Source organism: Pristiophorus japonicus, chromosome 7, assembly GCF_044704955.1.
Source record: "Pristiophorus japonicus isolate sPriJap1 chromosome 7, sPriJap1.hap1, whole genome shotgun sequence".
In the NCBI taxonomy this organism is placed as follows: domain Eukaryota; kingdom Metazoa; phylum Chordata; class Chondrichthyes; family Pristiophoridae; genus Pristiophorus; species Pristiophorus japonicus.
In genome coordinates, this window is record NC_091983.1 from 159,844,803 (window position 1) to 159,972,201 (window position 127,399).

Sequence of the window (127,399 nt, forward strand, 5' to 3'; positions counted from 1 at the left end):
ATAAAATTGATACCTTGCCATCAGAACGCTCTCCTTCGGATTTAGGTGCTCCCGGACCAGCGTACACTGTTCGTCATGCGATTTGGTTGTTGGTTTCACCAGAGCAAGATTATTCTTCATGAGGCCATAGGTTGTTGCCCCGCAGATGGTGAGGAGGAGCGCCCTTCATTTGGCAGCGTTCTCATTCCCTTCCAGCTCATTGGCTACGAAGTATTGCTCCACGAAGGCTTCCCAATCGTCACCTTCTGAGAATTTCTCCAGGATACCAACAGTTCTCTGCATTTTTGCGTGATGGTTCATTAACTATTACTCGTTGCCAGTTGTTATGTCTCAAATAAAGCAATGTGACTGAGTACTGTAGACTTGAATAAGTGTGACCTTAGTCTCTTTATTCTGACTCAGAGTGCTGGCACAGCATGGGAGGTCTGTTTATATGCAGTGCTCCCAAGGGATGCTGGGATCCCTTGGGACTCCAACAGATGTGCCCTCTGGTGGTAGTAGAATGCTGGTTACAAGGTGTTGCATACATAACAAGGTCCATGCAGAACTGGAATTGATAAAGGGAGAAAATAAAATATATTCTCTATCCGTTGTCTATGTAGCTCTGTACAGTATCAGATTAAATCAAATTTAGTTATACCAGTCATTTAGCCACCTGAAGCAAGGGAGGTGGGGAGAAGAGCCTGCCAAAGTTCTGCCCCATAAGTATGCAGCTGGAATTGCTACCCATTATAAGATTTCAAAGCGATATTGAGCCAACAAAAGGAAACCATCATTGTGAGCAACAATCTGATTGTTAAACTGTATATTTAGAAGTGATTTGATATGAACTAGGTAACATATCGGATTAAAGTAAGTCCCCGATTCCACAAGTATAAAGCAATGCAGCTTAGAGTCACCTTTCCGTTATTCTTCGTGAACACAATGCCAGCCTGATGCGGTGAACATGTTCTGACATGGTTAAGTGAGTTTGCGGAAAAAACAAGTAATCTGCCAGCTTTCTAGTTTCCCCTCTCTTTCCACTCAATACAATATGAATGTATTACATATTATTTCAATACTACGGAAAATCGTGAAAATAAAATCATTATCACAACTCCTAGGAAAAGGCTGGCGCATTAACATGAAGGCTATTACATAAGGGTGCACCCATACCCTGCAAAAGTCCTTTTCTTAGAAAATGCATGCAAAAAATTACAGCAGTAACATATGCCATTTCGCTTGTCAGATACAGTGGGTCCCTGTCTTGTACGGAAATTTCCTCAGTGGCCTGGTTAGACCAGTCAACCTGCTGGTGCAATTGGGGCCTACCTGGGTGTCCAGGCCTTAATCACGGCCTGGAGTCCTGAAAAGAAAACTCCTGGCATCTCAACTGTGGCAAGCACCCTCGATGCATCCCTAAACAAGACAAATGAGGGAACCTCTACCTGACTCCATGAACTTTGGTAGGGTCAGTGGTGGAGGTTCCTGATGGGCAAATCTTGGCACTTGCACCGAGATACGCCTCATCAGAGATTTTTGGGGCAGTTTAGAAAAGGAGAAAGTATACATTATATACTAGGGCATATAGGAGTAAACAATTACAGTGGGTTCATATGTTTCGTGTTCCAAGCATGTCAACAATAATAAAAGAAACAGATTATTGATAGGCACTAAGTAGCACAGTAGGTTTGGTGCAAGTAAGGGTGAATATATTGTTAAGAATTGTAGATAGGGTGAGTAGATTGGTGCCTTTGGGTGCACATTGTTCTGCAAAGTAAGCATGACTTCAATACATTGAGTTCTCAATTGATTTATGCTTATGGTTGTAAATTGTGGCAGCTAGATGATGGCATGGGAACTGTAAACTCCTGTCCTATTCAGGAAATAGGCAGATTTATTTTGACAATGCAGAGCATTGTGAGGATATAGAGGGAGAACAGGAAATGTGAAATGAATTTATTTCGTGTGTCAACTTTTGTTTAAGTTGTATCTTTCTTTCTCTTCTGACCGTCCTGTTCAACATCCTCCTCCTCCTCCTGTGTAGCTTTCCTATGTGGTGGAGATGGAAGCCATTCTCTCCACCCACACCTCGTCTTCATCATCATCCCCGACTGCTTTCGGAAGCAACAAGCCTTTCTTTATTGCAATATAATGTAAAACATAGCAAGCGACAAAGATTCTAGAGACTTCCTGGGCTGTATGCCAGGGCTCCACCAGATTTATGCAGGCAACTAAAACAGACTAGAATGCATATAGTCTGCTCTTGGACAAGTCCCACATGTCTGTTGTCCTCTCTTGTCTTACTGGAGTCAAAAGTAATGACTGTAGGTGATAGCCATGATCACCAATCAACCAACTGGATTCAGGGCTGGTATGGTAGATTGTTGCATGGTGAAAGTATAATGACAGCTTCCTGGATAAAGGGCATTCACATACAAGACAAGGTGATTGGCATTACACAATGGCTATACATCAATTGAATGAAAGCCTTTCCTATTCATGAAATGGAAGGGGTTGTGATATGGGGCATTGAGTGCCGCATGCGTTCTGTCAATTGCTCCTATCACCTGTGGGTATCCTACCAGTCCTAGGACTGAATAGATCTTTCTCTCTGTTTGTTTCTATGGTTCTGTTGGGAAGGGTATAAAGTACACAGTTCCCATGAAGAGAGCATCAGTGACCTTCTTGATGAGCTGTTGCCTGACTAAGGTGGCAATTTGCTGTCCTAATTTCCAAAAGACAGCATTAGCTATCCAAAGGAAATCAAAACGATGATTGCAGAATTGTTTTACGAGTATACAGTAAAAAGATAATGTAAAAGTAAGTCAACAGGTACAGAAAAATAGAGACAAAATATAGAATATGGATACTATGCTTGCGGCACGTAGTAAGCCTAGCCCCAAGCAGTCTGAAATTTGATGACCTTGCAGACTCGGAACCCCTCCTGGGTTCCAGTTAAAAATCTATTATAGAGGAGAATGAAACAAAATTGGTGGAAGCTTTCATTGAGAACCTGTTATTTCTACCTTATTCTAATTATCCTTAGTCTATCAGTTCATCAGAAATGAACTTACAAGGCCAAATTTCTTCTTTTACATGGGAGCATTAAATACTTGCTTAGGTGGAGCTGATAGAGGAAGATTGGGTTCACATCATTTTAAGTGGATAGACTGGAGAAGCTGTTCTCCTTAGACCAGAGAAGATTGAGAGGAGATTTGATCGAGGGGTTCAAAATCATGAGGGATCTAAACAGAGTAGAGAGAAACTGTTCCCATTGGCGAAAGGGTCGTGAACCAGAGGACACAGATTTAAGGTGTTTGGCAGAAGAACCAAAGGTGACATGAGGAGAAACCTTTTTACGCAGTGGGTGGTTAGGATCTGGAATTCACTGTCTGAAAGGGTGGTGGAGGCAGATTCAATTGTGGCTTTCAAAAAGGAATTGGATAAGCACCTGAAGTAAATAACATTTGCAGGGCTACGGGGAAAGGGCGGGGGAGTGGGGCTAGCTGAAGTGCTCTTTCAGAGAGCCAGCACAGCTCAATGGGCCTCCTTCTGTGCTGTAGCATTCTATGATTCTAAGAAGATTAAATAGTTGGAGTGTATCGTATAGTGAACTTCACATGGTCTGTGTAAAGAGTGAGCCAGATGAACTAAATAGCTGGTTTCATTGCTTTATGTTCTTCTTACAATTGAAAGCTTTCAATTACCACAGCAGAGAATCCTTCCCTCAGATCACTGCCAAGATGAATCTACAGAGCCACAATAAGTGCAATTCTGTTTTTGTCACATGGTGTTTTGTTTGAGTCTTTTCTATCCTAATTACACTAGATTTAATATCTTACATTACTTTGATAGGTGAGTATCAACTTTTTATTACTTTGAAAGTATCATCACTAACTTTGATATCTAGGTAAGCTTTCGGTAAGGTGTCCACTGGATCTATCTACAAAAAGCAGTAGAGCATCATAACATCAGGTCTTCTTTCAGATTTTAACTGCCAAGCAAATTTATTTAACATAAAATAAACAAGTGAATAAGTAACATTAATGTAACACATATATACATACAGGAGAAATTATACTATTTAGGTCCTCAAAAAGAATTTTGGGCTTTGGGTTGGATTTTGGGCTTTTGAGATTTTGAGGCGGTAATGGCGGCAGGGCGGTACTGATACTGCCTGGAAAAAGTTTGCGCCCTCGTCTGCAAAATATTAGGTTCCATGATGGAGGGCGCAAAATCAGGCATTATACAAGAACGTTTTTGCGATCCAGCCGAAAATCGTGGCGTTAAAATTTTTTTGTTGATTTAAGGAACTTCATTGCTGCAACATAACCTTGTATATTGTATGGCTTTATTTTGGTGGGGGTAGTTTTTCTTACTTTAAGACCCTAGGATGCAAGCCATCAGATCCACGGGACTTGTCCACCTTTAGTCCCATTATTTTACCGAGTACGTTTCCTTTAGTGGTAGTTTTAAGTTCCTCCCTCCCTATAGCCCCTTGATTATCCATTATTGAGATATTATAAAGTGTAGCAAAATATACATTAACGATTTAGATGAAGGAATTGAGTGTAATATCTCCAAGTTTGCGGATGACACTAAACTGGTTGGCGGTGTGAGCTGTGAGGAGGACGCTAAGAGGCTGCAGGGTGCTTTGGACAAGGTTAGGTGAGTGGGCAAATGTATGGCAGATGCAGTATAATGTGGATAAATGTGAGGTTATCCACTTTGGGGGCAAAAACACGAAGGCAGAATATTATCTGATTGGCGGCAGATTAGGAAAAGGGGAGGTGCAACGAGACCTGGGTGTCATGGTTCATCAGTTACTGAAAGTGGGCATGCAGGTTCAGCAAGTGGTGAAGAAGGCAAATGATATGTTGGTCTTCATAGCTAGGGGATTTGAGTATCAGAGCAGGGAGGTCTTACTGCAGTTGTGCAGGGCCTTAGTGAGGTCTCACCTGGAATATTGTGTACAGTTTTGGTCTCCTAATCTGAGGAAGGACGTTCTTGCTATTGAGGGAGTGCAGCGAAGGTTCACCAGACTGATTCCATGGATGGCTGGACTGTCATATGAGGAGAGACTGTATCAACTGGGCCTTTATTCACTGGTGTTTAGAAGGATGGGAAGGGATCTCATAGAAAAGTATAAGATTCTGACGGGACTGGACAGGTTAGATGCAGGAAGAATGTTCCCGATGTTGGGGAAGTCCAGAACCAGGGGACATAGTCTTAGGATAAGGGGAAGGCCATTTAGGACTGAGATGAGGAGAAACTTCTTCACTCAGAGAGTTGTTAACCTGTGGAATTTCCTGCCGTAGAGTTGTTGATGCCAGTTCATTGGATATATTCAAGAGGGAGTTAGAGATGGCCCTTACGGCTAAGGGGATCAAGGGGTATGGAGAGAAAGCAGGAAAGGGGCACTGAGGGAATGATCAGCCATGATCTTATTGAATGGCGATGCAGGCTCGAAGGGCCGAATGGTCTACTCCTGCACCTATTTTCTATGTTTCTATGAGAGCAACCTAAGTAACTACCTGCTCCTCCATCCCTTCCTTACCATCTCTTTATATGTATGGCACTCCTTCATCATTATTCATGCAAGAGAAAGCAGAAACTAAAGTGTGATCTGACAGTAGGATGTGAAAGGCTCACTGGATTGGCACCACATCCACCACCTTAAACATGCACTCCCTCCATCACCGGCACACCGTGGCCGCAGTGTGTACCATCCTCAAGATTCACTCCAGCAACTCACCAAGGCTTCTGCAGCAGCATCTCTCAAACCCGCAACCTCTACCAACTAGAAGAAAAAGGGCAGCAGGCACAAGGGAGCACCATCACCTCCATGTTCCCCTCCAAGTCACACACCATCCTGACTTGGAAATATATCGCCGTTCCTTCATCGTCGCTGAGTCAAAATGCTGGAACTCCCTCCCTACTGAACACCAAGCCATTGTTTCCCAGACTGTGAGAGTACCTTCATCACATGGACTGCAGCAGTTCAAGAAGGTGACTCACCACCACCTTCACGAGGGAAATGAGGGATTGGCAATTGCTTGTCAGCGATGCCCTTGGTTCTCAGTCTCTCGGTTAATAAAGTTTCCACTTCAGTCAATTGTTGGTCCAGAAGATGTCAGAATTGAAGTTTTCAACTCTGAGAAGTAGCTATTCAGCTGAGGCATACAGTCCTCTCAGATGGATGTCTCTATCTTACCCAGACTCTTTTGTTGTAGTGTGTGATGGCCCATATATTTTCCACATGACAATGGTGTTCCATTACCATCAATTTGAAGGTAATCCCACTGATCTTTGGTTAGAGCTCAGTGCTATAATCTCTCAATGGCTTCTTCAAACCACATCCAGCTGTGAGAGGTTCTACCTTTTTCATATGATTGCTCCTGTGGGGACCCACTTGATAATGGATATGCAGGTGGCTCTGTCTCTGCACTGGTACCTACTGCAGTCGTAGTGGATGTGTGTCTGTCTTCTTGTACGGTGCAATCATTTTGTGAATTTCGGATGGTGTCGTTTGTTCTTCAAGGAAAACACAAGGTCAGATCATATTTAGTTACTGACCAGCTATAATGTGAGTTCGTAGGTTTGCTGCTATGTACCTACTGCACAATACATAATATTATTCATATGAAGAATGTACATGTCATAGGCTATACTTCTCATTCAATGAAGTACTTGGGAAAGTATAAGAACTTATCACAAGTAAATACATTAATGTAGTTTCTGACATCCTGTCCAGTCAGACCAAACAACTCCACAACAGTGTGTAACACTTTCATATCCTGTGGTCTAGCATCAACTCTTGTGTGACTGTGAATTGATGACAGGATGTTGTTTGGTTTAATTCTTGACAAAACTGAATCTCTTCCTGGCATGCTGCTATTTTCTATGGGTAGCAGACATGACAATGACTCAGTTGTTGATCTCTTCCCAGGCTTGCCCTCTTAAATTTTGACTGTGGGATGGCAGGGGAGGGGGGAAGCAGTGCGGGCAGGAAATTGGTCAACCAAATATTTCTCCCTTTCCTCAGTATCTGTTGCGCAATCAAATTTACCACTGTGCCAGTAAAATGTGCCTTTCTAGCCATTTTTTACATCTTGGCTTTAAAGCTTTTGCTCGACAGCCCTGAATTGAGGAACGGTCCGTTTCTTATTGTAACTGAGATGTCATTTCATGCTTGCTGTGATGCTAAATTGGAACAGTTGCTACTCTATTGTGGCAATGGGATATGAGGAATGCTGAAAAAAAACTTCAGCGTTCCCACCTAATCATAAAAGGAAGCCCCTTAAAGGCTCAAATTTGATGCTTTGAACCTTTCCTACCCGTATTAAATGCAGCTGATTTTTGATTGCTTTACTTTTAGCCAAACATGGTTAACGTAACAGGGTTTTTTTATGCCCTATTAAGATAGGGTGCCGAACAGATGTTTGATGTTGTGTGACATGTGCTAGATTCAAAATGTTTAAATGCATAGATAGAAAATAACGACAGCTGCATTAAGCAGATGAACAGCAATTGTGTGTAATGAAAAGAAGCAATAGCAACAGTATAACTGGACTGAGTTGAACTCTTATTATTTAGTTTCTGTTGAGACAATAATTCCAATGTATATTTGTATATAATTATATCATTTGCATCTTTATTCTGATTGGTATGCACAAAGTTATGTACACATAGTACACGCACATACTTGGGAGAAATATTGGCCCTGAACCTCCGGCCTCCCCGGGTCCGTACGGAGTTTCTACAGACCAGGGATGGCATCGGAAAAGCCAGTTTTCAGCGCACAACATGCATGCACATGCGCTGAAAACGGGCTTTTCCGATCTGTCAAGCTTGACAGATCTTCCGCATCTCGGGAGCGAGGACATTTGCAAGGACAAGATTGCGGTATTTACCCATATCTTGCCCAGCAAATGTTCTCAAAACTCTTGCACCTGATAAAAGCAGGCGCATAGCCTACTTTTACAAGCGTAAGAGTTTTAAAACACACAAAAACATTGTAAAATAAAATTTTTAAAACATATTTAATTGTTAAAAACCCTCCCCACTGCGGTAAGTTTATTTTAAACCATAATTTTTAAAACTTTTTTTTTTAAATCGGAAAAATATATATTTTTTTTAAATACATAAATACTTTTAATTTAAATTAATAAAAATATGTCGTGCATTATCTTTTATTATTAGTTGTGTGTATTTTGGGGGCTATTTCTCATTTATAATAATGGGAACTCCAACTTACGGAATTCCCATTATTATGAATGAGAATATACTATACCTGATTGGCTGCCCAGAGCCATGTGACTCCAGCTCCAGGCCTGCGCACGTCCTACGTGCATGTGCTGCGACGCGCAGTCAGAGGAGGCCTCAGGACCGGGATCTCGCGTGGGCACAGCAGCTTCAGGTAGGTGCACTTCTTTTCTCTAGAATCCAGTTGAACGCCCGCGGGAAGGAGAAACCGGGATTTCTGGGCCAATAACTTTGTGCACATTTGTAAAACTTGTGCGATTGCACATATCTTACACACATGTTTGTATTTGTGTGCAATGAGCAAAATATTGGGTTCATAATGTCCACACAATGAAACCTGAAAAGGGAAGAAAAGGTTTTTTTTTGTTTGTGAAACTAGTACTTTCATGCTGAACTGTGAATATTGCACCTATGTGAATGATACTGAATTACTCAACTGTATACAAGAAAAAGGTTACTCACCTGAACCCCATCCATGCCAACAAAATGTATATAATTGTCCTATCATAGATTCTGCCCAATTTATTTAATATCCTAAGACTAACTTCAGGTAAAACTTACAAGAAAAAAAGACTTGTATTTATATAGTGCCTTTCACAACCACCGGACGTCTCAAAGCGCTTTACAGCCAATTAAGTACTTTTGAAGTGTAGTTACTGTTGTAATGTAGGAAACGCGGCAGCCAATTTGCGCACAGCAAGCTCCAACAAACAGTAATGTGATAATGATCAGATAATCTGTTTTTAGTGAAGCTGAACTAAGGATATAAGAGATGGAGTATAGTATGATTTTTATTTTGAATTTTGGATGAGAAAAAGCTGAGAAAATATTTATTTTTGTCCCTGCATACAGAACAAAATTTCTAGGGAAGTTAATGGAAATAAAAACGGGAGAAATGTGCAACAGGCAGCTGAATCAGTATCGCCTGTTTTATACTATTGTCCAAAGTCAAAATTACACCCCCAAGCTGCCCCCCCCCCTCGTCAACCCACCCCACCCATCTCCCTCCCAGACCTTTCTTGCCTTTGCCTATAAACCCAGTGAGCCTGTTCTACAAGCAAACAATAATCATAGTGCCGCTTTCCATTCCTTTCCATAGAGTTTATCTCCGCTCGGATTAAGTTGTTTGGCAACAGCCCAGACCAACCATACCATTCAGTCTCGTGTGAAGAAAAACAAATGAAGGTGGAGCGAGGGTGAGGGGCACCAATATTGAGGACAGGAGCATTTTTAGATATATTTTTAAAGTATTAAATATATTGGTTTGCGAAAAACAAATATAGATTTCAAGACTGAGATCAACAAAGTTATATTAATTAAGGGCATCAATGAATATGGATGAAAGGAGTTGAGGTACAAATCAACCATAATCTAATTAAATGACAGAACATAATCACTGAGTCCGGAGCAGCGTGAGTCCGTTGGAGAGGCCTATAAAGGCCCAGCTTGTGCAGCTACAGTGAGAAGGCAAAAAAGAAGTAGAAAGAAACAGAAAGGTGATGTCACAGCCAAGGGGGTAAGTGATTGGCTGGTGATTGGTGAGTAGTTTTTCTTTTTTCTCTTCTATAACAGTGAGTAAATTTTAACATTGTTGTTGCCAATTTAAGTGTATCTAAGGGGTAAGTCATGGCAGGAGAGCTCGGTCACGTGATATGCTCCTCCTGTACCATGTGGGAACTCAGGGACGCCTTCGGTGTCCCTGATGACTACGTGTGCGGGAAGTGTATCCGCCTCCAGCTCCTGATGGTCCGCGTTGCGGAATTGGAGCTGAGGGTGGATTTACTCTGGAGCAGCCACAATGCTGAGAATGACATGGGTAGCACGTGTAGCGAGTTGGTCTTACCGCAGGTGGAGGGTCCACAGCCAGATAGGGAGTGGAAGACCAGCAGGAAGAGCAGTGCAAGGAAGGTAGTGCAGGGGTCCCCTGCGGTCATCCCCCTGCAAAACAGATACACCGCTTTGAGTACTGTTGAGGGGGATGACTCATCAGGGGAGGGCAGCAGCAGCCAAGTTCATGGCACCGTGGCTGGCTCTGCTGCACAGGAGGGCAGGAAAAAGAGTGGGAGAGCAATAGTGATAGGGGATTCAATGGTAAGGGGAATAGATAGGCGTTTCTGCGGCCCCAACCGAGACTCCAGGATGGTATGTTGCCTCCCTGGTGCAAGGGTCAAGGATGTCTCGGAGCGGGTTCAGGACATTCTGAAAAGAGAGGGTGAACAGCCAGTTGTTGTGGTGCACATTGGTACCAATGATATAGGTAAAAAAAGGGATGAGGTCCTACGAGACGAATTTAACGAGCTAAATTAAAACATCGGACCTCAAAAGTAGTAATCTCGGGATTGCTACCAGTGCCACGAGCTAGTCAGAGTAGGAATCGCAGGATAGCTCAGATGAATTTGTGGCTTGAGCAGTGGTGCAGCAGGGAGGGATTCAAATTCCTGGGGCATTGGAACCGGTTCTGGGGGAGGTGGGACCAGTAAAAACCGGACGGTCTGCACCTGAGCAGGACCGGAACCAATGTCCTAGGGGGAGTGTTTGCTAGTGCTGTTGGGGGGGGGGGGGGGGGGGGGAAGTTAAACTAATATGGCAGGGGGATGGGAACCAATGCAGGGAGACAGAGGGAAACAAAATGGAGACAAAAGCAAAAGACAGAAAGGAGATGAGTAAAAGTGGAGGGCAGAGAAACCCAAGACAAAAAACAAAAAGGGCCACTGTACAGCAAAATTCTAAAGGGTCAAAGTGTAATAAAAAGGCAAGCATGAAAGCTTGGTGCCTCAATGCAAGGAGTATTCGGAACCCAGGAGAGGGCTCTGAGTTAGTTAGAGTGGGTGAGAGCTCAGATGAACAGGACCCCAAGAAAGAATGTAAAAGGCAGGAGGCAACAGAGCAGAGTAGCAATGGGGTAAGTGTAAACCACAAGGTGATAGGAAGGGACAATATGTATGAATATAAAGGGGCTGCAGGAGGGGTCAAAACTAAAAATCATGGTTTAAAAGCTAGTATTAAAACACTCTACCTTAAACGCACGCAGCATTCGAAATAAAGTAAATGAGTTGACGGCACAAATCATTACAAATGGGTATGATTTGGTGGCCATTACAGAAACGTGGTTGCAGGGGGGCCAAGACTGGAAATTAAACATACAGGGGTATCTGACAATTTGGAAAGATAGACAAGAAGGGAAAGGAGGTGTGGTAGCTTTGTTAATAATGGATTATATCAGGGCAGTTGTGAGAGACGATATTGGTTCTAATGAACAAAATGTTGAATCATTGTGGGTGGAGATTAGAGATAGTAAGGGAAAAAGTCACCAATGGGCGTAGTTTATAGGCCCCCAAATAATAACTTCATGGTGGGGCGGGCAATAATCAAGGGAATAATGGAGGCATGTGAAAAAGGAACGGCAGTAATCATGGGGGATTTTAACCGACATATCGATTGGTCAAATCAAATCGCACGGGGTAGCCTTGAGGAGGAATTCATAGAATGCAAACGGGATTGTTTCTTAGAACAGTATGTTACAGAACCTACAAGAGAGCAAGCTATCTTAGATCTGGTCCTGTGTAATGAGACAGGAATAATAAACGATCTCCTAGTAAAAGATCCTCTTGGAATGAGTGATCACAGTATGGTTGAATTTGTAATACAGATTGAGGGTGAGGAAGTAGTGTCTCAAACGAGCGTACTATGCTTAAACAAAGGGGACTACAGAGGGATGAGGGCAGAGTTGGCTAAAGTAGACTGGAAACACAGACTAAACGGTGGCACAATTGAGGAACAGTGGAGGACTTTTAAGGAGCTCTTTCATAGTGCTCAACAAAAATATATTCCAGTGAAAAAGAAGGGTGGTGAGAGAAGGGATAACCAAGGAAATAAAGGAGAGTATCAAATTAAAAACCAATATGTTAAAGGTGGCCAAGGTTAGTGGGAAACTAGAAGATTGGGAAAATTTTAAACGACAGCAAAGAATGACTAATAAAACAATAAAGAAAGGAAAGATAGATTACGAAAGTAAACTTGCGCAAAACATAAAAACAGATAGTAAAAGCTTTTACCGATATATAAAACGGAAAAGAGTGACTAAAGTAAATGTTGGTCCCTTAGAAGATGAGAAGGGAGATTTAATAATGGGAAATGTGGAAATGGCTGAGACCTTAATTATTTTGCTTCGGTCTTCACAGTGGAAGACACAAAAACCATGCCAAAAATTGCTAGTCACGGGAATGTGGGAAGGGAGGACCTTGAAATAATCACGATCACTAGAGGGGTAGTGCTGGACAGGCTAATGGAACTCGAGGTGGACAAGTCCCCTGATCCAGATGAAATGCATCCCAGAGCATTAAAAGAGATGGCGGAAGTTATAGCAGATGCATTCGTTATAATCTACCAAAATTCTCTGGACTCTGGGGAGGTACCAGCAGATTGGAAAGCAGCTAATGTAACGCCTCTGTTTAAAAAAGGGGGCAGACAAAAGGCAGGTAACTATAGGCCGGTTAGTTTAACATCTGTAGTGGGGAAAATGCTTGAAGCTATCATTAAGGAAGAAATAGCGGGACATCTAGATAGGAATAGTGCAATCAAGCAGACGCAACATGGATTCATGAAGGGGATATCATGTTTCACTAATTTACTGGAATTCTTTGAGGATATCACGAGCATGGTGGATAGAGGTGTATCGATGGATGTGGTGTATTTAGATTTCCAAAAGGCATTCGATAAGGTGCCACACAAAAGGTTACTGCAGAAGATAAAGGTACGCGGAGTCAGAGGAAATGTATTAGCATGGATCGAGAATTGGCTGGCTAACAGAAAGCAGAGAGTCAGGATAAATGGGTCCTTTTCGGGTTGGAAATCAGTGGTTAGTGGTGTGCCACAGGGATCGGTGCTGGGACCACAACTGTTTACAATATACATAGATGACCTGGAAGAGTGGACAGAGTGTGGTGTAACAAAATTTGCAGATGACACAAAGATGAGTGGGAAAGCGGGTTGTGTCGAGGACACAGAGAGGCTGCAAAGAGATTTAGATAGGTTAAGCGAATGGGCTAAGGTTTGGCAGATGGAATATAATGTCGGAAAATGTGAGGTCATCCACCTTGGAAAAAAAAACAGTAAAAGGGAATATTATTTGAATGGGGAGAAATTACAACATGCTGCGGTGCAGAGGGACCTGGAGGTCCTTGTGCATGAAACTCTTTTGAGTTTACCTGAAAATAAACATAAACATTAAGCCGTGCCACCCGCCTGGGTGACACAGCAGACATTTTCAAGGCCCCTTTTTTTTTTTAGTTTTTTTTTTGGGGCGCTAAAATCAAATTTTTTCCAGTGCCCCCTATAAAAGGGGAGGGGGGACACTAAAAGCACCGGCAATTAAAACAAATTAAACTTAAAAACGTAAAATCAAATTAAAATTTGGTTGCCGGGCGTGATGATGCACTCCAGTCCCTCCGGTGCCCACCTCTCGCGGAAGGCCGCGAGCGTACCGGTGGACACCGCGTGCTCCATCTCCAAGGACACCCTGGACCGGATGTAAGAGCGGAAGAGAGGCAGGCAGTCAGGTTGAACAACCCCCTCGACCGCCCGCTGCCTGGACCGGCTGATGGCACCCTTGGCCGTGCCCAGGAGCAGTCCTACGAGGAGGCCTTCGGACCTACCCGCTCTCCTCCGCACAGGGTGCCCAAAGATCAGGAGAGTGGGACTGAAGTGCAGCCAGAATTTCAGGAGCAGCCCCTTCAAATAATAAAACAGGGGCTGCAACCTTGTGCATTCCATAAAAACGTGGAACACGGACTCTTCCAGACCGCAGAAATTGCAGGCGGCCTGGGAGTCCGTGAACCGGCTTAAAAATTTGTTGCACGGCACTGCTCCGTGCACCACCCTCCAGGCCAAGTCCCCGATGAATAGTGGGAGGACCCCTGCGTAGAGTGCCCTCCATCGGGGACCCCCGCATCCTCCGGACGGCAAGATGGTACGCCATGGCGTGTCCGGACGGCCGGCGAGGATGGCAAAGTTGAGGGTATGCAGGAGCAGCCCGTACAGGAAACCCCTCCGCGCGGAACTGAAAGGCACGGAGGGGATTTCCCCGAGGCGGCTCAAGTTGTGAGGCGCCGGCCCCCGAGGTTCCGGGGTTTGGCGCCGATGAGGAATTCCGTCCGGACGGGGGTCAGTTCGGACGGGATCTTCCCACGTGCTTGAGCCTCCTCGATGCACCTAACGGAGTCAGGGCCCAGAGCTGTTTTTAGCGACTCGATGGCATCGGCCGCGTGGCGGACGTTGGCAGAATTTAGGCGCCGCGTCAGCGTGTCTGGCGCCATCCAGCCCGCTCCTCCGCCATCGAGCAGGTCCCTGACCCTGATCACCTCACCAGCCACAGCCCTCTCTTCCGACCGCCACATAAAACCTCGGTCGTGGAGGTACGGATTCCCGAGCAGCGGCTCCTGCAGGACGGCCGCCACTCCAGCCGGCGGAGAGCTGCGCTTGGTGGAGACTTTGTTCCAGACCCTGACGAGTTCCCTGTAAAAGACAGGCAGCTCCCGGAGTGCGGTCCTGGCACCCCCCAAGTTCACAAACAGGAGCTGCGTGTCATAATTGAGGTCGCGCTGCTGGCGGAAGAAATACCTCGCCAGAGCACACCACCTAGGAGGGGGCTCGACGTAAAGGTATCTCTGCAGGGTCTGAAGACGGAAAGTCGCGAGCTGGGCGCTGACGCACACCAACGACTGACCGCCCTCCTCAAGCGGGAGACTCAAGACCGCGGCAGAGACCCAGTGCTTCCTGTTGTTCCAGAAGAAGTCCACCAGCTTCTTCTGTATCTTGGCGACAAACGCAGGGGGAGGGGTCAAAGTGACCAGCCGGTACCACAACATTGCGGCCACCAGCTGGTTTATGACTAGCGCTCGACCCCTGTAGGACAGCACTCGGAGCAGTCCTGTCCAGCGCCCTAGGCGAGCGGCGACCTTGGACTCCAGCTCCTGCCAGTTCGCCGGCCAGGCTCCCTCATCGGGGCTAAGGTAGACTCCCAGATAGAGGAGATGGGTCGTGCTCCAGGCAAAAGGCCTGAGCTCCTCCGGCAGGGAGTCCACCCGCCACTGACCCACCAGGAGTCCGGAACATTTCTCCCAGTTGATCCTGGCGGAGGACGCGGCCGAGTAAATCTCCTGGCACTCACGCATCCTCCGCAGGTCAGCGGGATCCTCTACCGCGAGGAGCACGTCATCGGCGTAAGCCGAGAGGACGACCTCCACGCCCGGCCCTTGCAGAGCCAGTCCCGTCAACCTCGTCCGCAAGAGGCGCAGGAAAGGCTCCACGCAAACGGCGTATAACTGGCCGGACATGGGTCATCCCTGGCGCACCCCTCTCCTAAAGCGAAGGGGCGCCGTCAAGGACCCGTTAACCTTAATCAGACACTCCGCGGCGGCGTACAAAAGTCGGATCCGGGCGACGAAATGCGTCCCGAACCCGAAAGCGCGCAGAGTTCCGAGCAGATAGTCGTGATCCACCCTGTCGAACGCCTTCTCTTGGTCGAGGGATAGGAAGGCGACCGACAGACCAGCCTCCTGGGAACAATGGATGAGGTCCCGGACCAGATGGATGTTATCGTGGATTGTCCGGCCCGGGACCGTGTAGGACTGGTCGGGGTGGATCATGTGGTCCAGCACGGCACCAAGGCGAGCAGACATCGCCCAGGCGAAGATTTTGTAGTCCGTGCTGAGGAGGGAGACCGGGCGCCAGTTCTTAAGGAGGCGGAGATCGCCCTTCTTAGGCAGCAGGACGATGACTGCCCTGCGCCAAGAGAGGGGCATCTCCCCGGTCGCCAGACTTTCCCCCAGGACCCGCGCATAGTCGCTCCCCAGGACGTCCCAGAACGCTCTGTGGAACTCCACGGTCAGCCCGTCCAGCCCCGGGGATTTTCCCCTCGAGAGCCGGGCGAGGGCACCGGTCAGCTCCGCCAGGCTTAGCGGAGCTTCCAGATTTTCGGCGCCCTCCGGGCTGACCTTCGGCAGGTCCTCCCACAAAACTCTACGCGCTTCCTCGCTGGACGGATCCGGAGAGAACAGAGCCCCGTAATATTCACGGGCCCTGTTGTTGACGCCCTCCGGATCCGAGACGAGAGAGCCGTCGTCGGCCAGCAGCGTCAAGAGCTGCTTACGGACACTCTGCCTTTTTTCAGCGAGTAGAAGAAGGGGGAGCCGCGGTCCAGATCCCGCAGGAACCGGATCCGCGACCTCACGAACGCGCCTCGGGACCCGACGAGCTGCAGGTCCTTCAGCGCGGCCTTCTTCGCTTCGTACACCGTCCGCAGGGCCGGGTCCTGGACGACTTGACCGAGACGGGCTTCCAGGTCGAGCACCTCTTTTTCTAGGCGCCCGACTCTGGCCGCCCGCCTCTTGGTCGACCCCCTCGCGTACTCTTGACAGAAGACGCGGACGTGAGCCTTGCCCACGTCCCACCATAGCCTCAAGGAGGGGAAGCCCCCCTGCTTCCTTCTCCAGTCGGACCAGAATCGACGGAACGAGTCCTGGAACCGCACGTCCTCCAGCAGCCGGTTGTTAAAGTGCCAGTACGCGGACCCCGTCCTCGCGCGGAGCGAAGCGAGCTCCGCCCACACCAGGTGGTGGTCCGAACACGGCACCGGCCGCATGGAGGCCGCCGGGACGCAGGAAACGTACGCCCGAGACACGTAAAGGCGGTCGACTCTGGACCATCCTACTCCAGGCCTCACCCAAGTAAAGGCGCTGGAGTCGGGGTGGAGATTTCGCCAGACGTCCACCAAGTCGAAGGACCTGACCAGGTCCCTCAACTTCTCCATCGCCGTCATGCACTGCGGGGCACCGGAGCGGTCCCTCGCCTCGAGGGTGCAGTTAAAATCCCCCCCGAGGACAATGCAGTCGCCGACGTCGACGGAACCAAGAAGAGCGGACACCTCTTCAAAGAAGCGCGTTTGCTGCGGGCCGGGCTGAGGGGCGTACACGTTCACGAGATGGAGCGGCACGTCCCCCAGGCGAACCGTTACGTGCAGCAAGCGGCCTGGCACGGGCTCCTCGACCCCCAAGATCTCCGGCTGAAAATGCGGGCCCAGCAAGATGGCCACCCCACTAGAAATGGCGGTGAGGTGGCTCATGCGGACCTCTCCTTGCCATTCCAGGAGCCACGTGGCTTCGTCTCCCGGAACGGTGTGGGTTTCTTGCAGGAAGCACACCGCATATTTCCCCTCCCGCAGGAGCGAAAAATTGTCAAATCTACGGCGTGCCCCTCTGCCGCCGTTGATGTTGAGGCTGGCTATGGTTATCTTCATGGCAAAAGCATAGTGCAACCTCTACCTTAACCTATTGTGGGGGAGGGAGCGGAGTCTTTTGTTGAACTCCGCTCCCTCCGCAGCCCAGCGAGGAGTCCCTCGAGCTCGCGCAGCTCAAGGTGTTGCGCCTTTGTCAAGGGCCCGCCCGCGGCCAAGGTTTTAACGGCGGCGCGGACGGACCCCTTGATCAGCTCTGGCTCGGACCATTTTTCCAGGGCCAGTCGGGCTTGGTTGCAGTGACCCCGGCTCTGGGCCAAAAAGTCCCGGAGTTCCTTTGCAGGAATGAGGATGGTCTCGGCGGCGGCCGCGAGCAGATCCACCGCCTCGCTGGCGGTGGTCTCTAGGTCTTCACCCGCGTCCCCCACCGAGTCCCCGTCCTCCTCCGGGAGGTGGCCGCCAGCAGCCGGCCCATCGACCGCACAAGGTACGGCAAATGAACCGGCCGCTCCAACCGGCCCTGGCTCTGCCCCGATCCCACCCCCAGGATCGTCGGCAGAGGAGTCCCCACTGGGCTCTTTTAAAAATGGTGCTGGGTCGGGAAATGACAGCGGAAGGGGTTCCCCCTCCGCCCCAGGAACCGGGGAACAAGGAGAGACCCGGCCATAGGAAATCCCCAGGCTCCCCAAGTGCACCAGCTCCAAAGTAAGGGGCGAGGGTGGGTGTTCCTCCCCCTCCCCGCTGCCACCCCCCGGCCCAGCATCTACAGTGTCATAAAAAACATTTGTTTCATTTTCTGCCGGGTCGAGCGACTCCCGGGGGAAGTTGTGTATTGGCTGGGCGGGCTCAGGTTCGGTCTTTTCGGCCCCGCCCGCCTCAGTCCCCGGGACGCCCGGCCCGGCGGCAATGCATTCCTCCGTGGTCCCCACGCCCCCCGTGACAGGCAGATCTTCCACGCCATCCCCGGGAGGCAGAGGCTGAGCAGCCTCGACTGTCTCACCCTCCCCGGGGACAGACTCCTCCCGCCTACGGCGCTGCTTGGGGGCGCTGGTGGGGGATGCGGGACACGCGGCGGGCACCGACTCCTCCGCGGAGGGATGTTGTTCCCCCTCCGCCTCAACGGAGCGGTGCCTCCTTTTGTTGCTGGAGGTGCGCTGAGTCAGGGAGACCCCCATGTCTGCCGAGGCCTCCCGCTCCGCCCCCCCCTTTTCCTTTTCTTGCCCGCGCCCGGGCCCCTCTGCGGTGTTGTTCAAGGGCTCAGGCACGGGCTCAGGGCACCCCGCGCTCGCCGGTGACTGGGTTGGGCCGAGCGCGGTGGTCAATCTTTCTGGCGCACTGAGGGGACCCGCCTCTAGATGTTTCTCCTTGTTCCGCGCCTTCTTTCCGTTCGGACGCTCTCCCTCCCCCCCGCCGGAGGCCCTGAAAACAAAGGCCTCCGACGATGCCCGCGCACCTATGGCTCCCGGCACGCGGACGCAACTAGGGGGAGGGGTGGCGGCGGCGCCAGCCTTGGCCGCCTTCGGTGGTTTGGCGGCCTTGGAGGCGGGGCAGTTCTTACGAACATGCCCCACCTCCCTACAGGCATGGCACCGCACGCTGTCCGACGTCCAGAAGACGCGGTAGGCAGTCCCCTCGTGCACCACATTGAAAATTCCCTCCGTCGTCTCCTCCCGCGCCAGCCGGACAAAGAGCTGGCGGCGGAAGGAGAACACGTGGCGCAGGCTGTTCTCCCTGAGGCAGAGCGGTATGGGGTTGATCCCCGACCTTACCTCCCCCAGTTGTTGTAGGTAAGGGAGGAGGAGCTCAGCGGGAACGAAGGGCGGGACGTTTGAAATGATGACCCTCTGCGCGGTGGCCTCGAGAGGGTCCACCGGCAGGAACGTCCCGCCCACCGTGAGCCCCTTTTCAAGGGCCAGGGACACCGCCCGCTCCGACCCCAGGAAGAACACGGCCTTCCCAGACATCTTGGAGGCTGCGACAATGGCCGAGGGGCCGACTACCCCAGCCATCGCCCGCACGCACTCCTCGATGCTCATTGTGGGGTGAGTGTAGCTCTTGACCCCGTGTTTTTTTGTAATTAATCTGAATGGTGGCAGGGCAGCGGGTGGCGCAGGAGGTGCCGTGGAAGCGGTTGCCACCTGCGCATATGTCCTCGCTGGCCCTGCCACCGGCGTGGATGGGGTCGCCATCACGGGGTCCCTTTAAGGGCTACACCCACCCCAAAGTCACAGGCCTTAATGGTCTTTATTGGCCTCGTATATTAACTGAGCAGAGGAGCCCTTAACGAGGCACCTCTCCCCTAGTTGGCAATTGGGGAGGGGCCTTGCTCCCTCTGCTCAGTTGTCTCAATTGTTTTGTTTTTTTTAAATTGATTTGGGAGGAAAAGGGCTCTCAGAGAGAGAGGGGAGAAACAGAGAGTAACGGAGAAAGAGAGAGGGGGGTGGGAAGGGGGGGGGGGTGAACTGCGAGGGCAGGTCTCCCCTCGCAGCTGTGGGTGGGTGCACTCCCCAGATGGCAAAACACAAAAAACACAGTCTTTGGATTGGTCTTCAGGTGGGCGGAGAAGACGTCTTCACCTGGGGCAGCTAGAGCCACCAGGCACACACTCCTAACGATGTTAATGGGGTGATTAAGAAAAATCTTCAGCCTGGTAGCTCCAGCTATCCCAGGCTAGGCAAATGTGGGGGGTGGGGGGGGTTCCAATTGTGGGGGGGGCCTAGTTGTAAGCAAGGCCCCCACGCACACTTCCACACACACACACACCCCCCGCGATGTTCCGGCCCTCAGTGGTCTTCTTTCCTCCCCCCACCGATATAACAAAGTCTTTTTGGGAAATGCACCCACACCCACCTGTAGAAATGTAGAGTCTCCCTCCTTCCACACTGGATGTTTGTTGTTGGTTTTTCCCCCTCTCTCCAACTCTTTGCAGAATGGTAAAAAGTTGTTAAAAAGTATTCTGTTCTCCTCCTCTCCCTCTGGGTGAAAGTTGGTGGTGAAGCCCCTTCCTTCCTTCTCTTCCTGGGCTGGTCTCAGGGCTCTCCAGGCAGGAGCAAAAGTTGATAGCTGCTCCTCTCTCTGCAGCTCAGCTCCAACTGAGCAGGACACGCCTCCACTGCTCCACAATTGGTCCTTGTGCATGAAACTCTTTTTGGAGTTCACCTGCAAAAACATAAAACATTAAACCGTGCCACCCGACCTGGGTGACACACCAGACATTTACAAGGCCCTTTTTTCCTTTTTTTTTGTGTTTTTCATTTTTTTTGGTTTTTTTTTTTGGGCGCTAAAATCACATTTTTCCAGTGCCCCCTATAAAAGGGAAGGGGACACTAAAAGCACCGGCAATTAAAACAAATTAAACTTTAAAACATAAAATCAAATTAAAATTTGGTTGCCGGGCGTGATGATGCACTCCAGTCCCTCCAGTGCCCACCTCTTGCGGAAGGCCGCGAGCGTACCCGTGGACACCGCGTGCTCCATCTCCAAGGACACCCTGGACCGGATGTAAGAGCGGAAGAGAGGCAGGCAGTCAGGTTGAACGACCCCCTCGACCGCCCACTGCCTGGACCGGCTGATGGCACCCTTGGCCGTGCCCAGGAACAGTCCTACGAGGAGGCCTTTGGACCTACCCGTTCCCCTCCGCACAGGGTGCCCAAAGATCAGGAGAGTGGGACTGAAGTGCAGCCAGAATTTCAGGAGCAGCCCCTTCAAATAATAAAACAGGGGCTGCAACCTTGTGCATTCCATAAAAACATGGAACACGGACTCTTCCAGACCGCAGAAATTGCAGGCGGCCTGGGAGTCCGTGAACCGGCTTAAAAATTTGTTGCACGGCACTGCTCCGTGCACCACCCTCCAGGCCAAGTCCCCGATGAATAGTGGGAGGACCCCTGCGTAGAGTGCCCTCCATCGGGGACCCCCGCCTCCTCCGGATGGCAAGATGGTACGCCATGGCGTGTCCGGACGGCCGGCGAGGATGGCAAAGTTGAGGGTGTGCAGGAGCAGCCCGTACAGGAAACCCCTCCGCGCGGAACTGAAAGGCACGGAGGGGATTTCCCCGAGGCGGCTCAAGTTGTGAGGCGCCGGCCATCGAGGGAGGTTCCGGGGTTTGGCGCCGATGAGGAATTCCGTCCGGACGGGGGTCAGTTCGGACGGGATCTCCCCACGTGCTTGAGCCTCCTCAATGCACCTAACGGAGTCAGGGCCCAGAGCTGTTTTTAGCGACTCGATGGCATCGGCCGCGTGGCGGACGTTGGCAGAATTTAGGCGCCGCGCCAGCGTGTCTGGCGCCATCCAGCCCGCTCCTCCGCCATCGAGCAGGTCCCTGACCCTGGTCACCTCACCAGCCACAGCCCTCTCTTCCGACCGCCACATAAAACCTCGGCCGTGGAGGTACGGATTCCCGAGCAGCGGCTCCTGCAGGACGGCCGCCACTCCAGCCGGCGGAGAGCTGCGCTTGGTGGAGACTTTGTTCCAGACCCTGATGAGTTCCCTGTAAAAGACAGGCAGCTCCCGGAGGGCGGACCTGGCACCCCCCAAGTTCACAAACAGGAGCTGCGTGTCATAATTGAGGTCGCGCTGCTGGCGGAAGAAATACCTCGCCAGAGCACACCACCTAGGAGGGGGCTCGACGTAAAGGTATCTCTGCAGGGTCTGAAGATGGAAAGTCGCGAGCTGGGTGCTGACGCACACCAACGACTCACCGAACTCCTCAAGCGGGAGACTCAAGACCGCAGCAGAGACCCAGTGCTTCCTGTTGTTCCAGAAGAAGTCCACCAGCTTCTTCTGTATCTTGGCGACAAACGCAGGGGGAGGGGTCAAAGTGACCAGCCGGTTACACAGCATTGCGGCCACCAGCTGGTTTATGACTAGCGCTCGACCCCTGTAGGACAGCACTCGGAGCAGTCCTGTCCAGCGCCCTAGGCGAGCGGCGACCTTGGCCTCCAGCTCCTGCCAGTTCGCCGGCCAGGCTCCCTCGTCGGGGCTAAGGTAGACTCCCAGATAGAGGAGATGGGTCGTGCTCCAGGCAAAAGGCCTGAGCTCCTCCGGCAGGGAGTCCACCCGCCACTGACCCACCAGGAGTCCGGAACATTTCTCCCAGTTGATCCTGGCGGAGGACGCGGCCGAGTAAATCTCCTGGCACTCACGCATCCTCCGCAGGTCAGCGGGATCCTCTACCGCGAGGAGCACGTCATCGGCGTAAGCCGAGAGGACGACCTCCACGCCCGGCCCTTGCAGAGCCAGTCCCGTCAACCTCGTCCGCAAGAGGCGCAGGAAAGGCTCCACGCAAACGGCGTATAACTGGCCGGACATGGGGCATCCCTGGCGCACCCCTCTCCTAAAGCGAAGGGGCGCCGTCAAGGACCCGTTAACCTTAATCAGACACTCCGCGGCGGCGTACAAAAGTCGGATCCGGGCGACGAAATGCGTCCCGAACCCGAAAGCGCGCAGAGTTCCGAGCAGATAGTCGTGATCCACCCTGTCGAACGCCTTCTCTTGGTCGAGGGATAGGAAGGCGACCGACAGACCAGCCTCCTGGGAACAATGGATGAGGTCCCGGACCAGATGGATGTTATCGTGGATTGTCCGGCCCGGGACCGTGTAGGACTGGTCGGGGTGGATCATGTGGTCCAGCACGACACCAAGGCGAGCAGACATCGCCCTGGCGAAGATTTTGTAGTCCGTGCTGAGGAGGGAGACCGGGCGCCAGTTCTTAAGGAGGCGGAGATCGCCCTTCTTAGGCAGCAGGACGATGACTGCCCTGCGCCAAGAGAGGGGCATCTCCCCGGTCGCCAGACTTTCCCCCAGGACCCGCGCGTAGTCGCTCCCCAGGACGTCCCAGAACGCCCTGTGGAACTCCACGGTCAGCCCGTCCAGCCCCGGGGATTTTCCCCTCGAGAGCCGGGCGAGGGCACCGGTCAGCTCCGCCAGGCTTAGCGGAGCTTCCAGATTTTCGGCGCCCTCCGGGCTGACCTTCGGCAGGTCCTCCCACAAAACTCTACGCGCTTCCTCGCTGGACGGATCCGGAGAGAACAGAGCCCCATAATATTCACGGGCCCTGTTGTTGACGCCCTCCGGATCCGAGACGAGAGAGCCATCGTCGGCCAGCAGCGTCAAGAGCTGCTTACGGACACTCTGCCTTTTTTCTAGCGAGTAGAAGAAGGGGGAGCCGCGGTCCAGATCCCGCAGGAACCGGATCCGCGACCTCACGAACGCGCCTCGGGACCCGACGAGCTGCAGGTCTTTCAGCGCGGCCTTCTTCGCTTCGTACACCGTCCGCAGGGCCGGGTCCTGGACGACTTGACCGAGACGGGCTTCCAGGCTGAGCACCTCTTTTTCTAGGCGCCCGACTCTGGCCGCCCGCCTCTTGGTCGACCCCCTCGCGTACTCTTGACAGAAGACGCGGACGTGAGCCTTGCCCATTGTCCCACCATAGCCTCAAGGAGGGGAAGCCCCCCTGCTTCCTTCTCCAGTCGGACCAGAATCGACGGAACGAGTCCTGGAACCGCACGTCCTCCAGCAGCCGGTTGTTAAAGTGCCAGTACGCGGACCTCGTCCTCGCGCGGAGCGAAGCGAGCTCCGCCCACACCAGGTGGTGGTCCGAACACGGCACCGGCCGCATGGAGGCCGCCGGGACGCAGGAAACGTACGCCCGAGACACGTAAAGGCGGTCGACTCTAGACCATCCAACTCCAGGCCTCACCCAAGTAAAGGCGCTGGAGTCGGGGTGGAGATTTCGCCAGACGTCCACCAAGTCGAAGGACCCGACCAGGTCCCTCAACTTCTCCATCGCCGTCATGCACTGCGGGGCACCGGAGCGGTCCCTCGCCTCGAGGGTGCAGTTAAAATCCCCCCCCCGAGGACAATGCAGTCGCCGACGTCGACGGAGCCAAGAAGAGCGGACACCTCTTCAAAGAAGCGCGTTTGCTGCGGGCCGGGCTGAGGGGCGTACACGTTCACGAGATGGAGCGGCACGTCCCCCAGGCGAACCGTTACGTGCAGCAAGCGGCCTGGCACGGGCTCCTCGACCCCCAAGATCTCCGGCTGAAAATGCGGGCCCAGCAAGATGGCCACCCCACTAGAAATGGCGGTGAGGTGGCTCATGCGGACCTCTCCTTGCCATTCCAGGAGCCACGTGGCTTCGTCTCCCGGAACGGTGTGGGTTTCTTGCAGGAAGCACACCGCATATTTCCCCTCCCGCAGGAGCGAAAAATTGTCAAATCTACGGCGTGCCCCTCTGCCGCCGTTGATGTTGAGGCTGGCTATGGTTATCTTCATGGCAAAAGCATAGTGCAACCTCTACCTTAACCTATTGTGGGGGAGGGAGTGGAGTCTTTTGTTGAACTCCGCTCCCTCCGCAGCCCAGCGAGGAGTCCCTCGAGCTCGCGCAGCTCAAGGTGTTGCGCCTTTGTCAAGGGCCCGCCCGCGGCCAAGGTTTTGACGGCGGCGCGGACGGACCCCTTGATCAGCTCTGGCTGGGACCATTTTTCCAGGGCCAGTCGGGCTTGGTTGCAGCGACCCCGGCTCTGGGCCAAAAAGTCCCGGAGTTCCTTTGCAGGAATGAGGATGGTCTCGGCGGCGGCCGCAAGCAGATCCACCGCCTCGCTGGCGGTGGTCTCTAGGTCTTCACCCGCGTCCCCCACCGAGTCCCCGTCCTCCTCCGGGAGGTGGCCGCCAGCAGCCGGCCCATCAACCGCACAAGGTACGGCAAATGACCCGGCCGCTCCAACCGGCCCTGGCTCTGCCCCGATCCCACCCCCAGGATCGTCGGCAGAGGAGTCCCCACTGGGCTCTTTTAAAAATGGTGCTGGGTCGGGAAATGACAGCGGAAGGGGTTCCCCCTCCGCCCCAGGAACCGGGGAACAAGGAGAGACCCGGCCATAGGAAATCCCCAGGCTCTCCAAGTGCTCCAGCTCCACAGCAAGAGGCGAGGGTGGGTGTTCCTCCCCCTCCCCGCTGCCACCCCCCGGCCCAGCATCTACAGTTTCATTAAAATCACTCATTTGTGTTTCTGCCGGGTCGAGCGACTCCCGGGGGCAGTTGATTAATAGCTGGGCGGGCTCAGGTTCGGCCTTTTCGGCCCCGCCCGCCTCAGTCCCCGGAACGCCCGGCCCGGCGGCAATGCATTCATCCGCTGGCCCCACGCCCCCCGCGACAGGCAGATCTTCCACTCCATCCCCAGGAGGCAGCGGCTGGGCAGCCTCGACTGCCTCACCCTCCCCGGGGACAGACTCCTCGCGCCTGCAGCGCAATTTGGGAGCACTGGTGGGGGACGCGGGACACGCGGCGGGCACCGCCTCCTCCGCGGAGGGATGTTGTTCCCCCTCCGCCTCATTGGGGCGGTGCCTCTTTTTGTTCCTGGGGGCGCGTGAAGGCAGGGAGACCTCCATGTCTGCCGAAGCCTCCCGCTCCGCCCCCCCCTTTTCCTTTTCTTGCCCGCGCCCGGGCCCCTCTGCGGTATTGGTCAAGGGATCAGGCACGGGCTCAGGGCACCCCGCGCTCGCCGGTGACGGGGTTGGGCTGAGCGCGGTGGTCAAATTTTCTGGCGCACTGAGGGGATCCGCCTCTGGGTGTTTTGCCTTCTTCCGCGCCTTCTTACCGGTCGGACGCTCTCCCTCCCCCCCGCCAGAGGCCGTGAAAACAAAGGCCCCCGACGATGCCCGCGCACCCATGGCTCCCGGCACGCGGACGCAACTAGGGGGAGGGGTGGCGGCGGCGCCAGCCTTGGCCGCCTTCGGTGGTTTGGCGGCCTTGGAGGCGGGGCAGTTCTTGCGAACGTGCCCCACCTCCCTGCAGGCATGGCACCGCACGCCGTCCGACGTCCAAAAGACGCGGTAGGCAGTCCCCTCGTGCACCACATTAAAGTTCCCCTCCGTCGTCTCCTCCCGCGCCAGCCGGACAAAGAGCTGGCGGCGGAAGGAGAACACGTGGCGCAGGCTGCTCTCCCTGAGGCCGAGCGGTATGGGTTTGATCCCCGACCTTACCTCCCCCAGTTGGTGTAGGTGAGGGAGGAGGAGCTCAGCGGGAACAAAGGGCGGGACGTTCGATATGATGACCCTCTGCGCGGTGGCCTCGAGAGGGTCCACCGGCAGGAACGTCCCGCCCACCGTGAGCCCCTTTTCGAGGGCCAGGGACACCGACCGCTCCGACCCCAGGAAGAACACGGCCTTCCCAGACATCTTGGAGGCTGCGACAATGGCCGAGGGGCCGACCACCCCAGCCATCGCCCGCACGCACTCCTCAATGCTCATTGTGGGGTGAGTGTAGCTCTTGACCCCGTGTTTTCTGGTCATTAATCTGAATGGTGGCAGGGCAGCGGGTGGCGCAGGAGGTGCCGTGGAAGCGGTTGCCACCTGCGCATACGTCTTCGCTGGCCCTGCCACCGGCGTGGATGGGGTCGCCATCACGGGGTCCCTTTAAGGGCTACACCCACCCCAAAGTCACAGGCCTTAATGGTCTTGATTGGCCTCGTTTGATTTGACTGAGCAGAGGAGCTCTTAACGAGGCACCTCTCCCCTAGTTGGCAATTGGGGAGGGGCCTTGCTCCCTCTGCTCAGTTGTCTTAATTGTTTTTTTTTATTAATTTGGGAGAAAGTGGCCTCAGAGAGAGAGGGGAGAAACAGAGTAACAGAGAAAGAGAGAGGGGGGGTGGGAAGGGGGGGGGAACTGCGAGGGCAGGTCTCCCCTCGCAGCTGTGGGTGGGTGCAATCCCCAGATGGCAAAACACAAAGTCTTTGGGGTGGTCTTCAGGTGAGGGGAGAAGATGTCTTCACCTGGGGCAGCTCGAGCCACCAGGCACACACTCCTAATGATGTTTAATAGGGTATTTAAGGAAAATAAATCTTCAGCCTGGTAGCTCCAGCTACCCCAGGCTAGGCAATTGGGGGGGGTTCAGTTGTGTGTGGGGCCTAGTTGTCAGCAAAGCCCCCACACACACTTCCACACACACACACCCCCCGCGATGTTCCGGCCCTCAGTGGTCTTCTTTCCTCCCCCCACCGATTCAACAAAGTCTTTTTGGGACTGCACCAATACACCCACCTGTTGAATGGTAGAGTCTCCCTCCTTCCACACTGGATGTTTGTTAGTTTTTCCCCCTCTCTCCAACTCTTTGCAGAAATGGTAAAGATGTAAAAAAAAAGTTTTCTGCTTTTTCCTCCTCTCCCTCTGGGTGTAAGTTGGTGGTGAAGCCCCTTCCTTCCTTCTCTTCCTGGGCTGGTCTCAGGGCTTTCCAGGCAGGAGCTCAAGTTGATAGCTGCTCCTCTCTCTGCAGCTCAGCTCCAACTGAGCAGGACACGCCTCCACTGCTCCACAATTGGTCCTTGTGCATGAATGACAGAAGGATAGTTTGCAAGTGCAGCAGGTAATCAGAAAGGCGAATGGAATGTTGGCCTTCATTGTGAGAGGGATGGAGTACAAAAGCAGGGAGGTCCTGCTGCAACTGTATAGGGTATTGGTGAGGCCGCACCTGGAGTACTACATGCAGTTTTGGTCACCTTACTTAAGGAAGGATATACTAGGTTTGGAGGGGGTACAGAGACAATTCACTAGGCTGATTCTGGAGATGAGGGGGTTACCTTATGATGATAGATTGGGTAGATTGGGTCTTTACTCGTTGGAGTTCAGAAGGATGAGGGGTGATCTTATTTAAACATTTAAAATAATGAAAGGGATAGACAAGATAGAGGCAGAGAGGTTGTTTCTACTGGTCAGGGAGACTAGAACTAGGGGGCACAGCCTTAAAATACGGAGGAGCCAATTTAAAACAGAGTTGAGAAGGAATTTCTTCTCCCAGAGGGTTGTGAATCTGTGGAATTCTCTGCCCAAGGAAGCAGTTGAGACTAGCTCGTTGAATGTATTCAAATCACAGATAGATAGATTTTTAATCAACAAGGGAATTTAGGGTTACGGGGAGAGGGCGGGTAAGTGGAGCTGAGTCCATGGCCAGATCAGCCATGATCTTGTTGAATGGCGGAGCAGGCTCGAGGGGCTAGATGGCCTACTCCTGTTCCTAATTCTTATGTTCTTATGTTCTAAGTGGCTGAATGGCCTAATCCTATTTCTATATTCTTAAGAGCAGCTGGGTTCTTTGCCACCTCGACTCCCACCGAGCTCTGCTCCTGAACACTGCTGGAGTCCTCAGGCAGGTCCCCAACATCCAGTAAGTTTTGGAGGGGCTATCTCACTGGTTTCAATACCTAAAAGTTGTCATCTCTGCAGGACCACCCTAATTATTCCATCTCTTCTTTGTCCTCCAATGAATTAAATGGGTCCTTGTGGCCCAATTGCTTAACATGGAACAACTGGTAATGCCATAGGCACCTTCCATTTTTGTTGGCAATCGAGCCCGAATTCTGTGCCACTCCCAGGGCCTCATGTGCTAAAGGCGGCTCATTTTGGCTCGGACACATGCAGCACTTTTCAGTTGGCCCCACAGTGATCTATAATTTATTTATGCTCTTTCTTATTAAGAATAGGATTGAAAGGTATAATATTTATAGAACTCTGTTACATTTCAGATTTTTAAACCCATCTCGCTTTCAATATTTGTTCCATGAATAAGCCACATTACCCCTCATAATGCAAGAGTGTATATTTTTGGTTGCATAGCCCCGGACTTATAATTACACAATTTGGCTGTAACTGGCATAATGCAATTTGCAAAGTATCCTTACTGTATCTCCTGTTGAACCAAAGGCCTGGATTTTGCCGGCGCTCAGAGGGCGGGTTCGGATGTTGGTCTGCTGTCAAAAACTAAAAGATTGACAGCGGGGCAGGATTCTGCTCTGAACCCATCTCCGTGTCAGTTTCCCAAGTGTCGGGTCTGCCTATGCTTTACAGACCTGACACTAAGCGGCGGGTGAACCAATTGAAGTAGTTGAGAGCGTTTAAAGGTACTTTAACAGCATTTTACCATCCACTTCCCTTATTTCCAGCTTTTTGATGAGTTTGACGGTGCTCGGGGATCATGTCTGGTAAGTAGGTTGGGTTTTCAATGACTCTCCATTCCTTTGAATAGGTGACAGCTGCAAAAACTATTATTTCACAGCTGTTCAGTTTCCAATGTTAGAAGCTGGAGTCTTCAGGATTTGGAACACACTTTTGAGCTTCAGGAAAGTTGGAAATGTTTGGAGTGAACTCTCTATCCACTGTCACCTCCTTGGAACCAACTTCTCTCACCACTGACAGATCACTTCTGTCATCTGAACTTCAACTGCCATCTATTCCATCAGCATTGGTGCCCTTGAAAAAAACTCACCTTAGCCCTCAGCCTCCCACCATGATCAGCCCCAACACCAACATCACCAGGCACACCTTTATCACTAGGTACACCAGCAGCACCAACCTTCTCCGCAATCACCTGGTGCTGCACAGCAGCTGGTCACATTGCTGCCCAGGAGATCAGGGATGGCCTTGCCATGGCCAGATTTACTTCAGTTGACACTACACTCTGGCTGCCACATGATGCACCAGGTTGGCACCACCCCACACCATCACCATAAAACACTGACAGCACAACTGTCAAAATGAATGTGCGCATGATCCTTTGAAGGAAACCATGTGCTGACGCGTCATCAAATGATGTCGTCAGACCCGCTTCCTTTTAATTGGCCGGGAACCTCACAGGGCAGGCTTAACAAGTCCAATCAGGGCAAAATCACTTCAACAGAGCACGATGTAATCAGGAGCAGGGTTGCAATTCGTCACCTACCTCGGCCACACTTAGCCCGCCTCGGGAGGCGAAATCACGGCCAAAATGTGCGAAATGTCACACCTGGGACCAGTTTCATATAAACTAAAATAACTCATCAAATCTATTTCCTTTTAAACAATTTGCAAAAGCAAAGATGTTAGACTGCACAATGCAGGATATAACAATAAATGCATAGCAAAGAAAACAGTCTAAAATAGATTAATTTAACATAATTAAGCTTCTCTTTAACAAAAATAGTCAACAAATTATTTTTATCTTCTCCTCCTACACAACACTTTGATAACATTGTTCCTTCCACTAAAGGGTTGGTTAGCTGTGTTGCAGTCAAGAACCTCAAAACGGCTCAGCTTATTGCAAAATCTTAATTTTCCATATCATAATTTTACAAATTTGTTTTTTAACCAAGAAAAGCAAATACATTTTTAACAATAACAGAAAAAGCTGGAAACATTTTCAGGTCAGGCAGCATCTGTGGAAAGAGAAACAGAGTTAATGGCCGTGATTTTCTTTACCTTGGCGGGTGACGTTGATGGTGGATCATGGCCTCACTGCTGGCTCCATCATGTGCTCCAACATGACTTTCCGTTATCTGGGCTTGTTAAGCTCACCCAGAAAGTTTCCCGGCCAATTGACGGAAGCGGGTCTGATGATGTAATTCGATGACACATCAACCGGTTTCCTGAAAGGGACCATGCGCAAATTTAGTTTGACAGTTGATAATGAAGAAGAAAGCTGCGGACTGCAGGAAGATATCAATCAACTGGTCAGGTGGGCAGAATAGTGGCAAATGGAATTTAATCCGGAGAAGTGTGAGGTAATGCATTTTGGGAGGGCTAACAAGGAAAGGGAATACACATTAAATACTGAGAAGTGTAAAGGAACAAAGGAACCTTGGAGTGCATGCCCACAGATCCCTGAAAGTAGCAGACCAGGTGGTTAAGAAGGCATACGGAATGCTTGTCTTTATTAGCCGAGGCATAGAATACAAGAGCAGGGAGGTTATGCTTGAACTGTATAAAACACTGGTTAGGCCATAGCTGGAGTACTCCGTGCAGTTCTGGTCACCACATTACAGGAAGGACGTGATTGCACTAGAGAGGGTACAGAGGAGATTTACAAGGATGTTGCCAGGAGTGGAGAATCTTAGCTACGAGGACATTTAGATAGGCTGGATTTGTTTTCATTGGAACAGAGGAGACTGAGGGGTGATCTCATTGAGATGTATAAAATTATGAGGGGCCTAGATATAGTGGATAGAAAGGGCCTATTTTCCTTAGCAGAGGGGGCAACAACCAGAGCGCATAAATTTAAAGTAATTGGTAGAAGGTTTAGAGGGGATTTAAGGGGAAATTTCTTCACGCAGAGGGTTGTGGGGGTCTGGAACTCACTACCTGAAAGAGTGGTAGAGGCAGAAACCCTCACCACATTTAAAAAGTACTTGGATGTGAACTTGAAGTGCCATAACCTGCAGGGTTACGGACCTAGAGCTGGAAAGTGGGATTAGGTTGGATAGCCTCTTGTTGGCTGGCATGGACACGATGGGCTGGAATGACCTCCTTCCGTGCTGTAAGCTTCCATGATTCTATGCGCTGTCAGTGTTCCAGAGCATTGAGGTGGTACAAACAGTGACAAGCACTGCACAGAGATGCACAGCTGCACCCAGGCTCTGCCATCACTCCCTCCAGATGCTTATGGAGGGAGTCACAGCACACAATGTTACTGCAAAGCCACACTCAACCTCATCCTGCTGTGCCACTCATCACACCCCCATCACTCTACCTTCCCTATCCTACTTCCGCACATCCTTACTCATACAAACTTACCTTGCACCTCCACCCATCCACATTATCATTTCCTCATCTCACTAGCCACCCCTCACACATACCCGCATCCTAGTTCAATCATACCAACTAACAACACACAAGGGTAGGCATTTGTATGTTTTAACCAATGTTCATGCAAAGTTTCTGTTAATGTGCTGTCAAAACATAGAAATCTTTCTTTTCAACACTTCGCATTCTTAGACAGATTTATGTGCACCTTTGGAAGTGGATAGTGAGTTGTAGTGAATGGGGAGACATAACGGTACCTCGCGCAATGGTGATGAATGTGAATGGAATGGCTTGGGTATTGTAGGAATGCTTTATGTTGTTGGTGTGGGGTGGTGTCAACCTGGCACATCATGTGGCAGCCAGGGTGTGCAGCGCCAAGTGAAGTAAATCTGGCCATGGTGAGGCCATCCCTGGCGTCCCAGGCAACAATATCAACAGGTACTGATGCCCTCTGTCCTGTGCAGCATCAGTTGAGTGCAAAGAAAGTTGATGTTCTTGTTGGTGCTGCTGGTGTGCCTAATGAAGCTGGTGTTGGGGTTCATCATGGTCAGATTCTGAGGACCAAGGACAGAGAGTGTAAATGGTACCCATCTTGATGAAGTAGAAAGCAGTTGAAGTTGAGATGACAGAAGCAATCTGTTAATGGTGAGAGAGATTGCTATAAATGAGGTGACACTGGATAGAGAGTTTGCGGCAAACACTTGCAGCCTGCATAAAGCTCAATCTGTGTTCCAAAGGGAGAAAGCAACAGCCTATATGCCTGGAAAGTGATCAGGTGTGAAGTGGGAGCTTTTATACAAGATTTCAAGCTGTCACTCATCAGATGATTCAATGGCGACTCAACTTGCACCTTAGATTAACAGACGGGGTCAGTGAGCAGCGTGGAAGCCGTGGGCGAGCTGTTAAAGCAAAAAGGTACAGTTAAATTGACTCTTAAGGGCTTGTCACCAAGACAATAACTGTTTAAATTAGGTCTCCCACTGCTGCCTGTTGGGTCTGCTCAGCATGAGCTGACCCGACATTGGGAAAGTCCAATGTGCGCATATTGACGGCGGGTTCCTGACCTGCTATCAATCATTTTAAATTAAACAGCTGATCCGCCACCCATTCCCGTCTGCTGAGCGCTGGGAAAATTCCGGCCAATGTTTCAGGTCAATCACTTTTCATCAGGACTGGAAGTCTAGTCTAATCATCAAGACTACATTATAGAAAAGGCCATTCGGCCCAACCGAGATAGAGATTGAACAGTTTATAAGCAAGTACAAAGCCAGAGAAAAAGTAGGGAGGGGAGAGGAAAGAACAAGGAGAAAAGGTCTGTGATAGAATGGAGGACACTCCACTTTTACGGAGCAGACATCTGTTAGAAATCTTGCCAGTTCTACTTTCCTCGCCCCCCATATGAAGAATTGACTTTTCTTCATTGCTACTATCCCCTATGCTCGTTTCATAAAAGACATCTGAATAGCCTCTGATACTTTCAAACACTATGCACTAAAAATGGGAAAGGCATAATGCAGGTGTATGTTAGTGCCAGGATGAGAAGTTTTTCAAATCATCTCCGGCCAGCTGGAATTTTAAAGTATAGGGTAATAGACAAGTGCTGCTTGAAAATATCTGCTTCCCCACATTGAGATGGGGGCCCCAGGAACGATGGCCCTTCAAAGCCCACGGAAATTATCACCAACCCCGGAATAGCTGGATAGCTAAGATGAATATGTGGCTTGAGGAGTGGTGCAAGAGGAAGGGATTCAAATTCCTGGGACATTGGAACCGGTTCTGGAGGAGGTGGGACCAGTACAAACCGGACGGTCTGCACCTGGGCAGGACCGGAACCAATGTCCCAGGGAGAGTGTTTGTTAGTGCTGTTGGGGAGGGGTTAAACTAATATGGCAGGGGGATGGGAACCTATGCAGGGAGACAGAGGGAAATAAAATGGGGCAGAAGCAAAAGATAGAAAGGAGAATAGTAAAAGTGGAGGGCAGAGAAACCCAAGGCAAAAATTAGAAAGGGCCACATTACAGCAAAATTCTAAAGGGACAAAGAGTGTTAAAAAGACAAGCCTGAAGGCTCTGTGCCTCAATGCAAGGAGTATTCGTAATAAGGTGGATGAATTAACTGCGCAGGCAGCTATTAACGATTATGATAAAATTGGGATTATGGAGACATGGCTCCAGGGTGACCAAGGCTGAGAACTCAACATTGAGGGGTATTCAACATTCAGGAAGGAAAGACAGAAAGGAAAAGGAGGTGGGGTAGCGTTGCTGGTTAAAGAGGAAATTAACCAATAGTAAAAAAGGACATTAGCTTGGATGATGTGAAATCTGTATGGGTGCAGCTGAGGAATACCAAAGGGCAGAAAACACTAGTGGGAATTGTGTACAGACCACCAAACAATAGTAGTGAGGTTGGGGATGGCATCAAACAAGAAATTAGGGATGCATGCAATAAAGGTTATCATGGGCGACTTTAACCTACATATAGATTGGGCTAACCAAAGCTGGTAGCAATGCGGTGGAGGAGGATTTCCTGGAGTGTATTAGGGATGGCTTTCTGGACCAATATGTTGAGGAACCAACTAGAGAGCTGGCCATCCTCGACTGGGTGTTGTGTAATGAGAGAGGACTAATTAGCAATCTTGTTGTGCGAGGCCCCCTGGGGAAGAGTGATCATAATATGATAGAATTCTTTATTAAGATGGAGAGTGACAGTGTTAATTCGGAGACTAGCATCCTGAACTTAAGGAAAGGTAACTTCGATGGTTCTGAAACGTGAATTGGCTAGGATAGACTGGCAAATGATACTTAAAGGGTTGACAGTGGATAGGCAATGGCCGACATTTATAAATTACATGGATGAACTTCAACAATTGTACATCCCTGTCTGGACTAAAAATAAAACTAGGAAGGTGGCTCAACCGTGGCTAACAAGGGAAATTAGGGATAGTGTTAAATCCAAGGAAGAGGCATATAAATTGGCCAGAAAAAGCAGCAAACCTGAGGACTGGCAGAAATTTAGAATTCAGCAGAGGAGGACAAAGGGTCTAATTAGGAGGGGGGAAATAGAGTATGAGAGGAAGCTTGCAGGGAACATAAAAACTGACTGTAAAAGCTTCTATAGATATGTGAAGAGAAAAAGATTAGTGAAGTCAAACGTAGGCTCCTTGCAGTCAGAATCATGTGAATTTATAATGGGGCACAAAGAAATGGCAGACCAATTGAACAAATACTTTGGATCTGTCTTCATTAAGGAAAACACAAATAACCTTCCAGAAATACTAGAGGTTCGAGGGTCGAGCGAAAAGGAGGAACTGAAGGAAATCCTTATTAGTCAGGAAATCGTGTTAGGGAAATTGATGGGATTGAGGGCCGATAAATCCCCAGGGCCTGATAGTCTGCATCCCAGAGTACTTAAGGAAGTGGCCCTAGAAATAGTGGATGCATTGGTGATCATTTTCCAACATATTATTGACTTTGGATCAGTTCCTATGGACTGAAGGGTAGTTAATGTAACACCACTTTTTAAAAAAGGAGGGAGAAAACAGGGAATTATAGACCGGTTAGCTTGACATCGGTGGTGGGGAAAATGTTGGAATCAATTATTAAAGATGAAATAGCAGCGCATTTGGAAAGCAGTGACAGGATCGGTCCAAGTTAGCATGGATTTATGAAAGGGAAATCATGCTTGACAAATTTTCTAGAATTTTTTGAGGATGTAACTAGTAGAGTGGACAAGGGAGAACCACTGGATGTAGTGTATCTGGACTTTCAAAAGTTTTTTGACAAGGTCCCACACAAGAGATTAGTGTCAAAATTAAAGCACATGGTATTGGGGGTAATGTATTGATGTGGATAGAGAACTGGTTGGCAGACAGAAAGCAGAGAGTCAGAATAAATGGGTCCTTTTCAGAATGGCAGGCAGTGACCAGTGGGGTGCCGCAGGGTTCAGTGCTGGGAACCCAGCTATTTACAATATACATCAATGATTTAAATGAAGGAATTGAATGTAATATCTCCAAGTTTGCAGATGACACTAAGCTGGGTGGCGGTGTGAGCTGTGAGGAGGATGCTAAGAAGCTACAGGGTGACTTGGACAGGTTAGGTGAGCGGGCAAATGCATGGCAGATGCAGTATAATGTGGATAAATGTGAGGTTATCCACTTTAGTGGCAAAAACAGGAAGATAGAATATTATCTGAATGGTGAAAGATTAGGAAAAGGAGAGGTGCAACAAGACATGGGTGTCATGGTACATCAGTCATTGAAGATTGGGCATGCAGGTACAGCAGGCAGTGAAGAAGGCAAATGGCATGTTGGTCTTCATAGTTAGCGGATTTGAGTATAGGAGCAGGGAGGTCTTACTGCAGTTGTACAGGGCCTTGGTGAGGCCACACCTGGAATATTGTGTTCAGTTTCGGTCTCCTAATCTGAGGAAGAACATTCTTGCTATTGAGGGAATACAGCGAAGGTTCACCAGACTGATTCCCGGGATGGCAGGACTGACATAGGAGGAGAGACTGGATCAACTGGGCTTGTATCCACTGGAGTTTAGAAGAATGAGAGGGGATCTCATAGAAACATATAAAATTGTGACGGGATTGGACAGGTTAGAGGCAGGAAGGATGTTCCCGTTGCTGGTGAGTTCCAGAACCAGGGGTCACAGTCTAAGAATAAGGGGTAAGCCATTTAGGATCGGCCGAACCTGTGGACACCATTGTCGTCCTAACCTGGCCATCGGCCGACAAATAAAATAACATGGCATCCGCTGCAGTGTGCCCTCCCCTTTAAGGGTGAACGCACCACCCAGGCACACACAGCTTCCCGCAGAGGCAGCTGCTCCGCTCCTGCAGGGCAATATCCCATGCGGAACGGAAAGGGGCTCGCCACCGATTGGTGGGGGAGGTCTGTGAGTGTCCGACGGGGTGGAAGCACGGTCGGAGCAGTAGCGCTTACCGCTGGTAGGGCAATTTCGAATAAGGTCTTTACTCCGCACTGACTAGACAGAGAGTCATCACCGATATGTGGCCACCTCTTTGAGGCGGTCACCGCTCTTAAAATAAAAAAGGGGCAATTTGGGCCCCTGAGAGTTTAAGGTTCAAAACTTCATACAATCTGACAAGATAGGCCCGTAACCATGGGTTATAAAACGCCCCAATCGATCATTTCCCTTCACAGATGCGAACTGACCTGCGGTGTATTTGCAGCATCTTTCGTTCGGAATATTTCTGAAAGCTGTTAAGTTTGACCCGAAAGGGTTACCGTGAAGAATGACGCGTTTGTTTCTCCAAAATGCGCCGCCTTCCGGCTGTGAGAGAGGAGTGTCCATGAGCCGCCTCAGTATGTGAGGAAAGGAGTATCGGGAGAGAGCCGCTGGCTGGCTGGGCGGACCCCGGAGCCGAGCAGTGGGCCGTGAGGCGGCGGACACATTCCTGAGCCTGCTTACAATGTCCCGAGTCTGGAGCCTGCTGTTCGCCTGCGCTTTCTGCCTGTGCTGCTCGGGGTCGCTCCCGGGACAGGGTAAGTGCCGAGACCCTTCAGGAGGGCTCCTAGAGAAAGGGCCAAGTGGGGCTGGAGGAGGCCTGGAGTGCGAGTTTCTCAACACCCTGCCCGTGCTTTCCTATTTACTGCCTCTTCCTAGTTGGGAATTAATGCTACGACATGGGGAGGGGCGGGGCGGAAGAAAGACTTTCATTTATATCGCGCCTTTCACGACCACCGGACGTCTCCAAGTGCTTTACAGCCAATGAAGTACTTTAAGTGTAGTCACTGTTGTAATGTGGGAAACGCGGCAGCCAATTTGCGCACAGCAAGCTTCCACAAACAGCAATGTGATAATGACCAGATAATCTGTTTTTGTTATGTTGATTGAGGGATAAATATCGGCCAGGACACCGGGATAACTCTCCTGCTCTTCCTGGGATCTTTTACCTCCACCTGAGGGCAGACGGGGCCTTGGTTTAACGTCTCATCCCAAAGGCCGCACCTCAGACAGTGCTTTGATCTCACGGGGAGGCGTAAAAGGCAAATTGTAAAGTTATCATTCTAAGTTAACTAAGGGAGATTTTCAGTGGGCTGTTTGCTGAAAGTGGCCAGTCGATGCAGCTGTGCCTGCCTTCTTGCCTTTGTTTGCTTCTGGCCCTCTTGTCACGTACAGTAAACTGGGCAAACGCCTCTACCACATCCTGTTTCGGCTGGTTTAAGGGTTTTCTTTCATGGGTTTTTTGGTGTGTGTGACTAATTTGAAATTTTAATTTAATTGCTCAATCATTTTTTTATTTAGTTTTAAAACTCTGCCCCTTGTAAAAAATGTTTTAGCTTTCTAAGCGCAGCAGGATTGCAACAGTTTGGTAGCTCCTTGGGAACGGGACTTTTTGTGGGCGTATCGGGAACGTCACTTCCTGATGGGAATAGTAAAAGGAAAGATGAGCGTTGAAAGCCTTCTAAACTCCGATTAGACCGATAGCAAAAGGTATTTGATTAATGCAAAACCCGATTTCCTTTTGCCACTTTCAACACATAGTTGTACATTTTGGTATTTGTAGCGTTGAGGCCCAGTTCAGGGCACAGGCTTGATGCTCATTAAACTGAATGAAGGCAAACACAAATCTAAATCTATATTTCTTCTACCACTGTCAACTGGCTGTATTAGGAAAATTTAATCGTATCTATATGTACACACACATATTGTGTCTGCACATAATGCATCATAATGCATACTTGCATATCTTAAAACAATATAGTTAGTCCAGTGTTGTCCAATAGAAATTGTTAAGACTCCACGGAGTGTGGCTGCTGCGGTACTGTTTTAGTTACATACACAGATTTTATAAGAAAATGCGTTACATATACTCGCAATACAAAGCTAAATGTGTGTTTATTTACTTAACAAACAATAAGTAACCCAGGAAGTAAAGCACTTAATGATGAAAGAACACTCTGCATTCGTGGAACTGACTGGCAGTGTTAATTAATGTCTCCATTAAATGCCTGTCCTGTGGATTCTACATCTGCATGTTTATAGTTGAAATTGATCCACATCTGATTTGTTTGTCATTATACATTGACAGAATGGACTTTGATGACCACAGCATTTTTGAAATTGGCACTTTTGTTTTATTTATTTGCTCTAATTTTTTCCTGACACATGCCTGTGGAAACAAAATAAGGCCACCATGCTTAATAATTCACAGCATCGCTTTTTGCAGTTTTCTTTGATTTTTAAGTTTAAAAGATCACAAAATACAGATAGATATCAGTCAGCTTATCTCCGTTCATCCATCCAATAAATAACCTACAGTTCCCCACCCCAGCATCCAAAATGAAAGACAAACATTTTTGCTTGCATTTCTCTACCAGGCAGTCCGTTCTACAATAAAAACAGAAAATACTGGAAATCTCTGGATCAGGCAGCATCTGTGGCGAGAAAGCAAGTTAACGTTTCGGGTCGATGACCCTTCGTCACTAAGAAGTAGTACTTGGTAAAATAATGGGATTAAAAGTGGACAAGTCCCCTGGACTTGATGGTTTGCATCCTAGGGTCCTTTAAAGAAGTGACTACATGAATAATGTAATCTACCAAAATTCCCTGGATTCTGGGGAGGTCCCAGTGGATTGGAAAGCCGCAAATGTTTTAAAAAAGGAGGCAGACAGAAAGCAGGAAACTATAGACTGGTTAGCCTAACATCTGTCATTGGGGAAAATGCTGGAGTCCATTATTAAGGAGGTAGTAGCAGGACATTTGGAAAAGCATAATTCAATCAAGCAGAGTCAGCATGCTTTTATGAAAGGGAAATCAGATTTGACAATTTGCTAGAATTCTTTGAGGATGTAACGAGCAGGGTGGATAAGGGGGAACCAGTGGATGTGGTGTATTTGGATTTCCAGAAGGCATTCGATAAGGTGCCACATAAAAGGTTACTGCACAAGATTAAATTTCACAGGGTTGGGGGTAATATATTAGCATGGATAGAGGATTGGCTAACTAACAGAAAACAGAGAGTCAAGATAAACGGGTAATTTTCCAGTTGGCAAACAGTAATTAGTGGGTGTCGCAGGGATCGGTGCTGGGGCCTCAACTATTTATAATCTATATTAATGATTAGATGAAGGGACTGAGTGTAATGTAACCCAAGTTTGCTGATGACACAAAGATGGAGAATAATGTAGGAAAATATGAGGTTATCCACTTTGGTGGCAAAAAATAGAAAAGTAAATTATAATTTAAAAGGAGAAAAATTGCAAAGTGTTTCAGTACAGAGGGATCTGGGGTTCCTTGTGCATGATGCATACAAGTTAGTTATACAGGTAAGGCAAATGGAATGTTGGCCTTTATTGCAAAGGGGATACAGTATAAAAGCAGATAAATCCTGCTACAACTATATTGGTGAGGCCACACCTGGTGTACTGCATGCAGTTTTGGTCTCCATATTTATGAAAGGATATACTTCCATTGGAGGCTGTTCAGAGAAGATTCACCTAGGTTGATTCCAGTGATGAGGGGGTTGACTTATGAAGATAGGTTGAGTAGGTTATTGGAGTTAAAAGAATGAGAGGTGATCTTATCAAAACATATAAGACAACGAGGGAGCTCACCAAGGTGGATGCAGAGAGGATATTTCTACTCCTCGGGAAACTAAAACTAGGGGCATAGTCTCAGAATAAGGGGCTGCCCATTCAAAACTGAGATGAGGAGGAATTTCTTTTCTCAGAGGGTTACAAATCTGTGGAATTCTCTGCCCGAGAGTGTTGCGAAGGTTGGGTCATTGAATATATTTGAGGAGGAGATAGACTGATTTTGAGCGATAAGGGAATAAAGGGTTACGGGGAGTGGGCAGGGAAGTGGAGCTGAGTCCATGATCAGATCGGCCATGATCTTATTGAATGGCGGAGCAGGCTCGAGAGGCCAAATAGCCTAATCCTACTCTTCTGTTATGAATACCACTTCATCACCTCTTTTCAAAGTTGTCCACTACATTCATAACTCAGTTCTCTGAGGCTAGGAATCAGTCTTGTGGCTCTTCTCTGCGTGGTTCCAAGGCTTGAATGCCTTCTTGCAGCTTGGTGGCCAATGTTGGATGTGTTACTCAAGGTGCCATCTGAACGGAGCACTGTACAGTTTAATATTTGTATTGAACTCCAGATTAATGCTGAAACCTTACAGGCAATTAAAAAAAGACTTGCATTTATATAGTGGTCTTCACAACTTCAGGATGTCCCAAAGCGCTTTACAGCCAATGAAGTAATTTTGAAGTACAGTCACTGTTGTAATGTAATCATTAATGTGAGTTGAGCTGTCTCTGAGCCAGTGAGAGGTAGATTTTTTTCAATATTTTAATTTTGTAAAACTGATGGAGGGAAATACTTTTTCTAGGTTAATTCTAAATGTAAATATAATTAAGTTTTATTAACTTTTTTCAATTTATTAAAATCCATTGGAATATGCAGTATAAATGCCTTTGTAGCAGCAAAACGGCTTGCAATTATATAATTCTTTTAATGTATAAACCTCCTAAGACACTTAAAGAAGATTAAAAAATGGATACCACGATTGTACTGTTTTCACAATTCAAGTGGGCAAAGTATAAAGTTTCTCCCCTTGGGTGTCAGTCTTGGCTCATTGGTAACACTCGCCTCTGAGTTAGAAGGTTGTAGATTCAAGTTCCACTTCAGAGACTTGAGTACAAAATCTAGGTTGACACTCCAGTGAAGCAACACTGCACTATCTGAGGTGCTGACTTTTGTATGAGATGTTGAGCCAAGACCCTGTCTGCCCATTCTTGGGTGGATGTAAAACAAATCATTTAAAAGAACAAGGGTGTCCTGGCCAATATTTATCGTTCCAACAACATTACTAAAACATACTATCTGGCCATTCTCATTGTTGTTTGTGAGACCATGCTGTGTGCAAATTGGGTTTCCTACATTATAACATTGACTACACTTCAAAAATAAAAGTACCTTATTGCCTGTAAAGCACCTTGTGACATCTTGAGGTCATAAAAGGAGCTTTATAAATGCAAATTCTTTTTCAGTCACCATTATACCGCAGTAAAATCCTGGTCACTTTGATCTCTCTGTTTATTACACTAGCCAGTTAGACCTGTAGAATAGTATTACTGGAACTGATCTCCTTATAGCTTGCTCAATGTGAACAAAAGAGAACCTTGCATAACTTCACTCGTCAATTCCTTCCTGGCAGAGCTTTTTTCATTTATGACTTCCTCATGTTGTTTGAATCAAATTTACTACTTTGCCATTAATTCCATAAACCTTAGCCACTTAGTCTTTAAGGGAGCTTCACCAAACACTTTCAGAAAATCCAAGTCAATTTATGCCCATTGGGCTCAGCCTTGGCTCAGAGATAGCACTTTTACCTCTGAGTCAGAAGGTCTTGTTTGTAAGCATTACTCCAGAGACTTGAGCGCATAATTTAGGCTGACATTTCAGTGCCGTACTGAGGGAGCGCTGCACTGTTGGAGGTGCTGTCTTTCAAATGAGACATTTAAACCGAGACCCCATTTTGCCTCCTCGGGTGGCTGTAAAAGATCCCATGGCACGATTTGAAGAAGAGCAGGGGAGTTCTCCCAGTGTCCTGGCCAAAATATATCCCTCAGCCAACATCACTGAAATAGATGGTCTGGTTATTTATTTCATTGCCGTTTGTGGGATCTTTTTATGCGCAATTGGCTGTTGTATTTCTTACATTACAACAGTGGCTACACTTCAAAAGTACTTCATTGATTGTAATGTGCTTTGGGATTCCCTGAGGTCATGAAAGGCTCTATATAAATAAAAGTTTATTTTTAATCGTTCATGGGATGTCGGCGTCGCTGACAAGGTCAGCATTTATTGCCCATCCCTAATTGCCCTGGAGAAGATGGTGGCCGCCTTGAACCACTGCAGTCCATGTGGTGAAAGTGCTCCCACAGTGCTGGGGGGGAGGGAGGGAGTTCCAGGATTTTGACCCAGTGACGATGAAGGAACGGCGATATACTTCCAAGTCAGGATGGTGTGTGACTTGGAGGGGAACTTGGAGATGGTGGTGTTCCCATGAACCTGTTGCCTTTGTCCTTCTAGGTGGTAGAGGTCATGGGTTTGGGAGGTGTTGCCGAAGAAGGCTTGGCGAATTGCTGCAGTGCACCTTGTAGATGGTACACACTGCAGCCACAGTACGTCGGTGATGGAGGGAGTGAATGTTTAAGGTGGTGGATGGGGTGCCAATCAAGTGGGCTGCTTTGCATGCATGGTGTCGAGCTCTTGAGTGTTGCTGAAGCTGCACTTGTCCAGGCAAGTGGAAAGTATTCCATCACACTGCTGACTTGTGCCTTGTAGATGGTGGAAAGGCTTTGGGGAGTCAGGAGGTGAGACACTCGCTGCAGAATACCCAGCCTCTGACCTGCTCTTGTCGCTGCAGTATTTATGTGGCTGGTCCAGTTAAGTTTCTGGTCAATGGTGACCCCCAAGATGTTGATGGGGGATTTGACGATGGCAGTGCTGTTGTATGTCGCTTGTTGGGCATAGTCATTGCCTGGTACTTCTGTGGCGCGAATGTTACTTGCCAATTATCAGCCCAAGCTTGAATGTTGTCCAGGTCTTGCTGCATGCGGGCATGGACTGCTTTATTATGTGAGGAGTTACGAGTGGCACTGAACGCTGTGCAGTCATCAACGAACATCCCCACTTCTGACCTGATGGAGGGAAGGTCATTGATGAAGCAGCTGAAGATGGTTGGGCCTAGTACACTACCGTGAGGAATTCCTGCAGCAATGTTCTGGGACTGTGATGATTGACCTCCAACTTCCACGACCATCTTCCTTTTTGCTAGGTATGACTCCAGCCACTGGAGTGTTTTCCCCCTGATTCCCGTGGACTTCAGTTTTACTCGGGCTTGATGCCGCACTCAGTCAAATGCTGCCTTAATTTCAAGGGCAGTCACTCTTGCCTCACCTCTGGAATTCGGCTCTCTTGTACATGTTTGGGCCAAGGCTGTAATGAGCTTTGGAGCCTAGTGGTCCTGGCAGAACCCAAACTGGGCATCGGTGAGGACACCCTCAAAGCCTCCCTGATAAAGTGCAACATCCCCACTGACACCTGGGAGTCCCTGGCCAAAGACCGCCCTAAGTGGAGGAAGTGCATCCGGGATGGTGCTGAGCACCTCCAGTCTCATTGCCGAGAGCATGCAGAAAACAAGCGCAGGCAGCGGAAAGAGCGTGCGGCAAACCAGTCTCACCCAACCCTTCCCTCAACGACTATCTGTCCCACCTGTGACAAAGTCTGTGGTTCTCGTATTGGACTGTGCAGCCACCTAAGAACTCATGCTAAGAGTGGAGGCAAGTCTTCCTCGATTCTGAGGGACTGCCTATGACGATGATTGGTAAGGAAGTGCCACTTGATAGCACTGTTGATGACACCTTCGTCGCTTTGCTTATGATTGAGAGTAGATTGTCCAGATTGGATTTGTTCTGCTTTTTGTGAACAGGACATACGTGGGCAGCTTTCCACATTGTCGGATAGGTGCCAGTGTTGTAGCTGTACTGGAACAGCTTGGCTAGAGGCATGGCTAGTTCTGAAACACAAGTCTGTCTTCTTTGAGCAGATAAGGTTCATCTGTTGAAACATTCAGTTACTCTGTGAAAGAACTCCCTTGCATTTGCACCCCTTTCGCTTTTAAATCTATGCTGACTACTTCTTGTGTTTTTCATAATATTTAGTTGATCATTTGAAAATGTTCCACATGATGGTTTTTAACATTTTCACCACCACAAATTGAAGGTGAACCCATCTATAGTTCTCTATTTAAGTCTTTCAGTTTTTTGAGTATTGGGATAATATTTGTTACTTTTCATCTCTCAATATGGCCTCTGCCTTTATGGGGAGATGATGTCTGTTCTCAAAGGAATGAAAAAGAAGTTTGCTAAGCACTTTCTGATAAGACCGTATTGTTTCATATATCTATTACTTCCTCATTCCACTAATCTGGTCTATTGCATAGGATTAAAAAACCTCTGGATCCTTTCTGCTTCTATCCACAATCTACTTTTCCGGCAGCCTTGTATCCCTTTTTAAAGCATTTTTTTTTAGCCATTTTAGTTGCATATCGGCAACTATTCAGCTAGACCGAAGGAAGGGAAGCTATGGAATACTGTCTCCAAACAGGCCATCCGCAATTATCATATAGATGCTATTTGAGAGAATCCCATTGCTACATTTTATCCTGATGCATCCTGAAATGGATATGCAGAGAGCTCTTTAATTGTGATAATTTAAAAAAACAAATAAAAATCTCAATGGTATCAGATTAATGAATTGTAAAGTACACGATATTTCTTTCTAAAACGTGACCACCAGCAAACAACAAAACTCTGGGAGTTTTGATTCCACACCATTGCTTAGTAATAGATCCTCTGACTGCTGTTTTTGTTCTATTTTGCTTTCAGTAAAGTAGTTTTTTTGGGGCAACAAAGTTGCCAAACCAACCAGTATTTCAAGAACTATTAGTTACACAATATACAACCAATTGTTTGTTGTGAAACATTGTAGTTGCCAGTTGGTGGAAGGATATTTCTTTACCAGCCAGACTTTGAAATAGCAGTTATAAATTGGAATATCTTTTCTAGACCCCTATAGAATGCCAATTAACAAAACAGTAGTGTAACTCAACAACACACTAAAATACAAATTTCAGGCACCAGTTCAAAGTGTGACCACATCTTTGCATTTAATAGAGTTGGGTTTGCCAGTTTTCCCCAAGTCAGCCAGGATAGAGTCTATATATATATAGGGCTACAAATTTGTTTTCTGGTGGTAGCGATATTTTTTCGCCGCTATGACTCCGTTACCACTGAGGCCTAAAATTCGGGCTTCCGTTTGCCCAGCGGTAAAAATCGGCGTTGCACGAGGATTCGCGGCACAAACCGTGAATTTTCTGCAACTTTTCTCCAAAGCTGATACTGCTGCTACAGAGGCCTTCACCAAAAAAAATAAGAAATCACAAAACATTCACAAGACATTTAGCTATCGAATTGCTGCAAAAGAATTTAAAAAATAAAAGCTTTAACTTACCTTTTTTTGCAGGTCTTCATACCTACCACTGTTCCAAGGGCTGCAACGCAGGTTTTTCCCCAGGTGTTTTTTTTTGTCCTAACTACGGGTATGTTGTGAGCCCAATTTTTGGCGAAAGCACTATTTCGAGTCTTTCACGCCGGCGGTCCGCTCCCCAGCGGTACTTAAAAACCACCGGCGCAAGACTTCTCCGAATGTCCGAAATATCGGCAAAAAACTGGGCGCAAGGTAGGCGAATTTGTAGCCCATAGAATCTTGCAGCACAGAAGGGGGTTATTCGGCCCATCGTATCTGTACCAATTCTTTGAAAGAGCTGTCCAATTTAACCCTACAACCCAGCTTTTTCCCCATAACCCTGAAAATTAGTCCTCTAAGTACATCTCGCATTTCCTTTTGAAAGTTTCTATAGAATCTGAATCCACCACCCTTTCAGGTAGTGCATTCCAGATCTTAACCCCTCTGGGGGGGAAAAAAATTCTCCTAATTTCTGCTAGTTCTTTTGGGAATTATTTTAAATTTATGACCTTTGGTTACCGACCCACTTGCCAGAGGAAATAGTTTCTCCTTATTTGCTCTATCAAAACCTCTCGTGATTAGGAATACATCTATTAGGTCTCCCCTAAACATCCTCTGCTCTAAGGAGAACAATCCTAGCTTCTCCATTCTCTCCACATAACTGAAGTCCCTCATCCCTGATATCACCCTGATACCTCCTCTGTATCCTCTTCACAACCTCGACATCCTTCCTAAAGTGTGTTTTCCAGAACTGTACACTATATTCCAGCTGAGGCCTAACCAGCGATTTGTAAATGTTTAGTATTACTTCCTTGTTTTTGGATTCGGTGCCTCTATTTACAAAGCCAAGTATCTCATACGCTTTCTTAAATGGCTTATTAACTTTCCCTGCCACCTTTAAAGATTTGTGAATATGCCCCTTCAGTCCCTGTTCTTGCACCTTCCTCAAAATAGTACCATTTAGATTACGCTAGCTCTCCATGTTGTTTCTCCCAAAGTGCATCACTTCACACTTATCCACTTTAAATTATGTCTGCCCATTTCACCAGTCTGTCTATAAGAACATAAATAGGAGCAGGAGTAGGCCATACGGCCCCTCGAGCCTGCTCCACCATTCAATAAGATCATGGCTGATCTGATCATGGACTCAGCTCCACTACCCCGCCCGCTCCCCATAACCCCTTATCCCCTTATCATTTAAGAAACTGTCTTTTACTGTCTTCCACAGCTCTCTGAGGCAGTGAATTCCACAGATTTACAACCCTCAGAAGAAATTTCTCCTCATCTCTGTTTTAAATGGTGGCCCCTTATTCTAAGATTATACCCTCTAGTTCTAGTCTCCCCCCATCAGTGGAATCATCCTCTCTTCATCCACCTTGTCAAGTCCCCTCATAATCTTATACGTTTCGATAAGATCACCTCTCATTCTTCTGAATTCCAATGAGTCGAGGCCCAACCCACTCAACCTTTCCTCATAAGTCAACCCTCTCATCCCCGGAATCAACCTAGTGAACCTTCTCTGAACTGCCTCCAAAGCAAGTATATCCTTTCGGAAAATATGGAAACCATAACTGCACGCAGTATTCCAGGTGTGGCCTCACCAATATCTTTTATATAGCTGTAGCAAGACTTCCCTGCTTTTATACTCCATCTCCTTTGCAATAAAGGCCAAGATACCATTGGCCTTCCTGATCACTTGCTGTACCTGCATACTATCCTTTGGTGTTTCATGCATAAGTACCCCCAGGTCCCGCTGTACTGCGGCACTTTGCAATCTTTCTCCATTTAAATAATAACTTGCTCTTTGATTTTTTTTCTGCCAAAGTGCATGACCTCACACTTTCTGACATTATACTCCATCTGCCAAATTTTTGCCCACTCACTTAGCCTATGTTCTTTTTGCAGATTTTTTGTGTCCTTCTCACACATTGCTTTTCCTCCCATCTTTGTATCATCAGCAAACTTGGCTATGTTACACTCAGTCCCTTCTTCCAAGTTGTTAATATAGATTGTAAATAGTTGGGGTCCCGTCACCGATCCCTGCGGCACCCCACTAGTTACTGGTTGCCAACCATTTATCCAGACTCTCTGTTCTGTTGGTTAACCAATCCTCTATCCATGCTAATATATTACCCCCAAACACGTGAACTTTTATGTGGCACCTTGTCAAATGCGTTCTGGAAGTCCAAATACACCACATCCACTGGTTCCCCTTTATCCACCGTGTTCATTACATCCTCCAAGACTCCCCTTCATAAATCCATGCAGACTCTACCTGACCGAATTTTGCTTTTCCAAATGTCCTGCACCTGTTTCTTTAATAATGGACTTCAACATTTTCCCAACCACGGATGTTAGGCTAACTGGTCTATAATTTCCTGCTTTTTGTCTGCCTCCTTTTTTAAATAGTGGCGTTACATTTGCAGTTTTCCAATCTGGTGGGACCTCCCCAGAATCCAGGGAATTTTGGTAAATTACAACTAATGCATCCACAATCCCTGCTGTTACTTCTCAAGACTCTAGGATGAAGGCCATCAGATCCAGGGGATTTTATCTGCCTTTAGTCCCATTATCTGACTGAGTACCACCTCCTTAGTGATTGTGTTAAGTTCCTCCCACCCCCCACTCCCCGCCATAGCCCCTTGACTATCCGCTGTCGGAATATTGTTAGTGTCCTCTACCGTAAAGACTGATACAAAATATTTGTTCAGAGCTTCTGCCATCTCCATGTTTCCCATTACTGATTCCCTGGTCTCATCCTCTAAGGGACCAACATTTACTTTAGCCACACTTTTCCTTTTTATATACCTATAGAAACTCTTGCCATCTGTTTTTATATTTTGTGCTAGTTTACTTTCATAGTCTATCTTTTCTTTCCCTAATCATTTTTTTAGTCTTTCTTTGTTGGCTTTTAAAAGCTTCCCAGTCTTCTGTGCTCCCACTAGTTTTGGTCACTTTGTATGCCCTTGTTTTTAATTGGATACCGTCCTTTTATTTCTTTAGTTAGCCAAGTTCGGCTCTCTTTTCTCTTACCCCTTTCCTCCTCACTGGACTATATTTTTCTTCAGAGTTGTGAAATATCTCCTTAAACGTACACCACTGTTCACCAACCATCCTGTACTTTAATCGATTTTCCCAGTCCACTTTGCCCAACTCTGCCCTCATACCTTCATAGTCTCCTTTATTTAAGCTTAGTACGCTGGTTAGAGATCCAACTTTCTCACCCTGCACCTGAATTATGCTACTATCCTGCTCACTATTTACTACATTGCCAAGTTTTGTGGCATCCACAAACCTCAAATTATACTCCCTATATGGTCCTAATACTAACCCCTGGGGGACCCCACTGCATATATCTCTTCAGTCAGAAAAATATACATTCACCACTACTCTCTGCCTCCTATCCCTTAGCTAATTACATAGCAAAGTTACCACTGTCCCTTCAATACCATGTGCTTTATTTTCCGAATAGGTCTGTTATGTGATACTTTATCAAATGCCTTTTTGAAAGTCCATATATACAACATCTGCACTACCTTCATCAGCCCTCTCTGTTACTTAATCAAATAATTCAATCAGGTTAGTCAGACACAATTTGCCTTTAACCCATGCTTCTCCAAGTGGGAATTAATTTTGTCCTGGACAGTGGCCTTTAGTAGTTTTCTTCCTCTCCCTCTCCCAGTTTTTGAACAGGAGTGGACGATTGCAAATGTTATAGTCCTCTGGAACTTCTCCCATATCTAACATGTTTTTACATGTAAAACTTAAAAGCAAGTAACTTTCCCATGACTGTCATGTGTTGTGATTCAGACTTTTCTCAACACACTCCTCACTCGCGCAACAATCAAGGCATCCCATAGACCAGTTTTGTCCAATATGGTAGCCACTATCCACATGTGGCTAATTAAGAATCCCGAAATGGATCATTGTATTTCTGATTGGAAACAAAAAATTAGTAGAGTAATAGACACCGTTGTTGGGAATGTGAACTTGATATTCATTCGCATGGAGTATGCATGTGTTCTATAACCTTTAACTGGCGTTGGGGCTCGTGAATGTGTAAATCGGGGTGCTAACACCTGTTTCAGGACCCGGCTCAGAATTCCTCATCAGCTGATTGGTGTATGTGCTGTGCAAGTGCCACTCAGTTTTACTGGAATGGCAGTGGCCTTAAAGTGACCGCTGCAGGCAGCCACAAAAATGTACACGACTTTTTAATACTTTTGTTTGTGTGGAGCCAGGAGGAGCAGGAGCACCGCAGTCGCTGTCCCCATTGGGCAGGTGTCCGGTGCTCCACAAATTTCTCCCCCAAATTCTTCCTTGATTTAAAAAAAATATTTCACCTGATGGATGAGAAGTGAAAAACAACTGCCCTCTCCACCTGGGGAATTGCTTATTACACCTGGAATGCATTAAATGTTACACAGACCAGAGGAATTCATATACATGGGTGCACGTGCAGCTATCTGTAAGGCATTACTACTGTTGTCTACCTTTTTAGACAATTGACTTGAGTTTCAGGTCGAGATTGAGACAAACCTAGCAGTGCACATTGATCTAACAGTACATTATGACCTTTTCTTCCAATGCTGTAAGTGACATGTATCACACTGCAACGTAGGAACAGGAGCAGGCCAGTTAGCCCATCGAGCCTGTTCAGTTGGATCACGACTGATCTATACCTCAATTCCATTTACCTGCATTTGCTCCATAATCCCTCGATACCCTTGCCTAATAACATTTATCGATCTCAGTCTTGAAAATTTTAATTCACCCAGCATCCACAGCCTTCATAATTTAGCCCTTTTAGCTCAGTACCATCTGGTGAATCTACACCCAGGCCTATATATCCTTCCTGAGATGCAGTGCCCAGAACTCAACGCAGTACTCCAGATGGGGTCTGATCAATGCTCTGTACCTCACTCCCAAAATTTTGCAGAAGTAACTACAACATAAATACAGCATCCCAAGTATATAAACCCAGAAGTATAAGCTATAAGTCACATGAGCTGCAGGTGGTGCTGAATCAATTGACGTCATTGTGTTTTGTAATGATTCAACAGGAAATTAAAACTTGTTATGCCATCTTTTATCACATGCCAAATTAACATGTGGTAACATCTATTGAGTCTGGCTTTCTTAGTCTACAAAGTGACTGGGGAAATACAAGGGAACTGTTGAATATGGAATTATTAACTTGAGAATTCACCTATAGGCTTATGCAATTTTCTCCCTGTTCAGTGGTTCCTAAATGCACCCTTTCCTAAATATGATTATCATTAGCATCTTTTTAATATTGCACCACAGTATTTCTATTGCTTATGTTTGAGCAGCTTGTACAGTTTTAATCTGAAAATCCCAAATTTCTCATTGGCTTTGTTTAAACAGAGTAAGACCACATTTGACTTTGCAAGCAGGTACTTTAAACATGATGACGACTATTCCTGCTTGGTATGCAGTGTGGTAGCGTCGATGATAACATGGTTCTACTTTCATTTCTATGGATATTTACATATTGTTTTTGAGAAACATCCTGGGTTTTATTTGACTGGCAGAATTGAGTGCATGAATCTTTTAATGCTGCTCATTCTTGCCTAGAATTAAACTCACCGGAAGGCAATATATTAATAACATACTGAAAGCTTTTCTGCTGTTAAACAGTTAACTGTACCATGCTGCCTGACAACCCTGTCAGTCCTAATCTGCACTTCAAGCAATAATGCAGTCACTTGCAGCACATCTGTGACCAGCATCACGTTGAATACAAGACTATTTGCTATTACAAATTAAAGCAAAATATACAAATCTGGTTTTGTTTTATTGCTATATTATTATGGCACGGAGTTAAAAATTCAAAAATATAAAAATTCTTTTACAAGCAAAAGTAACACTATTTAATCTAATTTCCATGAATTTGTTTGTGAATTGCCCTTTTTATTTTCAGTTTGATTTATATTGTGTATATTTTTTTTATTTTATTAATTTAGATTAGCACCATGATGTAAAAATGCAGTTTTAGAACCTGGTCTGGCAATGCCTCGAATTCTTATCCTTGTGTTCAAATCCCTCCATGGTCTCACCCCTCCCTAACTCCATAACCTCCTCCAGCCCTACAACCCAGCAAGATCGCTGTCCTCCTCCAATCCTGGCCTCTTGCACGTCCCCAATTTTCTTCTTTCCAGCATTAGCGGGCGTGCCTTCAGCTGCCAAGACCCTGAGCTTTGGAATTTCCTCCCTATACCTCTCTGCCTCGCTCGCTTCCTTTTTAAGATGCCCCTTAAAACCTACCGCTTTGACCAAGCTTTTTAGGAACCTGTCCTAATCTCTCATTATGTTGCTCGCTCTCAAATTCTGTTTGATAATCGCTCCTGTGAAACATCTTGGGACGTTTGACTATGTTAAAGGTGGTATATAAATGCAAGTTGTTGTTGTGAGAAGTGGCTTAGGTTGTCGGTTGGTCCAGTCATTCTTGTCCAATGTTCAAAGTTTTATAGCTTATGGAGGATGTTGCTGTCCTGGAGTTGATCAGTAAATGATTTGCAAAAATAATACAGCCATAGCTACTAATTTAATCTAATGACTATTGTACTGTAGTAATGATTTTTAAATGTTGCTTTCCTTTTCCTGTAAGTGTTTTACTGTGTTTGTTTCATGTTAACCGTAAAAGATAGTAATCTATCATCATCATAGGTGGTCCTTCGAAATGAGGATGACTTGCTTCCACGCCCAAAAAAAGAGGAGTTCACATGCTGAAGGGTGGAAGATGCCTGTGCGTGAATTTTTTTTTAACGTGGGGTGGTCGTTTCACACCAGCCACCACACAGGCTTGACAGAGCTAGGTCTTGGTCCAGTGGCAAGGATTACCCAAGACGACTGGAGACCAGCTCTGCTGTACGGACCTAGTGCACACGCATATTGCAGTGTGGGCTGGCCGTGCTGCCCCTGGCCCCGAACTCGCTCCTCCCCTGGGCCCTGATCATGTGTCTCTACAATCTCTCGCCGCTCCTTCACCTCGACCTTGCCGCTCCTGCTGTATCTGTCCACGTTCCAATCACCGACCTGGATCTTGATGACGTCACTCTTCATAGCCATCGCCCTTCTGCACCAGCTCGCGCTGTACCTTGAAGTGGCATACCTCCACACTGTTCATGGTTGCCGCTGCTTTTATGGCCCCGACCTGCCGCTGATGTTCTCTCGCAGGTCGGGGCCTCCAATCTATATGGGCATTGTGGTTATTACAAAATGTGACCACCTTCACAAAAGTTGAAATAATGAGGTGCAGTTTGTAGACAGTTACTTTTTTAAAAAAAGCACATCTTAAATGTAAGAATTTTGTGTTAGTGATCTCACTGCAAGAACTGGTTTGATACCAGTATAAATCTTCGAGGAGTGTGAGCAGAACAGTGTGGAGATGTACTGCTAGTTTGCAGAAATTCTAATTGGAGCAACCGGAGCTCTATGCACATGTATGAATGCCCAAAGTTGCTCCCAAATCCCATCCCATTTAATCAGCTCTTTTATGTTTAAAATTTAAGCTTTAATAACATTTGGAAGGTTTCAAAACTTAGATTTGCGCACAGCATTATTTAGATATTGCAGCACAGAAGGAAGTTATTCAGTTCTTTGTGATGTACTGGTGCTGCTACTTCAATGGGAATTATCTGCTCTAATCCCAATTCCCTGCCCTTTCTCTGTATCCTTTTAGTTCTAAATGCCCTCGCTTCAGTAGCCAATTGTGCTAAAGCATCTTGGAGCCCATTATCCTCTGCCCAAAGCTCTGTGTTTATTCCCAGGCATTGAGAGGTAATTGAAAGGAAGATCCTGAATACCTCTTTCTGCTCTTTGTACTTGGTGCAGGAGTAACATCATAAAGCTTCCTGCATCATTTTTCAGGATATTGTTTGTCGAGCAACTCCCTCTAGGACTACCTAGGTAAAGTGGCTATTGGAAGTTTCAGAGCTGCCCTGTCAGATAGAAGGATTGGTATAGAAGCAGCCAGCAGCTTCCTCCCAATACTGCTAAGGTTTTTCTTTCAGTTCTTCGGTACAGCGGGTCTACACTACGGCCAGTTGGAAATCAGCCCCCAACTATAATAACATTGCAAAAACAAATTATTCTAATTTGCACCTTTTTTTGTTTTTTGTATAACATCTGGATTCGATCCCCCATGTGATTGCGAACCCTCTCAAAACTTTTCATCATTCTGAAAACCTCTGTTCGATTTCCTTTAAGCTTGTCTAGTCCCCTGGAGTTTTCTCATCTGTCTTCGTAACTAAAACTTCTCATTCCTGGAATCTTTGCTGTTTGCTTTGTAATATCGTTCCTATAATGGGGTACACAGAATGATCTGCAGTACTGCACTCTCAATGTCTTGTGCAAATTCATCAGAATTTCCTTGCCTTTATGTTCACTACCTTTATATAAAACCCAGTATCCTATTTGCTTTTTATGGCTTTTTCTATCTGCATTTGCACATCTGGATCACTTTGTTCTTCCACTGTTGAATCGTTTTGTTTGTGGAATACTTTCTTTACACAGTTTTATCCCAATTCTTTGCATTTTTTTATGTTGTATTGTATCCAGCACACCTCTATATATTCTCTTTCAATCTCCTGCATTGTTCCTCAAGAAGAACCCGTTTTTCAAGTCTTTCAGGTAGCATTCTAGTGAATCTGTGTTGTACCAGACCCTAAAACCCCAATATTCTTCCTTTCCTTCGCAGTCCGGTACTGCACATACTGCTCTAACAGGTCTTACTGAGGTTTTATAAGGACGCATTGTTAGCTCTTAGCTTTTCTACTCCATACCTCTTGTGATAAAACCCAGAATTCTGTTAGGTTGATACATCTGTAAAATAAGCTGAGGTACGGTTTTTAATGTCATGTGAACCTGCACCCCCAAGGCCCTTTGAACTTCCACAGCACCGAGCCTTTTTCCATTCAGAGTATAATTACTGCTGTTAACGTTTTTACCAAAATGCATCACCTCATACTGGGCTCAAAATTGAAGCTGCTCTGTTTTTTTTTTGGAGCAACTTGATTTTTCTGGAGTATCTTTTTTTTAAAAAAAAAAACATTTTGCACATTCAATTTGCGCCAGTTGTAAGTGAGTTAGTTAGGATTTTTTTAGTTTATTTTTTTTTTCAAAAGGGGGTGTTACCAGCCACCTATGTCCGTTTTGGCCATTTAGGCCACTTTGGACAGCTAATAGTTACTCCAAACTTATGTGGCCGCACAGAAAACTCTTGAGGAGAGTTAAGAAATCAGCGCAGATAGGTACTAATGACTTGATTTTGAGTTCACTGCTAGTTATTGACCCATTCCCCATCTAATCAATATCTCTTTGCAGTTTCCTTTGGTCCTAAAGAATGAACTATACTGTACCTTATATTTTGATATCATCTGAAATGTTTCATCTAGGCCAAAATCCAAATCATATATATATATACAGTGAACAGAAAAGGCCTGAGATGCACCACAGCAGACTCCAAAACTGCCCTTGACTCCCATTCTCTCTCTTCCCCCTTCTAAGCAATTTTAATAGTTTGCTATCCTACCCCCAATTCCGCACCCCTAATTTTTTTGCAGTAATCTCCCATGTGGTACCATTTCAAAAGCTTTATTTCCCCCAAATACCACATCTTGTCTCCAGAAAATTATGAAATTTGTCAAGCAAGATCGTCCCTTTTGAAATCTGTGCTTCAAGTGCGATATAATTTATCCATTTAATTACTCATAAGTAGGATTCTGGTATCCGCTTTTCAAGATTTTTGTTTTGCTTGCAGCAAATTCTTGTTCTATTGGTGGATTAATATTTCTTTTAATTATTAATTCATGAGATGTGGGTGTCGCTGGCAAGGCCAGTAATTTATTGCCCATCCCTAATTTTCCTTGAGAAGGTGGTGGTGAGCTGCTGTCTTGAACCGTGTGGTGAAGGTACTCCCATAGTGCTGTTAGGGAGGAAATTCCAGAGTTTTGACCCAGCGATGATGAAGGAACGGCGATATGTTTCCAAGGATGGTCTATAACTTGGAAGTGATGGCGTTCCCATGTGCCTGCTGCCCTCGTCCTTCTAGGTGGTAGAGGTCGTGGAATGTAGTGCATCTTCTAGATGGCTATATAAATACAAGTTGTTGTTGGTACACATTGCAGCCACAGTGGTGGTGATGGGAGTGAATGTTTAAGGTGGTGTGTTAGTGTTAGGATTTATCAGAAGAATCACTCAACACTCAGAGTCGGTTCCAACGCCAGTGCGGCCTTTAGTGACGCCAGCGGGGAGGAAGTCTCAGGACTGGATCCAGGCTTCTCTCCGCCGAACAAAGAAACTCATCGATATTTATATGTTTTACAATAGTTCTTTACAGTTACTCAGCCCACTTCGGCTGGACACAATCCAATCATAACGATTATAGATTACATATAGGTTTCTTTAACCCAATAGAATTTCCCTGATACCTCAGGAACTGCATGTTTGGGTTTTGTCAGCTCGGGCTGATTAATGACCTCGTTATGTGAGGCAGATTCTCCCCTTATCTCTCTTCCTTGGACTTCGGCTGTGTGAAATCACTGGTTCATTGTATCCAAGGCATTCCTGGTAGTGGGCCTCACAGGGTCATTGCTCGGTCAGTCCCAGTTCTTTACTTGACTAACGAGGTTCCCATCATGCTTGGGCAGCCATTTTATATGTGGCCGTTTTAAACTTATGAGTTTAGATATATTCAGCAGGTGCCTAATGCCTAGTGTTTTGATAGATTCAGCAGGTGCCTAATGCCTACAACATGATGGATGAGATGAATCAAGCGGGCTGCTTTGTACCTAGATGGTGTCGAGTTTCTTGAGTGTTATTGGAATTGCACTCATCCAGGCAAGTGGAGAGTGTTCCATCACACTCCTGACCAATGTTCCATTTATGCTGCGTGGCCGCGTAGGGCTCCAGGGAACCCCCGCAGCTGGCTTGCCGTTTTTTTAATACAAAAACCACGCATGGTATTTTGAATGGGCTGCGCATCCCTTTTAAAATGGCCGCGTGGCACCAAAAAAAGCGGGAGCATTGGCCTGACTTTTGCCTTTGTAGATGGTGGAAAGACTTTGGAGAGTCAGGAGGTGAGTCACTTACCTCTAACCCGCTTTTGTAGTCACAGTATTTATGTGGTTGGTCCGGTTTCTGGTTATTGGTGACCCCCAGGATGTTGATGGTGGGGGATTCGGCAATGGTAATTCCGTTGAATGTCAGGATCATAAGAATTAGGAGCAGTAGTAGTCCGTTCGGCCCCTTGAGCCTGCTCCGCCATTCAATAAGATCATGGCTGATTTACCTCAACTCTACTTTCCTGCAATATCCCCAGACCCCTTGATTCCCTTAATATCCAAAAATCTATCGATCTCTGTCTTGAATATACTCAACGACTGATCTTCCATAGCCCTCTGGTGTAGAGAATTCACCACCCTCTGAGGGAAGAAATTTCTTGTCATCGCAGTCCTAAATGGCCGACTCCTTATTCTGAGAATGTGACCCATGGTTGTAGACTCCCCAGCCAGGGAAACATCCTCCCTGCATCTACTCTTTCCAGTCCTGCATGTTTCAATGAAATCACCTAAACTCTAGAGAATATAGGCCAAGTCTACTGAATCGCTCCTCATAAGATAATCCCCCCACCCGAGGAATCAGTCTGGTGAACCTTCGTTGCACTTCCTCTATGACAAGTATATCCTTCCTTGGGTAAGGAGACGAAAACTGTACAAAATATTCCAGGTGCGATCTCACCAGGGCCCTATATAATTGCAGTAAGACATATTTACTCGTGTACTCAAATCCTCTTGTAATAAATACCATTTGCTTTCTTAATTGCTTGCTGTACCTGCATGTTAACTTTCAGTGATTCGTGTACAAGGACACCCAGCCCCCTTAGAACACCAACATTTCCCAATCTCTTTCCGTTTAAAAAATATTCTGTTTTTCTATTTTCCTTACCAAAGTGGATAACTTCACATTTTTCCACCTTGTATTCCATTTGCACTGAGCCTGTCTATAACCCATTGAAGTCATTTTGTATTCTCCTCACAACTTACTTTCCCACTTAGCTTTGTATCATCAGCCAACTTTGATATACTGTGTTACATTTGCTCCCCTCATCCAAATTATTGATGTAGATTGTAAATAGCTGAGGCCCAAGCACTGAGTCATTGTGGTACCCCACGAGTTACAGACTGCCAACCCGATACTGACCCGTTTATTCCTATTCTCTGTTTTCTGTCCGTTAACCAATTCTCATTCCATGCTAGTATATCATCCCCAATCCCATGAGCCCTAATTTTGTTAACCTCTTGTGTGGCACCTTATTGAATGCCTTCTGAAAATCCAAATACACCACATCAATGGGTGGTGGTTAGACTCTCATTTGTTGCATTCCCTGGCATTTGTGTGGCGTGAATGTTACTTGCCATTTATTGGCCCAAGCCTGAATGTCATTCAGGACTTGCTGCATGAGGGCACAGACTGTTTCATTTTATAAAATAAAACTTGGAGAAAATTCAGATGGAAACATTGTCAATTTCACTGATTTCCCTGATTACACTGATTGTTGGCTATGGTGAGGGGGTGCAGCCAGTGTTGCAGCAACGAATGACTGACTGCAACTTCAGGATCTCTGCGTTAGGATGCGCATGCGCTACATCCTGAAGTTGCGATCAATTTCAAAGGGGCAATAACAGCGAACACTGTTCATCCGAGCTGTTATTACCCACTGCAAATTCTGGGCCATTAAGTATAAGCATCACACTGCATTACTAAACATTAAAACAACGCGGTTAATGGAGGACAGGAGTAAGCACATTTTTGTTTTATTTCAGTATTGATGAACGAACCACAACCTTGTTTGTTTTTTGTTGGGGTTGGGTGGGGTTAATGGTTTAACCTGAAAATAATAAACTCGGCCCCAACATGGGAATGAAGTCAAATATCTGACTTAGAATTAATTTATGATTACATCAAATGTGCTAAAAGACTCCTGGGCCACTGGAACCTGCTCCACTTGACAGTTTTTCATGCTTCCTTCTCCACTTTGCTATACATGCTTTAACTAGTCTCGCGTTCTCATGGATATGATGTCTTCTGTTTCTCTCATTTCTCTCATCATGCTCCTTTTTGTCTTCCACTAATTTCACTTCTGTCACTATCTATCTCCTGCTCTCCACTTAATCACTTCACACCTCCATTCATTTTCTTTTCTTGTGCATGTGTTCCCCTTCCCTTGCTCTTTCCACGACGACATGCAGGCCGTGACCCTTACCAACGGATCCATCACTACCCAATTCACGTCCGGACCAGGGTCAAGCAGGGCTACGTCATCGCCCCAACTCTCTTCTCAATCTTCCTCGCTGCCATGCTCCATCTCACAGTTGACAAGCTCCCTGCTGGAGTGGAACTAAACTACAGAACCAGCGTGAAACCTGTTCAACCTTCGCCGTCTCCAAGCCAGGTCCAAGACCACCCCAACCTCTGTCATCGAGCTACTGTACGCGGACGATGCCTGCGTCTGTGCACACACACAAGCTGAACTCCAGAACATAGTCGACATATTTACCGAGGAGTATGAAAGCATAGGCCTTGTGCTAAACATCAGTAAGACAAAGGCCGCATAGCACTGCCACCCTGACACCAAGATCCATAGCGTGGCCCTGGACAACGTGGACCACTTCCTTTATCTCGGGAGCCTCCTATCAACAAGAGCAAGCATTGACGACAAGATCCAACACCGCCTCCAATGCACCAGTGCAGCCTTCGGCCGCCTGAGGAAAAGAGTGTTTGAAGACCAGCCCCTCAAAACTGTCACCAAGCTCATGGTCTATAGGGCCATAGTAATACCCGCTCTCCTGTATGGCTCAGAGATGTGGACCATGTACAGTAGACACCTCGTCGCTGGAGAAATACCACCAGCGATGTCTCCGCAAGATCCTACAAATCCCCTGGGAGGACAGACGCACAAACATTAGCGTCCTCGTCTAGGTTGACATCCCCAGCATTGAAGCACTGACCACACTTGATCAGCTCCGCTGGGCAGGCCACATAGTTCGCATGCCAGACACGAGACTCCCAAAGCAAGCGCTCTATTCTGAACCCGTCCACGACAAACGAGCCAAAGTCGGAAGGCGGACAGAGGAAACGTTACAAGGGCACCTTCAAAGCCTCCCTGATAAAGTGCAACATTGCCACTGACACCTAGGAGTCCTTGGCAATAGACCGCCCTAAGTGGAGGAAGTGCATCCGGGAGGGCCCTGAGCTCCTCGAGTATTGTCGCCGAGAGCATGCAGAAATCAAGCGCAGGCAGCGGAAGGAGCGTGCGGCAAACCAGGCTCCCTGCCCACCCTTTCCTTCAACGACTATCTGTCCCACCTGTGACCGCAACTGTGGTTTTCTTATTGGACTGTACAGCCACCTAAGAACTCATGCTAAGAGTGGAAGCAAGTCTTCCTCGATTCCGAGGGACTGCCTATGATGATCTGTTTTTTCTTGTAAACCAACCATGTGTAACAACTTCCAGTTCTGGCGAAGCACTACACCTGAAACGTGAAGCCCACCAAAAATGCATTACCTCACACTTCTCTGGATTGGATTCCCTTTGCCACTGTTCTGCCCTCTACAGCTTTCTTCCTCATTATCAGCCAATTTTAGTATCATCTGCAAACTTAATCATACCCTCTATATTCAAGTCTAGATCATTGATGTGTACTACAAAAAAGAGACGTAGCACTGAGCCCTGCGGAACCCCACTGGAAGCAGCCTTCCAGTCACAAAAACACCCATCGACCATTACGCTCTGCTTCCTGCCTTTGAGCCAATTTTGGATCCAACTTGCCACTTTTCCCTGGATCCCATGGGCTTTTACTTTCGTGACCAGTCTGATGTGGGACTTCATCAAAAACCTTGCTACAATCTATATGCACTACCCTCATCGACCCCCCTTGTTACCTCCTCTCAAAATTTAATCAAGTTAGTCAGACACGACCTTTCCTTAACAAATCTGTGCTGGCTGTCCTTTATTAATCCGTGACTTTCTAAATGAAGATTTATCCTGTCCTTCAGAATTTTTTCCAATAATTTTCCCACCACCGAGGTTGGGCTGACTGGCCTGTAATTACTCTATCCCTATCTCCCTTCTTAAACAAAGGTACATTAACAGTCCTCCAATCCTCTGGCACCACACCTGAAGCCAGAGAGGATTGGAAAATAATGGTCAGAGCCTCTGCTATTTCCTCCCTTGCTTCGCTTAACAGTCTGGGATACATTTCATCCGCGCCTGGGGACTTATCCACTTTCAAAGCTGCTAAATCCATTAATAACTCCTCTCTCTCTCTAGGTTTATTTCATCTAATATTTCACACTCCTCCTCGATAGCATTGACTGCATCGCACCTCTCATTTGTGAAAACAGACGCAAAGTATTAATTAAGAACCATACCCTCGTCTCCCGCCTCCACAAACAGATTACTCTCATGGTCTCTAATAGGCCCTACCCTTTCTTTAGTTATCCTCTTGTTCTTAATAAATTTATAAAACATGTGTTTTCCTTGATTTTACTTGCCAAGAATTTTTTATTCTCTCTCTTTGCTTTCCTAATATCCTTTTTAATTTCACCCCTGCGCTTTCTATACTCCGCTAGAGATTCTGCGGTATTTAGCTCTCGTTATCTCATAAGCCTCCCTTATTTTCTTTATCCTACCCTGTATGTCCCTAGATATCCAGGGGGCTCTAGATTTGTTAGTCCCTCCCTTTTTTCTTTAAGGGCACATATTTGGTCTGAACCCTCCAGATCGCCTCCTTGAGTGCCTTCCACTGCTGTGACACTGATTTACCTTCAAGTAGTTGTTTCCAGTCCACTGGCTAAATCACCTCTCAGCTTAGCAAAATTGGCTTTTCCCCAATTTAGAACTTTTATTCCTGGTATTCTCCTTTTCCATAGCTACCTTAAATCTAACTGAATTATGGTCACTAGCACTTAAATGCTTTCCCACTGGTACCCCTTCTACCTGCCCAGCTTCATTCCCTAAAACTAATCCAAAACCATCCCCTACCATGTTGGGCTTGCTACATACTGGCTTAAAAAAAGTTCTCCTGAATGCATTTTAGGAATTCCGCACCCTCTATACCCTTCACACTAATTTTATCCCAGTTGATATTAGGGTAGTTGAAATCCCATACTATTACTGCCCTATAGTTGTTGCACTTCTCAGAAATTTTGCCTACATATTTGCTCTTCTATCTCCCTTTCATTGTTTGGGGGTCTATAGTACACTCCCAGCAGTGTGATCGCCCCTTTTTTGTTTTTCAGTTCGACCCATTTGGCCTCGTTTGATGATCCCTCCAACATATCATCCCTCCTCACCGCTGTAATAGTTTATGTAATCAATACCGTGACCACCCCTCCCTTTTTACCTCTTTGTCTATCCCGTCTGAAAATCCTGTAACCAGGAATGTTGAGCTGCCATACCTGCCCCTCTTTTAGCCATGTCTCTATAAAGGAATATCATACTTCCAAGTGCCTACCTGTGCTCTCAGCTCATCTGCCTTATTCACTATACTCCTTGCTTTGAAATATATACCATTTAGTACAGCTAAACCTCCTTGTTAACTACTTTCTAGACCTTGTTTCCTCTGTCCTTCAAATTCCCTTTTTACATTTTTGCTTTCCAATTCCAGCTTTACTTCCCTCCCAACTGAATCTATTCTCAGGTTCCCATCCCCTTGCCAAGCTAGTTTAAACACTCCCCAATAGCATTAGCAAACCCCACCCCCGCAAGGGGGGTTTCATTTAAACATAGTATCTTGTGATATGATTTGTTGTGCGTAATCATTCTGGGGACCAAATTCTTCATGCATTTTACTACATATTTTAATGGAAGGGGGTGTTATGCAAAGATGTTGAGGCACCCCAAGAATTATTCTGGTGGAAGTAGTCTTTGAGATGGTGAGGATATTCAATTCTGGATCAAGTAGGAAACTGCGGTTACATACAGGCTGGGACAACCTGAGACAGTGGCTGGGAACGGGATGGAATCAGTGATGAGTTTGTGGTGGGGGCAAAATCAGTGACCCAAAAATCGCTGGAGAAATAATGGTGAGTTTACGGCATCTGCCATTATTAGTACATCAAAAAGTAACCCCAGCAATTTGTGACGAAAAGATATGCCTTGAGTTGTGATTCACTACACAATTTGGAGGCATTAGCCTCACCAGAACCGTATAAAATGACCATCTCACCGTGGGCCTCCTCATTGTGTGCCATGAAATTGCTGGATTTGCGCCAGGAATACAATTTAATCTTGCCACAGCCATAGACGGCTTGTAATTCATGTCGTAAGGACCTAGCTACTGACTTGAGTTATGCTCCTACAATGCCACTCGATCTTGGGAGGCCCAGAAAGTGAACAATGAAACTGGAGTCTCTCTCCCTTGGGTAGTAAGTTTTTCCAGATGTTTTTTCAAGAACTTTACATTTTTATCTAGTTTTTCTTTCTCTCTCTCTCTCTCTCTCTCTCTCTTCTCTTTATTTCTCTCTCTCTATCTAACTTGACTATAATTCACCCCATTTCCTTCTCTGGCGTTCACTCGTTTATTTCTCTATCCTTAAATTTCATTGGTTAAAAAGACAGACCATTGGACTCAACATTCACGCCGACATCATCTCACATTATCAATTTGCGGTGTAGAAATAATACAATCCGTGACTCATCCAGAACTGGATGTCGCGCAAGCAGTCTGGCAACACATAAGCAGTTGTGATGGAAAGGTAGAGCTTGGTCTCCTAACCATATATGTGGAACCTGACCTCGTTTTTGGATGATGTTGCCAAGGGGTTGCATTTAGACGATGATGATGAGGGACCTATCAATAGATCCTTGGGTGAATCTAGAGATAAGGGTGCAAGAGCGCGAAGAGAAGCCATTGCTGGAGATGCTCTGGATTATTAAATAGATGAGTGGAACCAAATGAAAGCAGTCCCATTGTGCTAAACAATGAGGATAGATTTATCAGATAGGTAAATCACTGCGATTTGAGATTTGTTATGCAATAAAAGTCAATAAATATTTAGCAGTTTGCTGACGTACTTAAAACAACTTGCATGCTTGGTGAAACTATTTTGCATAACATGGTAAGCTCACTGGATCTGGATTTTTCTCTACCCACCTGGCAGTCAAGTGAAAAAGGAACCACAGTTTAGCAAAGTCAAGCCATACTTGCATCCAGACTTAAAATGGACTTCAAAACTTAGTGAGCATTCCCCTCTGAAGTCTGCCTCAAGCCTCTTCATCCATTTCCAAGACAAAACAGCTGCCAGTTGTGTGACGGAGACCACCATTGTAGTTTGTGGCCCTTTTTAAAATCCTGGACAATAGCACCCGAAACATGTAAATAAGGGCAGATCAAAATCCAGTGATCCATGTTAATTGTTTCTGTGGTCCCCAAGTTCCCTCTCACTTGTTGGAAAAAAAGCAAAATGACATCTCTTCCCATTGCTGGTTCCAGTCTTACAAACACACTCAAATGTAATTAAAGACATTACAGAAGAAAACAAAAACAATGTTACATAATTTACATAGATATTAATGCTACTCCTGGTTCAAGTACACAGGAATAGGACATTCAGCCCCTCGAGCCTGTTCTGCCATTCAGTGACATCATGGCTGATCTGTATCCTAACTCCGTCCACCCCCTTGGCTCCTTATCCTTTATTATCCTTGGCTAGCAAAAATCCACCCCTGTAATTTAAAGTTATTAATTGAGCTTGCATCTACTGCTTTTTATGGGTGAGACTTCCACACTTTTGCCAACCTTTGCGTAACTTCTCTCCTGAATGACCTGGTTCTGATTTTAAGATTATGTCCCTTTGTCCTAGACTTCCCACCAGTGGAAAAGGTTTCTCTCTACCTACCTTTGCATTCCTTTCAAAATCCTAATAACCTCATTCAAATCACCCCTTAACCTGGAATATAGAAGCCTAGTTTATGTAATCTCTCCTGATGATGTAACCCTTGGAGCCCTGGTAACATTCTGTGCTGCTCTTCTTCAAGCCCAAAATCCTTTCCAAAGTGTGGTGCCCAGAACTGTACACAGTACTCCAGATGTGGTCTAACCAGGGCTTTGTATAGCAGCAGCAAAACTTCCACCCTTTTATATTCTAGCCTTCTAATTATAAAGGCTGACATTCTATTAACCTGTTTGATTTTTTTTTTGTACCTGACCACTACAATCTGTGTACATGGGCCCTAAATCTCTTTGGATCTCCACTGCACCTCGCTTTTCACCATTTAAATAATGCACGGATCTATCCTCTTTTGGTCCAAAATAGGTGACATCGCACTTACCTGCGTTGAAATCCATCTGCCAAAATTTTTCCTACTCAATTAATCTATTAATATCTGTAATGTTATGCTCTCTTCTACACTATTTACTATACCACCAATCTTTGTGTCATCAGCAAACTTGGATATATGGCTCTCCTTTTCTGTTATCCAAGTCATTAATAAATATGGTGAATAGTTGAGGCCCCAACACAAATCTCTGTGGGACACCATTAGTCATTTTCTTCCAATTCGAGTATATACGCATTCTCCCATACCCATACTCTGTCTTCTACCACCTAACCAATCTCCTAACCATGTCAATAATTTGGCTTCAATTCCATGAGCTTTAATTTTAGTTAACAGTATTTTATGTGGAACCTTATAGAATGCCTTTTGGAACTCCATATAAACTACATTCATAGACATTTTATTACTTCAAAAAATGCAATTAAGTTGATTACCTACCCTTCACAATTCCATGTTGGCTCTCTCTAATTAGCTCAAATTTATCTAGTGCTCAGTCACTCTGTTCTTTTTAATTATAGATTCCAATAACTTACCCACAACAGATGTTAGACTAACGGGTCTTTAATTTCCTAGCGCTTCTCTCTCACCTTTCTTAAATAATGGAGTTACATTTGCAATTTTCCAATCTAAAGGGACAATTCCTGCATTGAGAGAGCTTTGAAAGATTATGGCTAAAGCATGTGCAATTTCCTCGCCTATGTCCTTTAAAACCATGGGATGGAAACAAATGTACCCTCTAAGCTGCGCAGTCATGCAGCTCTCTGCCTGTCCCACACAACCCAGGTCCGGCTTTTTCAGTGTTAAATTTCACGCATGCACGAAACTGTGAATGAGCCACACAGCCCCTTTTTAAAGGTTAATTTCCCTGGAATGTCAGGTATATTCTCTTCCTTGACTGCAAAGACTGACGCACAGTAATTACTCAACAAGTTTGCCATTTCCTTATTTTCATTTTCAATATTACCCGCATCTGTTTTTAAAGGACCCATATCACCCTTGACGACCCTTTTTCTTCTACAGTAATATAATTGTGTTAATCGTGATCTCCCTCACAACTTCTTGGAGTAATAGTTACTCTATAGGAGCAGGGGGATCTTACTGCAGTTGTACAGGGCCTTAGTGAGGCCTCAGCTGAAATATTGTGTTCAGTTTTGATCTCCTAGTCTGAGGAAAGACGTTCTTGCTATTGAGGGAGTACAGCGAAGGTTCACCAGACTGATTCCCGGGATGGCAGGACTGACATATGAGGAGAAACTGGATCGACTGGGCCTGTATTCACTGGAGTTCAGAAGGATGAGAGGGGATCTCATAGAAACATATAAAATTCTGACTGGACTGGACAGGTTAGATGCAGGAAGAATGTTCCCGATGTTGGGGAAGTCCAGAACCAGGGGACATAGTCTTAGGATAAGGGGTAAACCATTTAGAACCGAGATGAGGAGAAACTTCTTCACTCAGAGAGTTGTTAACCTGTGGAATTCCCTACCGCAGAGAGTTGTTGATGCCAGTTCGTTAGATATATTCAAGAGGGAGTTGGATATGGCCCTTACGGCTAAAGGGATCAAGAGGTAAGCAGGAAAGAGGTACTGAGGGAATGATCAGCCATGATCTTATTGAATGGTGGTGCAGGCTCGAAGGGCCAAATGGCCGACTCCTGCACCTATTTTCTATACAACTGTGCTGTCTCCAATTTAAAGTGACTACCAAGATGACTAGCTACAAATTTGCATAAAAGAATATTAAAAATAAAATGTTATGGTTCAAAATAAAGTCAGATCTCCATTCCATCTCATATTTTGGAGTTTTGCTTGATTTACTTTTGGTAGATAGGGAGAAATTGAACAGGAGAATAAATGGGTAGACTGCATGCTGAGGCATTAGTGGGAGATGGGCTTAATAGTCTGCTGATGAGTACAAATGAGGAAGGTCATTTGGCCCATCCAGAATAACTATGCAGTCTTCTCTAATCATAGCATCAACTGTTAAATTATTCCAGGGTCTTTTTTTGTCTTTACTACCTCTCATACCTACCCAGAGGTCTCTAAAATAGAACCCGTATTAAATGTTCTTTTTACTATTTTGAATTTGTGCTGCCTTGTCTTGCTGTTTTGGTTTAATTTGACAGTCTTTGGACTTGTATAGTTAGCTCAGCCATCTCCAGTCTAAAAATTGGACAGGAATATTGAGCAGGGTGTATAATGGATGACCAATATGGTACCGTCTCTTGCTGTCCTGCCAAAGTTGAATTTCACCTCCTTTTGGCTTCTCAGACTTGCGATGGCAGAGCTGAATTTATAATTGTTTATGATATCCTGAAGTCTTGTACGGTTTCCCTCACTTTGTTAAACCCCCTACTTACTGTATCATCAGCAAATTTTGATATTGTGGTCCCATATTCAAATAGACCCAGGATTGACTGCTGGGGTAACCCACTGCCCACCACTTTCCATGCTGAGCAACAATTGAGGATGAATTTCCCCACTCTTTTGTGTAATTCCAGTACCTAAACTGCTACCATAAAATCACTTCTTCTCAAGTTCCCTTGCACTTTTTTGTCCCTTTCCAGAATCCATTTAGAGTACCAAATGCCCCACTTACATATGTTTATAATGAGGTTCAGTGACACGGCAGCTCTGAATTTTTTGCTTTTACACCTGTAATGCACTCGGGGTAATTTGGACTGATCAGCTGAGACATTATTAGAAATTACGAATTTATGAGCCTCAAGGGTGTAAAGAGTTTTACTAAGGTTCTGCAGCATTCCCCATGGGCATACCCATAATATCAAGGAGGAGAAGCAGCAAAGAAGAGTTGGGTAACATTTAATGAGATTGCAGCCTATCAAATATTACCCAACCCCACCCTTCTAGAATATCCAGGCAGCACAGGTCATATGAGGACCGTACTTAGGAGATGTATATAAGAGTGTATTTCACCTTTGGGGCAATAAGATAGATCTGTCCCTGTTGCACGACGACCTGCCCATACTGCTCTTTCTGAATGTGAAGATAACCACCGCACTCGACGTTTATGACACCGACTCATTTCAGATTTTCACAGTCAACCAGTCAGCAGTACAGGCATGGTGACTGGCACACTTTACAGGAGAGCTGTCCACTTCATCAGAGCAAGGCATCAGTGAGATAGAGCCATCCAGTTTTATGGATTTGCTGGATGTCGCAAGCTCCAGGGATGCAATCGATGGCACCCACGTTACTTTGCAAGTTTCCACAGAAAACCCCTTCAACTACCTGAGTGTACAAATTGTGTACGACAACATGCAGGGAATCTGGATATGCTGGAAGTGTCACGATAACTTCAGCACTCCGAATTCTTCAAGGAAGAAAAATACATTATCGGATGTTTTCTGGAAGACGAAACCTATAATGGCCCCACTAAGAGTGGTCCGAACAGCACCAGAATGCCTCCAAGATTAATCATTGAGAGGACCATTGTGGCCTTAAAGGGGCACTTTTGCTCATTGACAATTCTGGAGGGCCTCCACTGTATGCTTCAGATTATCTGTCACACACAGTTGTAGCCTGCAGCTTTCACTACACCGTACAAAAAGGGATGGACTTTGACATTGCTGGTGAGGAGGCACAGGCTGCGTTGGAGCCAGAACTATATGGGAGAGTGCATCACATTGGCCTGCACTCTGAGGACACCCCAGTGACTGCTGCAAAAGACATCTGAGTATGTCCCATCACTGAAGACTTTTCTTCTGTGCAACACAAGAGTATCGTTAATACCAGAGCCATACGTTGTTCTCTCCCACTTTCAAACAAAAGGATAGACCCTCAATCCACCAATCTACAACACAACAACCCTTTTCACTCCTACACAAGCATGTCGATAATCATCATCTAACTAAATAACCCAGCACCTGTATGATTCATGTTCTCCAGTTAAGAAGCCTATAGGGAAGATTTTAAAGTACCCTAATAAAGATGTTCAAAATTGTGATGGGATTTAATCCAGTCAAATTGTTCAAATGGACAAATAATTTGGCATCTACGGAACCTAATTGGGAACCTAATTTAAAAGTGATTTGGCAATTCAAACAGCTGTTTCACTCACTGGTTATTAAATTCCTGAATAAGCTATTAGGGAAAGCTGTTCAATCAAATAGTGAAAATGGGTTTAAGATACAACTATGTATATTTCTTGAAAGTAGATTTCTGGATGAAGAGGATTAAGGGATATACTGGAAAAGTGGCTGAAGAGTTCCTCCCAGAGTCACAATGCGGATTCCGTCCACTAAGGGGCACAACAGACATGATATTCACGGTGTGACAACTGCAAGAGAAATGCAGAGAACAACACCAACCCTTGTACATGGCCGCCTTTGACCTCACAAAGGCCTTTTGCAACTGTATAGGATATTGGTGAGGCCGCACCTGGAGTACTGCGTGCAGTTTTGGTCACCTTACTTAAGGAAGGATATACTAGCTTTGGAGGGGGTACAGAGACGATTCACTCGGCTGATTCCGGAGATGAGGGGGTTACCTTATGATAGATTGAGTAGACTGGGTCTTTACTCGTTGGAGTTCAGAAGGATGAGGGGTGATCTTATAGAAACATTTTAAATAATGAAAGGGATAGAAAAGATAGAGACAGAGAGGTTGTTTCCACTGGTTGTGGAGACTAGAACTAGGGGACACAGCCTCAAAATACGGGGGAGCCAATTTAAAACCGAGTTGAGAAGGAATTTCTTCTCCCAGAGGGTTGTGAATCTGTGGAATTCTCTGCCCAAGGAAGCAGTTGAGGCTAGCTCATTGAATGTATTCAAGTCACAGATAGATTTTTAACCAATAAGGGAATTGAGGGTTATGGGGAGCGGGCGGGTAAATGGAGCTGAGTCCACGGCCAGATCTGCCATGATCTTGTTGAATGGCAGAGCAGGCTCGAGGGGCTAGATGGCCTACTCCTGTTCCTAATTCTTATATTCTTATGTTATGTTCTTATGTTTGACACTGTTAACCATGAAGGACTGTGGAGCGTCCTCCTCAGTTTTGGCTGCTTCCAAAAGTTTGTTGCCATCCTCCGCCTGCTCCACGACGACATGCAAACCGTGATCCTGACCAAACGATCTACCACAGACCCAATCCACGTCCGGACCAGGGTCAAGCAGGACTGCGTCATCGCCCCAACCCTCTTCTTGATCTTCCTCGCTGCAATGCTCCATCTCACGCTCAACAAGCTCCCCGCTGGAGTGGAACTAAACTATAGAACCATTGGGAACCTGTTCAACCTTTGTCGCGTCCAGGCCAGATCCAAGACCGTCCCATTCTCTGTCATCGGACTACAGTACGCGGACGACGGTTGCGTCTGCGCACATTCAGAGGCTGAACTCCAAATCATAGTCAACATCTTCACCAATCCTGCGGCACCTCACTAGTTACTGATTGCCAACCCGAGAATGAACCATTTATCCCAACTCTCTGTTTTCTGTTAGTTAACCAATCCTCTATCCATGCTAATATATTACCCCCAGCCCCGTGAACTTTTATCTTGTGCAGTAACCCTTTAAGTGGCACCTTGTCAAATGCCTTCTGGAAGTCCAAATACACCCCATCCACTGGTTCCCCTTTATCCACCATGTTCGTTACATCCTCAAAGAATTCCAGCAAATTTTGTCAAACATGACTTTCCTTTCATAACTCTATGCTAACTCTGCCTGACTGAATTTTATTTTTCCAAATGTCCTGCTACTGCTTTAATAATGGACTACAACATTTTCCCAACCACAGATGTTAGGCTAATTGGTCTATAGTTTCATGCTTTTTGTCTGCCTCCTTTTTTAAATAGGGGCGTTACATTTGCAGTTTTCTGATCAGTTGGGACCTCCCCAGAATCCAAGGAATTTTGGTAAATTACAACCAATGCATCCACTATCCTCGCCGCTACTTCTCAAGACCCTAGGATGCAAGTCATCAGGTCCAGGGGATTTATCTGCCTTTAGTCCCATTATCTTACTGAGTGCCACCTTAGTGATTCTGATTGTGTTAAGTTCCTTTCTTCCCCCCACCAATAGCCCCTTGACTATCCACTGTTGGGATACTTTTAGTGTCCTCTACCATAAAGACTGATACAAAATATTTGTTCAGAGTTTCTGTCATCTCCATGTTCCCCATTACTAATTTCCCCGTCTCGTTCTCTAAGGGACCAACATTTACTTTAGCCATTCTTTTCCATTTTATATACCTATAGAAACTCTTGCTATCTTTTTATATTTTGTGCTAGTTTACTTTCATAGTCCATCTTCCTTAATCATTTCTTTTAGTCATTCTTTGCTGGCTTTTAAAAGCTTCCCAATCTTCTGTCCTCCCACTAGTTTTGGCCACTTAGTATGCCCTTGTTTTTAATTGGATACTGTCCTTTCTTTCTTTAGTTAGCCAAAGAGGGCTATCTTTTCTTTTACACCCTTTCCTCCTCACTGGAATATGTTTTTCTTGAGAGTTGTGAAATATCTCCTTAAATGTACTCCACTGTTCATCAACCGTCCTACACTTTTTAATCAATTTTCCCAGTCCATTTTAGCCAACTCTGCTTGCATATCTGTAGTCTCCTTTATTTAAGCTTAGTATGCTGGTTAGAGATCCAACTTTCTCACCCTCTATCTGAATTTGAAATTTAACCATGCTATGATCACTCATTCCAAGGGGATCCTTTACTAGGAGATTGTTTATTCATCCTGTCTCATTACACGGGACCAGATCTAAGATAGCCTGCCCCCTGGTTGGTTCCATTACATACTGCACAAGGAACCCATCCCTTATGCACTCTGTGAACTCTTCCTCCAGGCTACCCTGACCAATTTGATTTGTCCAATCAATATGGAGGTTAAGATCACCCATGATTATTGCTGTTCCCTTTTTGCAAGCCCCACATAAAAATCCATGGTGCGGCCTTGCACAACGTGGACCATTTTCCATACCTCGGGAGCCTACTATCAGGAAGGGCAGACATCGACAACGAGGTCCAACACCGCCTCCAGTGCGCCAGCGCAGCCTTCAGTTGCCTGAGGAAGAGAGTATTTGAAGACCAGGACCTCAAATTTGGCACCAAGCTTATGGTCTACAAGGCTGTAGTGATGCCCGCCCTCCCCCTATATGGCTGAGACGTGGACCATATACAGTAGACATCTCAAATCGCTGGAGAAATACTACCAACGCTATCTCTGCAAGATCCTACAAATCCCCTGGGAGGATAGACTCACCAAAGTCAGTGTTCTCGATCAGGCCAGCATCAAAGCACTGACCACACTCGACCAGCTCCATTAGACGGACCAAGACTCACAAAGCAAGCGCTCCAGGTGGGCAGAGGAATCGTTTCAAGGACACCCTCAAAAGCCTCCTTGATAAAGAGCAACATACCCACTGACACCTGGGAATCCCTGGCCAAAGACCGCCCTAATTGGAGGAAGAGCATCTGGGAGGGCGCTGAGCACTTCGAGTCTCATCGCCGAGATCGTGCAGAAAACGGTGGAAGGAGCGTGCGGCAAACCAGTCCCACCCACCCTTTCCTTCAACGAATGTCTGTCCCACCTGTGACAGAGACTGTAATTCCTGTATTGGACTCTACAGTCACCTGAGAACTCACTTTGAGTGGAAGCAAGTCTGTCTTGATTTTGAGTGCCCATGAAAAAATGATGAAAGGAATAGTGAGTTTGAGAGTAATAAAAGGGCCATTTTTTTGTTTACAATCAAAACAAATAACTTAAAAAAAAAATTTAAAAAAATTACCTGACTACTTTTTTAAAAAATTATTTTTAAACAGGACTTCATGGACTCTCGCCTCCAATGAACCTCTCTGTAAAATCTCATAACTTCCATACTGTCTTGAAGTGGGCTGTAGTTGATGCATCTAGAACATCAAGGTTTAATATCGATACCTCTAATTACAGGTAAGTTTTTATAATTTCGATTTATATATTTTATTTATATATACATATAAAAGCTTAACAAAAATGCTTATGTTTTACAGTTCTGGAATATGGAAGCCTTATCCCCCTTGTTTTAATATTTCAACACATCATTGTGATCTCAGTGATGCTTTTAAACTTACTTTAAAAGATGTGACAATCTATTACGCCAGAGTTAAAGCGGTTACAACATCACAAGAATCGGCGTTTGCTTACACTTATGGGTTCACTTTTAAAAATAATGGTAAGTTGGAATTTAAAGGAAAGCTTCATCCTTTGGTTTTATGTCTCTTAATCTTAATTTGCAATTGTTGCAAAATGTCTTTTTTTTTAAATGAGGTAATGTTATCTGTGTCTTTCAGCAAATTGTCCAGTTTTTATTTGTGTGTGTGTGAGAGAGAGAGTGAGCAAGCTCGGTGTGTGTGTGTTACAAGGGACTTCATTGGGGTGGATGAAATCCAGAAGTCACGACACTCACTATTCACTTCATACCCAATAAACATGTTAACAATCAGCACACAATGCCCCATCTATGATGGGGGGGCTCGGGGGGGGCTGGTAAGGTCCTGCACCTGGGGGAGGGAAACACTTACGCTGGGGTTGGGGTAAGGGAGGCAGCATACGTGCTGGGGTAAAAGACTTCGGCTGGAACTTGGTGACTTTTGGGGAGATCTATCCTCTGGCTTCTGAAGTCAAAATAGATCGAATTGCTGGGCGGTTCCAGTTACACAATCCAGAGGAACGTCAGGGTGTGGCTGGAGGATATCCCCCCTTGGAGGATAAATTAGCAATAGGTCTGGAGAGCCAATCAGAGAAACGGCTGCATTTCAGTTCGTAGAAATTAGACGCATCCTTATTTTATATACCATATTGTGACATTTGCTGTTCAGTATTAAATATTTCATCAGAGAATTGCAGTGTGTTCATAAATGTAATTTTGATGCCTTATACAGCCACCTTGGGTCCTCCCACCGTGCATCTTGCAGCTAATGGAAATGAAATAGCAATCGAAGTGAAGTACGAAGACCCAAATTCCACAGAAAGCATTAAAAACGCTTTAAAAAATTTAGCGTATAATATTTACTGCTGGAAACCTGAAGACCCTAAATCGGTAAGATTTTTTAAAGAATGCATGTATTTTTTCAATATCGCTACAAATAGTGAGATTTCCTTAAAAGTAATGCTTCTGTATTGGATCGGTGTCTATATATGTTAGTTTAATGTCCTTTTTAGGGAAGGAAACCTGCTGCCCTTACCTAGTCTGGTCTATATGTGACTCCAGTCCCACATCAACATGGTAGACTTAACTGCCTTCTGAAGTGGCTTAGCAAGTAATTCGGATGTATCCAAGCACTCAAAATAAAATAACAAGAATAGGATTGCAGCGGTTCAGGAAAAGGTCCACCACCACCTTATCAGTGATGGGGAACAAATGCTGAACTTGCCAGCAACACCCACATCTTGAGAGTGAATTTTAAAAAGTTGTACAGCTGTGGAAACATAGAAACATAAAAAATGGGTGCAGGAGTAGGCCATTCGGTCCTTCGAGCCTGCACCACCATTCAATATGATCATGCAACTTCACTATCCCATTCCTGCTTTCTCTCCATACCCCTTGATCCCTTTAACCGTAAGGGCCACATCTAACTCCCTTTTGAATATGTCTAACGAACTGGCCTCAACAACTTTGTGGTAGAGAATTCCACAGGTTCACAATTCTCTGAGTGAAGAAGTTTCTCCTCATCTCGGTCCTAAATGGCTTACCCCTTATTCTTAGATTGTGACCCCTGGTTCTGGGTTTCCCCAACATCGGGAACATTCTTCCTGCATTTAACCTGTCCAGTCCCGTCAGAATTTTATATGTTTCTATGAGATCCCCTCTCCTAAATTCCAGTGAATATAAGCCTAGTCAATCCAGTCTTTCTTCATATGTCAGTCCTGCCATCCCAGGAATCAGTCTGGTGAACCTTCGCTGCACTCCCTCAATAGCAAGAATGTCCTTCCTCCGATTAGGAGACCAAAACTGTACACACTATTCAAGGTGTGGCCTCACCAAGGCCCTGTACAACTGCAGTAAGGCTCCCCTGCTCCTATACTCAAATTAGTTTTAAGTACTGAATTTTTTCTTAGAGTAGCAAGTTTAGAAATCCTGTAGCTCTATTATATTTCACTTTGTCTTGCTCTGGTTTGTACTTATTTAATAGAATCATTTTACTTCACTGTGGAAATGTCATCAAGTTAAACAGTTTCAAAATATATATTTTTTTCCCCCCTGTCAATATTCATCACTGCCTCACTTCATTTGTGCAGTCTAGAGTACAGAAGCCTAGTGGTTATGATACTGGACTAACAAGCCACTGGTCATGAATTGAAGTCCCACCATGGCAAGCTGTGAACTTGAATTCAATAAATCTGGTAATCTGTGGATGGAACATTAACAACAAAAGTTTTGGATTGTCGGTAAAAACCCAGCTGGTTCATTAATGTCCTTCGGGCAAGGGAGCCTGTCACCCCCTGCTTGGTCTAACCTACATGTGACTGCAGTCTCACACCTTGTGGCTGATACTTAATGCCCTCTGAAGTAACCTAGCAGGGCACCCGATTGTGCAAATAATCGCGACAAAGTCCTCCTCGCTAGCATCGAGGGGCTGGTGCCCAAGCTGAGAGAACAGTCCCATGGACTAGTCAAGCAGAAGCCTGACAGTTACAGGTATTGAGCTTGTCACTGTGATAATGCTCTTGCCTCTGAGTCAGAAGGTCATGGGTTCAAGTCCCACTCCACATAATCTAGGCTGACGCTTCAGTGTAGTGCTGAAGGAGTTCTGCACTGTCAGAGGTATCATCTTTTGGATGAAACATTAATCTGAACCCCTGCCTGCGTTCTGAGGTGAATGTAAATGAATCCAATGGCTCTATTTGAGGAAGAACAGGGAGCTCTCCCAATATCCAGTCCCAACATTTATCCATCAAGCAAAATGAATAAACCAGCCTATCTGGTCATACAGCAAGTGATCAGGAAGGCCAATGGAATCTTGGCCTTTATTGCAAAGGGGATGGAGTATAAAAGCAGGGAAGTCTTGCTACAGGGTATTGGTGAGGCCACACCTGGAATACTGCGTGCAGTTTTGGTTTCCAAATTTACAAAAGGATATACTTGCTTTGGAGGCAGTTCAGAGAAGGTTCACTAGGTTGATTCCGGGGATGAGGGGGTTGACTTATGAAAGATTGAGTAGGTTGGGCCTCTATTCATTGGAATTCAGAAGAATGAGAGGTGATCTTATGGAAATGTATAAGATTATGAGGGGGCTTGACAAGGTGGATGCAGAGAGGATGTTTCCACTGATGGGGGAGACTAGAACTAGGGGGCATAGTCTTAGAATAAGTGGCTGCCCATTTAAAACTGAGATGAGGAGAAATTTCTTCTCAGGGTTGTGGATCTGTGGAATTTTCTGCCTCAGGGAGCTGTGGAAGCTGGGGCATTGAATAAATTTAAGACAGAAATAGACAGTTTCATAAGCGGTTATGGAGAGTGGGCAGGGAAGTGGACCCGATCGGATCAGCCATGATCGTATTAAATGACGGAGTAGGCTCGAGGGGCCGTATGGCCTACTCCTCTCCAATTTCTTATGTTCTTATCTCATTGCTGTTTGTGAGATCTTGCTGTGTGAAAATAGGATGCCATATTACACCACATTATAACTGTGTCAACAGTTCAAAAATAACTCATTGGCTGTGTGGTACTTTAGGATGTCCTGAGGTGATGAAAGATGCTACATATATCCGCCTCCCTACCCTCTCCCCCGCTGCCTTCCTCTCTCCCCCGCCCTCTCTCCCCGCCTTCTTTCCCCCCCCCCCCCCCTTCCCATCCATCTCTCTGCACTCTTCCCCCTCCCCCTCTCTGCCCTCTTTCTCCCCCCTTCCCCCCCCCCCCGCTCACACTCCTTCCCTCCCTCTCTGCCCTCTTACCCCCCTGCCCCCCGCTCACACTCCTCCCCTTCCTCTCAATCAGAATCATAACTATGAGCCAACATTCCCAACTGCACTGTTACCATCACATGAGCGACACAGTGATATACAGTCAGTGGGAATGCTCCTAGTACTTTTCAACATTGAGTCTCATGGCTTCAGATCAAACAAGGCTAAGAAAACCTCCTACTGACTACCATTTACAAACCTCCTCCCCCAAAGTGAGCAATCGGTACTCCTCCATATTGAATATGACTTTGCTTAATATCAACTCCGATATATGCAATCATCATCATCATAGGCAGTCCCTCGGAATCGAGGAAGACTTGCTTCCACTCTTAAATGAGTCCTTAGGTGGCTGAACAGTCCAATACGAGAGCCACAGTCCCTGTCACAGATGGGGCAGATAGTCGATAGGGGAAGGGGTGGGTGGGGCAGATTTGCCACATGCTCTTTCCGCTGCCTGCGCTTGATTTCTGCATCCTCTCGGCAATGAGACTCGAGGTGCTCAGCGCCCTCCCGGATGCATTTCCTCCACTTGGGGCGGTCTTTGGCCAGGGACTCCCAGGTGTCAGTGAGGATGTTGCACTTTATCAGGGAGGCTTTGAGGGTGTCCGTGTAATGTTTCCTCTGCCCACCTTTGGCTCGTTTGCCGTGAAGGAGTTACGAGTCAAGCGCTTGCTTGGGAGTCTTGTGTCAGGCATGCGAACAATGTGGCCTGCCCAGCGGAGCTGATCAAGTGTGGTCAGTGCTTCAATGCTGGGGATATGCAAACCATTGCTACAAGTACATGTGCAGTCATCTCTAATCTGAAATATCTGTACAGATAAGTGATGAGTCTTTCATGACCTGTAGAAGAAGTAGCTAGAGCCATGAGTAGCTTAAAGATGAGAAGCCACACCAAGAAATTATTTGCAGTACACTACATGCAGTGCTGGTAAATGTGAAGCTCTGAGCCAGAAAGTCATTTTACTAATTGACTGTCTAATCTTGCATTTCATTTGTTACAGGAATCTAAAAAAATATGTTCAAGGCAGAATCGACATCCGAAAATTACTGTAACGGAAGGAGTCACTTGTGTGTCTGCTGAAGTGCATCTGAACAAATTACAATTAAAGGGAGAGCGATCACAAGAAACATGTTTGCTAATTCAATCAAATAAACATAACCTATCAGGTAATACTACTATACACTTCTGATCTGTTCAAATTCAAAAAATAGTACAGTACTTTCACTGGCCTGCTAATGTGTACAATTATGGTACTTGGGCAGCAAATTGTACTGCAGGCTCTAAGTGTAAACATTCATGGAATTTGTCACATGATGTCGAACTGCAGCAAATCAAGTTGCAGTACTGAATATATCTCCTATTTAGTTCTGTCGGACAGTGCTAGTACTGTTTAACGGTGCTAGTACTGCTCTTCACACTTTTCAGACTTGGTAAGATTGTTACGAAGATGATATTTCAATAGTTGCTGTTTGTTGATAAATCTGCAAGAAGCTGTTATGTGCTAGAGGGTGCTGTTAAACATCCTCGTTCATATCATGATAAGTAACTATCTACAACATATTGTGGTTGGTATTTTTTTGCCATCTTCCATATCATTAATCCCATGGCAGTATACTGTGACATCCTGGTCTGATGCCAAGAGGCAACTTTGGTGATTCGGGTAACTTTGCCTTTTCAGGGAATTAGATCAATTTACTTAAGATAAGTTTACATCTTATACATGTGCGGCACACATCACACACAGTGTAACTCCTTGTGATTCTTGATGTTTGGCAACCTCCCTAATTATGGTATTTAGGACTGAAAGCAGGAAATTTTCCTTCACCCAAAATGTAATCAATATATGAGAAACAGACTTTCAGAGAGATCGGATGGGGTGAAAACCCCAGAATCATTTATGAAACAATTGGATGCTGGAATTTCGGGACTTTCTGGTACTAAAATGGGTCAAATGTTCTTCCTCATCAATAATTATCTTGTGATCCTGTGACTAATGTGGAATATATACAAGACATGATAAGATTTCAATATGGCTATTTTAGTGATCTCAAAGTTATGCTGCATTATTACCATTTTGGGAAATGTGCTAGTAAATTAAAGTGTTGCTCCTTGGCATACAGTCTCAAATTCTGCGGCGTTAATGTCTTGTTTGGAAACTATTAGCCTTGATTGTTGAAGATTTTGGTTAACCAAATCAGTAGTTTGGAGAAAAATTCAATAGTATACAAATGATAGCAACAATTCCCACCAGAAAGCTTTCAGTGTGAACTGAAGCAATGCAGCAAACTGGCTACATTTGGTGAGAGTGGTGATGAGAGGAGGCAGAAATCTCTACACCCAAATCCAGATAGCGGATATCACCAACGGACAAAGCGAGCAAAGAAATGAAATGTTGTACCTGTACCGCATTTCCGCTAAATTTCTTGCCCGGGATGAGGTCTGTAATTCTAGTGTCCAGTTTGGCTGTGAAATGAGGTAGAAAGAAATTGTGCTACATTGCCACCATTCCATTCCGTACCTATATCAGGCTTGGGGTAGATGCTGGGCACACCCTTCGAAGCAAGTGGGAGCTTCATTGGCGCTTGCAGGAATGCTAGATGCCAAGTCTCCAGCATAAGAACATAAGAATTAGAAGCAGGAGTAGACAATATGGCTCTTCGAGCCTGCTCCATCATTCAGTAAGAACACAGCTGATCGTCTCCCTCAACTCCACTTTCCTGCCTGATCCCCCATATCCCTTGATTCCCCTCGAGGCCATAAATCTATTTATCTCGGCCTTGAATATACTCAACGATGCAGCATCCACAGTCATTTGGGGTAGAGAATTCCAAAGATTCACAACCCTCTCAGTGAAGAAATTTCTCCTCATCTCAGTCCTAAATGGCTGACCCCATATCTTGAGACTGTGCCCCTTAGTTCTAGACTCTCCAGCCAGGGAAAACAACCTCTCAGCATCTACCCTATCAATTTCCCTCAGAATCTTATGTTTCAATGAGATCACCTCTTATTCTTCTAAACTCCAGAGAGTAGATGTGGTCTCACCAAAGCCCTGTGCAATTGTAGTAAAACTTCCTAACTCTTGTACTCTCATCCCCTTGCAATAAAGGCCAACATGCCATTTGCAATCATAATTGCTTGTTATACCTGCACGCTAGCTTTCTGCGTTTCTTGTACAGGGACACCTAAATCTCTCTCAACACCAATATTTGATCGTTTCTCATTATTTAAAAAATATTCTGTTTTTCTGTTTTTCCTACCAAAATGAATAACCTCACATTTTACCACATTATACTCTCATCTGCCCCTGATTGCCCTCTCATGTAAACTGTATATCCCTTTGCAGGCTCTTGGTGTCCTCCACACAGCTTACTTTCTCATCTAGCTTTGTATTGTCAGCAAACTTGGATACATTGCACTCGGTCCCTTCATTAATATAGATTGTAAATAACTGAGGCCCAAGCACTGATCCTTACGACATCCCACTAGTTTACAGCCAGCCAACTGGAAAATGACTTCTTTATCCCTATTTTCTCTTTTTCTCTATCCATGCTAATATATTGCCCCCAACCCAATGAGCTCTTGTCTTGCATTGCAACTTCTATGTGGCACCTTATCGAATGCCTTTTGGAAATCCAAATATACTCAATTGAGTGGTTCCCCTTTATCTACCCTCCTAGTTTCATTCTTTAAAAAAAAACTCTAATAAATTTGTTAAGCACTATTTTCCTTCCATAAAATCATGTTGATTCTGCCTAATCATATGATTTTCTAAGTGCCCTGTTACCATTTCTTTAATAATGGATTCCAGCATTTTCCTGATGATTGATTTGCGGGCTAACTGGCCTGTAGTTCCCTGTTTTTTCTCTCCCTCCTTTCTTGAATAGTGGGGTTACATTTGCTACGTTCCTATCTGCTGGGACCGTTCTAGAATCTAGGGAATTTTGAAAGATCACAAGCAATGCATCCACTATCTCTACAGCCTCCTCTTTTAGAACCCTAGGCTGCAAGCCATCCGGTCCAGGGGATTTGTCTGCTTTTAGTCACATTAGTTTCTCAAGTATTTTTTCTCTACTGATAATTACTTTAAGTTCCTCACTCTTATTAGCCTCTTAGTTCCCCCACTATTTTTGGAATGCTTTTTGTGTCTTCTACAGTGAACTACAGAACCTAACTGGATTGAGACCTCTGGGTGGACTTTTGGGCCATAGATTTGGAATGCCATTTCTGAGCCTTTAACTGTTTTTCTCTGATGATTTGCTGCTGACACTTGGGCTTTCATGGGATTTTATGACAATGCACGGCGCAGAGGGGAACTGCTTGCAGGAGGCACAACCTGTGATACAGGGTGTACCGGTAGAAACTGAGTTTCTTTGTCATGTCAGAACAGTAGTGTCTCAGGAGGCTCGGGTTGTTGCGTCAGGTGGTGGCAGACATCTGCAGGGTCCGAGAAGAAGTCCCTGCTCCCTGCTGGATCTAGTAGCCAGTGACTGTCAAAGTCACCACCGCCTTCAACTTTTTTGCTTCTGGATCCTTCCAGGGCTCTGCAGCAGAAATATCTAGGATCTCCCAGTCAGCAGCCCACAAATACAGTGACTGATGTCTTGTTTGCGACGGCTGACAATTACGTGAACTTCATCTGAAATGATGCCAATCAGAATGAGCGGGCATTCGGGTTGGCATCATCGACTCCACACACACGGCAGTCAAGACACCCGCAGAAGAACCAGGAGGATTCGTCAACTGCAAGGGCTTCCACTCCATCAATGTGCAGCTGGTGTGCAACCACAATGATATTCCTGCAGATGTGCACCAGATTCCCGGGGAGAGGCCATGAAGCTTTCATTCTGCAGCAGTTCAAGTTCCCTGATGTCTTCGGACCCGCAAGGGGTGGCTTCTAGGAAACACGGGTATTCTCTTCAAACTTGACTGATGACCCCTGTCAGAAACTCGACTAATGAAGCACAACAGCGCTACAGTGAATGCCATATGACCACCAGATGTGCGATCGAACACAGCATCGGCAAGCTGAAAATGTGCTTGAGGTGTCCTTCACTACACACTAGGTGGGAATGTGAGGAAGTGCATAGAAAGAGAAGGATGAGTGGATGTGAGGAGTGATTTGATGGAGTAGGCTTGACAAGGCAGAGTGACGGGTTGTGGTGATGCGTACAGGAGGATGTAAGGGAATGAGCGACTGTACTCTCATGACCTGGTTGGGTCATTAAAGCGCTTCCTGCACTGAATCCAGGAGCGTGGCAAAATGCTCCTGCACTGACCATCTGGGCCACCTTCAACCATGCCGTCTTTCTAGTAGCAGCAGCAGGTTTCTTCCTCCCATTGCTTGGGAAGATGATCTGTCTGCGGCTCCTCCCAGCCCCCAATAGCACATAAAAATGGTATCAGTGAAACAGGGGTGCAGCCTTTGCCCTTATCGAATCCATCATTTAACTTCCTGTTCCTTTGTTACAAACTCCAGCTCCTCTAAATTGCATCTTTGAATTGGACCTTTTAAATACTGAAGTTGTGAAGATTGGACACCAAACCGGGAATTAAAATGCTAATGAATGAGCTCCGCTTAAAAAGCCACTGACAGACACGCTGAACTTGCATCCGGGTTCCTCTGTGATATCGGACCCCCCAATCCCAGCTCCCAGCACGTCTGCGAGTAAATATTGCAGTCAGTTTCTCCTTATTTACCCTATCAAAACCCTTCATTATTTTGATTACCTCTATCAATATTCTCCTTAACCTTCTCTGCTCGAAGGAGAACAATCCCAGTTTCTCCACGTAACTTAAGTCTTTCATCTCTGGTACCATTTCCAGTAAATTCCATCTCTTCACATCCTTAAAGTGCAGTCCCCAGAATTGAACACAATACTCCAGCTGGGGCCTAACCAGTGTTTTATAAAGGTTTAGCATGACTTCCTTGCTTTTGTACTCAATGCCTCTATTTCGAAAGCTGAGGATCCTGTAAGTCGTATGAACTTGCGCACAAATTTCCTTTACATACACTGGGGTAGAAATTTGGTAGCACTGGACTTCAGATGTGAAGTGGGTGCATGCACCCAACAAAGTTGGCCTAAAGATCTCGAAATTGAGCCTTGTGCCCCACCTTGATAATCGTAGCAAGGTGTCTGGGCTAATCGTGCCTCCAGAGTCAGCTCACTGGTCGGCCAATTTAGGCCAAGTACCTCACCAGCAGTGGCCATCATGTAAATCCCGAGAGGAGAACGGGAGGGCAACGATTGTGGACACGTAGGGACCCGCAGTAGTGCTGTGGGGCCGAAGGAGCACTGTAGAAATGGAAAAACTAATCTGAGCAGGCATGGCACTTGCTCCATCTAGTTTTTCATATATTACAGAAAGATCCTAAAATAGGTGTAAGACTCTTATTTGCATATTTAAATTGGACCACGCTGCTTTCAAGAGATTGCAGGGGACGCCTAAAAACAGCAAGGAATAATATGGCGGTGGCTATGCAGAAATTGGTAGCGTTGTTGCAACGTATTTTAATTTCTCCCCGACCCCACCCTCCTATTGTCTTCTTTAGACCTGTCTAAATTTGCAAGAGGAGTTAGGATGAATTATTCAAAGGAGTTCGTATAAGAGAATTGAGTGTTCTTTGCACTTAACCTTTCAGGCAAGCTTAGTTCTAAACCACCTTATCCAGAAGAGGAAAATCAGCTCCACTTTGTCTGAAACATCTGTAATCAAGAGAGGTAGCTATGTGGCTGATGGTGAAGAGCAGTTCTGCTTTTCCACTATCACTGAGCTGGGAGTCCCTTTGGGAGTCGGGACGGGAGAGCTGCATCAACTGCAGAGGGCACAAACTTTTTTTAAAACCCAGCATGATGGCAAAGAATGAATTTCACATGGCCAGTACTTGACTACTACTTAAAGTCGAACCATGTGAAGACAAACATCATTCATGAATGTCATGCAATATTTTAACAGATTCAAGGACATTTTCTTGGTCACCAACCCTAAGGAGGGAGACCTATACCATTCCCCAGACTCCAGAGCTGGAATACTCTGGGAAGGAAGGAGAGGAAGAGTATGAGGACTACCCATGGAGTAATGACTGCCTGGGGAATGAGGAAAGCCCGGGGAATGAGTACTACCAGAATGAGTACTACCAGAATGAGTACTACCAGGAGGAGATGGATGCAGAGGAGGATGAGGATCCAAAGGATACCTCAGATGAGTTGGAACATGGAACGTCTCACAAATTTCAGCCAGTCAATACTGAGTTCTCCAAAGGTATGTATACCCTGTTGGGGTATGTGCTTAGTGTGCAGTGCTCTTGGCTTGTGTCTGATCAAAGCTTGTATTTTGTTTCTCACAGATAATCACTCTTGTTGCCTAGCAGCTAAACTATAGCTGTTGATGTGACCATACAGGGAAAAACTTTCCTCTCTTTGTTGTTTATAGTGAAATTCTGCATGCATCCTTCATTTATGTTTACGATTTCACTACAAATAGCGAACAGATGAAATTGCCAAAAGTGTGAAAATACTAAGTTCAGTAGAACAAGTTAGTGGTACATTTATGTTGTACTATATCCTATCTGTGGCTGTCTCTTAATTTGCTCTCTCTCTCTTTCTATCTTGTGTTTCTTTTTGTCTGGTGTGCAAGTCCAGTTTTTTTTCATTTTTATTTAAAATAAATCTGTAGATTCTGCCCATCCTGAAATCTTGAGTGCAGCCAAATTGGCACATTACTGTGCACATTCTGGATAAGGGCTTAGGTGGCAACAAAAAGCATGACTTGCCTCCCTATATAATATTGATATGGCAAGTTCGCCTCTTTCCAGAAGGCCAGGAATCTTCTACAGCTTACAAGATAATCCAGTTCTCCGTTGTGATGCGACTTAATTCCTCCTCCTCCTACACCATCCACTTCAAGCTTGGGCGCTAGACAGGTGGGACATAGACCAATCTTTACAAAAAAAATGTTGCTCAGTGTTCACCTGGAGCTGCAGAAACACTTAACCATACGGACCTCCTTTCTGAGGACTTGTTTGCTACTCCCAAGGAATCCTCTCACTTTTTCTCCTTGGAACTAGTAGAAGAACTGAGACACTCCAGAACCCTACTAACTCTTCCAAGCTGCACTGTGAATCATGTGCTGCTCAAGCTACATCTCCTCCTCTGCTCAACTTAAGCTTCTGGTAGGGAACAATCTCCAGCCTACTAATTCACAGTACAACCCATGCGGAAACAACTGTCTTAAAGACCTCTGTTTATGAATTTGCAAGTGTCATGTGGACTGTAATCTGCCAGGGATGAAAAAATAATGTAGACTTTGCACAGTTCAATAGAGCCTGTATAGGCTCTACACCCCACTCTCAGTATTTTAAAGGTTATCAATAAAATCTATTTGAAAACCTTTACAACAGCCTGCCAATTCTTTCTGCTGCTTTTGCATTGTCTGTGCTGGCATCTGCATCATTTGTTTTGCTAAATTTGAGAAGTAGTCATCAAAAAAAAAATAGTGTGTGTGTATGTACATTATGTATATGTGTGTGTTTGTGTATGTATGTACACTGTGTGTGCGCGTGTATATATATATATATATATAATATATGTGTGTATATTTAATATATATCATTTTACTGTGCCTTTGCTTGCAGCAAGGAATATTTTTTTTTAGTGTTCTCCTGAGTCACCTGTCAGGGTCTACAAATAATACTAAATCAGTGTGAAAACTCAATGCAATTTGGAGATAATACCATAGCAGGGGCAGTGGAATCAGCGAAGGTAGCACAAAAACTACAAAGAGTTGCACAAAATATGTAAGTGGGTAGAAAAATGGAAGATGAAATTTACTGCAGCCAATTGTAAAGTACCGCACACAAGAAGAAAAATTGGGCGACGCATACTCCGTAAGTGGTGCAAAAATGGTAAAGATGAAGTTGAAAAGAGACTTAGGAATGTTAGTAGATGGTTAGTAGATTCAATGTGCCTAATCAATGCAGAGTTGCTATCAATAAAACCAATGACAAGTTGAGTTTCTGACCCCATACCCTCGCCATCACGAAGACTGCCTACTTCCACTTCCATAAACATCGCTCGTCTCTGCCCCTGCCTCATCCCATCTTCTGCTGAAACCCTCATCCATGCTTTTGTTAACTCCAGAGTGACTATTTTAATGCCACCTGGCCGGCCTCCCATCTTTCACCCTCCATAATCTTAAATTCATCCAAAACTCTGCTGCTCGTATCCTAGCCCACACCAAGTACCGCTCACCAATCACCTTTTTCTTGCTGATCTACTGCATTGGTTCCCAGTCTGACAATGCCTCGATTTTAAAATTCTCATCCTTGTTTTCAAATCCCTCCACAACCTCTCCCTATCTCTAACCTCCTCCAGCCCTACAGCCCTCCAAGAACTTTGTGTTCTTCCAATTCTGGCCTCTTGTGCATCCTCCACTTCCATTGCTTCACTCAATGGCCATGCCTTCAGCTGTCCAGGCTGTAACCTCTGAAATTCCCTCCCTAAACATCTCTACCTCTCTCTTGCTTTGGCCAAGCTTTTAGTCACCCGTCCTAATATCACGTTCCTTGGCTCGTTGTCCATTTTTGTCTGGTTACACTCCTGTGAAGCATCTTGGAATGATGCATTATACATTAAAGGCACTATAAGTTTTGATGAATAATAGAAAAAACTGCATAATCTCAAACAATACTTTGTCTATATCACTGTCATCTGCTGTCCTGTAAATAGCCTGCTGGTTTCTTAACACAATCCACGTTATATGACTCATTGCAGAGCTGGTGTGACTATATGTAGAATATAACATTTCATAATGAGCAATTGAGCAGGTATCAGTTAATCAAAGAGAGTCAGCGTGGATTTGTGACCAGTCATGTCTGACTAATGTAATTACAATTTTTGAGGAGATCACACTTATGGCGGACAGGCAAAGCTATTTGGACTTCCAGAAGGTTTTTGTTAATGTTCTGCACAAGAGATTATTAACACAAATGAGGCAACGAAGAAATGTGGCATAGCTTGGTAATTGGTTGGGAGGCAAGAGACAGATAATCAAGATAAAGGATTTGTTCTCTGATTGTGGGGGGGAAATGTTACCAGTGAATGGTATTACACAGGGATCTGTACCTGGGCCTCAGCTTTTCACCATGTATATTCTTGGATGAAGGAATAGAGTTGTATATTCAAGTTTGCAGATGACACTAAGTTAGGAGGTGCAGTAAGTTGTGTTCCTGGGGACATTGACTGTGAATGGGCAAAACTATAGCAGATGAGGTTCAATGTGGTGAAGTGAAGTCATCCACTTTGGATCTGAGAGAGACAAATCGGAAAATGTTCTTAATGGTGGAAGATTAGCAAAGTAATTTAGGTGTCCATATACAGATCACTGAAAGCAAGTGCACAAATAGAAAGCAAGTCATCATACAGCCTAATAGAAGGTTGGCCTTTATCTCGGGGGAGGGGTTGGGGGGATTGGAAGATAAGTGAGGAAGTGATGGTTCAGTATACTGAGCCTTGTTAAGACCTCACCTGGAGTACAACGTTCAATTTTGCATACCAAACCTCAGGAAAGATATATTGGACTTAGAAGAGATACAATGCAGATTCACCAGAATTATACGAGGGCCTAAAGGGTTGAATTACAAGGATAGGTGTAAGCTAGGTAGAGAGGTAACCTAATTGAGCTATTTAAATGATTAAGGAATTCAGTAGGATAGATAAAGAAAAACTATTTCCTCTGGTGGGGGAAATCCAGAACAAGGCAGCATAATCTTAAAATTGGAGCTAGGCCATTTAATGAGAAATCAGGAATCACTTTTTCACACAAGTTTGTGGAAATCTGGAGCTCACTCCCCAAAATGGCTGTGGATGCTGAGTCAATTAAAATTTCCATGATTGAAATCAGTAGATTTTTGTTGTTTAAAGTTAATGAGATACAGAACAAATGGAGTTGAGATAAAGATCAGCCATGATCTAATTGAATGGCAGAACAGGCTCAAGGGGCTGAATGGCCTACTCCCATAATACTGAATTCTTTGCTAATAATTTCAGTGCGTTCCTATTAGAAAATTTCCACAATTCTTTAGAAATGGTTAATAATTGTACTACACCAGCAATTCTACCTTCTGTATGGTGAAATTGGCATCTGATGCCTCCCAAGGAATGCTCTCCAATAGTAAAGCAACATTTAAATTTAGTTTGGATAATAGAATGGGGAGAGGCAATAAAGTGGCAAATCTCAACTATTCCATTGTTAATTTAGGCACTTTGTCCTCAAACATGCATGTACAGGTATTTCACAATTTGTTTGTGATATATTTACCATTTTGTTTGTGCTATTGATAAACATTTATTCATTCTTTGTCTTCAGGCAAAATAGTTGCAGTTCTAGCAACAGTTGGTGTCGTCCTGTTCATGATTGGAATAATATATTTTGCTTGCAATTTTAATAAGAAAGAATTATTGCCGAAGTCTTTGGTGAGTATGCACTTTTCCTGGTATTTTGGTTTACTGGTATGCTGGAAAGATCTATTATAATGTAAAGTAAAGCCAAGATAACAGGAACAGAATAACATTCCCTATGAATTCACCAATTGAGTTTTACTGGCCAATATGCAGTGCCATTATATTTGTATAATTGTAATATTTGAATACATTAGTACCCTGCCCGTTCAGTTTCTGCAAGAACAGGCTACCTTGGAGCAGGCAGGGCACTAATGTACTGGCAAAACGGATAAATAGGGAAGGGATAAGGTATTTAAACTAGGAAGGAGTGGGGGTGCTGGGAACATTAAAAACACGAGGCTATTGGAGATCGGAAACATAGATGAAAATAATCATGCAGAAAACAATTTAGTAAGAGGATTATGGAGTAGAGGAATAAATTCAAATGGACTACTTACAAATAGGGAAAGAATGAAATAAAGATAGGGAGCAGCTTAGACAAAATATGTGGAAAAAGAAGTCGGTTTTTTTGAAAAAGCAATGAAAAGGTTAAAATGCATGTGCTGAAATGCACAGTGCGGAAAAATATAACAGGCGAATGAATGGCCTGTTTGTGTTGTAACTTCTATGTATTTCTAAATAATGTGGTTTTTTTAAATGCGTAAGCATTTTAGTTCAGAAATACAAATGTAGAAATCCTTTGAATGGAGGAGATGCATTTGGCACTTGTTACCCAACTAATTTAAATTTAACTAAGATTACAATCTAATTTCTAGGTTCACATAATAACGGGTGGAAGAGCGTACACCAATGTAAATGTGAAAGCCGAGGAAACCAGCCCATGTGTGGTGACACCATTGGAGGAGGTGGTGATTAATGTTTGTGAAGTTGACCTGAGTGCTGAGACACCAGTGGAAATGATCAAAACTTCTTCAGACAACATTGATGCTGACCCCGTTAATGTTGATGTGGGTCACAGTGAACCAGTAAATGCTGACTTGAACGATCCATATGCAGCTAAAATTGGTAACGGTGGCACAAATAAAAAGAGCGTTGATGAAGACGATATTGAAGTAGGCAACAGTGATCTGGACAGCACTCATGCTTTATGGAAGACCAGTTCTGATGATATGAAACAAATTGCTGCAGATAACTGGGGTTATGACAAACCTCAAATATGTTCTTAAATAACTACAGATTCAGTGAACTAGTGCTGAGCATTATTCTTGCTGAACACATCAGAAATCTATTTAGTTTGCAGGACTGATGTGGCGATTGATTCTCAGCAATTCCAATTTGACTGTTCTAAAGCACCAGTGACAAATCTTTTAAAACCTGCCATTCTCGAATGGTTGTCTGGTATACAACAGTGATGAGCAAAACAGCCAGAATGGCAGGTGTAGATTAAAGCCTGCACGTTCACAAGAGTTCAGTGTGATTAAATGCTGTTTCTGTTATTAAGATGGGATGTTTTACTGTTTCGGTTGGGGGAATATTATCGAACCAACAGTATTAGACTTGGCTCAGTGGTAGTGATCTAGCCTCTGAGTCGGAAAGTTGAGCACATAATGTAGACTGACACTTCACTGCATTTTGCCCCAACACTCGATGCAACAGATGAGGCTAAAAAGGGTTTTTATTCCAACCTTGAGACATCCCTGTCCCGCGTCCCCATGGGTGACAAATTGATCCTTCTAAGTGACTTTAATGCCAAAGTCGGCAAAGACACAGCCCTCTGGGGAGGTGTGATTGGTAGAGTAGGGAAAGCCAACTCCAGCGGTACCCTACTCCTGACAAAATGTCTAGAACACAAACTCCTCATCACCAACATCCTGTTCCGCCAGAGGGACAAATACAAGGCATCGTGGCAACACCCTCGCTCCAAACACTGGCACCTGCTGGACTAGGACATCATCCGAGCCAGGGATCGTAAGGATGTGTGCATCACCCGTGCCATGTCAGGAGCTGACGACTGCTGGATGGACCATCGCCTAATCCGAACCATCATCAACATAAACATAGCCCCAAAGAAGAGGGGACAGCAGAAGCAGTGCCGCAAAAAAGTTAATGCTGGGGCATGTAAAGACCCAACTAAGAGAGCCCTATACAGCCAGTGCCTCACAGCTAATCTGGCGTGCCTTGATGATCCTGAGATGCTGAATGCCCACAGCGCTTGGTCTGCCCTCCAGGTCTCCATAACCAGTGCCTGTGAAGAGACATTTGGTTACTCAACCAGAAAACACCAGGGCTGGTTTGATGAAAATGATCAGGAGATCCAAGAACTAATAGATTGTAAACAGAGCAACAACCCAACTCTGGAGCTGCAAAGCAACGTTAGACGGCTCAAGGCTGAGGTCCAACAAAAAACCCGGGACCTAAAGAACAGGTGGTGGATGGAAAAAGCATGAGATATAACAACTGGTGGACAACCACGATATGCGAGGATCCTTCATTGCAGTCAAGGCCACCTATGGTCCAAACTCCCAAGGCCCCACCCCACTGCTGGCCAAGAACACTCATCAAGGACACCATGGCTGTCAGGGCCCGCTGGAAGGAGCACTTCGAAGATCTCAATTGAGACTCTGCCTTTGACTCGAGTGTTCTCGACTACATCCCGCAGCATGCGACCCAGCACCACCTCAGTGAAACCCCAACTTTGCACGAGGTAGGAAAAGCCATTAAACAGCTCAAGAACAAGGCAAGGGAGTGGATGGAATATAGCTGAGGCGCTAAAGTATGGCGGAGAGGCACTGTTGGCGTGGATATATGACCGTCTCTCTCATTTGGAGGGAGGAGAGCATGCCAGGAGATCTCAGAGATGCAGTGATCGTGACCATCTTTAAAAAGGAGGACAAGTCCGACTGCAGCAATTACAGAGGAATCTCCCTGCTATTAGCCACTGGGAAAGTTGTCGCTAGAGTTCTCCTCAACCGTCTTCTCCCTATGGCCAAGGAGCTCCTCCCGGAATCACAGTGCGGATTTCATCCCCTACGGGGCACAACAGACATGATCTTTGCAGCGTGACAGTGACAGAAAAAATGCAGGGAGCAGCGCCAGCCCTTATACATGGCCTTTTTCGATCTTACAAAGGCCTTTGATACTGTCAACCGTGAGGGCTTATGGAGCATTGTCCTCTGTTTTGGATGAATCCAAAAGTTTGTCACCATCCTTTGTCTGCTCCACGACGACATGCAGGCCATGATCCTTACCAACGGATCCATTACAGATCCAAGCCACTTCTGGACCGGGGTCAAACAGGGCTGCGCCATCGCTCCAACCCTCTTCTCAATTTTCCTCGCTGCCATGCTCTACCGCACAGTCAACAAGCTCCCCGCTGGAGTGGAACTAAACTACAGAACCAGTGGTAAGCTGTTTAACCTACGCTGCCTCCAGGCCTTGTCCAAGATCACCCCACCCTCTGTCATTGAGCTGCAGTACGCAGATGACACCTGCATCTGCGCACATTCTGAGGCTGAACTCCAGGATATAGTCGATGTATTCACCGAGGTACATGAAGGCATAAGCCTTACACTTAACATCTGTAAGACAAAGGTCCTCCACCAGCGTGTCCTCGCCGCACAGCACTGCCCCCGCAGTCATCAAGATTCACGGCGCGGCCCTCGACAACGTGGACCATTTCCCATGTCTCGGGAGCCTTTTATCAACAAAGGCAGACAATGATGCAGAGATTCAACATTGGTAGTGCAGCCTTTGGCCACTTGAGGAAAAGTGTTCGAAGACTAGGCCCTCAAATCGACCACCAAGCTTATGGTCTACAGGGCTATAGTAATACTCGCCCTCCTGTATGGATCAGAGGCATGAACAATGTACAGAAGATGCCAAGTTGCTGGAGATATATCACCAACAATGTCTCCAAGATCCTGCAAATCCCCTGGGAGGACAGGCACACCAACATCAGTGTCCTCGCCCAGGCTAACATCCCCAGCACTGAAGCACTGACCACACTCTATCTGCTGGGCAGGCCACATAGTTCGCATGCCAAACACGAAACTCCCTAAGCAATTGCTCTATGCGGAGCTCCTTCACGGCAAACGAGCCAAAGGTGGGCAGCAGAAACGTTACAAGGACACCCTTAAAACCTCCCTGGTAAAGTGCGACATCACCACTGACACTTGGGCGTCCCTGGCCGAAGACCACCCTAGTTGGAGAAAGTGCAGCCGGGAGGGCGTTGAGCTCTTGGAATCTCAACGCCGCGAGCATGAAGAGGTCAGGCGCGGTCAGTGGAAGGAGCGTGCGGCAAATCAGTCCCAACCCCCTTCCCCCGACGAATGTCTGTCCCACCTGTGACCGGGTCTGGCTCTCGCATTGGACTGTTCAGCCACCAAAGGACTCACTTTAGGAATAGAAGCAAGTCTTCCTCGATTCCACGGGCCTGCCTATGATGATGAGTACTGTCGGAGATGCCGTATTTCGGATGAGAGGTTGGGGTATAAATCTGTCCTGTGTGGTAGTGCCCATTTCGTGCTAACGAATAGGCTGCCTGTTTGACACTCCAGCCGAATTTCCTTTCCATTGATGTCAATAAGAAAGAAACTTGGACAGAGTTCAAAATGCAACTGCCCATTTTGCTTTACCATCCAAGACAAATTTATAAAGCCATTAAACCTTGATCTCATCGATCCTCTCAGGTGGACATAAAAGATCCCATGGCATTATTTACAGAAGAGCAGGAAACTTCTCCTGGCCCACATTTATCCCTGAGCCAATGCCATCAATAAAAGATTATCTGATCATTTATCTTGATGTTTCTGGGACCTTGCTGTGCGTGCACAAATGGACTGTTGCTTTTGCTGACAAAAGTGACTACACTTCAAAAGTCCTTCATTGGTTGTGAACTGTTTTCGGATGTCCAGAGCTGCTTTTCTTTGTGAACAGACTTTTACCAATATCACTTTTCTTCCTGTGGATCCTGGTTGTGAAACTTCTAATACCTATGCTGCTAATGTGCTCGCTCTTGGAAGGTTTATGAATCGAAAGGTTGTTGACATTAAAAAAACTAGCACTTTTGTGTAACCAGCTAGATTCAGTTTTCACCTGCTTACTGTGAGTTTACAATTTGTGTTGAATACATGTATCCAAAATGGGTGTCAAAATGTATGTCCTTTTCTGATTGTATCAATGAGATGGAGTTGCTGTGTTGCACCATGTTAACTGCAATTTTGGCCAGTACAAAATATTTTTGTTCTCTTCAAAAAGCACAGTGACACCATTTTTTTTTTTATACCACAAATTGGGTTTCCAGGAAGTCAAGATTGTACAAAGTTACATAATTTACAATGGCAAACAGGAAGAGCATTATTAATTAATTGGGATCGTAACATCGATGTTTTAATTTATTATTCTGCAGCAAATCTAAACACCAGAGAAAGCACAGTACTAGTCACCAAAATGGTTTACAAGTTTGACATCTGAACAAGTGTTCCTAACATAACAGCTGTTGCTAATGGGCGAGTGGGTAGGTTGTATCTGCCAATAAAACCGTTATGGAAAATGTACCTGTAGTGGAGTATTTAAAATTAACACTCAACACTAGGTCTGGGTTCGAAGATTCAAGTAGTTTTTAATTTCTTGCAAGGGAGAGACAAGTCTGCAGCCAACCTGTTGCTGAGCTATCCTCACTGGCTCTCTCTGAACAAAGAAAACACGGTTTTATACAGTTCCTCGGCCTATAATGGCCGGACATTCAATACGTGAGACATACATTGATTTGAATGGTCAAAACCCTTGTCACTCAAAGCAAAGGTATAAGCCTGACCACGCCTATCTCCAGTACTTTTCCACAAATCTCACTCCCAAAAGTTTATTAGCACATTGAAATGTTATCTTATCTCTCTTGCCTTGACCAGATGGAGTTTTTCCATTGTGTTACTTTTGACACCTTGCCCTGTTTAGTTGCTCCTCTGGGTTCAACAGTTAGGACAGCTTATAACAATTAATCATTCTGCGATGTTATTTCCCTTGCCCTTTAATTATAATAGAGCTCAATAGCTCCACTTCAGTCCCCCCTTTTGGTACTTGGCTACCCAGTCCTAGATTACCAACCTAATTCTACTTCATCCTGTATCTCCTATTCCGTTCTGTGGTGATCAGCCACACGGTTGGGGGACTCTGGATGTGACCTACATCTCAAAGTATTTCAGGTTACTCGGCTAACAACTTTCACTGTTCCACAATTAAAGCTTTTGAATCCTGCAAAGTCTGCTTTTAAATGTGTCTGTGTGCAGGCTGTATTGATGCCACAGGGAGTTTATCCAATTGGTAGCTCAGCCATGCAGACAGGATGTTGCCAGGTTCTGTCCCCTGTCTGGCTGTCCCTGGAGCTGGCTGCTCTCAGCTGGGGGTGGCAGTCAGGGATGCGTTCGGTGCGGATAGATCAGCCAAGGTCCCTGCTCCTGTTTGTCCCCAGAGGCCTGTGTTTGGAAGTGCAGGGGGTGTGTAGCCTGGCTGTGGTGCTCCCTGCTGACACTCACTGCAAATAGTAGCCCCCTTGGATACCGGAGGTAATTGGGGCCAACTGAGCATACCCCAGGACCGAGAGGAGGGGAGGAAATTAGTGGAGAGAAATTAGTGGGAAGCAAATTACCTTTTTTTTAAAAAAGCTACTTAATAACTAATAATTCAGCAGCCAAGACAAAGTGAGAGCCATAAAACAGTATAGATCAGTCCTATTGTAAAATTAGACTGTCACTAATGTCTTGGGTTTGACCACCTGGTAATCTCCCTGATCTTGCAGCACTGAGCCCACAGCCTACAGCCTTTCCATCTCATCGCTCAATCCACTGCTTCCATGGAAGACACGAGTGTTATTAAAAAGAATAAATCTCGATGTTTTCCATGGAAACGATGGAGTGAGAGGTCACGTCAAAGAGCCTGGAAGCCTGGACTGTAAGACAGGTATAGAGTATATCATCAGCTTTCTCTGTGAGGGGCCTGTAAATGAGAGACAGCAGTGATAATGTGGGGTGTGTGTGACCCAATCTTTCATCCAAAAGTGTATCTGATTAAATCATATGTGTAATTTAATCTTGGTATATTGCTTAAGTCTTAAATTCATGGAATCATAGAATTTTACAGCACAGAAGGAGGCCGTTCAGCCCATTACACCTGTACCGGCTCTCTGAAAGAGCTATCTACCTAGTCCCTTTCCCTGCACCCTTTCAAATTTCTCTCTCATATTTATCCTCATCCATTTTAAAAGCAATTGCAGATTCTGCCTCCAGCAGTGCATTCCTAAGGTGGACTGTACGTTTCACCAGCCGGTAAACTCGGTATTGCGGTTCAGTCACCCGTTATATGCCCTGCCCGGTTTTTCTTTCCATTGATTTTAGTGGGATAGAAAATCAGGCAAGGTGTATAACGGGCAGCCAATGTGTTACTGCAAGTCTTCCACCTGGCTTTGAAAGTTAAAATTTTTCCCCCCTTGTCCAAACAATCCTTTACATAAAAGAAAGATCCTAACTTCCCCCGATTCCAAGTATGGCTCCCCTGATGGCTGTGTTGGGAAGTACATTGTCCAGTGTAGCCCTGAGCTGCACAAACTAGGAAGGTCCTAGGCTCAATCCCTGATATGTGCGAGGAGGAACTTTACAATTGACCCAGGTCTATGTAGAGGGAAAGATTCAGCCAGGATTGCCATATCCGATGGCTAGCCACTGACAAGTGGGGTACTGAAGTTGCATGATCAGCCATGATCTTATTGAATGGCGGTGCAGGCTCGAAGGGCCAAATGGCCTACTCCTGCACCCATTTTCTATGTTTCCTTCTCCGTTGCCTCTTTCTGCATGCCATGCATAACCCAATTCCCCATCCGCCAGCTAGCCCTAACTATGATCACCAATACATGAGCGAATATATGAATCCATGGATGGATATTCACATTCATTCCCCAATTCCATACATGTTCCCACCCTTGAGCATCCTTCAGGGTTTCCTCACTGTCCTTTGAATGCTGTGTGGAATCTTCCAAAATTTCATGATAACGACGTATGCTTTTCTCATTGTCCTTTTTCAATTGCGTCAAATTTCCTTTGAGACGGGGATGTTTTGCCAACTTGGTATGTCATATTGTTCCATTTCTTCCCATCTCGGGTTGTTTAAAGTGATATTCTCGATGCATTCCTCTCTTTGTGGGAATAGGTATTGATGGCCTAGTTTGACCACAGCATTAGACATAAAACAAATTAGGTTGTGGGATCGCACATATGACATTACCATGCTTGTACTCATTTTCCTTGGTAGATATGTAGTACATCCCATCATCCCGGGCTGCCACCTCAGTCCCTCCTTGACTAAGGGGGCTGATTTTCAACGTGCGATTAACCGTCTGCGTGAACCCGCACGCTATACATTGCCTTCCTTCTATGGGGTGTGCGCACACTACCACATCCAAATATTGAGTGCAACATCGGTATGCACTCCTTGAAATGTGTCAAGAGTTTTACCGCATAAGGGGGTATATTGTGGAACTGAATCCGGGATTGGCCTTGTATTTCGCCTATGTTCTGTGCTGCCCAGAGACGTTCGGCATCTGTACCCTCTATCTGTGGGATAGCTAGAACCATACCTATTTCAATTCTCTGGTAATACAATTACTTTGGGATAAGAACACTTGGTTGTCCTACGAACATCTCAGAGGATAATACCGTCCTTAGTCCATTTGGACAACTGCTCAATACTTATCCAATCGGATATTTTCCTGTTCATCTGGTTTACATTGTATCGGATGTTCCCTAGTAACCATGTGCCGTACATTGCACATACAAGTTCTTTGTATTTCTTGGGTTAGATCAGTCGCACACTTATCTTAATAGTTTGGGCATGAGGTTCTCATAACAACATAAGAATTAGGAACAGGAGTCGGCCATCTAGCCCCTCGAGCTTGCTCCACCATTCAACAAGATCATGGCTGATCTGGCTGTGGACTCAGCTCCACTTACTCGCCTGCTCCCCATAACCCTTAATTCCCTTATTGGTTAAAAATCTATCTATCTGTGACTTGAATACACTCAACGAGCTAGCCTCAACTGCTTCCTTGGGCAGAGAATTCCACAGATTCACAACCCTCTGGGAGAAGAAATTCCTTCTCAACTCGGTTTTAAATTGGCTCCCCCGTATTTTGAGGCTGTGCCCCCTAGTTCTAGTCTCCCTGACCAGTGGAAACAACCTCTCTGCCTCTATCTTGTCTATCCCTTTCATTATTTTAAATGTTTCTATAAGATCACTCCTCATCCTTCTGAACTCCAACGAGTAAAGACCCAGTCTACTCAATCTATCATCATAAGGTAACCCTCTCATCTCCGGAATCAGCCGAGTGAATCGTCTCTGTACTCCCTCCAAAGCTAGTATATCCTTCCTTAAGTAAGGTGACCAAAACTGCACGCAGTACTCCAGATGAGGCCTCACCAATACCCTATACAGTTGCAGAAGGACCTCCCTGCTTTTGTACTCCATCCCTCTCACAATGAAGACCAACATTCCATTCGCCTTCCTGATTACCTGCTGCACCTGCAAACTAACTTTTTGGGATTCATGCACAAGGACCCCCAGATCCCTCTGCACCGCAGCATGTTGTAATTTCTCCCCATTCAAATAATATTCCCTTTTACTGTTTGTTTTTCCCAAGGTGGATGACCTCACATTTTCCAACATTGTATTCCATCTACCAAACCTTAGCCCATTCGCTTAACCTATCTAAATCTCTTTGCAGCCTCTCTGTGTCCTCGACACAACCCGCTTTCCCACTAATCTTTGTGTCATCTGCAAATTGTTACACTACACTCTGTCCCCTCTTCCAGGTCATCTATGTATATTGTAAACAGTTGTGGTCCCAGCACCGATCCCTGTGGCACACCACTAACCACTGATTTCCAACCCGAAAAGGACCCATTTATCCCGACTCTCTGCTTTCTGTTAGCCAGCCAATTCTCTATCCATGCTAATACATTTCCTCTGACTCCGTGTACCTTTATCTTCTGCAGTAACCTTTTGTGTGGCACCTTATCGAATGCCTTTTGAAAATCTAAATACACCACATCCATCGGTACACCTCGATCCACCACGCTCGTTATATCCTCAAAGCAAGTCGGATTTCCTCGACTTGCAGCATCGGTCTGGCGATCTCGTCCCCGTTTCTGACAACTGCGAAGTCCGATTGTTTCCCTTTAGTAAAAGGGTTAAACGTTGGGCTAAGTCTTGAACTTCTTGGTCTATACCGACTATGTCAAATATATTAACAGCTGCCACCCTCGTCGCATACCGAAGTGTGTGACCAACACACACCATCAATCAGTGTCGACTTCAGCCTTTTTCAGTTTAAACTCTCCAGTTAAAAATTTTACTTTTGTAAAGTCTCGGTGTTTTTATTCTCAAAACAAACATTCAGAAAAACATCGTTGCACATAATAGTCTTTCATCCTTTTCTCCCCAGTTACACATTGGTCAACATTTTTTTTAAACCATTCCAATTATTAATGTGAAATGCCTTATGTCCAGAACTAAAGATTCTCCACACAATTTACATCAACAAGAATTTCATCATGGCCATAATAAAAGTTTTTTTTAATAGGTTAATTAACCTCTAACTCCAATATTAAACTTCCCAATGCCACACTTGAAAAAGGGGGAGGAGCCACAGCCAAACAAAGAAACAGTCGCACATGTTTTCCTAAAACTTTACTGAAACATCAAAGAAAAACACAAGAACAGTAAGAAACGTGATCTTCCTGTTTCTCCTTGTGATTCAGTCATAACTATTTATCCATTATTCCTTAAATCAATTTTTTCAATTTCTGATCCCTATCATATCTCCCCTAAACTTCCCTTCAATACTTTAAACCTATGCCTTCTGGTTGTTGACCTCTCCGCCAAGGGAAACAGGACCTTCCTATCATTCTATCCAGGCCCCACCTAATTTTATCCTCCTCAATAAAGCCTCCCCTCAGGCCGCCTCTATTCCAAAGAAAAGAGACACAGCATCTCTAATCTTTCCGCACAGCCAAAATTCTCCAGTCCAGGCAACATTCTTGTAAATCTCCTCTGTACCCCTTTCAGTGCAGTCACATCTTTCCTGTAATGCGGTGACCCAACTAGAATTTTCTACAGTTCAAGCATGACGTCTCTGCTCCTGCATTCCATACCTCGACTAATAAAGGCAAGTATTCCATATGCCTTCTTAATCATCTTATCTATCTAGCCTGCTGGCTTCAGGCTTTTGTGGACCGAAACTCCAAGGTCCCTCTGTTTTCGTCCTTACTATACAGTATAAATGCACACGAGGCCCATGCTTGAGAGAAGGTCAGTCTGTGACCTGTCCTTTATTCCTTAGCACTCAAGTGATGGGTGGAGCTTCCCCTTTTATACCTGAAGGTCCAGGTTAGGAGTGTCTCCCACAAGTTCACCACCTAGTGGTCATTGTTCTCTCAGTGTACAACTTAGGTCAGATTATACATGGGTTACAATGCTGGTTGAATTCATGACATCAACCCCCCCCCCCCAAAGTCTTACTGGGATCACAGGTTGAGTCTCTAGTGGTTTACGCTCTCTTGGAGAGCGCCTGAGTTGGGGCTCCGGTTGTTGGGCGCTGGCCTGAGTGTCTGCTGTTTGCGGTGCCTCAGGCCTTTCCGCACTGCCCACAGTGACTGGGCTCTCCTCCCTTTGGTTCCGATGTTTGGTCACCGATGGTAGAATGAACTCTATATCGTGTTCTTCCTCTACTTCTTCTTTGGGTTTGCTGAACCTCCTTTTTGTTTGATCCACGTGTTTGCGGCAGATTTGTCCATTGGTAAGTTTAACTACCAGAATCCTATTTCCCTCTTTGGCAATCACAGTGCCTGCGAGCCATCATGAGGCAGCAGTAGGTGGTGGTAGAAGACCCACCTGAGGTGAGAGTGGCTGATGATGAGGACGAACATGCAGATGATGATGAGGAGGACGAGGAAGCCATCCAACTACTTGAACCCGAAGCATGACGGCGGAGGAAGGCGGGCCGTTGTGCCTCGTTAACGATTGCTCAAGCCTTGCGCCAGCAGTTCACCCGTGAACGTTTTGCTGCCTGAAGGCTCAGAGGCAACTATTCCAAGTTTACTCTTTGGACCTGTTCCGTAATGTTGTATTGTGTTACTGGAACAAATAATGGAAATTATTATTCTTTTCTTCAAAAAGTTGTGTTAATAATGGAACAAATAATGGAAATGATTCAGTTATAATTTTAAATATATTTTATTCAAAAGTTTAACAAATATTTGTTTGTACTTAACTTAACTTTTTAATAAACATATTCTTGCATCAAACTTTAAAGTTTTCACTTAAGATAACTTACAAAAAACTTTTTAATTTGTGAAGAGTTACAACAGTACCAATAATAATAATAACGACACCAAAGAAAGACTGCACCCATCTTTCCTCCACATTATTCTGATGACCGCCCGCTGGGCTTGGTCGTCTTGACTCCACCCCTGCCCGCAAGCGGTGGCGCAGCAATTCTCGGGTTGGTACCAAGCTTATTAGAACATAAGAAATAGGAGCAGGAGTAGACCATACGGCCCCTCAAACCTGCACCGCCAATTAATAAGATCATGGCTGATCCGATCATGGACTCGGGTCCACTTCCCTGCCCACTCTCCATAACCCCTTATTCCCTTATTGGTTAAGAAACTATCTATATCTGTCTTAAATCTACTCAATGTTCCAGCTTCCACAGCTCTCTGACTCAGTGAATTCCACAGATTTACAACCCTCTGAGAGAAGAAATTCCTCCTCATCGCAGTTTAAATGGGTGGCCCCTTATTCTGAGACTATGTCCCGTGGTTTTAGTTTCCCCTATAAGTGGAAATATCCTCTCTGCAACTACTTTGTCAAGCCCCCTCATAATCTTATACGTTTCGATAAGATCACCTCTCATTCGTCTGAATTCCAATGAGTAGAGGCCCAACCTACTCAACCTATCTTCATAAGTCAACCCCTTCAGCTCCGGAATCTACCTAGTGAACATTTTCTGAACTGCCTCCAAAGCAAATATCTTCTTTCTTAAATACGGAGACCAAAACTGTAAGCAGTATTCCAAGTGTGGCCTCACCAATACCCTGTACAGTTGTAGCAGGACTTCTCTGCTTTTATACTTTATCCCCCTTGCAATAAAGGCCAACAGTCCATTTGCCTTCCTGATTACTTGCTCTACCTGCATACCAAATTTTTGTGTTTCATGCACAAGGACTACCAGGTCCCTCTGTATTGCAGCACTTTGCAATTTTTCTCCATTTAAATTATAATTTGCTTTTTATTTTTTCTGCCAAAGTGAATAACTTCACATTTTCCCACATTATACTCCATCTGTCAAAGTTTTTCCCACTCACTTAGCCTGTCTGTATCCCTTTGCAGATTTGTTGTGTCCTCCTCACAATTTGCTTTCCCACCCATCTTTGTATCATCAGCAAACTTGGCTACATTACACTTGGTCCATTCATCCAAGACATTAATCTAGATTGTAAATAGTTGAGGCCCCAGGAATGATCCCTGCAGCACCCCATTAGTCACTGTTTGCCAACCGGAAAATGACCCAATTACCCCAACTCTCTGTTTTCTGTTAGTTAGCCAATCCGTTATCCATGTTAATATATTACCCCCAACCCGGTGAACTTTTATCGGACCTGGGTGTACCTTGCTGCATCCCACTGGGACCCGTAGCCTTGGATGTTGGGGCCCTGGGTGTGCCTCGCTGCACCCCACTGGAATCCCCAGCCTTCGACTATGAGAAATCATGGAATATCCACCTATACTCGTATCACTCAGGAAAGGGCCTGGCACCTCAATGGGCGGCACCTGCACCTCCTCCAGAGTGAGTACAACAGTGGGGGCTTTATCCATCACCTCCCCCTCACCCCCATGCTCTTCATCTGGAAGGTGGGATTGGAAGATGTTCTCCTCTTCAGGTCATCCACATCTGAACCACCTTCTGTATCGGCTTCAGCCTCGTCAGGGTTGGCCTCAAGTTCTGCAAAATATAACAGAACAGACAAATAATTAGCAGCAGTGGAGGGGCAGGGTGGCATAAGTAGGCTCACACAGCGCAGGCAGCAGGCTCATTTGAAGGACCATGATGAATGATAGCACATTGCATCAACCGAAGCATAGCTGATGGAGACATCCCCATGAACTGAAGCATAGCCAGCCCGCGCAGTACTTAACATATAGGAAAGCCAGACTGTGGAATTTGCAAAACTTGCCCTCTCCCTCGAGTGTGGGCCCAGCTTGTGCAGTGGTGGTTGCTTTTCTCCAGGCAGGACCCATCAAAGCAGCGACCCTCTCTTCCAAGGTTATCAGTGGGTGCAGATTTGCCGGGCCTCCTCCTGTTCAAGTTCTTTCCCTTTTGTTGTGTGCCACCTTCCTCGGCAAAGATGAAAATATAACTTTTTGACAAGGTGTCTTTCTGCTGGGTGGGACATACAGATGGTCACATTTACAATTGCAATTCCAGTGAATAAATGAAAATATTACTTACATTCACTACTTGACCAAGGTCCTGCCACTTGTTTTTGCACTGGCCTCCAGACCTCGGGGTGGTCACCATTGCACAGTAACCTTCTGCAAGTTGGTTCCAGCATTTCTTCATTTCTTTTGGTGAAACGTTTATGTGACCTCTGCTGGTGTCCAGCCTCAATCTGGCCTCAATCACAGTAACCAGTGCCTCCACTTCATCCTGTGAGAAATTCTTGCTCCTTGGGCCACGTTGCATCTTGTATTGCAGCTCTGATTTTTCCACTGAGAATTAAAGTTCTCAACACAACTAGCTCTTTAAAAATGGCCAAATGCAGACCGGGAGCTGTACTGGGCATGCGCGTCCATAGCAATCACGTCTTTTTATTTTTCGCGCTTGCGCAGAAGGGGAGGCATCATTTTTTCGGCGCAGACATTAGGCTCCACCCCCAAAACTAAAGGACAAGCTGTGCAGTGCCAATTTCAAAAAATAGAACAGGGAAACTTGCTAGTTATTTTTTTGAGTATTCGGGGCCAAAAAAAAACGGGCATAACTCTTACAATATGCCAAAAAACGGCATTGGGGAAAATTGAGCCAATTAATAGTGATGAGCAAGTTTGTGCTTTCTTCATGTTTCAGAACAAGGTAGGAGATGAATTTTGGACCTGGAACCTTTTTGAGTATGTTTTGAAATGAAAATTTTAAAAAGAGAGAAAAACTCCGTCACATGCAGAGATAGGAAAAATGCATAAGAAGCAAAATATATTGGACATAATGAGAGAAAAACATCTCTCTATACAGAGAGAGATTTGAATTACATTTTCAGTAAGCAGTGTGTGTTGACTGCAAGCAGCTGTTACAGTAATCAGCTGGCAATGTCTTTCATTCTTCAGCAGGTTGAGAAAGGCTGTACATCACATTAAAACAAGATTGTTGATTTAAAATTAACATTACATGGTATAGCTCATCATTATAAAACAACGTAACTACTGACTTATCATGGGATCACTACAGGAGATCTGCCAGTTCATGCAATATAATCTACATATTTTGTTTAAAATAATTTTTGTTTTAACAGATCAGCCCTCTGATTACTTCATAGGAGATTGTATGTGATCTATATACTATGATGTAACATGTTGCAACATCTACTTTAGTGAGACTTCTTTTGATAGCAGAAAATGAGATAATACTATGGACATACGGAATTGAGGGGAAGAAAAGACCAGCTGATCCATCAAGCCTGCCCCACAATCCTGATGGCCAGAACATTGGGCCCAAGTTTCCACATGATTTGCGCCTGATTTTTAGGAGCAACTGGTGGAGAACGGACTATCTTAGAAATCGCAATTCTCCACATTTTTTTTTCTGCAGTTCTAGTCAGTTAGAACAGTTCCACTTTGGAACAGAATTTTTTCTTCAAAAGGGGGCGTGTCCGGCCACTGACGCCTGATTTCAAAGTTTCCACAGTGAAAACGTACTCCAAACTAACTTAGAATGGAGCAAGTGAAGATTTTTGTAGAACTAAAAAAACCTGTTCTACACATTAAAAAATCAGGCGCAGGTTACAAATTAGGCGTCCAGAACGAGGTGGGGGGGGGGGGGAAGTCATTAAATTCTATAATAAATCCTTATTTATACTTCTACAAATATTATACAAATAAATCCAACCTGAATAAACATTTATAAGCAAAAAAAAGATTAAATAAACCATCTTACTACCTGTGTGAAAGTGCTTCAGCCAGGGAGAATGCTGCAGGCGTTCGTTCCCGCAGGGGGGGGGGGGGGGGGGGGAGGAGAAAGCCATTCGTTCCCGCGGGGGGGGGGGGGGGTGGGGAGAGAAAGCCGTTCGTTCCCGCGGGGGGGGGGGGGGGTGGGGAGAGAAAGCCGTTCGTTCCCGCGGGGGGGGGGGGGGAGGGGAAAGCCGTTCGTTCCCGCGGGGGGGGGGGGGGTGGGGAGAGAAAGCCGTTCGTTCCCGCGGGGGGGGGGGGGGAGGGGAAAGCCGTTCGTTCCCGCGGGGGGGGGGGTGGGGAGAGAAAGCCGTTCGTTCCCGCGGGGGGGGGGGGGTGGGGAGAGAAAGCCGTTCGTTCCCGCGGGGGGGGGGGGTGGGGAGAGAAAGCCGTTCGTTCCCGCGGGGGGGGGGGGGTGGGGAGAGAAAGCCATTCGTTCCCGCGGGGGGGGGGGTGGGGAGAGAAAGCCATTCGTTCCCGCGGGGGGGGGGGGTGGGGAGAGAAAGCCGTTCGTTCCCGCGGGGGGGGGGGGTGGGGAGAGAAAGCCGTTCGTTCCCGCGGGGGGGGGGGTGGGGAGAGAAAGCCGTTCGTTCCCGCGGGGGGGGGGGTGGGGAGAGAAAGCCGTTCGTTCCCGCGGGGGGGGGGGGGGGAGGGGAAAGCCGTTCGTTCCCGCGGGGGGGGGGGGGGTGGGGAGAGAAAGCCATTCGTTCCCGCGGGGGGGGGGGGGGTGGGGAGAGAAAGCCGTTCGTTCCCGCGGGGGGGGGGGGTGGGGAGAGAAAGCCGTTCGTTCCCGCGGGGGGGGGGGGGTGGGGAGAGAAAGCCATTCGTTCCCGCGGGGGGGGGTGGGTGGGGAGAGAAAGCCATTCGTTCCCGCGGGGGGTGGGGGAAGGAGAAAGCCGTTCGTTCCCGCGGGGGGTGGGGGAAGGAGAAAGCCGTTCGTTCCCGCGGGGGGGGGGGGGGGGAGGAGGGAAACGGCTGCCTCAACTTTCTGAGGCTTGCTGCAAGAAGCCTCAGTGCTGATGGCAATGTGCTTTTATTAAAAAATATTCAAAAATTAAACAGCTACAAAGAACTACAAAAATGGCCGAGTGCCAATGTTTCCTTCACACTGCGCATGCGTGAACGCTCCAACGCGCACGCGCAGCGTTGCCAGCAGGAAAAAAACTAATTTAAATGGTACCCGCCCCCTCCCACTTACAAAATCGGCGCGAGTGTAGGCTCCGCCCCCCGGGCGCCGCGCCAAACAGACAAGGAGCTGCAGGGCGCTCCAGAATCGCGCGTTTTTTTTCCAGTGCCGTTTTAGGCGCAAAAAACGGGGGTCCAGCTCGGAGGGGCGCCCGTTTTTTATCGTGTGGAAACTTGGGCCCATTGTGACTACATTTATTATGCAGTATAGCATATAGTTATGTGAACAATTCAAATTAAATTTAAAATGAATTCATATTTATACTGAATGTTGGCTTCTATTGTGAATTGAGTATTAATCCAGCTAATTTGTTCACCAGTAAAACCTGAAAGTTATAGGGCTAGACTTTCCATAAGTTTGCATCCCTATTGCCCACTTAACGTCCATTTTAACACTGGGATGAGGTATAACGCCCAGATATCGCCCACTTAGCAAAAAAATGGAAACTTACACCCATTTATTGCTCACTTATCGCCCAGCGTTACTTTCGGCATATAGTTAACGCCGAGAATTAATAATACCACCCGCCCATTTGTTTTTGCCATAAACGTCAGAAAAATGGAAACTAACATCCATAATATCGGCAAGTGTTATTTTCGGTATCTTGCCCACATATCGCCGAAAATATCGCTCGCCAAAACAAATGCTGAGAAAAAGCTGCTCTCAGCTGACCTTAACCCAGCGGTATGGACGCCCTTTTGTAAATCAGAGGACTTTTCATATAAAAAGCTGCTTCAACTTCTGGGGAGTTTTGATGTACTCTGGAGTTATTTTACGGTGATTTGAAAATCTGAACAAACATCTTACCATACTGTGGACGAATTGGATTTATTTTATTTGTTTCAGTAGGTAAATTTATTGTTTGTGAACAATAGGTATAATACTGATTGTTATTGTGTTGCGGCCTGTAATTTCTCAGCCTGTCTTGATGACTACGCACACGCTGCAGACTAGAGATGGCAGACGGTATATTGAAGAGCGTTATGTGCCCAATCAAAGAGGTGGCAGACTGAGGAAGAGGAGGACGAGAACTTATGCCCGACGAACTTACAGGGAGAGGCAGTCTTATCTGAGAGAATGCGCAATGTTATGTTAAATAAAAAAAATGTAATAATATTTGTATGAATTAATACTTAAAACTCAAAAAAACACCTCATCCCACCCCCACCTCACCCCACAACAAATTTATAACATTTATATCATTTATTACATTTTTAACATTTTCATTAAGACTACTGACACAAATAACACAAATGCAAAAATACAAGGTATCCCCTCCCCCTTCCCCCAAACCTCCCAACATTTATTCACTAGCAACAAAAGCAACATCAATACTGTCACAACTACAACTCTTGCGGCCATGCACCTCACTTTCCTTTGCACCCCACATCTGCTCCCCACCTCGACCCCTTCCTGTTCCCCTCCCGACTCCAAGCTGCCTTGCCGCAGTGCTCCTCAGGTGCTGCTTCTTCGGAGGGATGACGGCAGATCCGCTGGTTGGCCGAGGAGGGAACGTCCTCTGAGCCAGTAGCAAGAGCTTCCTCCTGGCTCGCATGTGTCGTTGGCAATGGGGGGTGCAGCACCTTGGAGCTCAGTGCCGCATTCTGGGAACACTGGTAACCCTCTGGCACCAGCATTCCTGGCTATCACCTCCAGGGCCACCGCCACCTGCGGCATGTTCTCCGTCATGGTCGCGGATATTGTGGCCAGCTGTTAGAATATGGCCCCCCCCCATTGTCTGGAGGATCTGCTGACCTATGTCAACACTCCTCCTGGACAAATGAACCATATCCTCGCTGAGATCTGCCGATCGTGGGGCAGTCCTGCTGCGTCAAACCAACCTCCGCAGGATTGGCGCCGGCATGGAGACACTTGGGGTGCTCTACGGCAAAGTGCTTGGGCCCGCTACCTCCATGGTGGAGGAGGACATAACCACAGGAGCACTAAATGTCATTGGTGTACTTGACATGGAGCTTGTTGCTGGAAGCTTCTCCAACTCCTCACTGTCGTCAGTGGAGAGGGCACCCTGCAGCTCAGCGGGCGAGATTCGGGGCTCCTCACCACCAGAAGCATAATCCACCGCCACCGCCCGATCCACACCTTGCCTCGGTGCTGTTGCCAGTGACTGCGCTCTTGGCTGAGCTACAACACATAAATTAGGTTATTAGAGGAGAAGGGGGTGCTAGGGTCACAGCGTGATTCAACGCCAAACATAGCATTTGGGGCTATGTTTCAGATGTATGTTTTGTCTTTAGGTTGTCAGATTTATTGAAGCTATTTATCAGATTTTCTGAGTTTTGTAGATTGGCCCACACACTTCCTGGCTTTAGATTCTGCATGCCTTAGTAAGGATTCTTCAATTTGATTGGTTGTAGAAACTCACAGTTGCTTACCTGTTCCTACAAGTCCCAGGTCCCCTGTAGAGCGCTCCACGCTGTATCAGACTCCCAATGATCATAAATTGCCGCCTGAATAAAGGCGTTAGAAATCAGGGGTGTCCAAAATGTAAATGGTTATGCAAACAAAATTGTGACGCAAATGATGTTGTGTTTATATGATTGTATTAGAACTGGAGACAAAAAGTCTCTTCAGACTAGTATTAGAATAACTGGATAGATGCTTACAATCTGCTTATGTTTTTGGTTCCCTGCGGATGTTATAGCATTCTGCACTATGACTGTCAAACATGACCTTGTTTCCAGGCTAGCTGTCTGCTGTTTGTGTGCTCAGAAGGTTGTTTAATGTATCTTTAATTTGACCAACTAAGGCCCAACGCCCATGTTTCTGCCATTACTGCTAATAACCATATTATAATGCTGTTAGGATTTTGACTTGGTTTAACAAAACTACTTTAAAATGCCTAAGTTAACCAGTGTATGAGAACAGATAGAATAAATGATATCTTTGGGAATTTAATGATTCATTCCATGGTACAATAGTCTGGAATGGAATGAAATAATTAGTTTTGCATAGCTAAAACTACTTAAACAGTGTGAACATAAATAATAGCAAGCGCCGTTCATTCGCCGCAGACCGCACAATTCAGGCCATAGTTATTCGTAGTGCTGGATAATATCACAAAGAGGGCGTATCAGCACATAAAATGACGGACGAAGCAAAGACAATGGTATATAACCACAAATGCAATTGTTCGTCAATATAATGTTTTGTATAATAATCTCTGTTGCCAAAGCAATTTGCAGATTAATAGCATGTTGTACAGGGCATTGGTGAGGCCACACCTGGAGTATTGTGTACAGTTTTGGTCTCCTAACCTGAGGAAGGACATTCTTGCTATTGAGGGAGTGCAGCGAAGGTTCACCAGACTGATTCCCGGGATGGCGGGACTGACCTATCAAGAAAGACTGGATCAACTGGGCTTGTATTCACTGGAGTTCAGAAGAATGAGAGGGGACCTCATAGAAACATTTAAAATTCTGACGGGGTTAGACAGGTTAGATGCAGGAAGAATGTTCCCAATGTTGGGGAAGTCCAGAACCAGAGGTCACAGTCTAAGGATAAGGGGTAAGCCATTTAGGACCGAGATGCGGAGGAACTTCTTCACCCAGAGAGTGGTGAACCTGTGGAATTCTCTACCACAGAAAGTTGTTGAGGCCAATTCACTAAATATATTCAAAAAGGAGTTAGATGAGGTCCTTACTACTAGGGGGATCAAGGGGTATGGCGAGAAAGCAGGAATGGGGTACTGAAGTTGAATGTACAGCCATGAACTCATTGAATGGCGGTGCAGGCTAGAAGGGCCGAATGGCCTACTCCTGCACCTATTTTCTATGTTTCTATGTTTCTATGTTTGTAGATATTGCTTAGAAACTAAAGGAAGGAAAAAAATTCAGTGAATGAGTTATCTGACCCTTGTTTTGCACACTGCTTAGTGATTGGTTGCAAGGTAGTTTTGATTGAAAAGTTGGCATCTTACAGTGCAATTAAACCACCTGCCTTATGTCACTGTAATGTGATTTTTGCTGCATAGCAATAAAAATTAACAGTTTAACTCCGGAGTCAACCTTTGGTCTAACTCCTTCGAGGGAACAGTATGAGATCCTCCCTTCCCCACCCATTCCCTCAGAGGAGACAATCTTAATCCAAACATGTCAACGGTATTGAAAGAGTCCCTTGGATCACCAAGACATGTCTATTATTTTACACAGACTTGCTTTAAATGTGAGAAAGTGGGTGCTCCTGAAGCACTGTTAAAACATTTAAAACTTAGCAACCATGGGCCAAGTTTCGGCCTGAGTTGCTCCTGTGTTTTTGGAACAACTGGTTTAGTATCTTAGAAATTGCAATTCTCGGCATTTAGTTTGCTCCAGTTCTAGTCAGTTGGAACAGTTTAAGTTTGGAACAGATTTTTTATTTCAAAAGGGGGCGTGTCCGGTCACTTACAACCGTTTTGAAAGTTTAGGCAGTGAAAACTTACTCCAAACTAACTTAGGATGGAGTAAGTGTAGATTTTTGTACGCTCAGAAAAACCTTGCCTACACTTAGAAAATCAGGTGTAGGGAATGGGGGGGGGGGTGGGTTTAAAGGGAAGTTTACAAACATTAAACACTTCAGTTTTACAAATAAAGAGCCATCATCAATAATAAATGATAAATACATCAATAAATCAACCAATAAATCAATCAAAAAAAATTAATTAAAAATTAAAAAATCAATAAATAAAACATTTTCTACTTACCGACTGCAGCACTGGAAGTCCTTCAACAGCGTGCTGGGACGGCTCCCCCAGTGTGTCTCTGTCAGTGTCTCTATCTGTCTGTCTGTCTGTGTGTGTCTCTCTCGCTCTCTGTCTGTCAGTGTCTGTGTTTCTGACAGCGAGGGGAGGGGGAGGAGGGAGGTGGAGGGGGAGGGGAGAGGGAGGGGGGGAGAGGAAAGAGGGAGGGAGAGGAAGCAAAAAGGGAGGGGGGAGGAAAGAGGGAGGGAGGGAGGAAGAGGGAGGAAAGAGGGAGGGAGGGAGGGGGGAGAGGGGGAGAGGGAGGGAGGGAGGGGGAGGAGGGAGGGGGAAAAGGGAGGGAGAGAGGGAGGGGGAGAGAGGGAGGGGAGAAGGGAGGGAGAGAGGGAGGGTGAGAGGGGAGAGGAGAGGAGAGGGAGGCTGAACGGGCCCGACTTCGGGCGGGGCCCGCCTCCAGCACCGGAGTTAAAGGTAGGTGGGCGGGGATCGGGTCGGGTCCTGGGGGGTGGGTCGGGTCCTTGGGGGGGGGGTCGGGACCAGGGGTAGGGGAGCGCAGGTCGGGTCCGGGGCGGGGGAGCGCGGGTCGGGTCCGGGGGGGGAGCGGGAGTCGGGTCCGGGGGGTGAGCGGGAGTCGGGTCCGGGGGGGAGCGGGAGTCGGGTCCGGGGGGGGTGGGAGCAGGAGTCAGGTCCGGGGGGGAGCGGGAGTCGTGTCCGGGAGGGGAGCGGGAGTCGGGACCGGGGGGGGAGCAGGAGTCAGGTCCGGGGGGGGAGCAGGAGTCGGGTCCGAGGGGGGGAGCAGGAGTCGTGTCCGGGGGGGGAGCGGGAGTCGGGTCCGTGGGGGGAGCGGGAGTCGGGTCCGGGGGGGGGGAGCAAGAGTCGGGTCCGGGGGGGGTTGCGGGAGTCGGGGGTCCGGGGGGGGGAGCAGGAGTCAGGTCCGGGGGGGAGCGGGAGTCGTGTCCGGGGGGGAGCGGGAGTCGGGACCGGGGGGGGGAGCAGGAGTCGGGTCCGGGGGGGGGAGCAGGAGTCGGGTCCGGGGGGGAGCGGGAGTCGAGTCCGGGACGGGGGAGCTCGGGTCGGGTCCGGGGGGGGAGCGGGAGTCGGGTCCGGGGCGGGGGAGCTCGGGTCGGGTCCGGGGGGGGGAGCGGGAGTCGGGTCCGGGGCGGGGGAGCTCGGGTCGGGTCCGGGGGGGGAGCGGGAGTCGGGTCCGGGGCGGGGGAGCTCGGGTCGGGTCCGGGGGGGGAGCGGGAGTCGGGTCCGGGGCGGGGGAGCTCGGGTCGGGTCCGGGGGGGGAGCGGGAGTCGGGTCCGGGGCGGGGGAGCGCGGGTCGGGTCCGGGGGGCGGGGAGCTCGGGTCGGGTCTGGGGCGGGGGTGCGCGGGTCGGGTCGGAGGCAGGGGAGCACGGGTCGGGTCCGGGGCGAGAGAGCTCGGGTCGAGTCCGGAGCGGGGGAGTTTGGGTCGGGTCCAGGGCGGGGGAGCGCGGGTCGGGTCGGAGGCAGGGGAGCACGGGTCGGGTCCGGTGGGGGAGCACGGGTCGGGTCCGGGGCGAGAGAGCTCGGGTCGAGTCCGGAGCGGGGGAGTTTGGGTCGGGTCCAGGGCGGGGGAGCGCGGGTCGGGTCGGAGGCAGGGGAGCACGGGTCGGGTCCGGTGGGGGAGCACGGGGCGGGGGAGCGCGGTCGGGTCTGGTGGGGGAGCACGGGTCGGGTCCGGGGCGGGGGAGCGCGGGTCGGGTCGGGGGGGGGGAGTCGGGTCGGGAGCTTGGGGGGGGGGGCGGGGTTGAGAGCCAGCTGAAGGGAGGAAGTGGGAGGTGCAGCCTGATCCACGCCGCCCCAGTGAGGCCATTCGGCCAGGGCTAGGGGCGGCGTGCTTGGGCCCCTCCCACACAGTTTTTGGCACCTGGAGCTACTGCACATGCACGCCCACTGTAGCGCGCCTGTGCAGAGGGTCCCAGCACTGTTTTCTGCGCAGGGACCTGGCTCTGCCCCCCACAGCTCCTGCTACGCAGCGCCCAGCTCCAAAGGACATGCAGGGAGCCGGAGAATCGGTCAGTATTTTTTAGGCGCACTTTCGAGCGCGAAAAACGGGCGTCCAGGTTAGGGCTGCGCTGTTCTAGGCGCGGCCCAAAACTTGGACCCCATGAGGGGATCTTGATAATTCAATTGGGCACCAGGCAGCAAAACCAGGACAGTTGTGGCTGGAACCAATTCTGTAGTTATTGGTCTCACCAACATGACTGAGTTTTTTGAAGAAGAGATTGAAACAAAAGATGAAGGAAGTCCAGTGAATATTGTCTACTTAGATTTACAGAAAGTTTTGGATAAAATTCCTTGCAAATTGTTATTAGGAAAAACATAAGTTGTGGTCACCAAGAAATCCAATAGGGAATTCAGAAGAAACTTCTTTACCCAAAGAGTGGTGAGAATGTGGAGCGGTTAGAAACATAGAAACATAGAAAATAGGTGCAGGAGTAGGCCATTCGGCCCTTCGAGCCTGCACCGCCATTCGATAAGATCATGGCTGATCATTCCCTTTCCTGCTTTCTCTCTCATGAAGCAATTGTATAAATGCATTTAAAGGGAGGCTAGACAAGCATATGAGGGAGAAGGAAATAGAGAGTTACGCTGATAGGGTTAGATGACCAAAGACGGGAGGCGGCTCGACTGGAGCATAAATGCCGGCATGGACAGGTTGGGCTGAATGGCCTGATTCTGTGCTGTATATCCTATGTAATCCTATGGTATTATTGGGAAATAGTGGAATGGATTGGGAATTAGTTGAAATGTGCAAAGCAAGGGAAGTTATTAACAGAGAGGTTTCAGTTGGGGCCAGATAATATGGAACCAGCTCAGCTTATGTGCTGGCTCATACTGTACACTATCTTGAGTCCATTGATTGCACAATTAATAAATTATCAGATGATATGAAAATATGTGCAAGTTAACAACAGAGCAAGATTACAAGGTGAATTGGAGAAGTTAAATGAAAGGGCTCATACAAGAGATCATTGAATGACAGAAATTAGAGGGAAGGAGATCATTCAGTCTGTGCTGATACTAATCCTTCAACTGGACCATCTACTCTGGTCCCAGTTCCCTGTCCTTTCTCCATATCCTCTTATATTCTTTTCAAATACCCAACCAGTTCCGTTTTAAGCGTTATTTTAGTCTCAGTTGTAACCCATTCCATGCTTTAATAATCCTCTACGCAAAAACTTACAGTTCCCCCTTCTCATGATAATATGCACTACACTGCTCCCTTATTATTGATTTGTCAACTAGTGGAAATGGTTGTTTATTATTTACTCTCGCAATATCTTTCATAATTTTGAAAACCTCCGTTAGATTCCTACACTCCTTAACTTCTGTTCCAGTGAAGAAAAAAACATACTTTCAGGTCTTCAATCATAAATATAACTTCCTACTCTTGGTATATTTGCAGTAAATTACTTTTTTCATGTTTCTAATGCTACATTACAACTGTGGCCTAACTAGTTTTGTACAAATTCAACATCACTTCTTTGCTTTTATACTATAAGTAAAACCATAACCAAAACCCATTGGCTTTTTTAACTAAAATATCTTCCACTACTGGTGCACTTTTTGATCTGCCATTTTCCAGTTATTGATGTGAACTAGGTCCTCTTTCACTCCACTGAAATGAATTAATTTCTAGTCCAACACCCTTATTTTTGACTTGTTTTCAATGTCATTTAATGCCGAAAGGTATTGCATTATCCACAGGCAACTCAAGACATATCTATCCTGTTAAATGGGGTCAGTGCTGGCAACGGAACGCCTCCTGCACATTGTGCGTGGCAGGGAGTTGGGTAGTCATTAAAGGCTCACAGCAATGTGGGATTATAAGGAAAGCAAATCAGGTTTAAGGAAACCTTATTCGATAATATATAAAATTAAGATCTATGACTTTATCACACCTGTGCTTGGATTATTGTGCCTGATAAGTGCAGCTCCAACAACACTCAAGAAGCTCAACCACCATCCAGGACAAAGTAGCCCGCGTGATTGGCACCCATCCACCACCTTAAACAGTTACTCCCTCCACTACCGGCACACTGTGGCTGTAGTGTGTACTATCCAGAAGATGCACTGCAGCAACTCCCCAATGCTTCTTCAGCAGCACCTCCCAAACCCGCGATCTCTACCATCTAGAAGAACAAGGGCACCTCCAAGTTCCCGTCTAAGTTACACACCGCCCTGACTTGGAAGTATATCGCTGCTCCTTCATTGTTACTGGGACAAAGAGATCTAGGGTTTGGGAGGAGCTGCCGAAGAAATCTTGGTGAGTTGCTACAATGCATCTTGTAGTTGGTATACACTGCAACTACGGTCCGACTGAAGGTGCCGAGGAGGATGCGGCCCAGTCTGCAGCCGGCCCTTCCAGGGCCAGAGCTGGTCGAGGCGTCCTAGAAGGACATCTGTAGCTTATATACCTGAAACACAGCAACCTTCCCAGATCCATGATGCAGCCACAGGGGAGACAGTGCGGCGTAGTTTGAGAATTGGTATGCGTAAGAGGGGTTATAAGGAAATGCACATGGATAAGAATTGATAATGTGTATGTTTTGTTGATACATTATTTTTTGTGTCAGAAACCTTTATTTTGGCCTTGAACATCTGTGCAGGTCTCTCATTTCACTTTGGGAAATGCTGTGTGAAAGGGCTCATTGGTTTTCCCATGGAGATTCATGGATGAAGGCTAAAGTGCGCAAGAACTCAGAAGAAATGAGCAGCAATGAGATGGTTTAGGACTTCCTTTGGAAGTCCTGGATGGTGACGCCGCCTCCTGCATGGTCGGTGACCCGCATCCTGGTCCTTCTCCTGCGCATCCTCCTTCTCCTCCTGGTCCTCCTCCTCAGCTGGTACTGCTGCCTTGCCCTCCAATGGTTGTGCCCTCATAATTGCCAGGTTGTGAAGCATGCAGCAGACGATGACGAATAGGGAGACCCGCTCAGGTGAGTACTGTAACACTTCCCCAGAGCCATCCAGGCATCAGAGCCTGTCTCCAAAAGCCAGCTGCAATCTTGGTTTGGCCCAGCAAAGACGCCTGGTATTGCATCTGTAAGCACTCTAGTAATGACTCCACGAGGTAAGGTATTGTACTTGAACTGTTGTGACCTTAGTCCATTTATTACAGCTCCTGAGTGAGGGTACAGCATGGTGAGCTTCCTTTTATACTTGGTTACCTGACGTGTACAGGTGAACCCTAGGTCTCCACCAGTTGCACCCTCTGGTGGTACAGGCATGGTGTATACAGTGTGAAGATACATCCATTGGTCTTATGTAACTGTACATTGAGTGTACAGGGTATATACTTATGTTATCCATACACAACATCACCCCCCCCCACCCCCTAAGTCTTGTGCCACTGGCCTTTGCACTGTGTGCTCTGGCCCTAGACTTGAGTGCCCAAAGCCCTTGCACCTTGTCTATGCTTTGGCTTAGCTCTCTCCCTGTAGACCTCCAATTCCTTATTGCCACAACATTGGGAATTGGTCAGCAGTGGACGGTTTGAGGTTGTAGTGGGGGTTGAGTGGGTTCTGGGTGTGATCCATGTGTGACCATGGCTACATACATCCATTTCCCCGCCCCCCCCCATACATAGACCATGTGTGTGGCTCAACACCTGCATGTGCATACATGTACAGAAGGAAAGAACCAAAAAAAAAGAAATAGGATTAATTACATCACTGTTTGGGTTCTGCAGTAGTGGAACAAGTACATTTTACAGGTAAGGTACATACGTGGTATCACAGTCTTGCCCCTGGGGTGTAGGTGCAGGTGGGTGAGGACGCTAGTTCCAGAGTGACCGGTCTGTGTCCAGGTTGTCTAATGGCGGCGCTGCGCCCCCTGACAGCTGGGTGGGCTCAGATCGATCACCTGGCTGAGTCTCAAGGTCTTTGCCGTTGCCTAATAGTGGGCAGAGCCAAAGGAATGTGTGGCCTCCCTGTCCTCCTTTGAGGGCTGCAGTGTCTCCCTGCCGCCCTTCAGTGGTAGTGGGAGCCTGGTCATCCCAGTCCCGTTAGGAGGGCTGGAGGGTGCTAGCCTCTTGTTCCCGATATTGGCCCTGGTCGCCAGAGAGGTAGGGCCGATCTGGGGCAGGGTGCCAGTGGTGGTGCCTGTGCCATCTGCTGATCACTGGCCCTGCAGTTGGTATGCTCCCTCTGTGTGTGGCCAAGCTCCCTGGGGCATCACATTGGTCCCGGAGGCGCAGACTACATGATCGGGTAGCTCGCTGGACCTGAGTGCTTCCCATGGGAGGTTGCCCTTGGTTTTGTCAGCATAAATGTAGAGCCCGGCATCGCATATCATTTCTTAATTTACAGTCATAATACATTGGCTCCGACCGCAATCACCCGACTCAACATTGTTAGTTGCCTTTACATATTCGCATTTGTCAATTACATCTTTTCCCTGTGTAATATCGGCATCGCTGTACAAAGTTACATTTACATACTTGCACTTGTCAATTACATCTTTTCCATGTGTACTACCGGCATCGCTGTTCAAAGAGTGGAACTGTCCCTTTAATTGTGCTGGGTTCTGGGTTGCCAGTCTCCTTTAAGAGGGCCTTGCAATCTTTACCCCAATACGGTTTGCTGCTCGGCATCACGTGTTCCTCCCGCACAACTACCCCTCGTGATCAGGCCACCGCCATCTTTACTTCAGGCGCTTCACCTCGTGGTGCAGGCGCCATCTTCTTTCTCTCCACGAGGTAGGCTGCGGTGATCTTCTTCCTCCAGAGTCCTGCCACTGGAGCCAGGAAGGTGAGGTCGGGTCGTTTGGATTGGTTCATCTCGCCGTTGGGTAGTGCGGTCTGTGTCGTCTCCACGCAGTTGAGTTGGACGGTTGAATTTTCAGGTGTTGTGCTGGATGCAAATTTGGGGCCGCATAGGACGTCAATCGTCGGGCCTTGGAGGTTTTCCCAGCTCCAACAGATTTGGATTTGTTTCATCCATCTTCTTCCTAGCAGTGTTGGACCATCTCCAGTAACGATCCACAAAGGTAGCTTGTGCATCGCGCCGCCATAGGACATTTGGACATCCACACTGCCAATGACTGGGATGCTGGGATGGTGTCTTTTGTGTAGATGAGCAGCTTCACCTGGATCAGGATCATTTTAGGTCGTTCACTTGGACTGTGTCAGAGTTTCTCGAAGGCCGCCTGATTCATCAGCGATTGGCTCGCCCCTGTGTCCACCTTCATCGTGATTGGAACACCGTTGATTTCAACTTCCATTTTCAACATAGAGGTCTCGGTGAAGCAGATAAACACTCTGTACATCTCTTCCTGGGGCTGAGCTGCCTCCTGGACTCTCTCTTCCTCCTCATCAGCGCAGGAGTCCAAATGATCGTCCAACTCTTCAGCGACGCAGTGAATAAAATTTCTCTTGCACATTCGCTGGAGGTGGCCCTTCGTGTTACAGCCTTTGCAAGTATAGTCTTTGTAGCGACATTGATGGGCCCTGCGATTCCCTCCACAGCGCCAGCATGGGGTTGGCCGATTGGCCCCATGTGGCGGATTCAGGGTTGCGGGACTCGGGGTTCTGCTCTCTCTACCCTGAGAGAGACCGCTTGCAGCAGACTTGCCTCTAAAAGGCATCAGTCGGTTCACAGTACTTGCCGGGTTAGAGTTCTGGGGGTGAGTCATCATCCGCTTGGAATCACAAGCCGAGATCATGAACGTCTGGCTGATGTTAATTGCCTTCTGCAGGGTGACCGTGGTGTCCGCAGAGAGCAGCCTGTGGAGAAGGCCCTTGTGGCCGATTCCGATAATGAAGATATCCCGCAGTGCTTCGGTGAGGTGGTCGCCAAAATCACACGGTGCAGCCAATCGTCTGAGGTCTGCAGCATATTTTGCGATTTCTTGGCCTTCGAGCCATTGGTTTGTGTAGAACTGGTGTCTGGCTATGAGGATGCTCTCTTTAGGTTTGAGCTGTTCCTGTATCATTGTTACGAGCTCCGCATACGTTTTGGTTGTTGTCTTCTCTGGGGCTAGCAAGTCCCTGACAAGGCCATAAACGGTGGGTCCACAACTGCTGAGCAGGATAGCTCTGCGTTATCAGCCAGCGAGGTCGGTGTGTCTCCAGCCAGGTCGTTCACGATGAAAAAGTGTTTGAGCCTTTCCACAAAGGCATCTCAATCTTTCCCATCAGCGAATTGTTGAAAGTTGCCAAGGTTAGCCATTTTTTGCGTGGAAATTCGCAATCTCGTCGCCAGTTATTGTATCTGTAAGCACTCTAGTAATGACTCCATGAGGTAAGGTATTGCACTTGAACTGTTGTGACCTTAGTTCATTTATTGCAGCTCCTGAGTGAGGATACAGTATGGTGAGCTCCTTTTTATACTTGGTTATCTGTAGTGTACAGGTGATCCCTAGGTCTCCACCAGTTGCACCCTCTGGTGATACAGGCATAGTGTATACAGTGTGAAGATACATCCAGTGGTCTTATGTAACTGTACATTAAGTGTACAGGGTATATACTTAAGTTATACATACACAACACCTGGCACACAGGTCTGGCGCAGGATGAAAGCATTGTGACTGCTGCCAGGATACCGGGCATTAACGGCCATGATTTTGCGGCTGTGGTCACATACCAGCTGGACATTGAGGGACTGTAATCCCTTGCGGTTATGGAAGATCTCGGGATTGTTCTGTGGCGATCTCAACGCGACGTGCGCGTGCAGTCTATGGCGCCTTGAACCCTGGGGAAGCCCGTTATCCTCATGAATCCGGTCTTCTGCTCCAACTGCTTCTCCTTGCTCGTAGGGAAGGATATGTAGTCCCTCCTCCTCTTATACAGAGCTTCTGTTACCTGACGAATGGAGCTATGCATGGCGAACTGGCAGATGTTCAAAATGTCTGCTGTTGCAGCTTCAAAAGATCCAGTCACATATAAATTGTGTGCAATGGTGACCTTGGATGCGACAGTCAGAGCTGTCCTCAACCTTGTTTGAGGCTAGAGGTCTGGCTGCAGGAGATTGCACAGCTCCATTACGATGTCCTTGTGGAATCGCAGTCTCCATAGACACCGGTCATCAGTCAGCTCCATGTAGAACTGCTGTCTGTAGACCCTTTGATGATAGGGCCTTCTGCCACCATACCTATGTAGGCGTCTTCCTCTGACAACTGCCTCATTGCTTTCTCACTCCTGCTCTTGTTGGTCCTCACCCTCTGCAGTCTGCTGCTGGCAAGCATCTGCCTCCTGCATGCTGCCTCCTCTTTATCTGGGCTACTATGTTGTGCGGGGGGTCTGCGTACCTGAACCTCCTCCTGACGGCAGAACCGTCCTGAGGTCCTTCCTGGGACATCTCTCTGGGTTCAGCTCTGTCACCATCTCCATGGCCTTCTGCATGTTGCTCAGCCATGTGCGCTGCGTCCCTTGCCTGCTGCCTCTCCAGCGTTGGAGCCGGCGCCGCCTTCTCCTGCGTACCTCCCTGCCGCGCACAATGTGCAGGAGGTGTTCCGCTTTCAGTACTGACACCATGTAGTTCTCCTCCACAAGCTCAGCCTCCTCAATCATGGCTCACTTTTGTAGAGTATGAAGAGCCTGGGTCACTATCACTCAATCATGGTGTCAAGAAGGCAACTTGCAATGCTTTAACCCGTCCGAAAAAATCTCGCCCACAAGAATGCTGCTAAATACAACACACCTTTAAATGCCGCTGGCAGTCTTGAGCAAGCAGTGTGTACCGACCCAAAATCCTATTGTTGGCATCGACAAGCGGGCGGAAGAGGATTTGAGCTGAATTTAGCTACGGGGGCAGGTCTGAGGTGGTGCGCGATCTGATGACGTTGGTAATGATGCATTTTTAACCAATAAGGGAATTAAGGGTTACAGGGAGTGGGCGGGTAAGTGGAGCTGAGTCCACGGCCAGATCAGCCATGATCTTGTTGAATGGCGGAGCAGGCTCGAGGGGCTAGATGGCCTACTCCTGTTCCTAATTCTAATGTTCTTATGTTCTTATCTGCAGGAACGGGGCAGAAGTGGGGGTGTGGGGCGGATATCTACACCGGTGGCAAAACCCGTCAGCACAATGCTGCAAACGTCAGCCAGTCCGCCGTGACATGGCGGCCACAGACCTCATAGAAAGGGGAAATTTCAGCCCCGAGGAATGCTGTCCTCGCCAATCCATTCTATTTATAGTGTTGAAGTACATGGCTATCACAAAGGATGTCAGAAACTATACAACTATTGCCTGCATAGGTACTTCAGCAAAGTAACTAATGTAATTGTCTGTAAATGTAAAGCTCCCATAGAATTACATAGAATTTACATCATCATCATCATCAAATGCAGTCCCTTGGAATCGAGGAAGACTTGCTTTCACTCTTAACATGAGTCCTTAGGTGGCTGTACAGTCCAATACAAGAACCACAGTCTCATAGAAACATAGAAAATAGGTGCAGGAGTAGGCCATTCGGCCCTTCTAGCCTGCACCGCCATTCAATGAGTTCATGGCTGAACATGCAACTTCAGTACCCCATTCCTGCTTTCTCACCATACCCCTTGATTCCCCTAGTAGTAAGGACTTCATCTAACTCCTTTTTGAATATATTTAGTGAATTGGCCTCAACAACTTTCTGTGGTAGAGAATTCCACAGGTTCACCACTCTCTGGGTGAAGAAATTCCTCCTCATCTCGGTCCTAAATGGCTTCCCCCTTATCCTTAGACTGTGTCCCCTGGTTCTGGACTTCCCCAACATTGGGAACATTCTTCCTGCATCTAACCTGTCTAACCCCGTCAGAATTTTAAACGTTTCTATGAGGTCCCCTCTCATTCTTCTGAACTCCAGTGAATACAAGCCCAGTTGATCCAGTCTTTCTTGATAGGTCAGTCCCGCCATCCCGGGAATCAGTCTGGTGAACCTTCGCTGCACTCCCTCAATAGCAAGAATGTCCTTCCTCAGGTTAGGAGACCAAAACTGTACACAATACTCCAGGTGTGGCCTCACCAATGCCCTGTACAATTGTAGCAACACCTCCCTGCCCTTGTACTCAAATCCCCTCGCTATGAAGGCCAACATGCCATTTGCTTTCTTAACCGCCTGCTGTACCTGCATGCCAACCTTCAATGACTGATGTACCATGACACCCAGGTCTCTTTGCACCTGCCCTTTTCCTAATCTGTCACCATTCAGATAATAGTCTGTCTCTCTGTTTTTACCACCAAAGTGGATAACCTCACATTTATCCACATTATACTTCATCTGCCATGCATTTGCCCACTCACCTAACCTATCCAAGTCGCTCTGCAGCCTCATAGAATCCTCCTTGCAGCTCACACTGCCACCCAACTTAGTGTCATCCGCAAATTTGGAGATACTACATTTAATTCCCTCGTCTAAATCATTAATGTACAGTGTAAACAGCTGGGGCCCCAGCACAGAACCTTGCGGTACCCCACTAGTCACTGCCTGCCATTCTGAAAAGTCCCCATTTACTCCTACTCTTTGCTTCCTGTCTGACAACCAGTTCTCAATCCATGTCAGCACACTACCCCCAATCCCATGTGCTTTAACTTTGCACATTAATCTCTTGTGTGGGACCTTGTCGAAAGCCTTCTGAAAGTCCAAATATACCACATCAACTGGTTCTCCCTTGTCCACTCTACTGGAAACATCCTCAAAAAATTCCAGAAGATTTGTCAAGCATGATTTCCCTTTCACAAATCCATGCTGACTTGGACCTATCATATTACCTCTTTCCAAATGCACTGCGATGACATCCTTAATAATTGATTCCATCATTTTACCCACTACTGATGTCAGGCTAACCGGTCTATAATTCCCTGTTTTCTCTCTCCCTCCTTTTTTAAAAAGTGGGGTTACATTGGCTACCCTCCACTCCATAGGAACTGATCCAGAGTCAATGGAATGTTGGAAAATGACTGTCAATGCATCCACTATTTCCAAGGCCACCTCCTTAAGTACTCTGGGATGCAGTCCATCAGGCCCTGGGGATTTATCGGCCTTCAATCCCATCAATTTCCCCAACACAATTTCCCGACTAATAAGGATTTCCCTCAGTTCCTCCTCCTTACTAGACCCTCCGACCCCTTTTATATCCGGAAGGTTGTTTGTGTCCTCCTCAGTGAATACCGAACCAAAGTACTTGTTCAATTGGTCCGCCATTTCTTTGTTCCCCGTTATGACTTCCCCTGATTCTGACTGCAGGGAACCTACGTTTGTGACAGATAGTCGTTGAGGAAAGGGTGGGTGGGACTGGTTTCACTGCTAACGATTGATTTCAGCATGCTCTCGGCGATGAGACTCAAGGTGCTCAGCGCCCTCCCCGATGCACTTCCTCCATTTAGGGCGGTCTTTGGCCAGGGACTTCCAGGCGTCAATGTAGATGTTGCACTTTATCAGGGAGGCTTTGAGGGTGTCCTTGTAACGTTTCCGCTGCCCACCTTTGGCTCGTTTGCCGTGAGAGAGTTCCGAGTAGAGTGCTTGCTTTGGGAATCTCGTGTCTGGCATGCGAACTATTTGGCCTGCCCAGCAGAGCTGATCAAGTGCTGTCAGTGCTTTGATGCTGGGGATGTTGGCCTGGTCGAGGACGCTAATATTCGTGCATCTGTCCTCCCAGGGGGTTTGTAGGATCTTGCGGAGACATCGTTGGTGATATTTCTCCAGCGACTTGGGGTGTCTACTGTACATGCTCCATGTTTCTGAGCTATACAGGAAGCCAGGTATTACTACAGCCCTGTAGACCATGATTTTGGTGGCAGTTTTGAGGTCCTGGTCTTCAAGCACTCTTTTCCTCAGGCGGCCGAAAGCTGCACTGGCGCACTGGAGGCAGTGTTGGATCTCGTCGTCTTGTTGACAGGAGGCTCTCAAGATATGGGAAGTGGTCCACGTTGTCCAGGGCGCGCCGTGGATTTTGATGACTGGGGGACAGTGCTGTGCGGTAAGGACAGGCTGGTGGAGGACCTTTGTCTTTCTGATGTTTAGCGTAAGGCCCATGCTTTCGTACGCCTCGGTAAATACATCGACTATGTCCTGGAGTTCAGCCTCTGTATGTGCGCAGATGCAGGCATCGTCCACGTACTGTAGCTCAACGAGAGAGGTTAATGTGGTCTTGGACCTGGCCTGGAGATGGCGACGGTTGAACAGGTTCCCACTGGTTCTGTAGTTTAGTTCCACTCCAGCGGGGAGCTTGTTGACTGTGAGGTGGAGCATGGCAGTGAGAAAGTTTGAGAAGAGGGTTGGAGCGATGACGCAGCCCTGTTTGACCCTGGTCCAGACGTGGATTAGGTCTGTAATGGATCCGTTGGTAAGGATCACGGCCTGCATGTCGTCGTGGAGCAGGCGGAGGATGGTGACTAACCTTTGGGGGCATCCGAAAAGGAGGAGGATGCTCCATAGACCCTCGCGGTTGACGGTGTCAAAGGCCTTTGTAAGGTCGAAGAAGGACTGGTGCTGCTCCCTGCATTTTTCCTGCAGCTGTCGCGCTGCAAAAGTCATGTCTGTTGTGCCCCGTGGGGGACGAAATCTGCACTGTGACTCCGGGAGGAGCTCCTCGGCCACAGGGAGAAGACGGTTGAGGAGGACTCTAGCGACGACTTTCCCAGTGGCGGATAAGAGGCTAATTCTTCTGTAGTTGTCACAGTCAGACTTGTCCCCTTTTTTAAAGATGGTCACAATCACTACCTCTCTAAGATCTCCCAGCATGCTCTCCTCCCTCCAGATGAGAGAGATGAGGTCATGTATTCGCGCCAGTAGTGTCTCTCCACCATATTTCAGTGCCTCGGCAGGGATTCCATCCGCTCCTAAAGCTTTGTTGTTCTTAAGCTGCCTTATGGCTTTTTCTACCTCGTGCAGTGCTGGGGTTTTACTGAGGTGGGGGCGAGTAGCATGCTGCAGGATGGAGTCGAGAATACTCGAATTTACAGCACAGAAACAGGCCATTTGGCCCAACTGGTCTGGGCCGGTGTTTGTGCTCCATGTGAGCTGGATGACAGGCAACAACAAGGGCAATATCAGAGTGGCAGTGGTGGGATCAGAAATGTTGTCATCCTGAGTGAGGACAGCAAGTTCATGCCCAACTGACACACTGATTCTCCCCCAGGGCAGCACCTCAGCATCCCACCAATCTGCTGGAGCACAGATTGGGTGGCCTGCTGCGACACCATGAGATGGCCGGCGGACTGTGGTGGACCCAGCGACGATGGCAGCAGTCAGACATCCAGCTGAGACTGCATGAGAGCGCTCTATGGAACCAACCATTGTCTGCATTACAGCACTAAGACGTTACATGGCATCCATTTGGGCTGCCACGGAAGCTGCCACATCGCCCATGACTCATGTCATGAGGTCTGGGTCCCCATGGTCTCTCTGGGAGTCCACCATCAATTGCAGACTGCAAATGATGGGCCCCATGATGTGCGCAGAGCTCTGTGTTGGAGGCGGACACCTCCATGCTCCTTACCTTTGACGAGAGGCTCTCGAGCACCTTTGCCATTGCACCTATCATCTCAGAGTGCGTGGCCATCACCCTTGTTGTTAACACTACCCATCAAGGTCCTCATCTGAGTCCTGTGCAGCAAAACTCGCGCGTGATCTCGCCCCCCGGGGAGCTGGCTCCCAAGCGACCCTTTCCCCCTGGCCTTGCTGCAGACCACTAGGCCCTGGTACATCACCCAATGCAGACCTGCCTACTAAACTTGCCTCTAAAGATCACATAGTCCCAATATCTGAGGTGGTGCGTGTGGGTGAGACATGCAGTGATGCAATGCTTTCTTCCTAGTCCTCTTCTCTCGCCTCACTCTCACTGGGTGGCTCAGGGACAGACTGCTAATCTGGTTGCTGATTACCTGAAAGCATAAAGGCACAAAACTTGTGTTAAGGTGAGAGCAGGGGGGCAGAAAGGGAGTAATGAATGAAGATAGTATCAGGAGCTGAAAAGTGGGAAAGGCTTGTGGTGTGAGGGGGAAGTGGGATGAGAAAAGGAAAGGGAATGAACATACCGTTGTTGTCCCCAAGGGAGTCGACGTTGCCGACGGTCACAGCGCCCACCACCTGGCACCCAATGACTCTCAGCACGCGCTCCTCCAGGTCTGTAAGCTGTTGGATGTCCACTTCACTCCTGCCTGTTTGTTGTTGCTTCCTCCTATTGTGGGCCATCTTGGACTGCAAGAGAAAGGAAAGTGGGTGAGTGAATGTGCAGCTATGTTTGGGAGATGTGCCTGCCATAGTTGAATAGCTGTAATTCTAGGCAAGGTGTGAGATGTGAATGTGAGTTTTAGTAGGTGGAGATGCTTGGTGGGTAAGTGGTGGGGGTGTGATGGTTTGTGCAGTGTGTTCGGACTGAGGTTCACATGCTGATATATAGGACTTGTTGAAGCGTGTACTCACCCAGACCATCCGAGTGAGGTCGTTGAATTTTTTTGCGGCACTGTGTGAGGATCGTGAGGAGTACACTGCTGGCCAAAATGTTTTGGGTCACTTCCCTCTACATTGCCCTGAAGATCTGGGGCAATGGCCTTCTGCCAGTGACTGGGAAAACAGCACATGCCATCCTTCTTTCAACTGCTGCAACCAATGCCTGGTTGCTGAAATGGTGAGCTCTCTACCTGGGACTGAGATCAACCATGAGGATAAGAGGTGGAGCTGTTGAGTTGCTTAGAGGTCGCCTTCAGAACCAGTAATGTTGAGAATGAGGTTGTGCAGAATGATTGAACCTCCCCTTTAAGGCCCCAAGTTTCGCCATGATTTGCTCCTGATTTTTAGGAGCAACTGGTGTAGAACGGAGTATCTTAGAAATCAGAATTCTCGCCATTTAGTTTGCTCCAGTTCTAGTCAGTTAGAACAGTTTCACTTTGGAACAGAATTTTTTTTCAAAAAGGGGCGTGTCCGGCCACTTACGCCTGTTTTCAAAGTTTCGTCAGTGAAAACTTACTCCAAACTAACTTAGAATGGAGTAAGTGAAGATTTTTGTACGCTCGAAAAAACCTTGTCTGCACTTTAGAAAATCAGGTGTAGGTTCCAAATCAGGCGTAGGGAATGGGGGGAGGGGGGTTTAAAGGGAAGTTTACAAACATTAAACACTTCAGTTTTACAAATAAAGAGCCATCATCAATAATAAATGATAAAAACATCAATAAATCAACCAATAAATCAATCAAAAAAAATGTATAAGAAATAATTTTTTTAAATCAATAAATAAAACATTTTCTACTTACCGACTGCAGCACCGGGAGCCCTCCAACAGCGTGCTGGGATGCCCCCCTCCCCAGTGTGTCTCTGTCAGTGTCTCTATCTCTGTCTGTCTGTCTGTCTGTCTGTGTGTCTCTCATTCTCTGTCTGTCAGTGTCTGTGTTTCTGACAGCGAGGGGAGGGGGAGGAGGGGGAGAAGAGGAGAAGGGGGAGGGGGAGGGGGGGAAGAGGAGAAGGGGGAGGAGGAGAAGGGGGGAGGAGGAGAAGGGGGGGAGGAGAGAAGGGGAAGGGGGGAGCGGGAGTAGGAGAAGGGTGAGGGGGGA

At 46.6% G+C, this 127,399-nt stretch overlaps 1 protein-coding gene and 1 long non-coding RNA gene across 5 annotated transcripts; one reads left to right on the top strand and one right to left on the bottom strand.

Moving 5' to 3' along the window:
• Positions 1 to 478: 478 nt before the first annotated feature.
• Positions 479 to 37,841, bottom strand: LOC139267324 (uncharacterized). 3 transcript variants are annotated; one of them, XR_011593885.1, is made up of 3 exons: positions 37,206 to 37,841; positions 30,704 to 30,870; positions 479 to 547 (listed from the first exon to the last, which is right to left on the bottom strand). It is a non-coding gene; the product is annotated as an uncharacterized lncRNA (long non-coding RNA). The 3 variants fall into 3 exon arrangements; XR_011593884.1 differs by lacking the exon at positions 479 to 547 and adding an exon at positions 3,724 to 6,516; XR_011593883.1 differs by lacking the exon at positions 479 to 547 and adding an exon at positions 8,171 to 8,584.
• On the top strand, positions 37,328 to 101,012 carry LOC139267323 (interferon gamma receptor 1-like). 2 transcript variants are annotated; one of them, XM_070885458.1, is made up of 8 exons: positions 37,328 to 37,535; positions 73,243 to 73,369; positions 73,450 to 73,631; positions 74,341 to 74,498; positions 78,364 to 78,529; positions 84,318 to 84,623; positions 88,728 to 88,834; positions 100,648 to 101,012. In XM_070885458.1, exons 1-8 carry the CDS (start codon positions 37,463 to 37,465, stop codon positions 100,675 to 100,677), a joined length of 1,149 nt encoding a protein of 382 aa, XP_070741559.1. In that variant the 5' UTR covers positions 37,328 to 37,462; the 3' UTR covers positions 100,678 to 101,012. The 2 variants fall into 2 exon arrangements, with proteins under 2 accessions (XP_070741559.1, XP_070741558.1); XM_070885457.1 differs by lacking the exon at positions 100,648 to 101,012 and adding an exon at positions 89,578 to 94,315.
• The last annotated feature ends 26,387 nt before the right edge of the window (positions 101,013 to 127,399 follow it).

Coding starts and splice junctions, on each gene's coding strand:
- LOC139267323 (XM_070885457.1), top strand. CDS start 37,463: ATGTCCCGAGTCTGGAGCCTGCTGTTCGCCTGCGCTTTCTGCCTGTGC. Junction 37,536..73,242: donor GGGGTCGCTCCCGGGACAGG/GTAAGTGCCGAG, acceptor ATTTTTAAACAG/GACTTCATGGACTCTCGCCT. Junction 74,499..78,363: donor AACCTGAAGACCCTAAATCG/GTAAGATTTTTT, acceptor CATTTGTTACAG/GAATCTAAAAAAATATGTTC.